We start from the raw sequence: 144,179 nt of genomic DNA, 5'->3' as shown, positions 1-144,179 counted from the left end.
TTCACAATTGTAGGCATTATCTACAGGTGAGCTTTACAGTTGTAGGCATTATCTACAGATGAGCTTTACAGTTGTAGGCATTATCTACAGGTGAGGTATACAGTTGTAGGCATTATCTACAGATGAGCTTCACAGTTGTAGGCATTATCTACAGGTGAGCTTCACAGTTGTAGGCATTATCTACAGGTGAGCTTTACAGTTGTAGGCATTATCTACAGGTGAGCTTTACAGTTATAGGCATTATCTACAGGTGAGCTTTACAGTTGTAGGCATTATCTTCTAGTGAGGTTTACAGTTGTAGGCATTATCTACAGATGAGCTTCACAGTTGTAGGCATTATCTACAGGTGAGCTTTACAGTTGTAGGCATTATCTACAGATGAGCTTCACAGTTGTAGGCATTATCTACAGATGAGCTTCACAGTTGTAGGCATTATCTACTGATGAGCTTCACAGTTGTAGGCATTATCTACAGGTGAGCTTCACAGTTGTAGGCATTATCTACAGGTGAGCTTTACAGTTGTAGGCATTATCTACAGATGAGCTTCACAGTTGTAGGCATCATCTACAGATGAGCTTCACAGTTGTAGGCATTATCTACAGGTGAGCTTTACAGTTGTAGGCATTATCTACAGCTGAGGTTTACAGTTGTAGGCATTATCTACAGATGAGATTTGCAGTTGTAGGCATTATCTACAAGTGAGGTTTACAGTTGTAGGCATTATCTACAGGTGAGCTTTACAGTTGTAGGCATTATCTACAGGTGAGGTTTACAGTTGTAGGCATTATCTACAGATGAGATTTACAGTTGTAGGTATTATCTACAGGTGAGCTTTACAGTTGTAGGCATTATCTACAGATGAGCTTCACAGTTGTAGGCATTATCTACAGGTGAGCTTTACAGTTGTAGGCATTATCTACAGGTGAGCTTTACAGTTGTAGGCATTATCTACTGATGAGCTTTACAGTTGTAGGCATTATCTACAGGTGAGCTTTACAGTTGTAGGCATTATCTACAAGTGAGCTTTACAGTTGTAGGCATTATCTACAAGTGAGGTTTACAGTTGTAGGCATTATCTACAGGTTAGCTTTACAGTTGTAGGCATTATCTACAGGTGAGCTTCACAATTGTAGGCATTATCTACAGGTGAGCTTTACAGTTGTAGGCATTATCTACAGATGAACTTCACAGTTTTAGGCATTATCTACAGATGAGCTTTACAGTTGTAGGCATTAGCTACAGGTGAGCTTTACAGTTGTAGGCATTATCTACTGATGAGCTTTACAGTTGTAGGCATTATCTACAGGTGAGCTTTACAGTTGTAGGCATTATCTACAGGTTAGCTTTACAGTTGTAGGCATTATCTACAGGTGAGCTTCACAGTTGTAGGCATTATCTACAGATGATCTTCACAGTTGTAGGCATTATCTACAGGTGAGCTTCACAGTTTTAGGCATTATCTACAGATGTCTGAGATGAGCTTTACAGTTGAAGGCATTATCTACAGGTGAGGTTTACAGTTGTAGGCATTATCTACAGATTAGCTTTACAGTTGTAGGCATTATCTACAGATGAGCTTTACAGTTGTAGGCATTATCTACAGATGAGGTTTACAGTTGTAGGCATTATCTACAGATTAGCTTTACAGTTGTAGGCATTATCTACAAGTGAGGTTTACAGTTGTAGGCATTATCTACAGGTGAGTTTCACAGTTGTAGGCATTATCTACAAGTGAGGTTTACAGTTGTAGGCATTTTCTACAGATGAGCTTTACAGTTGTAGGGATAATCTACAAGTGAGGTTTACAGTTGTAGGCATTATCTACAGGTGAGCTTCACAGTTGTAGGCATTATCTACAGATGAGCTTCACAGTTGTTGACATTATCTAAAGATTAGCTTCATAGTTGTAGGCATTATCTACAGATGAGCTTCACAGTTGTAGGCATTATCTACAGATGAGCTTCACAGTTGTAGGCATTATCTACAGTTGAGGTTTACAGTTGTTGGCATTATCTACAGATGAGCTTCACAGTTGTAGGCATTATCTACAGGTGAGCTTTACAGTTGTAGGCATTATCTACAGATGAGCTTCACAGTTGTAGGCATTATCTACAGATGAGCTTCACAGTTGTAGGCATTATCTACAGATGAGCTTCACAGTTGTAGGCATTATCTACAGTTGAGGTTTACAGTTGTAGGCATTATCTACAGATGAGCTTCACAGTTGTAGGCATTATTTACAGATGAGCTTCACAGTTGTAGGCATTATCTACAGATGAGCGTCACAGTTGTAGGCATTATCTACAGATGAGCTTTACAGTTGTAGGCATTATCTACAGGTGAGGTTTGCAGTTGTAGGCATTATCTACAGATGAGCTTTACAGTTGTAGGCATTATCTACAGGTGAATTTTACAGTTGTAGGCATTATTTACAGATGAGCTTCACAGTTGTAGGCATTATCTACAGATGAGCTTTACAAATTTAGGCATTATCTACAGGTGAGGTTCACAGTTGTAGGCATTATCTACAGGTGAGCTTCACAGTTGTAGGCATTATCTACAAGTGAGGTTTACAGTTATAGGCTTTATCTACAGATGAGCTTTACAGTTGTAGGCATTATCTACAGGTGAGCTTCACAGTTGTAGGCATTATCTACAGATGAGCTTCACAGTTGTAGGCATTATCTACAGATGAGCTTCACAGTTGTAGGCATTATCTAAAGATGAGCTTCACAGTTGTAGGCATTATCTACAGATGAGCTTTACAGTTGTAGGCATTATCGACAGGTGAGGTTTACAGTTGTAGGCCTTATCTACAGATGACCTTCACAGTTGTAGGCATTATCTACAGGTGAGCTTTACAGTTGTAGGCATTATCTACAGGTGAGCTTTACAGTTGTAGGCATTATCTACAGATGAGCTTTACAGTTGTAGGCATTATCTACAGGTGAGCTTTACAGTTGTAGGCATTATCTACAGGTTAGCTTTACAGTTGTAGGCATTATCTACAGGTGAGCTTCACAGTTGTAGGCATTGTCTACAGATGATCTTCACAGTTGTAGGCATTATCTACAGGTGAGCTTCACAGTTTTAGGCATTATCTACAGATGTCTGAGATGAGCTTTACAGTTGAAGGCATTATCTACAGGTGAGGTTTACAGTTGTAGGCATTATCTACAGATTAGCTTTACAGTTGTAGGCATTATCTACAGATGACCTTTACAGTTGTAGGCATTATCTACAGATGAGGTTTACAGTTGTAGGCATTATCTACAGATTAGCTTTACAGTTGTAGGCATTATCTACAAGTGAGGTTTACAGTTGTAGGCATTATCTACAGGTGAGTTTCACAGTTGTAGGCATTATCTACAAGTGAGGTTTACAGTTGTAGGCATTTTCTACAGATGAGCTTTACAGTTGTAGGGATTATCTACAAGTGAGGTTTACAGTTGTAGGCATTATCTACAGGTGAGCTTCACAGTTGTAGGCATTATCTACAGATGAGCTTCACAGTTGTTGACATTATCTACAGATTAGCGTCATAGTTGTAGGCATTATCTACAGATGAGCTTCACAGTTGTAGGCATTATCTACAGATGAGCTTCACAGTTGTAGGCATTATCTACAGTTGAGGTTTACAGTTGTTGGCATTATCTACAGATGAGCTTCACAGTTGTAGGCATTATCTACAGGTGAGCTTTACAGTTGTAGGCATTATCTACAGATGAGCTTCACAGTTGTAGGCATTATCTACAGATGAGCTTCACAGTTGTAGGCATTATCTACAGATGAGCTTCACAGTTGTAGGCATTATCTACAGTTGAGGTTTACAGTTGTAGGCATTATCTACAGATGAGCTTCACAGTTGTAGGCATTATTTACAGATGAGCTTCACAGTTGTAGGCATTATCTACAGATGAGCGTCACAGTTGTAGGCATTATCTACAGATGAGCTTTACAGTTGTAGGCATTATCTACAGGTGAGGTTTGCAGTTGTAGGCATTATCTACAGATGAGCTTTACAGTTGTAGGCATTATCTACAGGTGAATTTTACAGTTGTAGGCATTATTTACAGATGAGCTTCACAGTTGTAGGCATTATCTACAGATGAGCTTTACAAATTTAGGCATTATCTACAGGTGAGGTTCACAGTTGTAGGCATTATCTACAGGTGAGCTTCACAGTTGTAGGCATTATCTACAAGTGAGGTTTACAGTTATAGGCATTATCTACAGATGAGCTTTAAAGTTGTAGGCATTATCTTCAGGTGAGCTTCACAGTTGTAGGCATTATCTACAAGTGATGTTTACAGTTGTAGGCATTATCTACAGATGAGCGTCACAGTTGTAGGCATTATCTACAGGTGAGCTTCACAGTTGTAGGCATTCTCTACAGATGATCTTCACAGTTGTAGGCATTATCTACAGGTGAGCTTCACAGTTTTAGGCATTATCTACAGATGAGCTTTACAGTTGTAGGCATTATCTACAGGTGAGGTTTACAGTTGTAGGCATTATCTACAGATTAGCTTTACAGTTGTAGGCATTATCTACAGATGAGCTTTACAGTTGTAGGCATTATCTATAGGTGAAGTTTACAGTTGTAGGCATTATCTACAGATGAGCTTCACAGTTGTAGGCATTATCTTCAGATGAGGTTTACAGTTGTAGGCATTATCTACAGATTAGGTTTACAGTTGTAGGCATTATCTACAGATGAGCTATACAGTTGTAGGCATTATCTACAGATGAGCTTTACAGTTGTAGGCATTATCTACAGGTGAGGTTTACAGTTGTAGGCATTATCTACAGATGAGCTATACAGTTGTAGGCATTATCTACAGATGAGGTTTACAGTTGTAGGCATTATCTACAGGTGAGGTTTACAGTTGTAGGCATTATCTACAGATGAGCTTCACAGTTTAGGCATTATCTACAGGTGAGGTTTACAGTTGTAGGCATTATCTACAGATTAGCTTTACATTTGTAGGCATTATCTACAGGTGAGCTTTACAGTTGTAGGCATTATCTACAAGTGAGGTTCACAGTTGTAGGCATTATCTACAGGTTAGGTTTACAGTTGTAGGCATTATCTACAGATGAGGTATACAGTTGTAGGCATTATCTACAGATGAGCTTCACAGTTGTAGGCATTATCTACAGGTGAGCTTTACAGTTGTAGGCATTATCTACAAATGAGCTTTACAGTTGTAGGCATTATCTACAAGTGAGGTTTACAGTTGTAGGCATTATCTACAAGTGAGGTTTACAGTTGTAGGCATTATCTACAGGTTAGCTTTACAGTTGTAGGCATTATCTACAGGTGAGCTTCACAGTTGTAGGCATTATCTACAGATGATCTTCACAGTTGTAGGCATTATCTACAGGTGAGCTTCACAGTTTTAGGCATTATCTACAGATGAGTTTTACAGTTGTAGGCATTATCTACAGGTGAGGTTTACAGTTGTAGGCATTATCTACAGATTAGCTTTACAGTTGTAGGCATTATCTACAGATGAGCTTTACAGTTGTAGGCATTATCTACAGATAAGCTTCACAGTTGTAGGCATTATCTACAGATGAGCTTCACAGTTGTATGCATTATCTACAGATGAGGTTTACAGTTGTAGGCATTATCTACAGATTAGCTTTACAGTTGTAGGCATTATCTACAAGTGAGGTTTACAGTTGTAGGCATTATCTACAGGTGAGTTTCACAGTTGTATGCATTATCTACAAGTGACGTTTACAGTTGTAGGCATTATCTACAGATGAGCTTTACAGTTGTAGGGATTATCTACAAGTGAGGTTTACAGTTGTAGGCATTATCTACAGGTGAGCTTCACAGTTGTAGGCATTATCTACAGATGAGCTTCACAGTTGTTGGCATTATCTACAGATGAGCTTCACAGTTGTAGGCATTATCTACAGATGAGCTTCACAGTTGTAGGCATTATCTACAGATGAGCGTCACAGTTGTAGGCATTATCTACAGATGAGCGTCACAGTTGTAGGCATTATCTACAGGTGAGGTTTGCAGTTGTAGGCATTATCTACAGATGAGCTTTACAGTTGTAGGCATTATCTACAGGTGAAGTTTACAGTTGTAGGCATTATCTACAGATGAGTTTCACAGTTGTAGGCATTATCTACAGATGAGCTTTACAAATTTAGGCATTATCTACAGGTGAGGTTCACAGTTGTAGGCATTATCTACAAGTGAGGTTCACAGTTGTAGGCATTATCTACAGGTTAGGTTTACAGTTGTAGGCATTATCTACAGATGAGGTATACAGTTGTAGGCATTATCTACAGATGAGCTTCACAGTTGTAGGCATTATCTACAGGTGAGCTTTACAGTTGTAGGCATTATCTACAAATGAGCTTTACAGTTGTAGGCATTATCTACAAGTGAGGTTTACAGTTGTAGGCATTATCTACAAGTGAGGTTTACAGTTGTAGGCATTATCTACAGGTTAGCTTCACAGTTGTAGGCATTATCTACAGGTGAGCTTCACAGTTGTAGGCATTATCTACAGATGATCTTCACAGTTGTAGGCATTATCTACAGGTGAGCTTCACAGTTTTAGGCATTATCTACAGATGAGCTTTACAGTTGTAGGCATTATCTACAGGTGAGGTTTACAGTTGTAGGCATTATCTACAGATTAGCTTTACAGTTGTAGGCATTATCTACAGATGAGCTTTACAGTTGTAGGCATTATCTACAGATAAGCTTCACAGTTGTAGGCATTATCTACAGATGAGCTTCACAGTTGTATGCATTATCTACAGATGAGGTTTACAGTTGTAGGCATTATCTACAGATTAGCTTTACAGTTGTAGGCATTATCTACAAGTGAGGTTTACAGTTGTAGGCATTATCTACAGGTGAGTTTCACAGTTGTAGGGATTATCTACAAGTGAGGTTTACAGTTGTAGGCATTATCTACAGGTGAGCTTCACAGTTGTAGGCATTATCTACAGATGAGCTTCACAGTTGTTGGCATTATCTACAGATGAGCTTCACAGTTGTAGGCATTATCTACAGATGAGCTTCACAGTTGTAGGCATTATCTACAGATGAGCTTCACAGTTGTAGGCATTATCTACAGTTGAGGTTTACAGTTGTTGGCATTATCTACAGATGAGCTTCACAGTTGTAGGCATTATCTACAGGTGAGCTTTACAGTTGTAGGCATTATCTACAGATGAGCTTCACAGTTGTAGGCATTATCTACAGATGAGCTTCACAGTTGTAGGCATTATCTACAGATGAGCTTCACAGTTGTAGGCATTATCTACAGATGAGGTTTACAGTTGTAGGCATTATCTACAAGTGAGGTTTACAGTTGTAGGCATTATCTACAGGTGAGTTTCACAGTTGTATGCATTATCTACAAGTGACGTTTACAGTTGTAGGCATTATCTACAGATGAGCTTTACAGTTGTAGGGATTATCTACAAGTGAGGTTTACAGTTGTAGGCATTATCTACAGGTGAGCTTCACAGTTGTAGGCATTATCTACAGATGAGCTTCACAGTTGTTGGCATTATCTACAGATGAGCTTCACAGTTGTAGGCATTATCTACAGATGAGCTTCACAGTTGTAGGCATTATCTACAGATGAGCTTCACAGTTGTAGGCATTATCTACAGTTGAGGTTTACAGTTGTTGGCATTATCTACAGATGAGCTTCACAGTTGTAGGCATTATCTACAGATGAGCTTCACAGTTGTAGGCATTATCTACAGATGAGCTTCACAGTTGTAGGCATTATCTAAAGATGAGCTTCACAGTTGTAGGCATTATCTACAGATGAGCTTTACAGTTGTAGGCATTATCGACAGGTGAGGTTTACAGTTGTAGGCATTATCTACAGATGAGCTTCACAGTTGTAGGCATTATCTACAGGTGAGCTTTACAGTTGTAGGCATTATCTACAGGTGAGCTTTACAGTTGTAGGCATTATCTACAGATGAGCTTTACAGTTGTAGGCATTATCTACAGGTGAGCTTTACAGTTGTAGGCATTATCTACAAGTGAGGTTTACAGTTGTATTCATTATCTACAAGTGAGGTTTACAGTTGTAGGCATTATCTACAGATGAGCTTCACAGTTGTAGGCATTATCTACAGGTGAGCTTCACAGTTGTAGGCATTCTCTACAGATGATCTTCACATTTGTAGGCATTATCTACAGGTGAGCTTCACAGTTTTAGGCATTATCTACAGATGAGCTTTACAGTTGTAGGCATTATCTACAGATTAGCTTTACAGTTGTAGGCATTATCTACAGGTGAGCTTTACAGTTGTAGGCATTATCTACAGGTGAGCTTCACAGTTGTAGGCATTATCTACAGATGATCTTCACAGTTGTAGGCATTATCTACAGGTGAGTTTCACAGTTGTATGCATTATCTACAAGTGAGGTTTACAGTTGTAGGCATTATCTACAGGTGAGCTTCACAGTTGTAGGCATTATCTACAGTTTAGGTTTACAGTTGTAGGCATTATCTACAGATGAGCTTCACAGTTGTAGGCATTATCTACAGATGAGCTTCACAGTTGTAGGCATTATCTACAGATGAGCGTCACAGTTGTACGCATTATCTACAGATGAGCGTCACAGTTGTAGGCATTATCTACAGATGAGCGTCACAGTTGTAGGCATTATCTACAGGTGAGGTTTGCAGTTGTAGGCATTATCTACAGATGAGCTTTACAGTTGTAGGCATTATCTACAGGTGAAGTTTACAGTTGTAGGCATTATCTACAGATGAGTTTCACAGTTGTAGGCATTATCTACAGATGAGCTTTACAAATTTAGGCATTATCTACAGGTGAGGTTCACAGTTGTAGGCATTATCTACAAGTGAGGTTCACAGTTGTAGGCATTATCTACAGGTTAGGTTTACAGTTGTAGGCATTATCTACAGATGAGGTATACAGTTGTAGGCATTATCTACAGATGAGCTTTACAGTTGTAGGCATTATCTACAGGTGAAGTTTACAGTTGTAGGCATTATCTACAGGTGAAGTTTACAGTTGTAGGCATTATCTACAGATGAGCTTCACAGTTGTAGGCATTATCTACAGATGAGCTTTACAAATTTAGGCATTATCTACAGGTGAGGTACTCAGTTCTAAGCATTATCTACAGGTGAGGTTCACAGTTGTAGGCATTATCTACAGGTTAGGTTTACAGTTGTAGGCATTATCTACAGATGAGCTTTAAAGTTGTAGGCATTATCTACAGATGAGCTTCACAGTTGTAGGCATTATCTACAGGTGAGCTTTACAGTTGTAGGCATTATCTACAAATGAGCTTTACAGTTGTAGGCATTATCTACAAGTGAGGTTTACAGTTGTAGGCATTATCTACAAGTGAGGTTTACAGTTGTAGGCATTATCTTCAGGTTAGCTTTACAGTTGTAGGCATTATCTACAGGTGAGCTTCACAGTTGTAGGCATTATCTACAGATGATCTTCACAGTTGTAGGCATTATCTACAGGTGAGCTTCACAGTTTTAGGCATTATCTACAGATGAGCTTTACAGTTGTAGGCATTATCTACAGGTGAGGTTTACAGTTGTAGGCATTATCTACAGATTAGCTTTACAGTTGTAGGCATTATCTACAGATGAGCTTTACAGTTGTAGGCATTATCTACAGATAAGCTTCACAGTTGTAGGCATTATCTACAGATGAGCTTCACAGTTGTAGGCATAATCTACAGATGAGGTTTACAGTTGTAGGCATTATCTACAGATTAGCTTTACAGTTGTAGGCATTATCTACAAGTGAGGTTTACAGTTGTAGGCATTATCTACAGGTGAGTTTTAAAGTTGTATGCATTATCTACAAGTGACGTTTACAGTTGTAGGCATTATCTACAGATGAGCTTTACAGTTGTAGGGATTATCTACAAGTGAGGTTTACAGTTGTAGGCATTATCTACAGGTGAGCTTCACAGTTGTAGGCATTATCTACAGATGAGCTTCACAGTTGTTGGCATTATCTACAGATGAGCTTCACAGTTGTAGGCATTATCTACAGATGAGCTTCACAGTTGTAGGCATTATCTACAGGTGAGCTTTACAGTTGTAGGCATTATCTACAGGTGAGCTTCACAGTTGTAGGCATTTATCTACAGATGAGCTTCACAGTTGTAGGCATTATCTACAGATGAGCTTCACAGTTGTAGGCATTATCTACAGTTGAGGTTTACAGTTGTTGGCATTATCTACAAATGAGCTTCACAGTTGTAGGCATTATCTACAGGTGAGCTTTACAGTTGTAGGCATTATCTACAGATGAGCTTCACAGTTGTAGGCATTATCTACAGATGAGCTTCACAGTTGTAGGCATTATCTACAGATGAGCTTCACAGTTGTAGGCATTATCTACAGATGAGCTTTACAGTTGTAGGCATTATCTACAGGTGAGGTTTACAGTTGTAGGCATTATCTACAGATGACCTTCACAGTTGTAGGCATTATCTACAGGTGAGCTTTACAGTTGTAGGCATTATCTACAGGTGAGCTTTACAGTTGTAGGCATTATCTACAAGTGAGGTTTACAGTTGTATTCATTATCTACAAGTGAGGTTTACAGTTGTAGGCATTATCTACAGGTTAGCTTTACAGTTGTAGGCATTATCTACAGGTGAGCTGCACAGTTGTAGGCATTCTCTGCAGATGATCTTCACAGTTGTAGGCATTATCTACAGGTGAGCTTCACAGTTTTAGGCATTATCTACAGATGAGCTTTACAGTTGTAGGCATTATCTACAGGTGAGGTTTACAGTTGTAGGCATTATCTACAGATTAGCTTTACAGTTGTAGGCATTATCTACAGATGAGCTTTACAGTTGTAGGCATTATCTATAGGTGAAGTTTACAGTTGTAGGCATTATCTACAGATGAGCTTCACAGTTGTAGGCATTATCTACAGATGAGGTTTACAGTTGTAGGCATTATCTACAGATTATGTTTACAGTTGTAGGCATTATCTACAGATGAGCTATACAGTTGTAGGCATTATCTACAGATGAGCTTTAAAGTTGTAGGCATTATCTACAGGTGAGGTTTACAGTTGTAGGCATTATCTACAGATGAGCTATACAGTTGTAGGCATTATCTACAGATGAGGTTTACAGTTGTAGGCATTATCTACAGGTGAGGTTTACAGTTGTAGGCATTATCTACAGATGAGCTTCACAGTTTAGGCATTATCTACAGGTGAGGTTTACAGTTGTAGGCATTATCTACAGATTAGCTTTACAGTTGTAGGCATTATCTACAGGTGAGCTTTACAGTTGTAGGCATTATCTACAGATGAGCTTCACAGTTGTAGGCATTCTCTACAGATGAGCTTTACAGTTGTAGGCATTATCTACAGATTAGCTTTACAGTTGTAGGCATTATCTACAGGTGAGCTTTACAGTTGTAGGCATTATCTACAGGTGAGCTTCACAGTTGTAGGCATTATCTACAGATGATCTTCACAGTTGTAGGCATTATCTACAGGTGAGCTTCACAGTTTTAGGCATTATCTACAGATGAGCTTTACAGTTGTAGGCATTATCTACAGGTGAGGTTTACAGTTGTAGGCATTATCTACAGATGAGCTTTACAGTTGTAGGCATTATCTACAGATGAGCTTTACAGTTGTAGGCATTATCTACAGGTGAAGTTTACAGTTGTAGGCATTATCTACAGATGAGCTTCACAGTTGTAGGCATTATCTACAGATGAGGTTTACAGTTGTAGGCATTATCTACAGATTAGCTTTACAGTTGTAGGCATTATCTACAAGTGAGGTTTACAGTTGTAGGCATTATCTACAGGTGAGTTTCACAGTTGTATGCATTGTCTACAAGTGAGGTTTACAGTTGTAGGCATTATCTACAGATGAACTTTACAGTTGTAGGGATTATCTACAAGTGAGGTTTACAGTTGTAGGCATTATCTACAGGTGAGCTTCACAGTTGTAGGCATTATCTACAGATGAGCTTCACAGTTGTTGGCATTATCTACAGATGAGCTTCACAGTTGTAGGCATTATCTACAGATGAGCTTCACAGTTGTAGGCATTATCTACAGATGAGCTTCACAGTTGTAGGCATTATTTACAGATGAGCTTTACAAATTAAGGCATTATCTACAGGTGAGGTACTCAGTTGTAGACATTATCTACAGGTGAGGTTCACAGTTGTAGGCATTATCTACAGGTTAGGTTTACAGTTGTAGGCATTATCTACAGATGATCTATACAGTTGTAGGCATTATCTACAGGTGAGGTTTACAGTTGTAGGCATTATCTACAGATGAGCTTCACAGTTGTAGGCATTATCTACAGATGAGCTTTACAAATTTAGGCATTATCTACAGGTGAGGTACTCAGTTCTAAGCATTATCTACAGGTGAGGTTCACAGTTGTAGGCATTATCTACAGGTTAGGTTTACAGTTGTAGGCATTATCTACAGATGAGCTTTAAAGTTGTAGGCATTATCTACAGATGAGCTTCACAGTTGTAGGCATTATCTACAGGTGAGCTTTACAGTTGTAGGCATTATCTACAAATGAGCTTTACAGTTGTAGGCATTATCTACAAGTGAGGTTTACAGTTGTAGGCATTATCTACAAGTGAGGTTTACAGTTGTAGGCATTATCTTCAGGTTAGCTTTACAGTTGTAGGCATTATCTACAGGTGAGCTTCACAGTTGTAGGCATTATCTACAGATGATCTTCACAGTTGTAGGCATTATCTACAGGTGAGCTTCACAGTTTTAGGCATTATCTACAGATGAGCTTTACAGTTGTAGGCATTATCTACAGGTGAGGTTTACAGTTGTAGGCATTATCTACAGATTAGCTTTACAGTTGTAGGCATTATCTACAGATGAGCTTTACAGTTGTAGGCATTATCTACAGATAAGCTTCACAGTTGTAGGCATTATCTACAGATGAGCTTCACAGTTGTAGGCATAATCTACAGATGAGGTTTACAGTTGTAGGCATTATCTACAGATTAGCTTTACAGTTGTAGGCATTATCTACAAGTGAGGTTTACAGTTGTAGGCATTATCTACAGGTGAGTTTTAAAGTTGTATGCATTATCTACAAGTGACGTTTACAGTTGTAGGCATTATCTACAGATGAGCTTTACAGTTGTAGGGATTATCTACAAGTGAGGTTTACAGTTGTAGGCATTATCTACAGGTGAGCTTCACAGTTGTAGGCATTATCTACAGATGAGCTTCACAGTTGTTGGCATTATCTACAGATGAGCTTCACAGTTGTAGGCATTATCTACAGATGAGCTTCACAGTTGTAGGCATTATCTACAGGTGAGCTTTACAGTTGTAGGCATTATCTACAGGTGAGCTTCACAGTTGTAGGCATTTATCTACAGATGAGCTTCACAGTTGTAGGCATTATCTACAGATGAGCTTCACAGTTGTAGGCATTATCTACAGTTGAGGTTTACAGTTGTTGGCATTATCTACAAATGAGCTTCACAGTTGTAGGCATTATCTACAGGTGAGCTTTACAGTTGTAGGCATTATCTACAGATGAGCTTCACAGTTGTAGGCATTATCTACAGATGAGCTTCACAGTTGTAGGCATTATCTACAGATGAGCTTCACAGTTGTAGGCATTATCTACAGATGAGCTTTACAGTTGTAGGCATTATCTACAGGTGAGGTTTACAGTTGTAGGCATTATCTACAGATGACCTTCACAGTTGTAGGCATTATCTACAGGTGAGCTTTACAGTTGTAGGCATTATCTACAGGTGAGCTTTACAGTTGTAGGCATTATCTACAAGTGAGGTTTACAGTTGTATTCATTATCTACAAGTGAGGTTTACAGTTGTAGGCATTATCTACAGGTTAGCTTTACAGTTGTAGGCATTATCTACAGGTGAGCTTCACAGTTGTAGGCATTCTCTGCAGATGATCTTCACAGTTGTAGGCATTATCTACAGGTGAGCTTCACAGTTTTAGGCATTATCTACAGATGAGCTTTACAGTTGTAGGCATTATCTACAGGTGAGGTTTACAGTTGTAGGCATTATCTACAGATTAGCTTTACAGTTGTAGGCATTATCTACAGATGAGCTTTACAGTTGTAGGCATTATCTATAGGTGAAGTTTACAGTTGTAGGCATTATCTACAGATGAGCTTCACAGTTGTAGGCATTATCTACAGATGAGGTTTACAGTTGTAGGCATTATCTACAGATTATGTTTACAGTTGTAGGCATTATCTACAGATGAGCTATACAGTTGTAGGCATTATCTACAGATGAGCTTTAAAGTTGTAGGCATTATCTACAGGTGAGGTTTACAGTTGTAGGCATTATCTACAGATGAGCTATACAGTTGTAGGCATTATCTACAGATGAGGTTTACAGTTGTAGGCATTATCTACAGGTGAGGTTTACAGTTGTAGGCATTATCTACAGATGAGCTTCACAGTTTAGGCATTATCTACAGGTGAGGTTTACAGTTGTAGGCATTATCTACAGATTAGCTTTACAGTTGTAGGCATTATCTACAGGTGAGCTTTACAGTTGTAGGCATTATCTACAGATGAGCTTCACAGTTGTAGGCATTCTCTACAGATGAGCTTTACAGTTGTAGGCATTATCTACAGATTAGCTTTACAGTTGTAGGCATTATCTACAGGTGAGCTTTACAGTTGTAGGCATTATCTACAGGTGAGCTTCACAGTTGTAGGCATTATCTACAGATGATCTTCACAGTTGTAGGCATTATCTACAGGTGAGTTTCACAGTTTTAGGCATTATCTACAGATGAGCTTTACAGTTGTAGGCATTATCTACAGGTGAGGTTTACAGTTGTAGGCATTATCTACAGATGAGCTTTACAGTTGTAGGCATTATCTACAGATGAGCTTTACAGTTGTAGGCATTATCTACAGGTGAAGTTTACAGTTGTAGGCATTATCTACAGATGAGCTTCACAGTTGTAGGCATTATCTACAGATGAGGTTTACAGTTGTAGGCATTATCTACAGATTAGCTTTACAGTTGTAGGCATTATCTACAAGTGAGGTTTACAGTTGTAGGCATTATCTACAGGTGAGTTTCACAGTTGTATGCATTGTCTACAAGTGAGGTTTACAGTTGTAGGCATTATCTACAGATGAACTTTACAGTTGTAGGGATTATCTACAAGTGAGGTTTACAGTTGTAGGCATTATCTACAGGTGAGCTTCACAGTTGTAGGCATTATCTACAGATGAGCTTCACAGTTGTTGGCATTATCTACAGATGAGCTTCACAGTTGTAGGCATTATCTACAGATGAGCTTCACAGTTGTAGGCATTATCTACAGATGAGCTTCACAGTTGTAGGCATTATCTACAGATGAGCTTTACAAATTAAGGCATTATCTACAGGTGAGGTACTCAGTTGTAGACATTATCTACAGGTGAGGTTCACAGTTGTAGGCATTATCTACAGGTTAGGTTTACAGTTGTAGGCATTATCTACAGATGATCTATACAGTTGTAGGCATTATCTACAGGTGAGGTTTACAGTTGTAGGCATTATCTACAGATTAGCTTTACAGTTGTAGGCATTATCTACAGATGAGCTTTACAGTTGTACGCATTATCTACAGGTGAGGTTTACAGTTGTAGGCATTATCTACAGATGAGCTTCACAGTTTAGGCATTATCTACAGGTGAGGTTTACAGTTGTAGGCATTATCTACAGATTAGCTTTACAGTTGTAGGCATTATCTACAGATGAGCTTTACAGTTGTACGCATTATCTACAGGTGAGATTTACAGTTGTAGGCATTATCTACAGGTGAGCTTCACAGTTGTAGGCATTATCTACAGGTGAGCTTTACAGTTGTAGGCATTATCTACAGATAAGCTTTACAGTTGTAGGCATTATCTACAGGTGAGCTTCACAGTTGTAGGCATTATCTACAGGTGAGTTTTCACAGTTGTAGGCATTATCTACAGGTGAGCTTTACAGATGTAGGCATTATCTACTGGTGAGCTTTGCAGCTGTAGGCATTATCTACAAGTGAGGTTTACAGTTGTAGGCATTATCTACAGGTGAGCTTCACAGTTGTAGGCATTATCTACAAGTGAGGTTTACAGTTATAGGCATTATCTACAGATGAGCTTAACAGTTGTAGGCATTATCTACAAGTGAGGTTTACAGTTGTAGGCATTATCTACAGGTGAGCTTCACAGTTGTAGGCATTATCTACAGATGAGCTTCACAGTTGTAGGCATTATCTACAGGTGAGCTTTACAGTTGTAGGCATTATCTACAGGTGAGCTTCACAGTTGTAGGCATTTATCTACAGATGAGCTTCACAGTTGTAGGCATTATCTACAGATGAGCTTCACAGTTGTAGGCATTATCTACAGTTGAGGTTTACAGTTGTTGGCATTATCTACAAATGAGCTTCACAGTTGTAGGCATTATCTACAGGTGAGCTTTACAGTTGTAGGCATTATCTACAGATGAGCTTCACAGTTGTAGGCATTATCTACAGATGAGCTTCACAGTTGTAGGCATTATCTACAGATGAGCTTCACAGTTGTAGGCATTATTTACAGATGAGCTTTACAGTTGTAGGCATTATCTACAGGTGAGGTTTACAGTTGTAGGCATTATCTACAGATGACCTTCACAGTTGTAGGCATTATCTACAGGTGAGCTTTACAGTTGTAGGCATTATCTACAGGTGAGCTTTACAGTTGTAGGCATTATCTACAAGTGAGGTTTACAGTTGTATTCATTATCTACAAGTGAGGTTTACAGTTGTAGGCATTATCTACAGGTTAGCTTTACAGTTGTAGGCATTATCTACAGGTGAGCTTCACAGTTGTAGGCATTCTCTGCAGATGATCTTCACAGTTGTAGGCATTATCTACAGGTGAGCTTCACAGTTTTAGGCATTATCTACAGATGAGCTTTACAGTTGTAGGCATTATCTACAGGTGAGGTTTACAGTTGTAGGCATTATCTACAGATTAGCTTTACAGTTGTAGGCATTATCTACAGATGAGCTTTACAGTTGTAGGCATTATCTATAGGTGAAGTTTACAGTTGTAGGCATTATCTACAGATGAGCTTCACAGTTGTAGGCATTATCTACAGATGAGGTTTACAGTTGTAGGCATTATCTACAGATTATGTTTACAGTTGTAGGCATTATCTACAGATGAGCTATACAGTTGTAGGCATTATCTACAGATGAGCTTTAAAGTTGTAGGCATTATCTACAGGTGAGGTTTACAGTTGTAGGCATTATCTACAGATGAGCTATACAGTTGTAGGCATTATCTACAGATGAGGTTTACAGTTGTAGGCATTATCTACAGGTGAGGTTTACAGTTGTAGGCATTATCTACAGATGAGCTTCACAGTTTAGGCATTATCTACAGGTGAGGTTTACAGTTGTAGGCATTATCTACAGATTAGCTTTACAGTTGTAGGCATTATCTACAGGTGAGCTTTACAGTTGTAGGCATTATCTACAGATGAGCTTCACAGTTGTAGGCATTCTCTACAGATGAGCTTTACAGTTGTAGGCATTATCTACAGATTAGCTTTACAGTTGTAGGCATTATCTACAGGTGAGCTTTACAGTTGTAGGCATTATCTACAGGTGAGCTTCACAGTTGTAGGCATTATCTACAGATGATCTTCACAGTTGTAGGCATTATCTACAGGTGAGCTTCACAGTTTTAGGCATTATCTACAGATGAGCTTTACAGTTGTAGGCATTATCTACAGGTGAGGTTTACAGTTGTAGGCATTATCTACAGATGAGCTTTACAGTTGTAGGCATTATCTACAGATGAGCTTTACAGTTGTAGGCATTATCTACAGGTGAAGTTTACAGTTGTAGGCATTATCTACAGATGAGCTTCACAGTTGTAGGCATTATCTACAGATGAGGTTTACAGTTGTAGGCATTATCTACAGATTAGCTTTACAGTTGTAGGCATTATCTACAAGTGAGGTTTACAGTTGTAGGCATTATCTACAGGTGAGCTTCACAGTTGTAGGCATTATCTACAGATGAGCTTCACAGTTGTTGGCATTATCTACAGATGAGCTTCACACTTGTAGGCATTATCTACAGATGAGCTTCACAGTTGTAGGCATTATCTACAGATGAGCTTCACAGTTGTAGGCATTATCTACAGTTGAGGTTTACAGTTGTTGGCATTATCTACAGATGAGCTTCACAGTTGTAGGCATTATCTACAGGTGAGCTTTACAGTTGTAGGCATTATCTACAGATGAGCTTCTCAGTTGTAGGCATTATCTACAGATGAGCTTCACAGTTGTAGGCATTATCTACAGATGAGCTTTACAGTTGTAGGCATTATCTACAGGTGAAGTTTACAGTTGTAGGCATTATCTACAGATGAGCTTCACAGTTGTAGGCATTATCTACAGATGAGCTTTACAAATTTAGGCATTATCTACAGGTGAGGTACTCAGTTGTAGGCATTATCTACAGGTGAGGTTCACAGTTGTAGGCATTATCTACAGGTTAGGTTTACAGTTGTAGGCATTATCTACAGATGAGCTATACAGTTGTAGGCATTATCTACAGATGAGCTTTACAGTTGTAGGCATTATCTACAGATGAGCTTCACAGTTGTAGGCATTATCTACAGGTGAGCTTTACAGTTGTAGGCATTATCTACAAATGAGCTTCACAGTTTTAGGCATTATCTACAGATGAGGTTTACAGTTGTAGGCATTATCTACAGGTGAGGTTTACAGTTGTAGGCATTATCTACAGATGAGCTTCACAGTTTAGGCATTATCTACAGGTGAGGTTTACAGTTGTAGGCATTATCTACAGATTAGCTTTACAGTTGTAGGCATTATCTACAGATGAGCTTTACAGTTGTACGCATTATCTACAGGTGAGATTTACAGTTGTAGGCATTATCTACAGGTGAGCTTCACAGTTGTAGGCATTATCTACAGGTGAGCTTTACAGTTGTAGGCATTATCTACAGATGAGCTTTACAGTTGTAGGCATTATCTACAGGTGAGCTTCACAGTTGTAGGCATTATCTACAGGTGAGTTTTCACAGTTGTAGGCATTATCTACAGGTGAGCTTTACAGATGTAGGCATTATCTACAGGTGAGCTTTGCAGCTGTAGGCATTATCTACAAGTGAGGTTTACAGTTGTAGGCATTATCTACAGGTGAGCTTCACAGTTGTAGGCATTATCTACAAGTGAGGTTTACAGTTATAGGCATTATCTACAGATGAGCTTTACAGTTGTAGGCATTATCTACAAGTGAGGTTTACAGTTGTAGGCATTATCTACAGGTGAGCTTCACAGTTGTAGGCATTATCTACAGATGAGCTTCACAGTTGTAGGCATTATCTACAGATGAGCTTCACAGTTGTAGGCATTATCTACAGTTGAGGTTTACAGTTGTTGGCATTATCTACAAATGAGCTTCACAGTTGTAGGCATTATCTACAGGTGAGCTTTACAGTTGTAGGCATTATCTACAGGTGAGGTTCACAGTGGTAGGCATTATCTACAGGTTAGGTTTACAGTTGTAGGCATTATCTACAGATGAGCTATACAGTTGTAGGCATTATCTACAGATGAGCTTTACAGTTGTAGGCATTATCTACAGGTGAAGTTTACAGTTGTAGGCATTATCTACAGATGAGCTTCACAGTTGTAGGCATTATCTACAGATGAGCTTTACAAATTTAGGCATTATCTACAGGTGAGGTACTCAGTTGTAGGCATTATCTACAGGTGAGGTTCACAGTTGTAGGCATTATCTACAGGTTAGGTTTACAGTTGTAGGCATTATCTACAGATGAGCTATACAGTTGTAGGCATTATCTACAGATGAGCTTTACAGTTGTAGGCATTATCTACAGATGAGCTTCACAGTTGTAGGCATTATCTACAGGTGAGCTTTACAGTTGTAGGCATTATCTACAAATGAGCTTCACAGTTTTAGGCATTATCTACAGATGAGGTTTACAGTTGTAGGCATTATCTACAGGTGAGGTTTACAGTTGTAGACATTATCTACAGATGAGCTTCACAGTTTAGGCATTATCTACAGGTGAGGTTTACAGTTGTAGGCATTATCTACAGATTAGCTTTACAGTTGTAGGCATTATCTACAGATGAGCTTTACAGTTGTACGCATTATCTACAGGTGAGATTTACAGTTGTAGGCATTATCTACAGGTGAGCTTCACAGTTGTAGGCATTATCTACAGGTGAGCTTTACAGTTGTAGGCATTATCTACAGATGAGGTTTACAGTTGTAGGCATTATCTACAGGTGAGCTTCACAGTTGTAGGCATTATCTACAGGTGAGTTTTCATAGTTGTAGGCATTATCTACAGGTGAGCTTTACATATGTAGGCATTATCTACAGGTGAGCTTTGCAGCTGTAGGCATTATCTACAAGTGAGGTTTACAGTTGTAGGCATTATCTACAGGTGAGCTTCACAGTTGTAGGCATTATCTACAAGTGAGGTTTACAGTTATAGGCATTATCTACAGATGAGCTTTACAGTTGTAGGCATTATCTACAAGTGAGGTTTACAGTTGTAGGCATTATCTACAGGTGAGCTTCACAGTTGTAGGCATTATCTACAAGTGAGGTTTACAGTTATAGGCATTATCTACAGATGAGCTTTACAGTTGTAGGCATTATCTACAAGTGAGGTTTACAGTTGTAGGCATTATCTACAGGTGAGCTTCACAGTTGTAGGCATTATCTACAGGTGAGGTTCACAGTTGTAGGCATTATCTACAGGTGAAGTTTACAGTTGTAGGCATTATCTACAGATGAGCTTCACAGTTGTAGGCATTATCTACAGATGAGCTTTACAAATTTAGGCATTATCTACAGGTGAGGTACTCAGTTGTAGGCATTATCTACAGGTGAGGTTCACAGTTGTAGGCATTATCTACAGGTTAGGTTTACAGTTGTAGGCATTATCTACAGATGAGCTATACAGTTGTAGGCATTATCTACAGATGAGCTTTACAGTTGTAGGCATTATCTACAGATGAGCTTCACAGTTGTAGGCATTATCTACAGGTGAGCTTTACAGTTGTAGGCATTATCTACAAATGAGCTTCACAGTTTTAGGCATTATCTACAGATGAGGTTTACAGTTGTAGGCATTATCTACAGGTGAGGTTTACAGTTGTAGACATTATCTACAGATGAGCTTCACAGTTTAGGCATTATCTACAGGTGAGGTTTACAGTTGTAGGCATTATCTACAGATTAGCTTTACAGTTGTAGGCATTATCTACAGATGAGCTTTACAGTTGTACGCATTATCTACAGGTGAGATTTACAGTTGTAGGCATTATCTACAGGTGAGCTTCACAGTTGTAGGCATTATCTACAGGTGAGCTTTACAGTTGTAGGCATTATCTACAGATGAGGTTTACAGTTGTAGGCATTATCTACAAGTGAGCTTCACAGTTGTAGGCATTATCTACAGGTGAGTTTTCATAGTTGTAGGCATTATCTACAGGTGAGCTTTACAGATGTAGGCATTATCTACAGGTGAGCTTTGCAGCTGTAGGCATTATCTACAAGTGAGGTTTACAGTTGTAGGCATTATCTACAGGTGAGCTTCACAGTTGTAGGCATTATCTACAAGTGAGGTTTACAGTTATAGGCATTATCTACAGATGAGCTTTACAGTTGTAGGCATTATCTACAAGTGAGGTTTACAGTTGTAGGCATTATCTACAGGTGAGCTTCACAGTTGTAGGCATTATCTACAAGTGAGGTTTACAGTTATAGGCATTATCTACAGATGAGCTTTACAGTTGTAGGCATTATCTACAAGTGAGGTTTACAGTTGTAGGCATTATCTACAGGTGAGCTTCACAGTTGTAGGCATTATCTACAGATGAGCTTCACAGTTGTTGGCATTATCTACAGATGAGCTTCACAGTTGTAGGCATTATCTACAGATGAGCTTCACAGTTGTAGGCATTATCTACAGATGAGCTTCACAGTTGTAGGCATTATCTACAGTTGAGGTTTACAGTTGTAGGCATTATCTACAGGTGAGGTTCACAGTTGTAGGCATTATCTACAGGTTAGGTTTACAGTTGTAGGCATTATCTACAGATGAGCTATACAGTTGTAGGCATTATCTACAGATGAGCTTTACAGTTGTAGGCATTATCTACAGATGAGCTTCACAGTTGTAGGCATTATCTACAGGTGAGCTTTACAGTTGTAGGCATTATCTACAAATGAGCTTCACAGTTTTAGGCATTATCTACAGATGAGGTTTACAGTTGTAGGCATTATCTACAGGTGAGGTTTACAGTTGTAGACATTATCTACAGATGAGCTTCACAGTTTAGGCATTATCTACAGGTGAGGTTTACAGTTGTAGGCATTATCTACAGATTAGCTTTACAGTTGTAGGCATTATCTACAGATGAGCTTTACAGTTGTACGCATTATCTACAGGTGAGATTTACAGTTGTAGGCATTATCTACAGGTGAGCTTCACAGTTGTAGGCATTATCTACAGGTGAGCTTTACAGTTGTAGGCATTATCTACAGATGAGGTTTACAGTTGTAGGCATTATCTACAGGTGAGCTTCACAGTTGTAGGCATTATCTACAGGTGAGTTTTCATAGTTGTAGGCATTATCTACAGGTGAGCTTTACAGATGTAGGCATTATCTACAGGTGAGCTTTGCAGCTGTAGGCATTATCTACAAGTGAGGTTTACAGTTGTAGGCATTATCTACAGGTGAGCTTCACAGTTGTAGGCATTATCTACAAGTGAGGTTTACAGTTATAGGCATTATCTACAGATGAGCTTTACAGTTGTAGGCATTATCTACAAGTGAGGTTTACAGTTGTAGGCATTATCTACAGGTGAGCTTCACAGTTGTAGGCATTATCTACAAGTGAGGTTTACAGTTATAGGCATTATCTACAGATGAGCTTTACAGTTGTAGGCATTATCTACAAGTGAGGTTTACAGTTGTAGGCATTATCTACAGGTGAGCTTCACAGTTGTAGGCATTATCTACAGGTGAGGTTCACAGTTGTAGGCATTATCTACAGGTGAAGTTTACAGTTGTAGGCATTATCTACAGATGAGCTTCACAGTTGTAGGCATTATCTACAGATGAGCTTTACAAATTTAGGCATTATCTACAGGTGAGGTACTCAGTTGTAGGCATTATCTACAGGTGAGGTTCACAGTTGTAGGCATTATCTACAGGTTAGGTTTACAGTTGTAGGCATTATCTACAGATGAGCTATACAGTTGTAGGCATTATCTACAGATGAGCTTTACAGTTGTAGGCATTATCTACAGATGAGCTTCACAGTTGTAGGCATTATCTACAGGTGAGCTTTACAGTTGTAGGCATTATCTACAAATGAGCTTCACAGTTTTAGGCATTATCTACAGATGAGGTTTACAGTTGTAGGCATTATCTACAGGTGAGGTTTACAGTTGTAGACATTATCTACAGATGAGCTTCACAGTTTAGGCATTATCTACAGGTGAGGTTTACAGTTGTAGGCATTATCTACAGATTAGCTTTACAGTTGTAGGCATTATCTACAGATGAGCTTTACAGTTGTACGCATTATCTACAGGTGAGATTTACAGTTGTAGGCATTATCTACAGGTGAGCTTCACAGTTGTAGGCATTATCTACAGGTGAGCTTTACAGTTGTAGGCATTATCTACAGATGAGGTTTACAGTTGTAGGCATTATCTACAGGTGAGCTTCACAGTTGTAGGCATTATCTACAGGTGAGTTTTCATAGTTGTAGGCATTATCTACAGGTGAGCTTTACAGATGTAGGCATTATCTACAGGTGAGCTTTGCAGCTGTAGGCATTATCTACAAGTGAGGTTTACAGTTGTAGGCATTATCTACAGGTGAGCTTCACAGTTGTAGGCATTATCTACAAGTGAGGTTTACAGTTATAGGCATTATCTACAGATGAGCTTTACAGTTGTAGGCATTATCTACAAGTGAGGTTTACAGTTGTAGGCATTATCTACAGGTGAGCTTCACAGTTGTAGGCATTATCTACAGGTGAGCTTCACAGTTGTAGGCATTATCTACAAGTGAGGTTTACAGTTATAGGCATTATCTACAGATGAGCTTTACAGTTGTAGGCATTATCTACAAGTGAGGTTTACAGTTGTAGGCATTATCTACAGGTGAGCTTCACAGTTGTAGGCATTATCTACAGGTGAGGTTCACAGTTGTAGGCATTATCTACAGGTGAAGTTTACAGTTGTAGGCATTATCTACAGATGAGCTTCACAGTTGTAGGCATTATCTACAGATGAGCTTTACAAATTTAGGCATTATCTACAGGTGAGGTACTCAGTTGTAGGCATTATCTACAGGTGAGGTTCACAGTTGTAGGCATTATCTACAGGTTAGGTTTACAGTTGTAGGCATTATCTACAGATGAGCTATACAGTTGTAGGCATTATCTACAGATGAGCTTTACAGTTGTAGGCATTATCTACAGATGAGCTTTACAGTTGTAGGCATTATCTACAAGTGAGGTTTACAGTTGTAGGCATTATCTACAGGTGAGCTTCACAGTTGTAGGCATTATCTACAGATGAGCTTCACAGTTGTTGGCATTATCTACAGATGAGCTTCACAGTTGTAGGCATTATCTACAGATGAGCTTCACAGTTGTAGGCATTATCTACAGATGAGCTTCACAGTTGTAGGCATTATCTACAGTTGAGGTTTACAGTTGTTGGCATTATCTACAAATGAGCTTCACAGTTGTAGGCATTATCTACAGGTGAGCTTTACAGTTGTAGGCATTATCTACAGATGAGCTTCACAGTTGTAGGCATTATCTACAGATGAGCTTCACAGTTGTAGGCATTATCTACAGTTGAGGTTTACAGTTGTTGGCATTATCTACAAATGAGCTTCACAGTTGTAGGCATTATCTACAGGTGAGCTTTACAGTTGTAGGCATTATCTACAGGTGAGGTTCACAGTGGTAGGCATTATCTACAGAATAGGTTTACAGTTGTAGGCATTATCTACAGATGAGCTATACAGTTGTAGGCATTATCTACAGATGAGCTTTACAGTTGTAGGCATTATCTACAGGTGAAGTTTACAGTTGTAGGCATTATCCACAGATGAGCTTCACAGTTGTAGGCATTATCTACAGATGAGCTTTACAAATTTAGGCATTATCTACAGGTGAGGTACTCAGTTGTAGGCATTATCTACAGGTGAGGTTCACAGTTGTAGGCATTATCTACAGGTTAGGTTTACAGTTGTAGGCATTATCTACAGATGAGCTATACAGTTGTAGGCATTATCTACAGATGAGCTTTACAGTTGTAGGCATTATCTACAGATGAGCTTCACAGTTGTAGGCATTATCTACAGGTGAGCTTTACAGTTGTAGGCATTATCTACAAATGAGCTTCACAGTTTTAGGCATTATCTACAGATGAGGTTTACAGTTGTAGGCATTATCTACAGGTGAGGTTTACAGTTGTAGGCATTATCTACAGATGAGCTTCACAGTTTAGGCATTATCTACAGGTGAGGTTTACAGTTGTAGGCATTATCTACAGATTAGCTTTACAGTTGTAGGCATTATCTACAGATGAGCTTTACAGTTGTACGCATTATCTACAGGTGAGATTTACAGTTGTAGGCATTATCTACAGGTGAGCTTCACAGTTGTAGGCATTATCTACAGGTGAGCTTTACAGTTGTAGGCATTATCTACAGATGAGCTTTACAGTTGTAGGCATTATCTACAGGTGAGCTTCACAGTTGTAGGCATTATCTACAGGTGAGTTTTCACAGTTGTAGGCATTATTTACAGGTGAGCTTTACAGATGTAGGCATTATCTACAGGTGAGCTTTGCAGCTGTAGGCATTATCTACAAGTGAGGTTTACAGTTGTAGGCATTATCTACAGGTGAGCTTCACAGTTGTAGGCATTATCTACAAGTGAGGTTTACAGTTATAGGCATTATCTACAGATGAGCTTTACAGTTGTAGGCATTATCTACAAGTGAGGTTTACAGTTGTAGGCATTATCTACAGGTGAGCTTCACAGTTGTAGGCATTATCTACAGATGAGCTTCACAGTTGTTGGCATTATCTACAGATGAGCTTCACAGTTGTAGGCATTATCTACAGATGAGCTTCACAGTTGTAGGCATTATCTACAGATGAGCTTCACAGTTGTAGGCATTATCTACAGTTGAGGTTTACAGTTGTTGGCATTATCTACAAATGAGCTTCACAGTTGTAGGCATTATCTACAGGTGAGCTTTACAGTTGTAGGCATTATCTACAGGTGAGGTTCACAGTGGTAGGCATTATCTACAGGTTAGGTTTACAGTTGTAGGCATTATCTACAGATGAGCTTTACAGTTGTAGGCATTATCTACAGGTGAGCTTCACAGTTGTAGGCATTATCTACAGGTGAGTTTTCACAGTTGTAGGCATTATCTACAGGTGAGCTTTACAGTTGTAGGCATTATCTACAAATGAGCTTCACAGTTTTAGGCATTATCTACAGATGAGGTTTACAGTTGTAGGCATTATCTACAGGTGAGGTTTACAGTTGTAGGCATTATCTACAGATGAGCTTCACAGTTTAGGCATTATCTACAGGTGAGGTTTACAGTTGTAGGCATTATCTACAGATTAGCTTTACAGTTGTAGGCATTATCTACAGATGAGCTTTACAGTTGTACGCATTATCTACAGGTGAGATTTACAGTTGTAGGCATTATCTACAGGTGAGCTTCACAGTTGTAGGCATTATCTACAAGTGAGGTTTACAGTTATAGGCATTATCTACAGATGAGCTTTACAGTTGTAGGCATTATCTACAAGTGAGGTTTACAGTTGTAGGCATTATCTACAGGTGAGCTTCACAGTTGTAGGCATTATCTACAAGTGAGGTTTACAGTTATAGGCATTATCTACAGATGAGCTTTACAGTTGTAGGCATTATCTACAAGTGAGGTTTACAGTTGTAGGCATTATCTACAGGTGAGCTTCACAGTTGTAGGCATTATCTACAGGTGAGCTTTACAGATGTAGGCATTATCTACAGGTGAGCTTCACAGTTGTAGGCATTATCTACAGGTGAGTTTTCACAGTTGTAGGCATTATCTACAGATGAGCTTTACAGTTGTAGGCATTATCTACAAGTGAGGTTTACAGTTGTAGGCATTATCTACAGGTGAGCTTCACAGTTGTAGGCATTATCTACAAGTGAGGTTTACAGTTATAGGCATTATCTACAGATGAGCTTTACAGTTGTAGGCATTATCTACAAGTGAGGTTTACAGTTGTAGGCATTATCTACAGGTGAGCTTCACAGTTGTAGGCATTATCTACAGATGAGCTTCACAGTTGTTGGCATTATCTAGAGATGAGCTTCACAGTTGTAGGCATTATCTACAGATGAGCTTCACAGTTGTAGGCATTATCTACAGATGAGCTTCACAGTTGTAGGCATTATCTACAGTTGAGGTTTACAGTTGTTGGCATTATCTACAAATGAGCTTCACAGTTGTAGGCATTATCTACAGGTGAGCTTTACAGTTGTAGGCATTATCTACAGGTGAGGTTCACAGTGGTAGGCATTATCTACAGGTTAGGTTTACAGTTGTAGGCATTATCTACAGATGAGCTATACAGTTGTAGGCATCATTATCTACAGATGAGCTTTACAGTTGTAGGCATTATCTACAGGTGAAGTTTACAGTTGTAGGCATTATCTACAGATGAGCTTCACAGTTGTAGGCATTATCTACAGATGAGCTTTACAAATTTAGGCATTATCTACAGGTGAGGTACTCAGTTGTAGGCATTATCTACAGGTGAGGTTCACAGTTGTAGGCATTATCTACAGGTTAGGTTTACAGTTGTAGGCATTATCTACAGATGAGCTATACAGTTGTAGGCATTATCTACAGATGAGCTTTACAGTTGTAGGCATTATCTACAGATGAGCTTCACAGTTGTAGGCATTATCTACAGGTGAGCTTTACAGTTGTAGGCATTATCTACAAGTGAGGTTTACAGTTATAGGCATTATCTACAGATGAGCTTTACAGTTGTAGGCATTATCTACAAGTGAGGTTTACAGTTGTAGGCATTATCTACAGGTGAGCTTCACAGTTGTAGGCATTATCTACAGATGAGCTTCACAGTTGTTGGCATTATCTAGAGATGAGCTTCACAGTTGTAGGCATTATCTACAGATGAGCTTCACAGTTGTAGGCATTATCTACAGATGAGCTTCACAGTTGTAGGCATTATCTACAGTTGAGGTTTACAGTTGTTGGCATTATCTACAAATGAGCTTCACAGTTGTAGGCATTATCTACAGGTGAGCTTTACAGTTGTAGGCATTATCTACAGGTGAGGTTCACAGTGGTAGGCATTATCTACAGGTTAGGTTTACAGTTGTAGGCATTATCTACAGATGAGCTATACAGTTGTAGGCATCATTATCTACAGATGAGCTTTACAGTTGTAGGCATTATCTACAGGTGAAGTTTACAGTTGTAGGCATTATCTACAGATGAGCTTCACAGTTGTAGGCATTATCTACAGATGAGCTTTACAAATTTAGGCATTATCTACAGGTGAGGTACTCAGTTGTAGGCATTATCTACAGGTGAGGTTCACAGTTGTAGGCATTATCTACAGGTTAGGTTTACAGTTGTAGGCATTATCTACAGATGAGCTATACAGTTGTAGGCATCATTATCTACAGATGAGCTTTACAGTTGTAGGCATTATCTACAGGTGAAGTTTACAGTTGTAGGCATTATCTACAGATGAGCTTCACAGTTGTAGGCATTATCTACAGATGAGCTTTACAAATTTAGGCATTATCTACAGGTGAGGTACTCAGTTGTAGGCATTATCTACAGGTGAGGTTCACAGTTGTAGGCATTATCTACAGGTTAGGTTTACAGTTGTAGGCATTATCTACAGATGAGCTATACAGTTGTAGGCATTATCTACAGATGAGCTTTACAGTTGTAGGCATTATCTACAGATGAGCTTCACAGTTGTAGGCATTATCTACAGGTGAGCTTTACAGTTGTAGGCATTATCTACAAGTGAGGTTTACAGTTATAGGCATTATCTACAGATGAGCTTTACAGTTGTAGGCATTATCTACAAGTGAGGTTTACAGTTGTAGGCATTATCTACAGGTGAGCTTCACAGTTGTAGGCATTATCTACAGATGAGCTTCACAGTTGTTGGCATTATCTAGAGATGAGCTTCACAGTTGTAGGCATTATCTACAGATGAGCTTCACAGTTGTAGGCATTATCTACAGATGAGCTTCACAGTTGTAGGCATTATCTACAGTTGAGGTTTACAGTTGTTGGCATTATCTACAAATGAGCTTCACAGTTGTAGGCATTATCTACAGGTGAGCTTTACAGTTGTAGGCATTATCTACAGGTGAGGTTCACAGTGGTAGGCATTATCTACAGGTTAGGTTTACAGTTGTAGGCATTATCTACAGATGAGCTATACAGTTGTAGGCATCATTATCTACAGATGAGCTTTACAGTTGTAGGCATTATCTACAGGTGAAGTTTACAGTTGTAGGCATTATCTACAGATGAGCTTCACAGTTGTAGGCATTATCTACAGATGAGCTTTACAAATTTAGGCATTATCTACAGGTGAGGTACTCAGTTGTAGGCATTATCTACAGGTGAGGTTCACAGTTGTAGGCATTATCTACAGGTTAGGTTTACAGTTGTAGGCATTATCTACAGATGAGCTATACAGTTGTAGGCATTATCTACAGATGAGCTTTACAGTTGTAGGCATTATCTACAGATGAGCTTCACAGTTGTAGGCATTATCTACAGTTGAGCTTTACAGTTGTAGGCATTATCTACAAATGAGCTTCACAGTTTTAGGCATTATCTACAGATGAGGTTTACAGTTGTAGGCATTATCTACAGGTGAGGTTTACAGTTGTAGGCATTATCTACAGATGAGCTTCACAGTTTAGGCATTATCTACAGGTGAGGTTTACAGTTGTAGGCATTATCTACAGATTAGCTTTACAGTTGTAGGCATTATCTACAGATGAGCTTTACAGTTTTACGCATTATCTACAGGTGAGATTTACAGTTGTAGGCATTATCTACAGGTGAGCTTCACAGTTGTAGGCATTATCTACAGGTGAGCTTTACAGTTGTAGGCATTATCTACAGATGAGCTTTACAGTTGTAGGCATTATCTTCAGGTGAGCTTCACAGTTGTAGGCATTATCTACAGGTGAGTTTTCACAGTTGTAGGCATTATCTACAGGTGAGCTTTACAGATGTAGGCATTATCTACAGGTGAGCTTTGTAGCTGTAGGCATTATCTACAAGTGAGGTTTACAGTTGTAGGCATTATCTACAGGTGAGCTTTGTAGCTGTAGGCATTATCTACAAGTGAGGTTTACAGTTGTAGGCATTATCTACAGGTGAGCTTCACAGTTGTAGGCATTATCTACAGATGAGCTTCACAGTTGTTGACATTATCTACAGATTAGCTTCATAGTTGTAGGCATTATCTACAGATGAGCTTCACAGTTGTAGGCATTATCTACAGATGAGCTTCACAGTTGTAGGCATTATCTACAGTTGAGGTTTACAGTTGTTGGCATTATCTACAGATGAGCTTCACAGTTGTAGGCATTATCTACAGGTGAGCTTTACAGTTGTAGGCATTATCTACAGATGAGCTTCACAGTTGTAGGCATTATCTACAGATGAGCTTCACAGTTGTAGGCATTATCTACAGATGAGCTTCACAGTTGTAGGCATTATCTACAGTTGAGGTTTACAGTTGTAGGCATTATCTACAGATGAGCTTCACAGTTGTAGGCATTATTTACAGATGAGCTTTACAGTTGTAGGCATTATCTTCAGATGAGCTTTACAGTTGTAGGCATTATCTACAGATGAGCTTCACAGTTGTCGGCATTATCTACAGATGAGCTTTACAGTTGTAGGCATTAGCTACAGGTGAGCTTCACAGTTGTAGGCATTATCTACAGATGAGCTTCACAGTTGTAGGCACTATCTACAGGTTAGCTTTACAGTTGTAGGCATTATCTACAGATGAGATTTACAGTTGTAGGCATTATCTACAGATGAGCTTTACAGTTGTAGGTATTATCTACAGGTGAGCTTCACAGTTGTAGGCATTATCTACAGGTGAGCTTTACAGTTGTAGGCATTATCTACAGATGAGATTTACAGTTGTAGGCATTATCTATAGGTGAGCTTTACAGTTGTAGGCATTATCTTCAGATGAGCTTCACAGTTGTAGGCATTATCTACAGGTGAGCTTCACAATTGTAGGCATTATCTACAGGTGAGCTTTACAGTTGTAGGCATTATCTACAGATGAACTTCACAGTTTTAGGCATTATCTACAGATGAGCTTTACAGTTGTAGGCATTAGCTACAGGTGAGCTTCACAGTTGTAGGCATTATCTACAGATGAGCAACACAGTTGTAGGCACTATCTACAGGTTAGCTTTACAGTTGTAGGCATTATCTACAGATTAGCTTTAAAGTTGTAGGCATTATCTACAGATGAGCTTCACAGTTGTAGGCATTATCTACAGATGAGCTTTACAGTTGTAGGCATTATCTACAGGTGAGGTTTACAGTTGTAGGCATTATCTACAGGTGAGGTTGACAGTTGTTGGCATTATCTACAGGTGAGCTTTACAGTTGTAGGCATTATCTACAGATGAGATTTACAGTTGAAGGCATTATCTACAGGTGAGCTTTACAGTTGTAGGCATTATCTTCAGATGAGCTTCACAGTTGTAGGCATTATCTACAGGTGAGCTTCACAATTGTAGGCATTATCTACAGGTGAGCTTTACAGTTGTAGGCATTATCTACAGATGAGCTTTACAGTTGTAGGCATTATCTACAGGTGAGGTATACAGTTGTAGGCATTATCTACAGATGAGCTTCACAGTTGTAGGCATTATCTACAGGTGAGCTTCACATTTGTAGGCATTATCTACAGGTGAGCTTTACAGTTGTAGGCATTATCTACAGGTGAGCTTTACAGTTATAGGCATTATCTACAGGTGAGCTTTACAGTTGTAGGCATTATCTTCTAGTGAGGTTTACAGTTGTAGGCATTATCTACAGATGAGCTTCACAGTTGTAGGCATTATCTACAGGTGAGCTTTACAGTTGTAGGCATTATCTACAGATGAGCTTCACAGTTGTAGGCATTATCTACAGATGAGCTTCACAGTTGTAGGCATTATCTACTGATGAGCTTCACAGTTGTAGGCATTATCTACAGGTGAGCTTCACAGTTGTAGGCATTATCTACAGGTGAGCTTTACAGTTGTAGGCATTATCTACAGATGAGCTTCACAGTTGTAGGCATCATCTACAGATGAGCTTCACAGTTGTAGGCATTATCTACAGGTGAGCTTTACAGTTGTAGGCATTATCTACAGCTGAGGTTTACAGTTGTAGGCATTATCTACAGATGAGATTTGCAGTTGTAGGCATTATCTACAAGTGAGGTTTACAGTTGTAGGCATTATCTACAGGTGAGCTTTACAGTTGTAGGCATTATCTACAGGTGAGGTTTACAGTTGTAGGCATTATCTACAGATGAGATTTACAGTTGTAGGTATTATCTACAGGTGAGCTTTACAGTTGTAGGCATTATCTACAGATGAGCTTCACAGTTGTAGGCATTATCTACAGGTGAGCTTTACAGTTGTAGGCATTATCTACAGGTGAGCTTTACAGTTGTAGGCATTATCTACTGATGAGCTTTACAGTTGTAGGCATTATCTACAGGTGAGCTTTACAGTTGTAGGCATTATCTACAAGTGAGCTTTACAGTTGTAGGCATTATCTACAAGTGAGGTTTACAGTTGTAGGCATTATCTACAGGTTAGCTTTACAGTTGTAGGCATTATCTACAGGTGAGCTTCACAATTGTAGGCATTATCTACAGGTGAGCTTTACAGTTGTAGGCATTATCTACAGATGAACTTCACAGTTTTAGGCATTATCTACAGATGAGCTTTACAGTTGTAGGCATTAGCTACAGGTGAGCTTTACAGTTGTAGGCATTATCTACTGATGAGCTTTACAGTTGTAGGCATTATCTACAGGTGAGCTTTACAGTTGTAGGCATTATCTACAGGTTAGCTTTACAGTTGTAGGCATTATCTACAGGTGAGCTTCACAGTTGTAGGCATTATCTACAGATGATCTTCACAGTTGTAGGCATTATCTACAGGTGAGCTTCACAGTTTTAGGCATTATCTACAGATGTCTGAGATGAGCTTTACAGTTGAAGGCATTATCTACAGGTGAGGTTTACAGTTGTAGGCATTATCTACAGATTAGCTTTACAGTTGTAGGCATTATCTACAGATGAGCTTTACAGTTGTAGGCATTATCTACAGATGAGGTTTACAGTTGTAGGCATTATCTACAGATTAGCTTTACAGTTGTAGGCATTATCTACAAGTGAGGTTTACAGTTGTAGGCATTATCTACAGGTGAGTTTCACAGTTGTAGGCATTATCTACAAGTGAGGTTTACAGTTGTAGGCATTTTCTACAGATGAGCTTTACAGTTGTAGGGATAATCTACAAGTGAGGTTTACAGTTGTAGGCATTATCTACAGGTGAGCTTCACAGTTGTAGGCATTATCTACAGATGAGCTTCACAGTTGTTGACATTATCTAAAGATTAGCTTCATAGTTGTAGGCATTATCTACAGATGAGCTTCACAGTTGTAGGCATTATCTACAGATGAGCTTCACAGTTGTAGGCATTATCTACAGTTGAGGTTTACAGTTGTTGGCATTATCTACAGATGAGCTTCACAGTTGTAGGCATTATCTACAGGTGAGCTTTACAGTTGTAGGCATTATCTACAGATGAGCTTCACAGTTGTAGGCATTATCTACAGATGAGCTTCACAGTTGTAGGCATTATCTACAGATGAGCTTCACAGTTGTAGGCATTATCTACAGTTGAGGTTTACAGTTGTAGGCATTATCTACAGATGAGCTTCACAGTTGTAGGCATTATTTACAGATGAGCTTCACAGTTGTAGGCATTATCTACAGATGAGCGTCACAGTTGTAGGCATTATCTACAGATGAGCTTTACAGTTGTAGGCATTATCTACAGGTGAGGTTTGCAGTTGTAGGCATTATCTACAGATGAGCTTTACAGTTGTAGGCATTATCTACAGGTGAATTTTACAGTTGTAGGCATTATTTACAGATGAGCTTCACAGTTGTAGGCATTATCTACAGATGAGCTTTACAAATTTAGGCATTATCTACAGGTGAGGTTCACAGTTGTAGGCATTATCTACAGGTGAGCTTCACAGTTGTAGGCATTATCTACAAGTGAGGTTTACAGTTATAGGCTTTATCTACAGATGAGCTTTACAGTTGTAGGCATTATCTACAGGTGAGCTTCACAGTTGTAGGCATTATCTACAGATGAGCTTCACAGTTGTAGGCATTATCTACAGATGAGCTTCACAGTTGTAGGCATTATCTAAAGATGAGCTTCACAGTTGTAGGCATTATCTACAGATGAGCTTTACAGTTGTAGGCATTATCGACAGGTGAGGTTTACAGTTGTAGGCCTTATCTACAGATGACCTTCACAGTTGTAGGCATTATCTACAGGTGAGCTTTACAGTTGTAGGCATTATCTACAGGTGAGCTTTACAGTTGTAGGCATTATCTACAGATGAGCTTTACAGTTGTAGGCATTATCTACAGGTGAGCTTTACAGTTGTAGGCATTATCTACAGGTTAGCTTTACAGTTGTAGGCATTATCTACAGGTGAGCTTCACAGTTGTAGGCATTGTCTACAGATGATCTTCACAGTTGTAGGCATTATCTACAGGTGAGCTTCACAGTTTTAGGCATTATCTACAGATGTCTGAGATGAGCTTTACAGTTGAAGGCATTATCTACAGGTGAGGTTTACAGTTGTAGGCATTATCTACAGATTAGCTTTACAGTTGTAGGCATTATCTACAGATGACCTTTACAGTTGTAGGCATTATCTACAGATGAGGTTTACAGTTGTAGGCATTATCTACAGATTAGCTTTACAGTTGTAGGCATTATCTACAAGTGAGGTTTACAGTTGTAGGCATTATCTACAGGTGAGTTTCACAGTTGTAGGCATTATCTACAAGTGAGGTTTACAGTTGTAGGCATTTTCTACAGATGAGCTTTACAGTTGTAGGGATTATCTACAAGTGAGGTTTACAGTTGTAGGCATTATCTACAGGTGAGCTTCACAGTTGTAGGCATTATCTACAGATGAGCTTCACAGTTGTTGACATTATCTACAGATTAGCGTCATAGTTGTAGGCATTATCTACAGATGAGCTTCACAGTTGTAGGCATTATCTACAGATGAGCTTCACAGTTGTAGGCATTATCTACAGTTGAGGTTTACAGTTGTTGGCATTATCTACAGATGAGCTTCACAGTTGTAGGCATTATCTACAGGTGAGCTTTACAGTTGTAGGCATTATCTACAGATGAGCTTCACAGTTGTAGGCATTATCTACAGATGAGCTTCACAGTTGTAGGCATTATCTACAGATGAGCTTCACAGTTGTAGGCATTATCTACAGTTGAGGTTTACAGTTGTAGGCATTATCTACAGATGAGCTTCACAGTTGTAGGCATTATTTACAGATGAGCTTCACAGTTGTAGGCATTATCTACAGATGAGCGTCACAGTTGTAGGCATTATCTACAGATGAGCTTTACAGTTGTAGGCATTATCTACAGGTGAGGTTTGCAGTTGTAGGCATTATCTACAGATGAGCTTTACAGTTGTAGGCATTATCTACAGGTGAATTTTACAGTTGTAGGCATTATTTACAGATGAGCTTCACAGTTGTAGGCATTATCTACAGATGAGCTTTACAAATTTAGGCATTATCTACAGGTGAGGTTCACAGTTGTAGGCATTATCTACAGGTGAGCTTCACAGTTGTAGGCATTATCTACAAGTGAGGTTTACAGTTATAGGCATTATCTACAGATGAGCTTTAAAGTTGTAGGCATTATCTTCAGGTGAGCTTCACAGTTGTAGGCATTATCTACAAGTGATGTTTACAGTTGTAGGCATTATCTACAGATGAGCTTCACAGTTGTAGGCATTATCTACAGGTGAGCTTCACAGTTGTAGGCATTCTCTACAGATGATCTTCACAGTTGTAGGCATTATCTACAGGTGAGCTTCACAGTTTTAGGCATTATCTACAGATGAGCTTTACAGTTGTAGGCATTATCTACAGGTGAGGTTTACAGTTGTAGGCATTATCTACAGATTAGCTTTACAGTTGTAGGCATTATCTACAGATGAGCTTTACAGTTGTAGGCATTATCTATAGGTGAAGTTTACAGTTGTAGGCATTATCTACAGATGAGCTTCACAGTTGTAGGCATTATCTTCAGATGAGGTTTACAGTTGTAGGCATTATCTACAGATTAGGTTTACAGTTGTAGGCATTATCTACAGATGAGCTATACAGTTGTAGGCATTATCTACAGATGAGCTTTACAGTTGTAGGCATTATCTACAGGTGAGGTTTACAGTTGTAGGCATTATCTACAGATGAGCTATACAGTTGTAGGCATTATCTACAGATGAGGTTTACAGTTGTAGGCATTATCTACAGGTGAGGTTTACAGTTGTAGGCATTATCTACAGATGAGCTTCACAGTTTAGGCATTATCTACAGGTGAGGTTTACAGTTGTAGGCATTATCTACAGATTAGCTTTACATTTGTAGGCATTATCTACAGGTGAGCTTTACAGTTGTAGGCATTATCTACAGGTGAGCTTCACAGTTGTAGGCATTATCTACAACTGAGGTTTACAGTTATAGGCATTATCTACAGATGAGCTTTACAGTTGTAGGCATTATCTACAGGTGAACTTCACAGTTGTAGGCATTATCTACAGATGAGCTTCACAGTTGTTGGCATTATCTACAGATGAGCTTCACAGTTGTAGGCATTATCTACAGATGAGCTTCACAGTTGTATGCATTATCTACAGATGAGCTTCACAGTTGTAGGCATTATCTACAGATGAGCTTTACAGTTGTTGGCATTATCTACAAATGAGCTTCACAGTTGTAGGCATTATCTACAGGTGAGCTTTACAGTTGTAGGCATTATCTACAGATGAGCTTCACAGTTGTAGGCATTATCTACAGATGAGCTTCACAGTTGTAGGCATTATCTACAGATGAGCTTCACAGTTGTAGGCATTATCTAAAGATGAGCTTCACAGTTGTAGGCATTATCTACAGATGAGCTTTACAGTTGTAGGCATTATCGACAGGTGAGGTTTACAGTTGTAGGCATTATCTACAGATGACCTTCACAGTTGTAGGCATTATCTACAGGTGAGCTTTACAGTTGTAGGCATTATCTACAGGTGAGCTTTACAGTTGTAGGCATTATCTACAGATGAGCTTTACAGTTGTAGGCATTATCTACAGGTGAGCTTTACAGTTGTAGGCATTATCTACAAGTGAGGTTTACAGTTGTATTCATTATCTACAAGTGAGGTTTACAGTTGTAGGCATTATCTACAGATGAGCTTCACAGTTGTAGGCATTATCTACAGGTGAGCTTCACAGTTGTAGGCATTCTCTACAGATGATCTTCACAGTTGTAGGCATTATCTACAGGTGAGCTTCACAGTTTTAGGCATTATCTACAGATGAGCTTTACAGTTGTAGGCATTATCTACAGATTAGCTTTACAGTTGTAGGCATTATCTACAGGTGAGCTTTACAGTTGTAGGCATTATCTACAGGTGAGCTTCACAGTTGTAGGCATTATCTACAGATGATCTTCACAGTTGTAGGCATTATCTACAGGTGAGTTTCACAGTTGTATGCATTATCTACAAGTGAGGTTTACAGTTGTAGGCATTATCTACAGGTGAGCTTCACAGTTGTAGGCATTATCTACAGTTTAGGTTTACAGTTGTAGGCATTATCTACAGATGAGCTTCACAGTTGTAGGCATTATCTACAGATGAGCTTCACAGTTGTAGGCATTATCTACAGATGAGCGTCACAGTTGTAGGCATTATCTACAGATGAGCGTCACAGTTGTAGGCATTATCTACAGGTGAGGTTTGCAGTTGTAGGCATTATCTACAGATGAGCTTTACAGTTGTAGGCATTATCTACAGGTGAAGTTTACAGTTGTAGGCATTATCTACAGATGAGTTTCACAGTTGTAGGCATTATCTACAGATGAGCTTTACAAATTTAGGCATTATCTACAGGTGAGGTTCACAGTTGTAGGCATTATCTACAAGTGAGGTTCACAGTTGTAGGCATTATCTACAGGTTAGGTTTACAGTTGTAGGCATTATCTACAGATGAGGTATACAGTTGTAGGCATTATCTACAGATGAGCTTCACAGTTGTAGGCATTATCTACAGGTGAGACTTACAGTTGTAGGCATTATCTACAAATGAACTTTACAGTTGTAGGCATTATCTACAAGTGAGGTTTACAGTTGTAGGCATTATCTACAAGTGAGGTTTACAGTTGTAGGCATTATCTACAGGTTAGCTTTACAGTTGTAGGCATTATCTACAGGTGAGCTTCACAGTTGTAGGCATTATCTACAGATGATCTTCACAGTTGTAGGCATTATCTACAGGTGAGCTTCACAGTTTTAGGCATTATCTACAGATGAGCTTTACAGTTGTAGGCATTATCTACAGGTGAGGTTTACAGTTGTAGGCATTATCTACAGATTAGCTTTACAGTTGTAGGCATTATCTACAGATGAGCTTTACAGTTGTAGGCATTATCTACATAAGCTTCACAGTTGTAGGCATTATCTACAGATGAGCTTCACAGTTGTATGCATTATCTACAGATGAGGTTTACAGTTGTAGGCATTATCTACAAGTGAGGTTTACAGTTGTAGGCATTATCTACAGGTGAGTTTCACAGTTGTATGCATTATCTACAAGAGACGTTTACAGTTGTAGGCATTATCTACAGATGAGCTTTACAGTTGTAGGGATTATCTACAAGTGAGGTTTACAGTTGTAGGCATTATCTACAGGTGAGCTTCACAGTTGTAGGCATTATCTACAGATGAGCTTCACAGTTGTTGGCATTATCTACAGATGAGCTTCACAGTTGTAGGCATTATCTACAGATGAGCTTCACAGTTGTAGGCATTATCTACAGATGAGCTTCACAGTTGTAGGCATTATCTACAGTTGAGGTTTACAGTTGTTGGCATTATCTACAGATGAGCTTCACAGTTGTAGGCATTATCTACAGGTGAGCTTTACAGTTGTAGGCATTATCTACAGATGAGCTTCACAGTTGTAGGCATTATCTACAGATGAGCTTCACAGTTGTAGGCATTATCTACAGATGAGCTTCACAGTTGTAGGCATTATCTACAGATGAGGTTTACAGTTGTAGGCATTATCTACAAGTGAGGTTTACAGTTGTAGGCATTATCTACAGGTGAGTTTCACAGTTGTATGCATTATCTACAAGTGACGTTTACAGTTGTAGGCATTATATACAGATGAGCTTTACAGTTGTAGGGATTATCTACAAGTGAGGTTTACAGTTGTAGGCATTATCTACAGGTGAGCTTCACAGTTGTAGGCATTATCTACAGATGAGCTTCACAATTGTTGGCATTATCTACAGATGAGCTTCACAGTTGTAGGCATTATCTACAGATGAGCTTCACAGTTGTAGGCATTATCTACAGATGAGCTTCACAGTTGTAGGCATTATCTACAGTTGAGGTTTACAGTTGTTGGCATTATCTACAGATGAGCTTCACAGTTGTAGGCATTATCTACAGATGAGCTTCACAGTTGTAGGCATTATCTACAGATGAGCTTCACAGTTGTAGGCATTATCTAAAGATGAGCTTCACAGTTGTAGGCATTATCTACAGATGAGCTTTACAGTTGTAGGCATTATCGACAGATGAGGTTTACAGTTGTAGGCATTATCTACAGATGAGCGTCACAGTTGTAGGCATTATCTACAGGTGAGCTTTACAGTTGTAGGCATTATCTACAGGTGAGCTTTACAGTTGTAGGCATTATCTACAGATGAGCTTTACAGTTGTAGGCATTATCTACAGGTGAGCTTTACAGTTGTAGGCATTATCTACAAGTGAGGTTTACAGTTGTATTCATTATCTACAAGTGAGGTTTACAGTTGTAGGCATTATCTACAGATGAGCTTCACAGTTGTAGGCATTATCTACAGGTGAGCTTCACAGTTGTAGGCATTCTCTACAGATGATCTTCACATTTGTAGGCATTATCTACAGGTGAGCTTCACAGTTTTAGGCATTATCTACAGATGAGCTTTACAGTTGTAGGCATTATCTACAGATTAGCTTTACAGTTGTAGGCATTATCTACAGGTGAGCTTTACAGTTGTAGGCATTATCTACAGGTGAGCTTCACAGTTGTAGGCATTATCTACAGATGATCTTCACAGTTGTAGGCATTATCTACAGGTGAGTTTCACAGTTGTATGCATTATCTACAAGTGAGGTTTACAGTTGTAGGCATTATCTACAGGTGAGCTTCACAGTTGTAGGCATTATCTACAGTTTAGGTTTACAGTTGTAGGCATTATCTACAGATGAGCTTCACAGTTGTAGGCATTATCTACAGATGAGCTTCACAGTTGTAGGCATTATCTACAGATGAGCGTCACAGTTGTAGGCATTATCTACAGATGAGCGTCACAGTTGTAGGCATTATCTACAGATGAGCGTCACAGTTGTAGGCATTATCTACAGGTGAGGTTTGCAGTTGTAGGCATTATCTACAGATGAGCTTTACAGTTGTAGGCATTATCTACAGGTGAAGTTTACAGTTGTAGGCATTATCTACAGATGAGTTTCACAGTTGTAGGCATTATCTACAGATGAGCTTTACAAATTTAGGCATTATCTACAGGTGAGGTTCACAGTTGTAGGCATTATCTACAAGTGAGGTTCACAGTTGTAGGCATTATCTACAGGTTAGGTTTACAGTTGTAGGCATTATCTACAGATGAGGTATACAGTTGTAGGCATTATCTACAGATGAGCTTTACAGTTGTAGGCATTATCTACAGGTGAAGTTTACAGTTGTAGGCATTATCTACAGGTGAAGTTTACAGTTGTAGGCATTATCTACAGATGAGCTTCACAGTTGTAGGCATTATCTACAGATGAGCTTTACAAATTTAGGCATTATCTACAGGTGAGGTACTCAGTTCTAAGCATTATCTACAGGTGAGGTTCACAGTTGTAGGCATTATCTACAGGTTAGGTTTACAGTTGTAGGCATTATCTACAGATGAGCTTTAAAGTTGTAGGCATTATCTACAGATGAGCTTCACAGTTGTAGGCATTATCTACAGGTGAGCTTTACAGTTGTAGGCATTATCTACAAATGAGCTTTACAGTTGTAGGCATTATCTACAAGTGAGGTTTACAGTTGTAGGCATTATCTACAAGTGAGGTTTACAGTTGTAGGCATTATCTACAGGTTAGCTTTACAGTTGTAGGCATTATCTACAGGTGAGCTTCACAGTTGTAGGCATTATCTACAGATGATCTTCACAGTTGTAGGCATTATCTACAGGTGAGCTTCACAGTTTTAGGCATTATCTACAGATGAGCTTTACAGTTGTAGGCATTATCTACAGGTGAGGTTTACAGTTGTAGGCATTATCTACAGATTAGCTTTACAGTTGTAGGCATTATCTACAGATGAGCTTTACAGTTGTAGGCATTATCTACAGATAAGCTTCACAGTTGTAGGCATTATCTACAGATGAGCTTCACAGTTGTAGGCATAATCTACAGATGAGGTTTACAGTTGTAGGCATTATCTACAGATTAGCTTTACAGTTGTAGGCATTATCTACAAGTGAGGTTTAGAGTTGTAGGCATTATCTACAGGTGAGTTTTAAAGTTGTATGCATTATCTACAAGTGACGTTTACAGTTGTAGGCATTATCTACAGATGAGCTTTACAGTTGTAGGGATTATCTATAAGTGAGGTTTACAGTTGTAGGCATTATCTACAGGTGAGCTTCACAGTTGTAGGCATTATCTACAGATGAGCTTCACAGTTGTTGGCATTATCTACAGATGAGCTTCACAGTTGTAGGCATTATCTACAGATGAGCGTCACAGTTGTAGGCATTATCTACAGGTGAGGTTTGCAGTTGTAGGCATTATCTACAGATGAGCTTTACAGTTGTAGGCATTATCTACAGGTGAAGTTTACAGTTGTAGGCATTATCTACAGATGAGTTTCACAGTTGTAGGCATTATCTACAGATGAGCTTTACAAATTTAGGCATTATCTACAGGTGAGGTTCACAGTTGTAGGCATTATCTACAAGTGAGGTTCACAGTTGTAGGCATTATCTACAGGTTAGGTTTACAGTTGTAGGCATTATCTACAGATGAGGTATACAGTTGTAGGCATTATCTACAGATGAGCTTCACAGTTGTAGGCATTATCTACAGGTGAGACTTACAGTTGTAGGCATTATCTACAAATGAACTTTACAGTTGTAGGCATTATCTACAAGTGAGGTTTACAGTTGTAGGCATTATCTACAAGTGAGGTTTACAGTTGTAGGCATTATCTACAGGTTAGCTTTACAGTTGTAGGCATTATCTACAGGTGAGCTTCACAGTTGTAGGCATTATCTACAGATGATCTTCACAGTTGTAGGCATTATCTACAGGTGAGCTTCACAGTTTTAGGCATTATCTACAGATGAGCTTTACAGTTGTAGGCATTATCTACAGGTGAGGTTTACAGTTGTAGGCATTATCTACAGATTAGCTTTACAGTTGTAGGCATTATCTACAGATGAGCTTTACAGTTGTAGGCATTATCTACATAAGCTTCACAGTTGTAGGCATTATCTACAGATGAGCTTCACAGTTGTATGCATTATCTACAGATGAGGTTTACAGTTGTAGGCATTATCTACAAGTGAGGTTTACAGTTGTAGGCATTATCTACAGGTGAGTTTCACAGTTGTATGCATTATCTACAAGAGACGTTTACAGTTGTAGGCATTATCTACAGATGAGCTTTACAGTTGTAGGGATTATCTACAAGTGAGGTTTACAGTTGTAGGCATTATCTACAGGTGAGCTTCACAGTTGTAGGCATTATCTACAGTTTAGGTTTACAGTTGTAGGCATTATCTACAGATGAGCTTCACAGTTGTAGGCATTATCTACAGATGAGCTTCACAGTTGTAGGCATTATCTACAGATGAGCGTCACAGTTGTAGGCATTATCTACAGATGAGCGTCACAGTTGTAGGCATTATCTACAGGTGAGGTTTGCAGTTGTAGGCATTATCTACAGATGAGCTTTACAGTTGTAGGCATTATCTACAGGTGAAGTTTACAGTTGTAGGCATTATCTATAGATGAGTTTCACAGTTGTAGGCATTATCTACAGATGAGCTTTACAAATTTAGGCATTATCTACAGGTGAGGTTCACAGTTGTAGGCATTATCTACAAGTGAGGTTCACAGTTGTAGGCATTATCTACAGGTTAGGTTTACAGTTGTAGGCATTATCTACAGATGAGGTATACAGTTGTAGTCATTATCTACAGATGAGCTTCACAGTTGTAGGCATTATCTACAGGTGAGACTTACAGTTGTAGGCATTATCTACAAATGAACTTTACAGTTGTAGGCATTATCTACAAGTGAGGTTTACAGTTGTAGGCATTATCTACAAGTGAGGTTTACAGTTGTAGGCATTATCTACAGGTTAGCTTTACAGTTGTAGGCATTATCTACAGGTGAGCTTCACAGTTGTAGGCATTATCTACAGATGATCTTCACAGTTGTAGGCATTATCTACAGATGAGCTTCACAGTTGTATGCATTATCTACAGATGAGGTTTACAGTTGTAGGCATTATCTACAAGTGAGGTTTACAGTTGTAGGCATTATCTACAGGTGAGTTTCACAGTTGTATGCATTATCTACAAGTGACGTTTACAGTTGTAGGCATTATATACAGATGAGCTTTACAGTTGTAGGGATTATCTACAAGTGAGGTTTACAGTTGTAGGCATTATCTACAGGTGAGCTTCACAGTTGTAGGCATTATCTACAGATGAGCTTCACAATTGTTGGCATTATCTACAGATGAGCTTCACAGTTGTAGGCATTATCTACAGATGAGCTTCACAGTTGTAGGCATTATCTACAGATGAGCTTCACAGTTGTAGGCATTATCTACAGTTGAGGTTTACAGTTGTTGGCATTATCTACAGATGAGCTTCACAGTTGTAGGCATTATCTACAGATGAGCTTCACAGTTGTAGGCATTATCTACAGATGAGCTTCACAGTTGTAGGCATTATCTAAAGATGAGCTTCACAGTTGTAGGCATTATCTACAGATGAGCTTTACAGTTGTAGGCATTATCGACAGATGAGGTTTACAGTTGTAGGCATTATCTACAGATGAGCGTCACAGTTGTAGGCATTATCTACAGGTGAGCTTTACAGTTGTAGGCATTATCTACAGGTGAGCTTTACAGTTGTAGGCATTATCTACAGATGAGCTTTACAGTTGTAGGCATTATCTACAGGTGAGCTTTACAGTTGTAGGCATTATCTACAAGTGAGGTTTACAGTTGTATTCATTATCTACAAGTGAGGTTTACAGTTGTAGGCATTATCTACAGATGAGCTTCACAGTTGTAGGCATTATCTACAGGTGAGCTTCACAGTTGTAGGCATTCTCTACAGATGATCTTCACATTTGTAGGCATTATCTACAGGTGAGCTTCACAGTTTTAGGCATTATCTACAGATGAGCTTTACAGTTGTAGGCATTATCTACAGATTAGCTTTACAGTTGTAGGCATTATCTACAGGTGAGCTTTACAGTTGTAGGCATTATCTACAGGTGAGCTTCACAGTTGTAGGCATTATCTACAGATGATCTTCACAGTTGTAGGCATTATCTACAGGTGAGTTTCACAGTTGTATGCATTATCTACAAGTGAGGTTTACAGTTGTAGGCATTATCTACAGGTGAGCTTCACAGTTGTAGGCATTATCTACAGTTTAGGTTTACAGTTGTAGGCATTATCTACAGATGAGCTTCACAGTTGTAGGCATTATCTACAGATGAGCTTCACAGTTGTAGGCATTATCTACAGATGAGCGTCACAGTTGTAGGCATTATCTACAGATGAGCGTCACAGTTGTAGGCATTATCTACAGATGAGCGTCACAGTTGTAGGCATTATCTACAGGTGAGGTTTGCAGTTGTAGGCATTATCTACAGATGAGCTTTACAGTTGTAGGCATTATCTACAGGTGAAGTTTACAGTTGTAGGCATTATCTACAGATGAGTTTCACAGTTGTAGGCATTATCTACAGATGAGCTTTACAAATTTAGGCATTATCTACAGGTGAGGTTCACAGTTGTAGGCATTATCTACAAGTGAGGTTCACAGTTGTAGGCATTATCTACAGGTTAGGTTTACAGTTGTAGGCATTATCTACAGATGAGGTATACAGTTGTAGGCATTATCTACAGATGAGCTTTACAGTTGTAGGCATTATCTACAGGTGAAGTTTACAGTTGTAGGCATTATCTACAGGTGAAGTTTACAGTTGTAGGCATTATCTACAGATGAGCTTCACAGTTGTAGGCATTATCTACAGATGAGCTTTACAAATTTAGGCATTATCTACAGGTGAGGTACTCAGTTCTAAGCATTATCTACAGGTGAGGTTCACAGTTGTAGGCATTATCTACAGGTTAGGTTTACAGTTGTAGGCATTATCTACAGATGAGCTTTAAAGTTGTAGGCATTATCTACAGATGAGCTTCACAGTTGTAGGCATTATCTACAGGTGAGCTTTACAGTTGTAGGCATTATCTACAAATGAGCTTTACAGTTGTAGGCATTATCTACAAGTGAGGTTTACAGTTGTAGGCATTATCTACAAGTGAGGTTTACAGTTGTAGGCATTATCTACAGGTTAGCTTTACAGTTGTAGGCATTATCTACAGGTGAGCTTCACAGTTGTAGGCATTATCTACAGATGATCTTCACAGTTGTAGGCATTATCTACAGGTGAGCTTCACAGTTTTAGGCATTATCTACAGATGAGCTTTACAGTTGTAGGCATTATCTACAGGTGAGGTTTACAGTTGTAGGCATTATCTACAGATTAGCTTTACAGTTGTAGGCATTATCTACAGATGAGCTTTACAGTTGTAGGCATTATCTACAGATAAGCTTCACAGTTGTAGGCATTATCTACAGATGAGCTTCACAGTTGTAGGCATAATCTACAGATGAGGTTTACAGTTGTAGGCATTATCTACAGATTAGCTTTACAGTTGTAGGCATTATCTACAAGTGAGGTTTAGAGTTGTAGGCATTATCTACAGGTGAGTTTTAAAGTTGTATGCATTATCTACAAGTGACGTTTACAGTTGTAGGCATTATCTACAGATGAGCTTTACAGTTGTAGGGATTATCTATAAGTGAGGTTTACAGTTGTAGGCATTATCTACAGGTGAGCTTCACAGTTGTAGGCATTATCTACAGATGAGCTTCACAGTTGTTGGCATTATCTACAGATGAGCTTCACAGTTGTAGGCATTATCTACAGATGAGCGTCACAGTTGTAGGCATTATCTACAGGTGAGGTTTGCAGTTGTAGGCATTATCTACAGATGAGCTTTACAGTTGTAGGCATTATCTACAGGTGAAGTTTACAGTTGTAGGCATTATCTACAGATGAGTTTCACAGTTGTAGGCATTATCTACAGATGAGCTTTACAAATTTAGGCATTATCTACAGGTGAGGTTCACAGTTGTAGGCATTATCTACAAGTGAGGTTCACAGTTGTAGGCATTATCTACAGGTTAGGTTTACAGTTGTAGGCATTATCTACAGATGAGGTATACAGTTGTAGGCATTATCTACAGATGAGCTTCACAGTTGTAGGCATTATCTACAGGTGAGACTTACAGTTGTAGGCATTATCTACAAATGAACTTTACAGTTGTAGGCATTATCTACAAGTGAGGTTTACAGTTGTAGGCATTATCTACAAGTGAGGTTTACAGTTGTAGGCATTATCTACAGGTTAGCTTTACAGTTGTAGGCATTATCTACAGGTGAGCTTCACAGTTGTAGGCATTATCTACAGATGATCTTCACAGTTGTAGGCATTATCTACAGGTGAGCTTCACAGTTTTAGGCATTATCTACAGATGAGCTTTACAGTTGTAGGCATTATCTACAGGTGAGGTTTACAGTTGTAGGCATTATCTACAGATTAGCTTTACAGTTGTAGGCATTATCTACAGATGAGCTTTACAGTTGTAGGCATTATCTACATAAGCTTCACAGTTGTAGGCATTATCTACAGATGAGCTTCACAGTTGTATGCATTATCTACAGATGAGGTTTACAGTTGTAGGCATTATCTACAAGTGAGGTTTACAGTTGTAGGCATTATCTACAGGTGAGTTTCACAGTTGTATGCATTATCTACAAGAGACGTTTACAGTTGTAGGCATTATCTACAGATGAGCTTTACAGTTGTAGGGATTATCTACAAGTGAGGTTTACAGTTGTAGGCATTATCTACAGGTGAGCTTCACAGTTGTAGGCATTATCTACAGATGAGCTTCACAGTTGTTGGCATTATCTACAGATGAGCTTCACAGTTGTAGGCATTATCTACAGATGAGCTTCACAGTTGTAGGCATTATCTACAGATGAGCTTCACAGTTGTAGGCATTATCTACAGTTGAGGTTTACAGTTGTTGGCATTATCTACAGATGAGCTTCACAGTTGTAGGCATTATCTACAGGTGAGCTTTACAGTTGTAGGCATTATCTACAGATGAGCTTCACAGTTGTAGGCATTATCTACAGATGAGCTTCACAGTTGTAGGCATTATCTACAGATGAGCTTCACAGTTGTAGGCATTATCTACAGATGAGGTTTACAGTTGTAGGCATTATCTACAAGTGAGGTTTACAGTTGTAGGCATTATCTACAGATGAGCTTCACAGTTGTTGGCATTATCTACAGATGAGCTTCACAGTTGTAGGCATTATCTACAGATGAGCTTCACAGTTGTAGGCATTATCTACAGATGAGCTTCACAGTTGTAGGCATTATCTACAGTTGAGGTTTACAGTTGTTGGCATTATCTACAGATGAGCTTCACAGTTGTAGGCATTATCTACAGGTGAGCTTTACAGTTGTAGGCATTATCTACAGATGAGCTTCACAGTTGTAGGCATTATCTACAGATGAGCTTCACAGTTGTAGGCATTATCTACAGATGAGCTTCACAGTTGTAGGCATTATCTACAGATGAGGTTTACAGTTGTAGGCATTATCTACAAGTGAGGTTTACAGTTGTAGGCATTATCTACAGGTGAGTTTCACAGTTGTATGCATTATCTACAAGTGACGTTTACAGTTGTAGGCATTATATACAGATGAGCTTTACAGTTGTAGGGATTATCTACAAGTGAGGTTTACAGTTGTAGGCATTATCTACAGGTGAGCTTCACAGTTGTAGGCATTATCTACAGATGAGCTTCACAATTGTTGGCATTATCTACAGATGAGCTTCACAGTTGTAGGCATTATCTACAGATGAGCTTCACAGTTGTAGGCATTATCTACAGATGAGCTTCACAGTTGTAGGCATTATCTACAGTTGAGGTTTACAGTTGTTGGCATTATCTACAGATGAGCTTCACAGTTGTAGGCATTATCTACAGATGAGCTTCACAGTTGTAGGCATTATCTACAGATGAGCTTCACAGTTGTAGGCATTATCTAAAGATGAGCTTCACAGTTGTAGGCATTATCTACAGATGAGCTTTACAGTTGTAGGCATTATCGACAGGTGAGGTTTACAGTTGTAGGCATTATCTACAGATGAGCGTCACAGTTGTAGGCATTATCTACAGGTGAGCTTTACAGTTGTAGGCATTATCTACAGGTGAGCTTTACAGTTGTAGGCATTATCTACAGATGAGCTTTACAGTTGTAGGCATTATCTACAGGTGAGCTTTACAGTTGTAGGCATTATCTACAAGTGAGGTTTACAGTTGTATTCATTATCTACAAGTGAGGTTTACAGTTGTAGGCATTATCTACAGATGAGCTTCACAGTTGTAGGCATTATCTACAGGTGAGCTTCACAGTTGTAGGCATTCTTTACAGATGATCTTCACATTTGTAGGCATTATCTACAGGTGAGCTTCACAGTTTTAGGCATTATCTACAGATGAGCTTTACAGTTGTAGGCATTATCTACAGATTAGCTTTTCAGTTGTAGGCATTATCTACAGGTGAGCTTTACAGTTGTAGGCATTATCTACAGGTGAGCTTCACAGTTGTAGGCATTATCTACAGATGATCTTCACAGTTGTAGGCATTATCTACAGGTGAGTTTCACAGTTGTATGCATTATCTACAAGTGAGGTTTACAGTTGTAGGCATTATCTACAGGTGAGCTTCACAGTTGTAGGCATTATCTACAGTTTAGGTTTACAGTTGTAGGCATTATCTACAGATGAGCTTCACAGTTGTAGGCATTATCTACAGATGAGCTTCACAGTTGTAGGCATTATCTACAGATGAGCGTCACAGTTGTAGGCATTATCTACAGATGAGCGTCACAGTTGTAGGCATTATCTACAGATGAGCGTCACAGTTGTAGGCATTATCTACAGGTGAGGTTTGCAGTTGTAGGCATTATCTACAGATGAGCTTTACAGTTGTAGGCATTATCTACAGGTGAAGTTTACAGTTGTAGGCATTATCTACAGATGAGTTTCACAGTTGTAGGCATTATCTACAGATGAGCTTTACAAATTTAGGCATTATCTACAGGTGAGGTTCACAGTTGTAGGCATTATCTACAAGTGAGGTTCACAGTTGTAGGCATTATCTACAGGTTAGGTTTACAGTTGTAGGCATTATCTACAGATGAGGTATACAGTTGTAGGCATTATCTACAGATGAGCTTTACAGTTGTAGGCATTATCTACAGGTGAAGTTTACAGTTGTAGGCATTATCTACAGGTGAAGTTTACAGTTGTAGGCATTATCTACAGATGAGCTTCACAGTTGTAGGCATTATCTACAGATGAGCTTTACAAATTTAGGCATTATCTACAGGTGAGGTACTCAGTTCTAAGCATTATCTACAGGTGAGGTTCACAGTTGTAGGCATTATCTACAGGTTAGGTTTACAGTTGTAGGCATTATCTACAGATGAGCTTTAAAGTTGTAGGCATTATCTACAGATGAGCTTCACAGTTGTAGGCATTATCTACAGGTGAGCTTTACAGTTGTAGGCATTATCTACAAATGAGCTTTACAGTTGTAGGCATTATCTACAAGTGAGGTTTACAGTTGTAGGCATTATCTACAAGTGAGGTTTACAGTTGTAGGCATTATCTACAGGTTAGCTTTACAGTTGTAGGCATTATCTACAGGTGAGCTTCACAGTTGTAGGCATTATCTACAGATGATCTTCACAGTTGTAGGCATTATCTACAGGTGAGCTTCACAGTTTTAGGCATTATCTACAGATGAGCTTTACAGTTGTAGGCATTATCTACAGGTGAGGTTTACAGTTGTAGGCATTATCTACAGATTAGCTTTACAGTTGTAGGCATTATCTACAGATGAGCTTTACAGTTGTAGGCATTATCTACAGATAAGCTTCACAGTTGTAGGCATTATCTACAGATGAGCTTCACAGTTGTAGGCATAATCTACAGATGAGGTTTACAGTTGTAGGCATTATCTACAGATTAGCTTTACAGTTGTAGGCATTATCTACAAGTGAGGTTTAGAGTTGTAGGCATTATCTACAGGTGAGTTTTAAAGTTGTATGCATTATCTACAAGTGACGTTTACAGTTGTAGGCATTATCTACAGATGAGCTTTACAGTTGTAGGGATTATCTATAAGTGAGGTTTACAGTTGTAGGCATTATCTACAGGTGAGCTTCACAGTTGTAGGCATTATCTACAGATGAGCTTCACAGTTGTTGGCATTATCTACAGATGAGCTTCACAGTTGTAGGCATTATCTACAGATGAGCTTCACAGTTGTAGGCATTATCTACAGATGAGCTTCACAGTTGTAGGCATTATCTACAGATGAGCTTCACAGTTGTAGGCATTATCTACAGGTGAGCTTTACAGTTGTAGGCATTATCTACAGGTGAGCTTCACAGTTGTAGGCATTTATCTACAGATGAGCTTCACAGTTGTAGGCATTATCTACAGATGAGCTTCACAGTTGTAGGCATTATCTACAGTTGAGGTTTACAGTTGTTGGCATTATCTACAAATGAGCTTCACAGTTGTAGGCATTATCTACAGGTGAGCTTTACAGTTGTAGGCATTATCTACAGATGAGCTTCACAGTTGTAGGCATTATCTACAGATGAGCTTCACAGTTGTAGGCATTATCTACAGATGAGCTTCACAGTTGTAGGCATTATCTACAGATGAGCTTTACAGTTGTAGGCATTATCTACAGGTGAGGTTTACAGTTGTAGGCATTATCTACAGATGACCTTCACAGTTGTAGGCATTATCTACAGGTGAGCTTTACAGTTGTAGGCATTATCTACAGGTGAGCTTTACAGTTGTAGGCATTATCTACAAGTGAGGTTTACAGTTGTATTCATTATCTACAAGTGAGGCTTACAGTTGTAGGCATTATCTACAGGTTAGCTTTACAGTTGTAGGCATTATCTACAGGTGAGCTTCACAGTTGTAGGCATTCTCTGCAGATGATCTTTACAGTTGTAGGCATTATCTACAGGTGAGCTTCACAGTTTTAGGCATTATCTACAGATGAGCTTTACAGTTGTAGGCATTATCTACAGGTGAGGTTTACAGTTGTAGGCATTATCTACAGATTAGCTTTACAGTTGTAGGCATTATCTACAGATGAGCTTTACAGTTGTAGGCATTATCTATAGGTGAAGTTTACAGTTGTAGGCATTATCTACAGATGAGCTTCACAGTTGTAGGCATTATCTACAGATGAGGTTTACAGTTGTAGGCATTATCTACAGATTATGTTTACAGTTGTAGGCATTATCTACAGATGAGCTATACAGTTGTAGGCATTATCTACAGATGAGCTTTAAAGTTGTAGGCATTATCTACAGGTGAGGTTTACAGTTGTAGGCATTATCTACAGATGAGCTATACAGTTGTAGGCATTATCTACAGATGAGGTTTACAGTTGTAGGCATTATCTACAGGTGAGGTTTACAGTTGTAGGCATTATCTACAGGTGAGCTTTACAGTTGTAGGCATTATCTACAGATGAGCTTCACAGTTGTAGGCATTATCTACAGATGAGCTTTACAGTTGTACGCATTATCTACAGGTGAGATTTACAGTTGTAGGCATTATCTACAGGTGAGCTTCACAGTTGTAGGCATTATCTACAGGTGAGCTTTACAGTTGTAGGCATTATCTACAGGTGAGCTTCACAGTTGTAGGCATTATCTACAGATGAGCTTTACAGTTGTACGCATTATCTACAGGTGAGATTTACAGTTGTAGGCATTATCTACAGATGAGCTTTACAGTTGTAGGCATTATCTACAGGTGAGCTTCACAGTTGTAGGCATTATCTACAGGTGAGTTTTCACAGTTGTAGGCATTATCTACAGGTGAGCTTTACAGATGTAGGCATTATCTACAGGTGAGCTTTGCAGCTGTAGGCATTATCTACAAGTGAGGTTTACAGTTGTAGGCATTATCTACAGGTGAGCTTCACAGTTGTAGGCATTATCTACAAGTGAGGTTTACAGTTATAGGCATTATCTACAGATGAGCTTTACAGTTGTAGGCATTATCTACAAGTGAGGTTTACAGTTGTAGGCATTATCTACAGGTGAGCTTCACAGTTGTAGGCATTATCTACAGATGAGCTTCACAGTTGTAGGCATTATCTACAGATGAGCTTCACAGTTGTAGGCATTATCTACAGTTGAGGTTTACAGTTGTTGGCATTATCTACAAATGAGCTTCACAGTTGTAGGCATTATCTACAGGTGAGCTTTACAGTTGTAGGCATTATCTACAGGTGAGGTTCACAGTGGTAGGCATTATCTACAGGTTAGGTTTACAGTTGTAGGCATTATCTACAGATGAGCTATACAGTTGTAGGCATTATCTACAGATGAGGTTTACAGTTGTAGGCATTATCTACAGGTGAGGTTTACAGTTGTAGGCATTATCTACAGATGAGCTTCACAGTTTAGGCATTATCTACAGGTGAGGTTTACAGTTGTAGGCATTATCTACAGATTAGCTTTACAGTTGTAGGCATTATCTACAGGTGAGCTTTACAGTTGTAGGCATTATCTACAGATGAGCTTCACAGTTGTAGGCATTCTCTACAGATGAGCTTTACAGTTGTAGGCATTATCTACAGATTAGCTTTACAGTTGTAGGCATTATCTACAGGTGAGCTTTACAGTTGTAGGCATTATCTACAGGTGAGCTTCACAGTTGTAGGCATTATCTACAGATGATCTTCACAGTTGTAGGCATTATCTACAGGTGAGCTTCACAGTTTTAGGCATTATCTACAGATGAGCTTTACAGTTGTAGGCATTATCTACAGGTGAGGTTTACAGTTGTAGGCATTATCTACAGATGAGCTTTTCAGTTGTAGGCATTATCTACAGATGAGCTTTACAGTTGTAGGCATTATCTACAGGTGAAGTTTACAGTTGTAGGCATTATCTACAGATGAGCTTCACAGTTGTAGGCATTATCTACAGATGAGGTTTACAGTTGTAGGCATTATCTACAGATTAGCTTTACAGTTGTAGGCATTATCTACAAGTGAGGTTTACAGTTGTAGGCATTATCTACAGGTGAGTTTCACAGTTGTATGCATTGTCTACAAGTGAGGTTTACAGTTGTAGGCATTATCTACAGATGAACTTTACAGTTGTAGGGATTATCTACAAGTGAGGTTTACAGTTGTAGGCATTATCTACAGGTGAGCTTCACAGTTGTAGGCATTATCTACAGATGAGCTTCACAGTTGTTGGCATTATCTACAGATGAGCTTCACAGTTGTAGGCATTATCTACAGATGAGCTTCACAGTTGTAGGCATTATCTACAGATGAGCTTCACAGTTGTAGGCATTATCTACAGATGAGCTTTACAAATTAAGGCATTATCTACAGGTGAGGTACTCAGTTGTAGACATTATCTACAGGTGAGGTTCACAGTTGTAGGCATTATCTACAGGTTAGGTTTACAGTTGTAGGCATTATCTACAGATGATCTATACAGTTGTAGGCATTATCTACAGATGAGCTTTACAGTTGTAGGCATTATCTACAGATGAGCTTCACAGTTGTAGGCATTATCTACAGGTGAGCTTTACAGTTGTAGGCATTATCTACAAATGAGCTTCACAGTTTTAGGCATTATCTACAGATGAGGTTTACAGTTGTAGGCATTATCTACAGGTGAGGTTTACAGTTGTAGGCATTATCTACAGATGAGCTTCACAGTTTAGGCATTATCTACAGGTGAGGTTTACAGTTGTAGGCATTATCTACAGATTAGCTTTACAGTTGTAGGCATTATCTACAGATGAGCTTTACAGTTGTACGCATTATCTACAGGTGAGATTTACAGTTGTAGGCATTATCTACAGGTGAGCTTCACAGTTGTAGGCATTATCTACAGGTGAGCTTTACAGTTGTAGGCATTATCTACAGATGAGCTTTACAGTTGTAGGCATTATCTACAGGTGAGCTTCACAGTTGTAGGCATTATCTACAGGTGAGTTTTCACAGTTGTAGGCATTATCTACAGGTGAGCTTTACAGATGTAGGCATTATCTACAGGTGAGCTTTGCAGCTGTAGGCATTATCTACAAGTGAGGTTTACAGTTGTAGGCATTATCTACAGGTGAGCTTCACAGTTGTAGGCATTATCTACAAGTGAGGTTTACAGTTATAGGCATTATCTACAGATGAGCTTTACAGTTGTAGGCATTATCTACAAGTGAGGTTTACAGTTGTAGGCATTATCTACAGGTGAGCTTCACAGTTGTAGGCATTATCTACAGATGAGCTTCACAGTTGTAGGCATTATCTACAGATGAGCTTCACAGTTGTAGGCATTATCTACAGTTGAGGTTTACAGTTGTTGGCATTATCTACAAATGAGCTTCACAGTTGTAGGCATTATCTACAGGTGAGCTTTACAGTTGTAGGCATTATCTACAGATGAGGTTCACAGTGGTAGGCATTATCTACAGGTTAGGTTTACAGTTGTAGGCATTATCTACAGATGAGCTATACAGTTGTAGGCATTATCTACAGATGAGCTTTACAGTTGTAGGCATTATCTACAGGTGAAGTTTACAGTTGTAGGCATTATCTACAGATGAGCTTCACAGTTGTAGGCATTATCTACAGATGAGCTTTACAAATTTAGGCATTATCTACAGGTGAGGTACTCAGTTGTAGGCATTATCTACAGGTGAGGTTCACAGTTGTAGGCATTATCTACAGGTTAGGTTTACAGTTGTAGGCATTATCTACAGATGAGCTATACAGTTGTAGGCATTATCTACAGATGAGCTTTACAGTTGTAGGCATTATCTACAGGTGAGCTTTACAGTTGTAGGCATTATCTACAAATGAGCTTCACAGTTTTAGGCATTATCTACAGATGAGGTTTACAGTTGTAGGCATTATCTACAGGTGAGGTTTACAGTTGTAGACATTATCTACAGATGAGCTTCACAGTTTAGGCATTATCTACAGGTGAGGTTTACAGTTGTAGGCATTATCTACAGATTAGCTTTACAGTTGTAGGCATTATCTACAGATGAGCTTTACAGTTGTACGCATTATCTACAGGTGAGATTTACAGTTGTAGGCATTATCTACAGGTGAACTTCACAGTTGTAGGCATTATCTACAGGTGAGCTTTACAGTTGTAGGCATTATCTACAGATGAGCTTTACAGTTGTAGGCATTATCTACAGGTGAGCTTCACAGTTGTAGGCATTATCTACAGGTGAGTTTTCATAGTTGTAGGCATTATCTACAGGTGAGCTTTACAGATGTAGGCATTATCTACAGGTGAGCTTTGCAGCTGTAGGCATTATCTACAAGTGAGGTTTACAGTTGTAGGCATTATCTACAGGTGAGCTTCACAGTTGTAGGCATTATCTACAAGTGAGGTTTACAGTTATAGGCATTATCTACAGATGAGCTTTACAGTTGTAGGCATTATCTACAAGTGAGGTTTACAGTTGTAGGCATTATCTACAGGTGAGCTTCACAGTTGTAGGCATTATCTACAGGTTAGGTTTACAGTTGTAGGCATTATCTACAGATGAGCTATACAGTTGTAGGCATTATCTACAGATGAGCTTTACAGTTGTAGGCATTATCTACAGATGAGCTTCACAGTTGTAGGCATTATCTACAGGTGAGCTTTACAGTTGTAGGCATTATCTACAAATGAGCTTCACAGTTTTAGGCATTATCTACAGATGAGGTTTACAGTTGTAGGCATTATCTACAGGTGAGGTTTACAGTTGTAGACATTATCTACAGATGAGCTTCACAGTTTAGGCATTATCTACAGGTGAGGTTTACAGTTGTAGGCATTATCTACAGATTAGCTTTACAGTTGTAGGCATTATCTACAGATGAGCTTTACAGTTGTACGCATTATCTACAGGTGAGATTTACAGTTGTAGGCATTATCTACAGGTGAACTTCACAGTTGTAGGCATTATCTACAGGTGAGCTTTACAGTTGTAGGCATTATCTACAGATGAGCTTTACAGTTGTAGGCATTATCTACAGGTGAGCTTCACAGTTGTAGGCATTATCTACAGGTGAGTTTTCATAGTTGTAGGCATTATCTACAGGTGAGCTTTACAGATGTAGGCATTATCTACAGGTGAGCTTTGCAGCTGTAGGCATTATCTACAAGTGAGGTTTACAGTTGTAGGCATTATCTACAGGTGAGCTTCACAGTTGTAGGCATTATCTACAGGTTAGGTTTACAGTTGTAGGCATTATCTACAGATGATCTATACAGTTGTAGGCATTATCTACAGATGAGCTTTACAGTTGTAGGCATTATCTACAGATGAGCTTCACAGTTGTAGGCATTATCTACAGGTGAGCTTTACAGTTGTAGGCATTATCTACAAATGAGCTTCACAGTTTTAGGCATTATCTACAGATGAGGTTTACAGTTGTAGGCATTATCTACAGGTGAGGTTTACAGTTGTAGGCATTATCTACAGATGAGCTTCACAGTTTAGGCATTATCTACAGGTGAGGTTTACAGTTGTAGGCATTATCTACAGATTAGCTTTACAGTTGTAGGCATTATCTACAGATGAGCTTTACAGTTGTACGCATTATCTACAGGTGAGATTTACAGTTGTAGGCATTATCTACAGGTGAGCTTCACAGTTGTAGGCATTATCTACAGGTGAGCTTTACAGTTGTAGGCATTATCTACAGATGAGCTTTACAGTTGTAGGCATTATCTACAGGTGAGCTTCACAGTTGTAGGCATTATCTACAGGTGAGTTTTCACAGTTGTAGGCATTATCTACAGGTGAGCTTTACAGATGTAGGCATTATCTACAGGTGAGCTTTGCAGCTGTAGGCATTATCTACAAGTGAGGTTTACAGTTGTAGGCATTATCTACAGGTGAGCTTCACAGTTGTAGGCATTATCTACAAGTGAGGTTTACAGTTATAGGCATTATCTACAGATGAGCTTTACAGTTGTAGGCATTATCTACAAGTGAGGTTTACAGTTGTAGGCATTATCTACAGGTGAGCTTCACAGTTGTAGGCATTATCTACAGATGAGCTTCACAGTTGTAGGCATTATCTACAGATGAGCTTCACAGTTGTAGGCATTATCTACAGTTGAGGTTTACAGTTGTTGGCATTATCTACAAATGAGCTTCACAGTTGTAGGCATTATCTACAGGTGAGCTTTACAGTTGTAGGCATTATCTACAGGTGAGGTTCACAGTGGTAGGCATTATCTACAGGTTAGGTTTACAGTTGTAGGCATTATCTACAGATGAGCTATACAGTTGTAGGCATTATCTACAGATGAGGTTTACAGTTGTAGGCATTATCTACAGGTGAGGTTTACAGTTGTAGGCATTATCTACAGATGAGCTTCACAGTTTAGGCATTATCTACAGGTGAGGTTTACAGTTGTAGGCATTATCTACAGATTAGCTTTACAGTTGTAGGCATTATCTACAGGTGAGCTTTACAGTTGTAGGCATTATCTACAGATGAGCTTCACAGTTGTAGGCATTCTCTACAGATGAGCTTTACAGTTGTAGGCATTATCTACAGATTAGCTTTACAGTTGTAGGCATTATCTACAGGTGAGCTTTACAGTTGTAGGCATTATCTACAGGTGAGCTTCACAGTTGTAGGCATTATCTACAGATGATCTTCACAGTTGTAGGCATTATCTACAGGTGAGCTTCACAGTTTTAGGCATTATCTACAGATGAGCTTTACAGTTGTAGGCATTATCTACAGGTGAGGTTTACAGTTGTAGGCATTATCTACAGATGAGCTTTACAGTTGTAGGCATTATCTACAGATGAGCTTTACAGTTGTAGGCATTATCTACAGGTGAAGTTTACAGTTGTAGGCATTATCTACAGATGAGCTTCACAGTTGTAGGCATTATCTACAGATGAGGTTTACAGTTGTAGGCATTATCTACAGATTAGCTTTACAGTTGTAGGCATTATCTACAAGTGAGGTTTACAGTTGTAGGCATTATCTACAGGTGAGTTTCACAGTTGTATGCATTGTCTACAAGTGAGGTTTACAGTTGTAGGCATTATCTACAGATGAACTTTACAGTTGTAGGGATTATCTACAAGTGAGGTTTACAGTTGTAGGCATTATCTACAGGTGAGCTTCACAGTTGTAGGCATTATCTACAGATGAGCTTCACAGTTGTTGGCATTATCTACAGATGAGCTTCACAGTTGTAGGCATTATCTACAGATGAGCTTCACAGTTGTAGGCATTATCTACAGATGAGCTTCACAGTTGTAGGCATTATCTACAGATGAGCTTTACAAATTAAGGCATTATCTACAGGTGAGGTACTCAGTTGTAGACATTATCTACAGGTGAGGTTCACAGTTGTAGGCATTATCTACAGGTTAGGTTTACAGTTGTAGGCATTATCTACAGATGATCTATACAGTTGTAGGCATTATCTACAGATGAGCTTTACAGTTGTAGGCATTATCTACAGATGAGCTTCACAGTTGTAGGCATTATCTACAGGTGAGCTTTACAGTTGTAGGCATTATCTACAAATGAGCTTCACAGTTTTAGGCATTATCTACAGATGAGGTTTACAGTTGTAGGCATTATCTACAGGTGAGGTTTACAGTTGTAGGCATTATCTACAGATGAGCTTCACAGTTTAGGCATTATCTACAGGTGAGGTTTACAGTTGTAGGCATTATCTACAGATGAGCTTTACAGTTGTACGCATTATCTACAGGTGAGATTTACAGTTGTAGGCATTATCTACAGGTGAGCTTCACAGTTGTAGGCATTATCTACAGGTGAGCTTTACAGTTGTAGGCATTATCTACAGATGAGCTTCACAGTTGTAGGCATTATCTACAGATGAGCTTTACAGTTGTACGCATTATCTACAGGTGAGATTTACAGTTGTAGGCATTATCTACAGGTGAGCTTCACAGTTGTAGGCATTATCTACAGGTGAGCTTTACAGTTGTAGGCATTATCTACAGGTGAGCTTCACAGTTGTAGGCATTATCTACAGATGAGCTTTACAGTTGTACGCATTATCTACAGGTGAGATTTACAGTTGTAGGCATTATCTACAGATGAGCTTTACAGTTGTAGGCATTATCTACAGGTGAGCTTCACAGTTGTAGGCATTATCTACAGGTGAGTTTTCACAGTTGTAGGCATTATCTACAGGTGAGCTTTACAGATGTAGGCATTATCTACAGGTGAGCTTTGCAGCTGTAGGCATTATCTACAAGTGAGGTTTACAGTTGTAGGCATTATCTACAGGTGAGCTTCACAGTTGTAGGCATTATCTACAAGTGAGGTTTACAGTTATAGGCATTATCTACAGATGAGCTTTACAGTTGTAGGCATTATCTACAAGTGAGGTTTACAGTTGTAGGCATTATCTACAGGTGAGCTTCACAGTTGTAGGCATTATCTACAGATGAGCTTCACAGTTGTAGGCATTATCTACAGATGAGCTTCACAGTTGTAGGCATTATCTACAGTTGAGGTTTACAGTTGTTGGCATTATCTACAAATGAGCTTCACAGTTGTAGGCATTATCTACAGGTGAGCTTTACAGTTGTAGGCATTATCTACAGGTGAGGTTCACAGTGGTAGGCATTATCTACAGGTTAGGTTTACAGTTGTAGGCATTATCTACAGATGAGCTATACAGTTGTAGGCATTATCTACAGATGAGGTTTACAGTTGTAGGCATTATCTACAGGTGAGGTTTACAGTTGTAGGCATTATCTACAGATGAGCTTCACAGTTTAGGCATTATCTACAGGTGAGGTTTACAGTTGTAGGCATTATCTACAGATTAGCTTTACAGTTGTAGGCATTATCTACAGGTGAGCTTTACAGTTGTAGGCATTATCTACAGATGAGCTTCACAGTTGTAGGCATTCTCTACAGATGAGCTTTACAGTTGTAGGCATTATCTACAGATTAGCTTTACAGTTGTAGGCATTATCTACAGGTGAGCTTTACAGTTGTAGGCATTATCTACAGGTGAGCTTCACAGTTGTAGGCATTATCTACAGATGATCTTCACAGTTGTAGGCATTATCTACAGGTGAGCTTCACAGTTTTAGGCATTATCTACAGATGAGCTTTACAGTTGTAGGCATTATCTACAGGTGAGGTTTACAGTTGTAGGCATTATCTACAGATGAGCTTTTCAGTTGTAGGCATTATCTACAGATGAGCTTTACAGTTGTAGGCATTATCTACAGGTGAAGTTTACAGTTGTAGGCATTATCTACAGATGAGCTTCACAGTTGTAGGCATTATCTACAGATGAGGTTTACAGTTGTAGGCATTATCTACAGATTAGCTTTACAGTTGTAGGCATTATCTACAAGTGAGGTTTACAGTTGTAGGCATTATCTACAGGTGAGTTTCACAGTTGTATGCATTGTCTACAAGTGAGGTTTACAGTTGTAGGCATTATCTACAGATGAACTTTACAGTTGTAGGGATTATCTACAAGTGAGGTTTACAGTTGTAGGCATTATCTACAGGTGAGCTTCACAGTTGTAGGCATTATCTACAGATGAGCTTCACAGTTGTTGGCATTATCTACAGATGAGCTTCACAGTTGTAGGCATTATCTACAGATGAGCTTCACAGTTGTAGGCATTATCTACAGATGATCTTCACAGTTGTAGGCATTATCTACAGATGAGCTTTACAAATTAAGGCATTATCTACAGGTGAGGTACTCAGTTGTAGACATTATCTACAGGTGAGGTTCACAGTTGTAGGCATTATCTACAGGTTAGGTTTACAGTTGTAGGCATTATCTACAGATGATCTATACAGTTGTAGGCATTATCTACAGATGAGCTTTACAGTTGTAGGCATTATCTACAGATGAGCTTCACAGTTGTAGGCATTATCTACAGGTGAGCTTTACAGTTGTAGGCATTATCTACAAATGAGCTTCACAGTTTTAGGCATTATCTACAGATGAGGTTTACAGTTGTAGGCATTATCTACAGGTGAGGTTTACAGTTGTAGGCATTATCTACAGATGAGCTTCACAGTTTAGGCATTATCTACAGGTGAGGTTTACAGTTGTAGGCATTATCTACAGATTAGCTTTACAGTTGTAGGCATTATCTACAGATGAGCTTTACAGTTGTACGCATTATCTACAGGTGAGATTTACAGTTGTAGGCATTATCTACAGGTGAGCTTCACAGTTGTAGGCATTATCTACAGGTGAGCTTTACAGTTGTAGGCATTATCTACAGATGAGCTTTACAGTTGTAGGCATTATCTACAGGTGAGCTTCACAGTTGTAGGCATTATCTACAGGTGAGTTTTCACAGTTGTAGGCATTATCTACAGGTGAGCTTTACAGATGTAGGCATTATCTACAGGTGAGCTTTGCAGCTGTAGGCATTATCTACAAGTGAGGTTTACAGTTGTAGGCATTATCTACAGGTGAGCTTCACAGTTGTAGGCATTATCTACAAGTGAGGTTTACAGTTATAGGCATTATCTACAGATGAGCTTTACAGTTGTAGGCATTATCTACAAGTGAGGTTTACAGTTGTAGGCATTATCTACAGGTGAGCTTCACAGTTGTAGGCATTATCTACAGATGAGCTTCACAGTTGTAGGCATTATCTACAGATGAGCTTCACAGTTGTAGGCATTATCTACAGTTGAGGTTTACAGTTGTTGGCATTATCTACAAATGAGCTTCACAGTTGTAGGCATTATCTACAGGTGAGCTTTACAGTTGTAGGCATTATCTACAGATGAGGTTCACAGTGGTAGGCATTATCTACAGGTTAGGTTTACAGTTGTAGGCATTATCTACAGATGAGCTATACAGTTGTAGGCATTATCTACAGATGAGCTTTACAGTTGTAGGCATTATCTACAGGTGAAGTTTACAGTTGTAGGCATTATCTACAGATGAGCTTCACAGTTGTAGGCATTATCTACAGATGAGCTTTACAAATTTAGGCATTATCTACAGGTGAGGTACTCAGTTGTAGGCATTATCTACAGGTGAGGTTCACAGTTGTAGGCATTATCTACAGGTTAGGTTTACAGTTGTAGGCATTATCTACAGATGAGCTATACAGTTGTAGGCATTATCTACAGATGAGCTTTACAGTTGTAGGCATTATCTACAGGTGAGCTTTACAGTTGTAGGCATTATCTACAAATGAGCTTCACAGTTTTAGGCATTATCTACAGATGAGGTTTACAGTTGTAGGCATTATCTACAGGTGAGGTTTACAGTTGTAGACATTATCTACAGATGAGCTTCACAGTTTAGGCATTATCTACAGGTGAGGTTTACAGTTGTAGGCATTATCTACAGATTAGCTTTACAGTTGTAGGCATTATCTACAGATGAGCTTTACAGTTGTACGCATTATCTACAGGTGAGATTTACAGTTGTAGGCATTATCTACAGGTGAACTTCACAGTTGTAGGCATTATCTACAGGTGAGCTTTACAGTTGTAGGCATTATCTACAGATGAGCTTTACAGTTGTAGGCATTATCTACAGGTGAGCTTCACAGTTGTAGGCATTATCTACAGGTGAGTTTTCATAGTTGTAGGCATTATCTACAGGTGAGCTTTACAGATGTAGGCATTATCTACAGGTGAGCTTTGCAGCTGTAGGCATTATCTACAAGTGAGGTTTACAGTTGTAGGCATTATCTACAGGTGAGCTTCACAGTTGTAGGCATTATCTACAAGTGAGGTTTACAGTTATAGGCATTATCTACAGATGAGCTTTACAGTTGTAGGCATTATCTACAAGTGAGGTTTACAGTTGTAGGCATTATCTACAGGTGAGCTTCACAGTTGTAGGCATTATCTACAGGTTAGGTTTACAGTTGTAGGCATTATCTACAGATGAGCTATACAGTTGTAGGCATTATCTACAGATGAGCTTTACAGTTGTAGGCATTATCTACAGATGAGCTTCACAGTTGTAGGCATTATCTACAGGTGAGCTTTACAGTTGTAGGCATTATCTACAAATGAGCTTCACAGTTTTAGGCATTATCTACAGATGAGGTTTACAGTTGTAGGCATTATCTACAGGTGAGGTTTACAGTTGTAGACATTATCTACAGATGAGCTTCACAGTTTAGGCATTATCTACAGGTGAGGTTTACAGTTGTAGGCATTATCTACAGATTAGCTTTACAGTTGTAGGCATTATCTACAGATGAGCTTTACAGTTGTACGCATTATCTACAGGTGAGATTTACAGTTGTAGGCATTATCTACAGGTGAACTTCACAGTTGTAGGCATTATCTACAGGTGAGCTTTACAGTTGTAGGCATTATCTACAGATGAGCTTTACAGTTGTAGGCATTATCTACAGGTGAGCTTCACAGTTGTAGGCATTATCTACAGGTGAGTTTTCATAGTTGTAGGCATTATCTACAGGTGAGCTTTACAGATGTAGGCATTATCTACAGGTGAGCTTTGCAGCTGTAGGCATTATCTACAAGTGAGGTTTACAGTTGTAGGCATTATCTACAGGTGAGCTTCACAGTTGTAGGCATTATCTACAAGTGAGGTTTACAGTTATAGGCATTATCTACAGATGAGCTTTACAGTTGTAGGCATTATCTACAAGTGAGGTTTACAGTTGTAGGCATTATCTACAGGTGAGCTTCACAGTTGTAGGCATTATCTACAAGTGAGGTTTACAGTTATAGGCATTATCTACAGATGAGCTTTACAGTTGTAGGCATTATCTACAAGTGAGGTTTACAGTTGTAGGCATTATCTACAGGTGAGCTTCACAGTTGTAGGCATTATCTACAGATGAGCTTCACAGTTGTTGGCATTATCTACAGATGAGCTTCACAGTTGTAGGCATTATCTACAGATGAGCTTCACAGTTGTAGGCATTATCTACAGATGAGCTTCACAGTTGTAGGCATTATCTACAGTTGAGGTTTACAGTTGTTGGCATTATCTACAAATGAGCTTCACAGTTGTAGGCATTATCTACAGGTGAGCTTTACAGTTGTAGGCATTATCTACAGATGAGCTTCACAGTTGTAGGCATTATCTACAGATGAGCTTCACAGTTGTAGGCATTATCTACAGTTGAGGTTTACAGTTGTTGGCATTATCTACAAATGAGCTTCACAGTTGTAGGCATTATCTACAGGTGAGCTTTACAGTTGTAGGCATTATCTACAGGTGAGGTTCACAGTGGTAGGCATTATCTACAGAATAGGTTTACAGTTGTAGGCATTATCTACAGATGAGCTATACAGTTGTAGGCATTATCTACAGATGAGCTTTACAGTTGTAGGCATTATCTACAGGTGAAGTTTACAGTTGTAGGCATTATCTACAGATGAGCTTCACAGTTGTAGGCATTATCTACAGATGAGCTTTACAAATTTAGGCATTATCTACAGGTGAGGTACTCAGTTGTAGGCATTATCTACAGGTGAGGTTCACAGTTGTAGGCATTATCTACAGGTTAGGTTTACAGTTGTAGGCATTATCTACAGATGAGCTATACAGTTGTAGGCATTATCTACAGATGAGCTTTACAGTTGTAGGCATTATCTACAGATGAGCTTCACAGTTGTAGGCATTATCTACAGGTGAGCTTTACAGTTGTAGGCATTATCTACAAATGAGCTTCACAGTTTTAGGCATTATCTACAGATGAGGTTTACAGTTGTAGGCATTATCTACAGGTGAGGTTTACAGTTGTAGGCATTATCTACAGATGAGCTTCACAGTTTAGGCATTATCTACAGGTGAGGTTTACAGTTGTAGGCATTATCTACAGATTAGCTTTACAGTTGTAGGCATTATCTACAGATGAGCTTTACAGTTGTACGCATTATCTACAGGTGAGATTTACAGTTGTAGGCATTATCTACAGGTGAGCTTCACAGTTGTAGGCATTATCTACAGGTGAGCTTTACAGTTGTAGGCATTATCTACAGATGAGCTTTACAGTTGTAGGCATTATCTACAGGTGAGCTTCACAGTTGTAGGCATTATCTACAGGTGAGTTTTCACAGTTGTAGGCATTATTTACAGGTGAGCTTTACAGATGTAGGCATTATCTACAGGTGAGCTTTGCAGCTGTAGGCATTATCTACAAGTGAGGTTTACAGTTGTAGGCATTATCTACAGGTGAGCTTCACAGTTGTAGGCATTATCTACAAGTGAGGTTTACAGTTATAGGCATTATCTACAGATGAGCTTTACAGTTGTAGGCATTATCTACAAGTGAGGTTTACAGTTGTAGGCATTATCTACAGGTGAGCTTCACAGTTGTAGGCATTATCTACAGATGAGCTTCACAGTTGTTGGCATTATCTACAGATGAGCTTCACAGTTGTAGGCATTATCTACAGATGAGCTTCACAGTTGTAGGCATTATCTACAGATGAGCTTCACAGTTGTAGGCATTATCTACAGTTGAGGTTTACAGTTGTTGGCATTATCTACAAATGAGCTTCACAGTTGTAGGCATTATCTACAGGTGAGCTTTACAGTTGTAGGCATTATCTACAGGTGAGGTTCACAGTGGTAGGCATTATCTACAGGTTAGGTTTACAGTTGTAGGCATTATCTACAGATGAGCTTTACAGTTGTAGGCATTATCTACAGGTGAGCTTCACAGTTGTAGGCATTATCTACAGGTGAGTTTTCACAGTTGTAGGCATTATCTACAGGTGAGCTTTACAGTTGTAGGCATTATCTACAAATGAGCTTCACAGTTTTAGGCATTATCTACAGATGAGGTTTACAGTTGTAGGCATTATCTACAGGTGAGGTTTACAGTTGTAGGCATTATCTACAGATGAGCTTCACAGTTTAGGCATTATCTACAGGTGAGGTTTACAGTTGTAGGCATTATCTACAGATTAGCTTTACAGTTGTAGGCATTATCTACAGATGAGCTTTACAGTTGTACGCATTATCTACAGGTGAGATTTACAGTTGTAGGCATTATCTACAGGTGAGCTTCACAGTTGTAGGCATTATTTACAAGTGAGGTTTACAGTTATAGGCATTATCTACAGATGAGCTTTACAGTTGTAGGCATTATCTACAAGTGAGGTTTACAGTTGTAGGCATTATCTACAGGTGAGCTTCACAGTTGTAGGCATTATCTACAAGTGAGGTTTACAGTTATAGGCATTATCTACAGATGAGCTTTACAGTTGTAGGCATTATCTACAAGTGAGGTTTACAGTTGTAGGCATTATCTACAGGTGAGCTTCACAGTTGTAGGCATTATCTACAGATGAGCTTCACAGTTGTTGGCATTATCTACAGGTGAGGTTTACAGTTGTAGGCATTATCTACAGATGAGCTTCACAGTTTAGGCATTATCTACAGGTGAGGTTTACAGTTGTAGGCATTATCTACAGATTAGCTTTACAGTTGTAGGCATTATCTACAGATGAGCTTTACAGTTGTACGCATTATCTACAGGTGAGATTTACAGTTGTAGGCATTATCTACAGGTGAGCTTCACAGTTGTAGGCATTATCTACAGGTGAGCTTTACAGTTGTAGGCATTATCTACAGATGAGCTTTACAGTTGTAGGCATTATCTACAGGTGAGCTTCACAGTTGTAGGCATTATCTACAGGTGAGTTTTCACAGTTGTAGGCATTATCTACAGGTGAGCTTTACAGATGTAGGCATTATCTACAGGTGAGCTTTGCAGCTGTAGGCATTATCTACAAGTGAGGTTTACAGTTGTAGGCATTATCTACAGGTGAGCTTCACAGTTGTAGGCATTATCTACAAGTGAGGTTTACAGTTATAGGCATTATCTACAGATGAGCTTTACAGTTGTAGGCATTATCTACAAGTGAGGTTTACAGTTGTAGGCATTATCTACAGGTGAGCTTCACAGTTGTAGGCATTATCTACAGATGAGCTTCACAGTTGTAGGCATTATCTACAGATGAGCTTCACAGTTGTAGGCATTATCTACAGTTGAGGTTTACAGTTGTTGGCATTATCTACAAATGAGCTTCACAGTTGTAGGCATTATCTACAGGTGAGCTTTACAGTTGTAGGCATTATCTACAGATGAGGTTCACAGTGGTAGGCATTATCTACAGGTTAGGTTTACAGTTGTAGGCATTATCTACAGATGAGCTATACAGTTGTAGGCATTATCTACAGATGAGCTTTACAGTTGTAGGCATTATCTACAGGTGAAGTTTACAGTTGTAGGCATTATCTACAGATGAGCTTCACAGTTGTAGGCATTATCTACAGATGAGCTTTACAAATTTAGGCATTATCTACAGGTGAGATACTCAGTTGTAGGCATTATCTACAGGTGAGGTTCACAGTTGTAGGCATTATCTACAGGTTAGGTTTACAGTTGTAGGCATTATCTACAGATGAGCTATACAGTTGTAGGCATTATCTACAGATGAGCTTTACAGTTGTAGGCATTATCTACAGGTGAGCTTTACAGTTGTAGGCATTATCTACAAATGAGCTTCACAGTTTTAGGCATTATCTACAGATGAGGTTTACAGTTGTAGGCATTATCTACAGGTGAGGTTTACAGTTGTAGACATTATCTACAGATGAGCTTCACAGTTTAGGCATTATCTACAGGTGAGGTTTACAGTTGTAGGCATTATCTACAGATTAGCTTTACAGTTGTAGGCATTATCTACAGATGAGATTTACAGTTGTAGGCATTATCTACAGGTGAACTTCACAGTTGTAGGCATTATCTACAGGTGAGCTTTACAGTTGTAGGCATTATCTACAGATGAGCTTTACAGTTGTAGGCATTATCTACAGGTGAGCTTCACAGTTGTAGGCATTATCTACAGGTGAGTTTTCATAGTTGTAGGCATTATCTACAGGTGAGCTTTACAGATGTAGGCATTATCTACAGGTGAGCTTTGCAGCTGTAGGCATTATCTACAAGTGAGGTTTACAGTTGTAGGCATTATCTACAGGTGAGCTTCACAGTTGTAGGCATTATCTACAAGTGAGGTTTACAGTTATAGGCATTATCTACAGATGAGCTTTACAGTTGTAGGCATTATCTACAAGTGAGGTTTACAGTTGTAGGCATTATCTACAGGTGAGCTTCACAGTTGTAGGCATTATCTACAAGTGAGGTTTACAGTTATAGGCATTATCTACAGATGAGCTTTACAGTTGTAGGCATTATCTACAAGTGAGGTTTACAGTTGTAGGCATTATCTACAGGTGAGCTTCACAGTTGTAGGCATTATCTACAGATGAGCTTCACAGTTGTTGGCATTATCTACAGATGAGCTTCACAGTTGTAGGCATTATCTACAGATGAGCTTCACAGTTGTAGGCATTATCTACAGATGAGCTTCACAGTTGTAGGCATTATCTACAGTTGAGGTTTACAGTTGTTGGCATTATCTACAAATGAGCTTCACAGTTGTAGGCATTATCTACAGGTGAGCTTTACAGTTGTAGGCATTATCTACAGATGAGCTTCACAGTTGTAGGCATTATCTACAGATGAGCTTCACAGTTGTAGGCATTATCTACAGTTGAGGTTTACAGTTGTTGGCATTATCTACAAATGAGCTTCACAGTTGTAGGCATTATCTACAGGTGAGCTTTACAGTTGTAGGCATTATCTACAGGTGAGGTTCACAGTGGTAGGCATTATCTACAGAATAGGTTTACAGTTGTAGGCATTATCTACAGATGAGCTATACAGTTGTAGGCATTATCTACAGATGAGCTTTACAGTTGTAGGCATTATCTACAGGTGAAGTTTACAGTTGTAGGCATTATCTACAGATGAGCTTCACAGTTGTAGGCATTATCTACAGATGAGCTTTACAAATTTAGGCATTATCTACAGGTGAGGTACTCAGTTGTAGGCATTATCTACAGGTGAGGTTCACAGTTGTAGGCATTATCTACAGGTTAGGTTTACAGTTGTAGGCATTATCTACAGATGAGCTATACAGTTGTAGGCATTATCTACAGATGAGCTTTACAGTTGTAGGCATTATCTACAGATGAGCTTCACAGTTGTAGGCATTATCTACAGGTGAGCTTTACAGTTGTAGGCATTATCTACAAATGAGCTTCACAGTTTTAGGCATTATCTACAGATGAGGTTTACAGTTGTAGGCATTATCTACAGGTGAGGTTTACAGTTGTAGGCATTATCTACAGATGAGCTTCACAGTTTAGGCATTATCTACAGGTGAGGTTTACAGTTGTAGGCATTATCTACAGATTAGCTTTACAGTTGTAGGCATTATCTACAGATGAGCTTTACAGTTGTACGCATTATCTACAGGTGAGATTTACAGTTGTAGGCATTATCTACAGGTGAGCTTCACAGTTGTAGGCATTATCTACAGGTGAGCTTTACAGTTGTAGGCATTATCTACAGATGAGCTTTACAGTTGTAGGCATTATCTACAGGTGAGCTTCACAGTTGTAGGCATTATCTACAGGTGAGTTTTCACAGTTGTAGGCATTATTTACAGGTGAGCTTTACAGATGTAGGCATTATCTACAGGTGAGCTTTGCAGCTGTAGGCATTATCTACAAGTGAGGTTTACAGTTGTAGGCATTATCTACAGGTGAGCTTCACAGTTGTAGGCATTATCTACAAGTGAGGTTTACAGTTATAGGCATTATCTACAGATGAGCTTTACAGTTGTAGGCATTATCTACAAGTGAGGTTTACAGTTGTAGGCATTATCTACAGGTGAGCTTCACAGTTGTAGGCATTATCTACAGATGAGCTTCACAGTTGTTGGCATTATCTACAGATGAGCTTCACAGTTGTAGGCATTATCTACAGATGAGCTTCACAGTTGTAGGCATTATCTACAGATGAGCTTCACAGTTGTAGGCATTATCTACAGTTGAGGTTTACAGTTGTTGGCATTATCTACAAATGAGCTTCACAGTTGTAGGCATTATCTACAGGTGAGCTTTACAGTTGTAGGCATTATCTACAGGTGAGGTTCACAGTGGTAGGCATTATCTACAGGTTAGGTTTACAGTTGTAGGCATTATCTACAGATGAGCTTTACAGTTGTAGGCATTATCTACAGGTGAGCTTCACAGTTGTAGGCATTATCTACAGGTGAGTTTTCACAGTTGTAGGCATTATCTACAGGTGAGCTTTACAGTTGTAGGCATTATCTACAAATGAGCTTCACAGTTTTAGGCATTATCTACAGATGAGGTTTACAGTTGTAGGCATTATCTACAGGTGAGGTTTACAGTTGTAGGCATTATCTACAGATGAGCTTCACAGTTTAGGCATTATCTACAGGTGAGGTTTACAGTTGTAGGCATTATCTACAGATTAGCTTTACAGTTGTAGGCATTATCTACAGATGAGCTTTACAGTTGTACGCATTATCTACAGGTGAGATTTACAGTTGTAGGCATTATCTACAGGTGAGCTTCACAGTTGTAGGCATTATCTACAAGTGAGGTTTACAGTTATAGGCATTATCTACAGATGAGCTTTACAGTTGTAGGCATTATCTACAAGTGAGGTTTACAGTTGTAGGCATTATCTACAGGTGAGCTTCACAGTTGTAGGCATTATCTACAAGTGAGGTTTACAGTTATAGGCATTATCTACAGATGAGCTTTACAGTTGTAGGCATTATCTACAAGTGAGGTTTACAGTTGTAGGCATTATCTACAGGTGAGCTTCACAGTTGTAGGCATTATCTACAAGTGAGGTTTACAGTTATAGGCATTATCTACAGATGAGCTTTACAGTTGTAGGCATTATCTACAAGTGAGGTTCACAGTGGTAGGCATTATCTACAGAATAGGTTTACAGTTGTAGGCATTATCTACAGATGAGCTATACAGTTGTAGGCATTATCTACAGATGAGCTTTACAGTTGTAGGCATTATCTACAGGTGAAGTTTACAGTTGTAGGCATTATCTACAGATGAGCTTCACAGTTGTAGGCATTATTTACAGATGAGCTTTACAAATTTAGGCATTATCTACAGGTGAGGTACTCAGTTGTAGGCATTATCTACAGGTGAGGTTCACAGTTGTAGGCATTATCTACAGGTTAGGTTTACAGTTGTAGGCATTATCTACAGATGAGCTATACAGGTGTAGGCATTATCTACAGATGAGCTTTACAGTTGTAGGCATTATCTACAGATGAGCTTCACAGTTGTAGGCATTATCTACAGGTGAGCTTTACAGTTGTAGGCATTATCTACAAATGAGCTTCACAGTTTTAGGCATTATCTACAGATGAGCTTTACAGTTGTAGGCATTATCTACAGGTGAAGTTTACAGTTGTAGGCATTATCTACAGATGAGCTTCACAGTTGTAGGCATTATCTACAGATGAGGTTTACAGTTGTAGGCATTATCTACAGGTGAGCTTCACAGTTGTAGGCATTATCTACAGATGAGCTTCACAGTTGTTGGCATTATCTACAGATGAGCTTCACAGTTGTAGGCATTATCTACAGATGAGCTTCACAGTTGTAGGCATTATCTACAGATGAGCTTCACAGTTGTAGGCATTATCTACAGTTGAGGTTTACAGTTGTTGGCATTATCTACAAATGAGCTTCACAGTTGTAGGCATTATCTACAGGTGAGGTTCACAGTGGTAGGCATTATCTACAGGTTAGGTTTACAGTTGTAGGCATTATCTACAGATGAGCTTTACAGTTGTAGGCATTATCTACAGGTGAGCTTCACAGTTGTAGGCATTATCTACAGGTGAGTTTTCACAGTTGTAGGCATTATCTACAGGTGAGCTTTACAGTTGTAGGCATTATCTACAAATGAGCTTCACAGTTTTAGGCATTATCTACAGATGAGGTTTACAGTTGTAGGCATTATCTACAGGTGAGGTTTACAGTTGTAGGCATTATCTACAGATGAGCTTCACAGTTTAGGCATTATCTACAGGTGAGGTTTACAGTTGTAGGCATTATCTACAGATTAGCTTTACAGTTGTAGGCATTATCTACAGATGAGCTTTACAGTTGTACGCATTATCTACAGGTGAGATTTACAGTTGTAGGCATTATCTACAGGTGAGCTTCACAGTTGTAGGCATTATCTACAAGTGAGGTTTACAGTTATAGGCATTATCTACAGATGAGCTTTACAGTTGTAGGCATTATCTACAAGTGAGGTTTACAGTTGTAGGCATTATCTACAGGTGAGCTTCACAGTTGTAGGCATTATCTACAAGTGAGGTTTACAGTTATAGGCATTATCTACAGATGAGCTTTACAGTTGTAGGCATTATCTACAAGTGAGGTTTACAGTTGTAGGCATTATCTACAGGTGAGCTTCACAGTTGTAGGCATTATCTACAGATGAGCTTCACAGTTGTTGGCATTATCTACAGATGAGCTTCACAGTTGTAGGCATTATCTACAGATGAGCTTCACAGTTGTAGGCATTATCTACAGATGAGCTTCACAGTTGTAGGCATTATCTACAGTTGAGGTTTACAGTTGTTGGCATTATCTACAAATGAGCTTCACAGTTGTAGGCATTATCTACAGGTGAGCTTTACAGTTGTAGGCATTATCTACAGATGAGCTTCACAGTTGTAGGCATTATCTACAGATGAGCTTCACAGTTGTAGGCATTATCTACAGTTGAGGTTTACAGTTGTTGGCATTATCTACAAATGAGCTTCACAGTTGTAGGCATTATCTACAGGTGAGCTTTACAGTTGTAGGCATTATCTACAGGTGAGGTTCACAGTGGTAGGCATTATCTACAGAATAGGTTTACAGTTGTAGGCATTATCTACAGATGAGCTATACAGTTGTAGGCATTATCTACAGATGAGCTTTACAGTTGTAGGCATTATCTACAGGTGAAGTTTACAGTTGTAGGCATTATCTACAGATGAGCTTCACAGTTGTAGGCATTATTTACAGATGAGCTTTACAAATTTAGGCATTATCTACAGGTGAGGTACTCAGTTGTAGGCATTATCTACAGGTGAGGTTCACAGTTGTAGGCATTATCTACAGGTTAGGTTTACAGTTGTAGGCATTATCTACAGATGAGCTATACAGGTGTAGGCATTATCTACAGATGAGCTTTACAGTTGTAGGCATTATCTACAGATGAGCTTCACAGTTGTAGGCATTATCTACAGGTGAGCTTTACAGTTGTAGGCATTATCTACAAATGAGCTTCACAGTTTTAGGCATTATCTACAGATGAGGTTTACAGTTGTAGGCATTATCTACAGGTGAGGTTTACAGTTGTAGGCATTATCTACAGATGAGCTTCACAGTTTAGGCATTATCTACAGGTGAGGTTTACAGTTGTAGGCATTATCTACAGATTAGCTTTACAGTTGTAGGCATTATCTACAGATGAGCTTTACAGTTGTAGGCATTATCTACAGGTGAGCTTCACAGTTGTAGGCATTATCTACAGGTGAGTTTTCACAGTTGTAGGCATTATCTACAGGTGAGCTTTACAGATGTAGGCATTATCTACAGGTGAGCTTTGCAGCTGTAGGCATTATCTACAAGTGAGGTTTACAGTTGTAGGCATTATCTACAGGTGAGCTTCACAGTTGTAGGCATTATCTACAAGTGAGGTTTACAGTTATAGGCATTATCTACAGATGAGCTTTACAGTTGTAGGCATTATCTACAAGTGAGGTTTACAGTTGTAGGCATTATCTACAGGTGAGCTTCACAGTTGTAGGCATTATCTACAGATGAGCTTCACAGTTGTTGGCATTATCTACAGATGAGCTTCACAGTTGTAGGCATTATCTACAGATGAGCTTCACAGTTGTAGGCATTATCTACAGATGAGCTTCACAGTTGTAGGCATTATCTACAGTTGAGGTTTACAGTTGTTGGCATTATCTACAAATGAGCTTCACAGTTGTAGGCATTATCTACAGGTGAGCTTTACAGTTGTAGGCATTATCTACAGGTGAGGTTCACAGTGGTAGGCATTATCTACAGGTTAGGTTTACAGTTGTAGGCATTATCTACAGATGAGCTATACAGTTGTAGGCATCATTATCTACAGATGAGCTTTACAGTTGTAGGCATTATCTACAGGTGAAGTTTACAGTTGTAGGCATTATCTACAGATGAGCTTCACAGTTGTAGGCATTATCTACAGATGAGCTTTACAAATTTAGGCATTATCTACAGGTGAGGTACTCAGTTGTAGGCATTATCTACAGGTGAGGTTCACAGTTGTAGGCATTATCTACAGGTTAGGTTTACAGTTGTAGGCATTATCTACAGATGAGCTATACAGTTGTAGGCATTATCTACAGATGAGCTTTACAGTTGTAGGCATTATCTACAGATGAGCTTCACAGTTGTAGGCATTATCTACAGGTGAGCTTTACAGTTGTAGGCATTATCTACAAGTGAGGTTTACAGTTATAGGCATTATCTACAGATGAGCTTTACAGTTGTAGGCATTATCTACAAGTGAGGTTTACAGTTGTAGGCATTATCTACAGGTGAGCTTCACAGTTGTAGGCATTATCTACAGATGAGCTTCACAGTTGTTGGCATTATCTAGAGATGAGCTTCACAGTTGTAGGCATTATCTACAGATGAGCTTCACAGTTGTAGGCATTATCTACAGATGAGCTTCACAGTTGTAGGCATTATCTACAGTTGAGGTTTACAGTTGTTGGCATTATCTACAAATGAGCTTCACAGTTGTAGGCATTATCTACAGGTGAGCTTTACAGTTGTAGGCATTATCTACAGGTGAGGTTCACAGTGGTAGGCATTATCTACAGGTTAGGTTTACAGTTGTAGGCATTATCTACAGATGAGCTATACAGTTGTAGGCATCATTATCTACAGATGAGCTTTACAGTTGTAGGCATTATCTACAGGTGAAGTTTACAGTTGTAGGCATTATCTACAGATGAGCTTCACAGTTGTAGGCATTATCTACAGATGAGCTTTACAAATTTAGGCATTATCTACAGGTGAGGTACTCAGTTGTAGGCATTATCTACAGGTGAGGTTCACAGTTGTAGGCATTATCTACAGGTTAGGTTTACAGTTGTAGGCATTATCTACAGATGAGCTATACAGTTGTAGGCATCATTATCTACAGATGAGCTTTACAGTTGTAGGCATTATCTACAGGTGAAGTTTACAGTTGTAGGCATTATCTACAGATGAGCTTCACAGTTGTAGGCATTATCTACAGATGAGCTTTACAAATTTAGGCATTATCTACAGGTGAGGTACTCAGTTGTAGGCATTATCTACAGGTGAGGTTCACAGTTGTAGGCATTATCTACAGGTTAGGTTTACAGTTGTAGGCATTATCTACAGATGAGCTATACAGTTGTAGGCATTATCTACAGATGAGCTTTACAGTTGTAGGCATTATCTACAGATGAGCTTCACAGTTGTAGGCATTATCTACAGGTGAGCTTTACAGTTGTAGGCATTATCTACAAGTGAGGTTTACAGTTATAGGCATTATCTACAGATGAGCTTTACAGTTGTAGGCATTATCTACAAGTGAGGTTTACAGTTGTAGGCATTATCTACAGGTGAGCTTCACAGTTGTAGGCATTATCTACAGATGAGCTTCACAGTTGTTGGCATTATCTAGAGATGAGCTTCACAGTTGTAGGCATTATCTACAGATGAGCTTCACAGTTGTAGGCATTATCTACAGATGAGCTTCACAGTTGTAGGCATTATCTACAGTTGAGGTTTACAGTTGTTGGCATTATCTACAAATGAGCTTCACAGTTGTAGGCATTATCTACAGGTGAGCTTTACAGTTGTAGGCATTATCTACAGGTGAGGTTCACAGTGGTAGGCATTATCTACAGGTTAGGTTTACAGTTGTAGGCATTATCTACAGATGAGCTATACAGTTGTAGGCATCATTATCTACAGATGAGCTTTACAGTTGTAGGCATTATCTACAGGTGAAGTTTACAGTTGTAGGCATTATCTACAGATGAGCTTCACAGTTGTAGGCATTATCTACAGATGAGCTTTACAAATTTAGGCATTATCTACAGGTGAGGTACTCAGTTGTAGGCATTATCTACAGGTGAGGTTCACAGTTGTAGGCATTATCTACAGGTTAGGTTTACAGTTGTAGGCATTATCTACAGATGAGCTATACAGTTGTAGGCATTATCTACAGATGAGCTTTACAGTTGTAGGCATTATCTACAGATGAGCTTCACAGTTGTAGGCATTATCTACAGGTGAGCTTTACAGTTGTAGGCATTATCTACAAATGAGCTTCACAGTTTTAGGCATTATCTACAGATGAGGTTTACAGTTGTAGGCATTATCTACAGGTGAGGTTTACAGTTGTAGGCATTATCTACAGATGAGCTTCACAGTTTAGGCATTATCTACAGGTGAGGTTTACAGTTGTAGGCATTATCTACAGATTAGCTTTACAGTTGTAGGCATTATCTACAGATGAGCTTTACAGTTTTACGCATTATCTACAGGTGAGATTTACAGTTGTAGGCATTATCTACAGGTGAGCTTCACAGTTGTAGGCATTATCTACAGGTGAGCTTTACAGTTGTAGGCATTATCTACAGATGAGCTTTACAGTTGTAGGCATTATCTACAGGTGAGCTTCACAGTTGTAGGCATTATCTACAGGTGAGTTTTCACAGTTGTAGGCATTATCTACAGGTGAGCTTTACAGATGTAGGCATTATCTACAGGTGAGCTTTGTAGCTGTAGGCATTATCTACAAGTGAGGTTTACAGTTGTAGGCATTATCTACAGGTGAGCTTTGTAGCTGTAGGCATTATCTACAAGTGAGGTTTACAGTTGTAGGCATTATCTACAGGTGAGCTTCACAGTTGTAGGCATTATCTACAGATGAGCTTCACAGTTGTTGACATTATCTACAGATTAGCTTCATAGTTGTAGGCATTATCTACAGATGAGCTTCACAGTTGTAGGCATTATCTACAGATGAGCTTCACAGTTGTAGGCATTATCTACAGTTGAGGTTTATAGTTGTTGGCATTATCTACAGATGAGCTTCACAGTTGTAGGCATTATCTACAGGTGAGCTTTACAGTTGTAGGCATTATCTACAGATGAGCTTCACAGTTGTAGGCATTATCTACAGATGAGCTTCACAGTTGTAGGCATTATCTACAGATGAGCTTCACAGTTGTAGGCATTATCTACAGTTGAGGTTTACAGTTGTAGGCATTATCTACAGATGAGCTTCACAGTTGTAGGCATTATTTACAGATGAGCTTTACAGTTGTAGGCATTATCTTCAGATGAGCTTTACAGTTGTAGGCATTATCTACAGATGAGCTTCACAGTTGTCGGCATTATCTACAGATGAGCTTTACAGTTGTAGGCATTAGCTACAGGTGAGCTTCACAGTTGTAGGCATTATCTACAGATGAGCTTCACAGTTGTAGGCACTATCTACAGGTTAGCTTTACAGTTGTAGGCATTATCTACAGATGAGATTTACAGTTGTAGGCATTATCTACAGATGAGCTTTACAGTTGTAGGTATTATCTACAGGTGAGCTTCACAGTTGTAGGCATTATCTACAGGTGAGCTTTACAGTTGTAGGCATTATCTACAGATGAGATTTACAGTTGTAGGCATTATCTATAGGTGAGCTTTACAGTTGTAGGCATTATCTTCAGATGAGCTTCACAGTTGTAGGCATTATCTACAGGTGAGCTTCACAATTGTAGGCATTATCTACAGGTGAGCTTTACAGTTGTAGGCATTATCTACAGATGAACTTCACAGTTTTAGGCATTATCTACAGATGAGCTTTACAGTTGTAGGCATTAGCTACAGGTGAGCTTCACAGTTGTAGGCATTATCTACAGATGAGCAACACAGTTGTAGGCACTATCTACAGGTTAGCTTTACAGTTGTAGGCATTATCTACAGATTAGCTTTAAAGTTGTAGGCATTATCTACAGATGAGCTTCACAGTTGTAGGCATTATCTACAGATGAGCTTTACAGTTGTAGGCATTATCTACAGGTGAGGTTTACAGTTGTAGGCATTATCTACAGGTGAGGTTGACAGTTGTTGGCATTATCTACAGGTGAGCTTTACAGTTGTAGGCATTATCTACAGATGAGATTTACAGTTGAAGGCATTATCTACAGGTGAGCTTTACAGTTGTAGGCATTATCTTCAGATGAGCTTCACAGTTGTAGGCATTATCTACAGATGAGCTTCACAGTTGTAGGCATTATCTACAAATGAGCTTCACAGTTGTAGGCATTATCTACAGGTGAGCTTTACAGTTGTAGGCATTATCTACAGGTGAGGTTCACAGTGGTAGGCATTATCTACAGGTTAGGTTTACAGTTGTAGGCATTATCTACAGATGAGCTATACAGTTGTAGGCATTATCTACAGTTGAGGTTTATAGTTGTTGGCATTATCTACAGATGAGCTTCACAGTTGTAGGCATTATCTACAGGTGAGCTTTACAGTTGTAGGCATTATCTACAGATGAGCTTCACAGTTGTAGGCATTATCTACAGATGAGCTTCACAGTTGTAGGCATTATCTACAGATGAGCTTCACAGTTGTAGGCATTATCTACAGTTGAGGTTTACAGTTGTAGGCATTATCTACAGATGAGCTTCACAGTTGTAGGCATTATTTACAGATGAGCTTTACAGTTGTAGGCATTATCTTCAGATGAGCTTAACAGTTGTAGGCATTATCTACAGATGAGCTTCACAGTTGTCGGCATTATCTACAGATGAGCTTTACAGTTGTAGGCATTAGCTACAGGTGAGCTTCACAGTTGTAGGCATTATCTACAGATGAGCTTCACAGTTGTAGGCATTATCTACAGGTTAGCTTTACAGTTGTAGGCATTATCTACAGATGAGATTTACAGTTGTAGGCATTATCTACAGATGAGCTTTACAGTTGTAGGTATTATCTACAGGTGAGCTTCACAGTTGTAGGCATTATCTACAGGTGAGCTTTACAGTTGTAGGCATTATCTACAGATGAGATTTACAGTTGTAGGCATTATCTATAGGTGAGCTTTACAGTTGTAGGCATTATCTTCAGATGAGCTTCACAGTTGTAGGCATTATCTACAGGTGAGCTTCACAATTGTAGGCATTATCTACAGGTGAGCTTTACAGTTGTAGGCATTATCTACAGATGAACTTCACAGTTTTAGGCATTATCTACAGATGAGCTTTACAGTTGTAGGCATTAGCTACAGGTGAGCTTCACAGTTGTAGGCATTATCTACAGATGAGCAACACAGTTGTAGGCACTATCTACAGGTTAGCTTTACAGTTGTAGGCATTATCTACAGATTAGCTTTAAAGTTGTAGGCATTATCTACAGATGAGCTTCACAGTTGTAGGCATTATCTACAGATGAGCTTTACAGTTGTAGGCATTATCTACAGGTGAGGTTTACAGTTGTAGGCATTATCTACAGGTGAGGTTGACAGTTGTTGGCATTATCTACAGGTGAGCTTTACAGTTGTAGGCATTATCTACAGATGAGATTTACAGTTGAAGGCATTATCTACAGGTGAGCTTTACAGTTGTAGGCATTATCTTCAGATGAGCTTCACAGTTGTAGGCATTATCTACAGATGAGCTTCACAGTTGTAGGCATTATCTACAAATGAGCTTCACAGTTGTAGGCATTATCTACAGGTGAGCTTTACAGTTGTAGGCATTATCTACAGGTGAGGTTCACAGTGGTAGGCATTATCTACAGGTTAGGTTTACAGTTGTAGGCATTATCTACAGATGAGCTATACAGTTGTAGGCATCATTATCTACAGATGAGCTTTACAGTTGTAGGCATTATCTACAGGTGAAGTTTACAGTTGTAGGCATTATCTACAGATGAGCTTCACAGTTGTAGGCATTATCTACAGATGAGCTTTACAAATTTAGGCATTATCTACAGGTGAGGTACTCAGTTGTAGGCATTATCTACAGGTGAGGTTCACAGTTGTAGGCATTATCTACAGGTTAGGTTTACAGTTGTAGGCATTATCTACAGATGAGCTATACAGTTGTAGGCATCATTATCTACAGATGAGCTTTACAGTTGTAGGCATTATCTACAGGTGAAGTTTACAGTTGTAGGCATTATCTACAGATGAGCTTCACAGTTGTAGGCATTATCTACAGATGAGCTTTACAAATTTAGGCATTATCTACAGGTGAGGTACTCAGTTGTAGGCATTATCTACAGGTGAGGTTCACAGTTGTAGGCATTATCTACAGGTTAGGTTTACAGTTGTAGGCATTATCTACAGATGAGCTATACAGTTGTAGGCATTATCTACAGATGAGCTTTACAGTTGTAGGCATTATCTACAGATGAGCTTCACAGTTGTAGGCATTATCTACAGGTGAGCTTTACAGTTGTAGGCATTATCTACAAGTGAGGTTTACAGTTATAGGCATTATCTACAGATGAGCTTTACAGTTGTAGGCATTATCTACAAGTGAGGTTTACAGTTGTAGGCATTATCTACAGGTGAGCTTCACAGTTGTAGGCATTATCTACAGATGAGCTTCACAGTTGTTGGCATTATCTAGAGATGAGCTTCACAGTTGTAGGCATTATCTACAGATGAGCTTCACAGTTGTAGGCATTATCTACAGATGAGCTTCACAGTTGTAGGCATTATCTACAGTTGAGGTTTACAGTTGTTGGCATTATCTACAAATGAGCTTCACAGTTGTAGGCATTATCTACAGGTGAGCTTTACAGTTGTAGGCATTATCTACAGGTGAGGTTCACAGTGGTAGGCATTATCTACAGGTTAGGTTTACAGTTGTAGGCATTATCTACAGATGAGCTATACAGTTGTAGGCATCATTATCTACAGATGAGCTTTACAGTTGTAGGCATTATCTACAGGTGAAGTTTACAGTTGTAGGCATTATCTACAGATGAGCTTCACAGTTGTAGGCATTATCTACAGATGAGCTTTACAAATTTAGGCATTATCTACAGGTGAGGTACTCAGTTGTAGGCATTATCTACAGAGGAGGTTCACAGTTGTAGGCATTATCTACAGGTTAGGTTTACAGTTGTAGGCATTATCTACAGATGAGCTATACAGTTGTAGGCATTATCTACAGATGAGCTTTACAGTTGTAGGCATTATCTACAGATGAGCTTCACAGTTGTAGGCATTATCTACAGGTGAGCTTTACAGTTGTAGGCATTATCTACAAATGAGCTTCACAGTTTTAGGCATTATCTACAGATGAGGTTTACAGTTGTAGGCATTATCTACAGGTGAGGTTTACAGTTGTAGGCATTATCTACAGATGAGCTTCACAGTTTAGGCATTATCTACAGGTGAGGTTTACAGTTGTAGGCATTATCTACAGATTAGCTTTACAGTTGTAGGCATTATCTACAGATGAGCTTTACAGTTTTACGCATTATCTACAGGTGAGATTTACAGTTGTAGGCATTATCTACAGGTGAGCTTCACAGTTGTAGGCATTATCTACAGGTGAGCTTTACAGTTGTAGGCATTATCTACAGATGAGCTTTACAGTTGTAGGCATTATCTACAGGTGAGCTTCACAGTTGTAGGCATTATCTACAGGTGAGTTTTCACAGTTGTAGGCATTATCTACAGGTGAGCTTTACAGATGTAGGCATTATCTACAGGTGAGCTTTGTAGCTGTAGGCATTATCTACAAGTGAGGTTTACAGTTGTAGGCATTATCTACAGGTGAGCTTTGTAGCTGTAGGCATTATCTACAAGTGAGGTTTACAGTTGTAGGCATTATCTACAGGTGAGCTTCACAGTTGTAGGCATTATCTACAGATGAGCTTCACAGTTGTTGACATTATCTACAGATTAGCTTCATAGTTGTAGGCATTATCTACAGATGAGCTTCACAGTTGTAGGCATTATCTACAGATGAGCTTCACAGTTGTAGGCATTATCTACAGTTGAGGTTTACAGTTGTTGGCATTATCTACAGATGAGCTTCACAGTTGTAGGCATTATCTACAGGTGAGCTTTACAGTTGTAGGCATTATCTACAGATGAGCTTCACAGTTGTAGGCATTATCTACAGATGAGCTTCACAGTTGTAGGCATTATCTACAGATGAGCTTCACAGTTGTAGGCATTATCTACAGTTGAGGTTTACAGTTGTAGGCATTATCTACAGATGAGCTTCACAGTTGTAGGCATTATTTACAGATGAGCTTTACAGTTGTAGGCATTATCTTCAGATGAGCTTTACAGTTGTAGGCATTATCTACAGATGAGCTTCACAGTTGTCGGCATTATCTACAGATGAGCTTTACAGTTGTAGGCATTAGCTACAGGTGAGCTTCACAGTTGTAGGCATTATCTACAGATGAGCTTCACAGTTGTAGGCACTATCTACAGGTTAGCTTTACAGTTGTAGGCATTATCTACAGATGAGATTTACAGTTGTAGGCATTATCTACAGATGAGCTTTACAGTTGTAGGTATTATCTACAGGTGAGCTTCACAGTTGTAGGCATTATCTACAGGTGAGCTTTACAGTTGTAGGCATTATCTACAGATGAGATTTACAGTTGTAGGCATTATCTATAGGTGAGCTTTACAGTTGTAGGCATTATCTTCAGATGAGCTTCACAGTTGTAGGCATTATCTACAGGTGAGCTTCACAATTGTAGGCATTATCTACAGGTGAGCTTTACAGTTGTAGGCATTATCTACAGATGAGCTTTACAGTTGTAGGCATTATCTACAGGTGAGGTATACAGTTGTAGGCATTATCTACAGATGAGCTTCACAGTTGTAGGCATTATCTACAGGTGAGCTTCACAGTTGTAGGCATTATCTACAGGTGAGCTTTACAGTTGTAGGCATTATCTACAGGTGAGCTTTACAGTTATAGGCATTATCTACAGGTGAGCTTTACAGTTGTAGGCATTATCTTCTAGTGAGGTTTACAGTTGTAGGCATTATCTACAGATGAGCTTCACAGTTGTAGGCATTATCTACAGGTGAGCTTTACAGTTGTAGGCATTATCTACAGATGAGCTTCACAGTTGTAGGCATTATCTACAGATGAGCTTCACAGTTGTAGGCATTATCTACTGATGAGCTTCACAGTTGTAGGCATTATCTACAGGTGAGCTTCACAGTTGTAGGCATTATCTACAGGTGAGCTTTACAGTTGTAGGCATTATCTACAGATGAGCTTCACAGTTGTAGGCATCATCTACAGATGAGCTTCACAGTTGTAGGCATTATCTACAGGTGAGCTTTACAGTTGTAGGCATTATCTACAGCTGAGGTTTACAGTTGTAGGCATTATCTACAGATGAGATTTGCAGTTGTAGGCATTATCTACAAGTGAGGTTTACAGTTGTAGGCATTATCTACAGGTGAGCTTTACAGTTGTAGGCATTATCTACAGGTGAGGTTTACAGTTGTAGGCATTATCTACAGATGAGATTTACAGTTGTAGGCATTATCTACAGGTGAGCTTTACAGTTGTAGGCATTATCTACAGATGAGCTTCACAGTTGTAGGCATTATCTACAGGTGAGCTTTACAGTTGTAGGCATTATCTACAGGTGAGCTTTACAGTTGTAGGCATTATCTACTGATGAGCTTTACAGTTGTAGGCATTATCTACAGGTGAGCTTTACAGTTGTAGGCATTATCTACAAGTGAGCTTTACAGTTGTAGGCATTATCTACAAGTGAGGTTTACAGTTGTAGGCATTATCTACAGGTTAGCTTTACAGTTGTAGGCATTATCTACAGGTGAGCTTCACAATTGTAGGCATTATCTACAGGTGAGCTTTACAGTTGTAGGCATTATCTACAGATGAACTTCACAGTTTTAGGCATTATCTACAGATGAGCTTTACAGTTGTAGGCATTAGCTACAGGTGAGCTTTACAGTTGTAGGCATTATCTACTGATGAGCTTTACAGTTGTAGGCATTATCTACAGGTGAGCTTTACAGTTGTAGGCATTATCTACAAGTGAGCTTTACAGTTGTAGGCATTATCTACAAGTGAGGTTTACAGTTGTAGGCATTATCTACAGGTTAGCTTTACAGTTGTAGGCATTATCTACAGGTGAGCTTCACAGTTGTAGGCATTATCTACAGATGATCTTCACAGTTGTAGGCATTATCTACAGGTGAGCTTCACAGTTTTAGGCATTATCTACAGATGTCTGAGATGAGCTTTACAGTTGAAGGCATTATCTACAGGTGAGGTTTACAGTTGTAGGCATTATCTACAGATTAGCTTTACAGTTGTAGGCATTATCTACAGATGAGCTTTACAGTTGTAGGCATTATCTACAGATGAGGTTTACAGTTGTAGGCATTATCTACAGATTAGCTTTACAGTTGTAGGCATTATCTACAGATGAGCTTTACAGTTGTAGGCATTATCTACAAGTGAGGTTTACAGTTGTAGGCATTATCTACAGGTGAGTTTCACAGTTGTAGGCATTATCTACAAGTGAGGTTTACAGTTGTAGGCATTTTCTACAGATGAGCTTTACAGTTGTAGGGATTATCTACAAGTGAGGTTTACAGTTGTAGGCATTATCTACAGGTGAGCTTCACAGTTGTAGGCATTATCTACAGATGAGTTTCACAGTTGTTGACATTATCTACAGATTAGCTTCATAGTTGTAGGCATTATCTACAGATGAGCTTCACAGTTGTAGGCATTATCTACAGATGAGCTTCACAGTTGTAGGCATTATCTACAGTTGAGGTTTACAGTTGTTGGCATTATCTACAGATGAGCTTCACAGTTGTAGGCATTATCTACAGGTGAGCTTTACAGTTGTAGGCATTATCTACAGATGAGCTTCACAGTTGTAGGCATTATCTACAGATGAGCTTCACAGTTGTAGGCATTATCTACAGATGAGCTTCACAGTTGTAGGCATTATCTACAGTTGAGGTTTACAGTTGTAGGCATTATCTACAGATGAGCTTCACAGTTGTAGGCATTATTTACAGATGAGCTTCACAGTTGTAGGCATTATCTACAGATGAGCGTCACAGTTGTAGGCATTATCTACAGATGAGCTTTACAGTTGTAGGCATTATCTACAGGTGAGGTTTGCAGTTGTAGGCATTATCTACAGATGAGCTTTACAGTTGTAGGCATTATCTACAGGTGAATTTTACAGTTGTAGGCATTATTTACAGATGAGCTTCACAGTTGTAGGCATTATCTACAGATGAGCTTTACAAATTTAGGCATTATCTACAGGTGAGGTTCACAGTTGTAGGCATTATCTACAGGTGAGCTTCACAGTTGTAGGCATTATCTACAAGTGAGGTTTACAGTTATAGGCATTATCTACAGATGAGCTTTACAGTTGTAGGCATTATCTACAGGTGAGCTTCACAGTTGTAGGCATTATCTACAGATGAGCTTCACAGTTGTAGGCATTATCTACAGATGAGCTTCACAGTTGTAGGCATTATCTAAAGATGAGCTTCACAGTTGTAGGCATTATCTACAGATGAGCTTTACAGTTGTAGGCATTATCGACAGGTGAGGTTTACAGTTGTAGGCCTTATCTACAGATGACCTTCACAGTTGTAGGCATTATCTACAGGTGAGCTTTACAGTTGTAGGCATTATCTACAGGTGAGCTTTACAGTTGTAGGCATTATCTACAGATGAGCTTTACAGTTGTAGGCATTATCTACAGGTGAGCTTTACAGTTGTAGGCATTATCTACAGGTTAGCTTTACAGTTGTAGGCATTATCTACAGGTGAGCTTCACAGTTGTAGGCATTGTCTACAGATGATCTTCACAGTTGTAGGCATTATCTACAGGTGAGCTTCACAGTTTTAGGCATTATCTACAGATGTCTGAGATGAGCTTTACAGTTGAAGGCATTATCTACAGGTGAGGTTTACAGTTGTAGGCATTATCTACAGATTAGCTTTACAGTTGTAGGCATTATCTACAGATGAGCTTTACAGTTGTAGGCATTATCTACAGATGAGGTTTACAGTTGTAGGCATTATCTACAGATTAGCTTTACAGTTGTAGGCATTATCTACAAGTGAGGTTTACAGTTGTAGGCATTATCTACAGGTGAGTTTCACAGTTGTAGGCATTATCTACAAGTGAGATTTACAGTTGTAGGCATTTTCTACAGATGAGCTTTACAGTTGTAGGGATTATCTACAAGTGAGGTTTACAGTTGTAGGCATTATCTACAGGTGAGCTTCACAGTTGTAGGCATTATCTACAGATGAGCTTCACAGTTGTTGACATTATCTACAGATTAGCTTCATAGTTGTAGGCATTATCTACAGATGAGCTTCACAGTTGTAGGCATTATCTACAGATGAGCTTCACAGTTGTAGGCATTATCTACAGTTGAGGTTTACAGTTGTTGGCATTATCTACAGATGAGCTTCACAGTTGTAGGCATTATCTACAGGTGAGATTTACAGTTGTAGGCATTATCTACAGATGAGCTTCACAGTTGTAGGCATTATCTACAGATGAGCTTCACAGTTGTAGGCATTATCTACAGATGAGCTTCACAGCTGTAGGCATTATCTACAGTTGAGGTTTACAGTTGTAGGCATTATCTACAGATGAGCTTCACAGTTGTAGGCATTATTTACAGATGAGCTTCACAGTTGTAGGCATTATCTACAGATGAGCGTCACAGTTGTAGGCATTATCTACAGATGAGCTTTACAGTTGTAGGCATTATCTACAGGTGAGGTTTGCAGTTGTAGGCATTATCTACAGATGAGCTTTACAGTTGTAGGCATTATCTACAGGTGAATTTTACAGTTGTAGGCATTATTTACAGGTGAGGTTTGCAGTTGTAGGCATTATCTACAGGTGAGGTTCACAGTTGTAGGCATTATCTACAGGTGAGCTTCACAGTTGTAGGCATTATCTACAAGTGAGGTTTACAGTTATAGGCATTATCTACAGATGAGCTTTAAAGTTGTAGGCATTATCTTCAGGTGAGCTTCACAGTTGTAGGCATTATCTACAAGTGATGTTTACAGTTGTAGGCATTATCTACAGATGAGCTTCACAGTTGTAGGCATTATCTACAGGTGAGCTTCACAGTTGTAGGCATTCTCTACAGATGATCTTCACAGTTGTAGGCATTATCTACAGGTGAGCTTCACAGTTTTAGGCATTATCTACAGATGAGCTTTACAGTTGTAGGCATTATCTACAGGTGAGGTTTACAGTTGTAGGCATTATCTACAGATTAGCTTTACAGTTGTAGGCATTATCTACAGATGAGCTTTACAGTTGTAGGCATTATCTATAGGTGAAGTTTACAGTTGTAGGCATTATCTACAGATGAGCTTCACAGTTGTAGGCATTATCTTCAGATGAGGTTTACAGTTGTAGGCATTATCTACAGATTAGGTTTACAGTTGTAGGCATTATCTACAGATGAGCTATACAGTTGTAGGCATTATCTACAGATGAGCTTTACAGTTGTAGGCATTATCTACAGGTGAGGTTTACAGTTGTAGGCATTATCTACAGATGAGCTATACAGTTGTAGGCATTATCTACAGATGAGGTTTACAGTTGTAGGCATTATCTACAGGTGAGGTTTACAGTTGTAGGCATTATCTACAGATGAGCTTCACAGTTTAGGCATTATCTACAGGTGAGGTTTACAGTTGTAGGCATTATCTACAGATTAGCTTTACATTTGTAGGCATTATCTACAGGTGAGCTTTACAGTTGTAGGCATTATCTACAGGTGAGCTTCACAGTTGTAGGCATTATCTACAACTGAGGTTTACAGTTATAGGCATTATCTACAGATGAGCTTTACAGTTGTAGGCATTATCTACAGGTGAACTTCACAGTTGTAGGCATTATCTACAGATGAGCTTCACAGTTGTTGGCATTATCTACAGATGAGCTTCACAGTTGTAGGCATTATCTACAGATGAGCTTCACAGTTGTAGGCATTATCTACAGATGAGCTTCACAGTTGTAGGCATTATCTACAGATGAGCTTTACAGTTGTTGGCATTATCTACAAATGAGCTTCACAGTTGTAGGCATTATCTACAGGTGAGCTTTACAGTTGTAGGCATTATCTACAGATGAGCTTCACAGTTGTAGGCATTATCTACAGATGAGCTTCACAGTTGTAGGCATTATCTACAGATGAGCTTCACAGTTGTAGGCATTATCTAAAGATGAGCTTCACAGTTGTAGGCATTATCTACAGATGAGCTTTACAGTTGTAGGCATTATCGACAGGTGAGGTTTACAGTTGTAGGCATTATCTACAGATGACCTTCACAGTTGTAGGCATTATCTACAGGTGAGCTTTACAGTTGTAGGCATTATCTACAGGTGAGCTTTACAGTTGTAGGCATTATCTACAGATGAGCTTTACAGTTGTAGGCATTATCTACAGGTGAGCTTTACAGTTGTAGGCATTATCTACAAGTGAGGTTTACAGTTGTATTCATTATCTACAAGTGAGGTTTACAGTTGTAGGCATTATCTACAGATGAGCTTCACAGTTGTAGGCATTATCTACAGGTGAGCTTCACAGTTGTAGGCATTCTCTACAGATGATCTTCACAGTTGTAGGCATTATCTACAGGTGAGCTTCACAGTTTTAGGCATTATCTACAGATGAGCTTTACAGTTGTAGGCATTATCTACAGATTAGCTTTACAGTTGTAGGCATTATCTACAGGTGAGCTTTACAGTTGTAGGCATTATCTACAGGTGAGCTTCACAGTTGTAGGCATTATCTACAGATGATCTTCACAGTTGTAGGCATTATCTACAGGTGAGTTTCACAGTTGTATGCATTATCTACAAGTGAGGTTTACAGTTGTAGGCATTATCTACAGGTGAGCTTCACAGTTGTAGGCATTATCTACAGTTTAGGTTTACAGTTGTAGGCATTATCTACAGATGAGCTTCACAGTTGTAGGCATTATCTACAGATGAGCTTCACAGTTGTAGGCATTATCTACAGATGAGCGTCACAGTTGTAGGCATTATCTACAGATGAGCGTCACAGTTGTAGGCATTATCTACAGGTGAGGTTTGCAGTTGTAGGCATTATCTACAGATGAGCTTTACAGTTGTAGGCATTATCTACAGGTGAAGTTTACAGTTGTAGGCATTATCTACAGATGAGTTTCACAGTTGTAGGCATTATCTACAGATGAGCTTTACAAATTTAGGCATTATCTACAGGTGAGGTTCACAGTTGTAGGCATTATCTACAAGTGAGGTTCACAGTTGTAGGCATTATCTACAGGTTAGGTTTACAGTTGTAGGCATTATCTACAGATGAGGTATACAGTTGTAGGCATTATCTACAGATGAGCTTCACAGTTGTAGGCATTATCTACAGGTGAGCTTTACAGTTGTAGGCATTATCTACAAATGAGCTTTACAGTTGTAGGCATTATCTACAAGTGAGGTTTACAGTTGTAGGCATTATCTACAAGTGAGGTTTACAGTTGTAGGCATTATCTACAGGTTAGCTTTACAGTTGTAGGCATTATCTACAGGTGAGCTTCACAGTTGTAGGCATTATCTACAGATGATCTTCACAGTTGTACAGATGAGCTTTACAGTTGTAGGCATTATCTACAGGTGAGGTTTACAGTTGTAGGCATTATCTACAGATTAGCTTTACAGTTGTAGGCATTATCTACAGATGAGCTTTACAGTTGTAGGCATTATCTACAGATAAGCTTCACAGTTGTAGGCATTATCTACAGATGAGCTTCACAGTTGTATGCATTATCTACAGATGAGGTTTACAGTTGTAGGCATTATCTACAAGTGAGGTTTACAGTTGTAGGCATTATCTACAGGTGAGTTTCACAGTTGTATGCATTATCTACAAGAGACGTTTACAGTTGTAGGCATTATCTACAGATGAGCTTTACAGTTGTAGGGATTATCTACAAGTGAGGTTTACAGTTGTAGGCATTATCTACAGTTGAGGTTTACAGTTGTTGGCATTATCTACAGATGAGCTTCACAGTTGTAGGCATTATCTACAGGTGAGCTTTACAGTTGTAGGCATTATCTACAGATGAGCTTCACAGTTGTAGGCATTATCTACAGATGAGCTTCACAGTTGTAGGCATTATCTACAGATGAGCTTCACAGTTGTAGGCATTATCTACAGATGAGGTTTACAGTTGTAGGCATTATCTACAAGTGAGGTTTACAGTTGTAGGCATTATCTACAGGTGAGTTTCACAGTTGTATGCATTATCTACAAGTGACGTTTACAGTTGTAGGCATTATCTACAGATGAGCTTTACAGTTGTAGGGATTATCTACAAGTGAGGTTTACAGTTGTAGGCATTATCTACAGGTGAGCTTCACAGTTGTAGGCATTATCTACAGATGAGCTTCACAGTTGTTGGCATTATCTACAGATGAGCTTCACAGTTGTAGGCATTATCTACAGATGAGCTTCACAGTTGTAGGCATTATCTACAGATGAGCTTCACAGTTGTAGGCATTATCTACAGTTGAGGTTTACAGTTGTTGGCATTATCTACAGATGAGCTTCACAGTTGTAGGCATTATCTACAGATGAGCTTCACAGTTGTAGGCATTATCTACAGATGAGCTTCACAGTTGTAGGCATTATCTAAAGATGAGCTTCACAGTTGTAGGCATTATCTACAGATGAGCTTTACAGTTGTAGGCATTATCGACAGGTGAGGTTTACAGTTGTAGGCATTATCTACAGATGAGCTTCACAGTTGTAGGCATTATCTACAGGTGAGCTTTACAGTTGTAGGCATTATCTACAGGTGAGCTTTACAGTTGTAGGCATTATCTACAGATGAGCTTTACAGTTGTAGGCATTATCTACAGGTGAGCTTTACAGTTGTAGGCATTATCTACAAGTGAGGTTTACAGTTGTATTCATTATCTACAAGTGAGGTTTACAGTTGTAGGCATTATCTACAGATGAGCTTCACAGTTGTAGGCATTATCTACAGGTGAGCTTCACAGTTGTAGGCATTCTCTACAGATGATCTTCACATTTGTAGGCATTATCTACAGGTGAGCTTCACAGTTTTAGGCATTATCTACAGATGAGCTTTACAGTTGTAGGCATTATCTACAGATTAGCTTTACAGTTTTAGGCATTATCTACAGGTGAGCTTTACAGTTGTAGGCATTATCTACAGGTGAGCTTCACAGTTGTAGGCATTATCTACAGATGATCTTCACAGTTGTAGGCATTATCTACAGGTGAGTTTCACAGTTGTATGCATTATCTACAAGTGAGGTTTACAGTTGTAGGCATTATCTACAGGTGAGCTTCACAGTTGTAGGCATTATCTACAGTTTAGGTTTACAGTTGTAGGCATTATCTACAGATGAGCTTCACAGTTGTAGGCATTATCTACAGATGAGCTTCACAGTTGTAGGCATTATCTACAGATGAGCGTCACAGTTGTAGGCATTATCTACAGATGAGCGTCACAGTTGTAGGCATTATCTACAGATGAGCGTCACAGTTGTAGGCATTATCTACAGGTGAGGTTTGCAGTTGTAGGCATTATCTACAGATGAGCTTTACAGTTGTAGGCATTATCTACAGGTGAAGTTTACAGTTGTAGGCATTATCTACAGATGAGTTTCACAGTTGTAGGCATTATCTACAGATGAGCTTTACAAATTTAGGCATTATCTACAGGTGAGGTTCACAGTTGTAGGCATTATCTACAAGTGAGGTTCACAGTTGTAGGCATTATCTACAGGTTAGGTTTACAGTTGTAGGCATTATCTACAGATGAGGTATACAGTTGTAGGCATTATCTACAGATGAGCTTTACAGTTGTAGGCATTATCTACAGGTGAAGTTTACAGTTGTAGGCATTATCTACAGGTGAAGTTTACAGTTGTAGGCATTATCTACAGATGAGCTTCACAGTTGTAGGCATTATCTACAGATGAGCTTTACAAATTTAGGCATTATCTACAGGTGAGGTACTCAGTTCTAAGCATTATCTACAGGTGAGGTTCACAGTTGTAGGCATTATCTACAGGTTAGGTTTACAGTTGTAGGCATTATCTACAGATGAGCTTTAAAGTTGTAGGCATTATCTACAGATGAGCTTCACAGTTGTAGGCATTATCTACAGGTGAGCTTTACAGTTGTAGGCATTATCTACAAATGAGCTTTACAGTTGTAGGCATTATCTACAAGTGAGGTTTACAGTTGTAGGCATTATCTACAAGTGAGGTTTACAGTTGTAGGCATTATCTACAGGTTAGCTTTACAGTTGTAGGCATTATCTACAGGTGAGCTTCACAGTTGTAGGCATTATCTACAGATGATCTTCACAGTTGTAGGAATTATCTACAGGTGAGCTTCACAGTTTTAGGCATTATCTACAGATGAGCTTTACAATTGTAGGCATTATCTACAGGTGAGGTTTACAGTTGTAGGCATTATCTACAGATTAGCTTTACAGTTGTAGGCATTATCTACAGATGAGCTTTACAGTTGTAGGCATTATCTACAGATAAGCTTCACAGTTGTAGGCATTATCTACAGATGAGCTTCACAGTTGTAGGCATAATCTACAGATGAGGTTTACAGTTGTAGGCATTATCTACAGATTAGCTTTACAGTTGTAGGCATTATCTACAAGTGAGGTTTACAGTTGTAGGCATTATCTACAGGTGAGTTTTAAAGTTGTATGCATTATCTACAAGTGACGTTTACAGTTGTAGGCATTATCTACAGATGAGCTTTACAGTTGTAGGGATTATCTACAAGTGAGGTTTACAGTTGTAGGCATTATCTACAGGTGAGCTTCACAGTTGTAGGCATTATCTACAGATGAGCTTCACAGTTGTTGGCATTATCTACAGATGAGCTTCACAGTTGTAGGCATTATCTACAGATGAGCTTCACAGTTGTAGGCATTATCTACAGATGAGCTTCACAGTTGTAGGCATTATCTACAGATGAGCTTCACAGTTGTAGGCATTATCTACAGGTGAGCTTTACAGTTGTAGGCATTATCTACAGGTGAGCTTCACAGTTGTAGGCATTTATCTACAGATGAGCTTCACAGTTGTAGGCATTATCTACAGATGAGCTTCACAGTTGTAGGCATTATCTACAGTTGAGGTTTACAGTTGATGGCATTATCTACAAATGAGCTTCACAGTTGTAGGCATTATCTACAGGTGAGCTTTACAGTTGTAGGCATTATCTACAGATGAGCTTCACAGTTGTAGGCATTATCTACAGATGAGCTTCACAGTTGTAGGCATTATCTACAGATGAGCTTCACAGTTGTAGGCATTATCTACAGATGAGCTTTACAGTTGTAGGCATTATCTACAGGTGAGGTTTACAGTTGTAGGCATTATCTACAGATGACCTTCACAGTTGTAGGCATTATCTACAGGTGAGCTTTACAGTTGTAGGCATTATCTACAGGTGAGGTTTACAGTTGTATTCATTATCTACAAGTGAGGTTTACAGTTGTATTCATTATCTACAAGTGAGGTTTACAGTTGTAGGCATTATCTACAGGTTAGCTTTACAGTTGTAGGCATTATCTACAGGTGAGCTTCACAGTTGTAGGCATTCTCTGCAGATGATCTTCACAGTTGTAGGCATTATCTACAGGTGAGCTTCACAGTTTTAGGCATTATCTACAGATGAGCTTTACAGTTGTAGGCATTATCTACAGGTGAGGTTTACAGTTGTAGGCATTATCTACAGATTAGCTTTACAGTTGTAGGCATTATCTACAGATGAGCTTTACAGTTGTAGGCATTATCTATAGGTGAAGTTTACAGTTGTAGGCATTATCTACAGATGAGCTTCACAGTTGTAGGCATTATCTACAGATGAGGTTTACAGTTGTAGGCATTATCTACAGATTATGTTTACAGTTGTAGGCATTATCTACAGATGAGCTATACAGTTGTAGGCATTATCTACAGATGAGCTTTAAAGTTGTAGGCATTATCTACAGGTGAGGTTTACAGTTGTAGGCATTATCTACAGATGAGCTTCACAGTTTAGGCATTATCTACAGGTGAGGTTTACAGTTGTAGGCATTATCTACAGATTAGCTTTACAGTTGTAGGCATTATCTACAGGTGAGCTTTACAGTTGTAGGCATTATCTACAGATGAGCTTCACAGTTGTAGGCATTCTCTACAGATGAGCTTTACAGTTGTAGGCATTATCTACAGATTAGCTTTACAGTTGTAGGCATTATCTACAGGTGAGCTTTACAGTTGTAGGCATTATCTACAGGTGAGCTTCACAGTTGTAGGCATTATCTACAGATGATCTTCACAGTTGTAGGCATTATCTACAGGTGAGCTTCACAGTTTTAGGCATTATCTACAGATGAGCTTTACAGTTGTAGGCATTATCTACAGGTGAGGTTTACAGTTGTAGGCATTATCTACAGATGAGCTTTACAGTTGTAGGCATTATCTACAGATGAGCTTTACAGTTGTAGGCATTATCTACAGGTGAAGTTTACAGTTGTAGGCATTATCTACAGATGAGCTTCACAGTTGTAGGCATTATCTACAGATGAGGTTTACAGTTGTAGGCATTATCTACAGATTAGCTTTACAGTTGTAGGCATTATCTACAAGTGAGGTTTACAGTTGTAGGCATTATCTACAGGTGAGTTTCACAGTTGTATGCATTGTCTACAAGTGAGGTTTACAGTTGTAGGCATTATCTACAGATGAACTTTACAGTTTTAGGGATTATCTACAAGTGAGGTTTACAGTTGTAGGCATTATCTACAGGTGAGCTTCACAGTTGTAGGCATTATCTACAGATGAGCTTCACAGTTGTTGGCATTATCTACAGATGAGCTTCACAGTTGTAGGCATTATCTACAGATGAGCTTCACAGTTGTAGGCATTATCTACAGATGAGCTTCACAGTTGTAGGCATTATCTACAGATGAGCTTTACAAATTAAGGCATTATCTACAGGTGAGGTACTCAGTTGTAGACATTATCTACAGGTGAGGTTCACAGTTGTAGGCATTATCTACAGGTTAGGTTTACAGTTGTAGGCATTATCTACAGATGATCTATACAGTTGTAGGCATTATCTACAGATGAGCTTTACAGTTGTAGGCATTATCTACAGATGAGCTTCACAGTTGTAGGCATTATCTACAGGTGAGCTTTACAGTTGTAGGCATTATCTACAAATGAGCTTCACAGTTTTAGGCATTATCTACAGATGAGGTTTACAGTTGTAGGCATTATCTACAGGTGAGGTTTACAGTTGTAGGCATTATCTACAGATGAGCTTCACAGTTTAGGCATTATCTACAGGTGAGGTTTACAGTTGTAGGCATTATCTACAGATTAGCTTTACAGTTGTAGGCATTATCTACAGGTGAGCTTCACAGTTGTAGGCATTATCTACAGGTGAGCTTTACAGTTGTAGGCATTATCTACAGATGAGCTTTACAGTTGTAGGCATTATCTACAGGTGAGCTTTACAGTTGTAGGCATTATCTACAGATGAGCTTTACAGTTGTAGGCATTATCTACAGGTGAGCTTCACAGTTGTAGGCATTATCTACAGGTGAGTTTTCACAGTTGTAGGCATTATCTACAGGTGAGCTTTACAGTTGTAGGCATTTATCTACAGATGAGCTTCACAGTTGTAGGCATTATCTACAGATGAGCTTCACAGTTGTAGGCATTATCTACAGTTGAGGTTTACAGTTGTTGGCATTATCTACAAATGAGCTTCACAGTTGTAGGCATTATCTACAGGTGAGCTTTACAGTTGTAGGCATTATCTACAGATGAGCTTCACAGTTGTAGGCATTATCTACAGATGAGCTTCACAGTTGTAGGCATTATCTACAGATGAGCTTCACAGTTGTAGGCATTATTTACAGATGAGCTTTACAGTTGTAGGCATTATCTACAGGTGAGGTTTACAGTTGTAGGCATTATCTACAGATGACCTTCACAGTTGTAGGCATTATCTACAGGTGAGCTTTACACTTGTAGGCATTATCTACAGGTGAGCTTTACAGTTGTAGGCATTATCTACAAGTGAGGTTTAAAGTTGTATTCATTATCTACAAGTGAGGTTTACAGTTGTAGGCATTATCTACAGGTTAGCTTTACAGTTGTAGGCATTATCTACAGGTGAGCTTCACAGTTGTAGGCATTCTCTGCAGATGATCTTCACAGTTGTAGGCATTATCTACAGGTGAGCTTCACAGTTTTAGGCATTATCTACAGATGAGCTTTACAGTTGTAGGCATTATCTACAGGTGAGGTTTACAGTTGTAGGCATTATCTACAGATTAGCTTTACAGTTGTAGGCATTATCTACAGATGAGCTTTACAGTTGTAGGCATTATCTATAGGTGAAGTTTACAGTTGTAGGCATTATCTACAGATGAGCTTCACAGTTGTAGGCATTATCTACAGATGAGGTTTACAGTTGTAGGCATTATCTACAGATTATGTTTACAGTTGTAGGCATTATCTACAGATGAGCTATACAGTTGTAGGCATTATCTACAGATGAGCTTTAAAGTTGTAGGCATTATCTACAGGTGAGGTTTACAGTTGTAGGCATTATCTACAGATGAGCTATACAGTTGTAGGCATTATCTACAGATTAGCTTTACAGTTGTAGGCATTATCTACAGGTGAGCTTTACAGTTGTAGGCATTATCTACAGATGAGCTTCACAGTTGTAGGCATTCTCTACAGATGAGCTTTACAGTTGTAGGCATTATCTACAGATTAGCTTTACAGTTGTAGGCATTATCTACAGATGATCTTCACAGTTGTAGGCATTATCTACAGGTGAGCTTCACAGTTTTAGGCATTATCTACAGATGAGCTTTACAGTTGTAGACATTATCTACAGGTGAGGTTTACAGTTGTAGGCATTATCTACAGATGAGCTTTACAGTTGTAGGCATTATCTACAGATGAGTTTTACAGTTGTAGGCATTATCTACAGGTGAAGTTTACAGTTGTAGGCATTATCTACAGATGAGCTTCACAGTTGTAGGCATTATCTACAGATGAGGTTTACAGTTGTAGGCATTATCTACAGATTAGCTTTGCAGTTGTAGGCATTATCTACAAGTGAGGTTTACAGTTGTAGGCATTATCTACAGGTGAGTTTCACAGTTGTATGCATTGTCTACAAGTTAGGTTTACAGTTGTAGGCATTATCTACAGATGAACTTTACAGTTGTAGGGATTATCTACAAGTGAGGTTTACAGTTGTAGGCATTATCTACAGGTGAGCTTCACAGTTGTAGGCATTATCTACAGATGAGCTTCACAGTTGTTGGCATTATCTACAGATGAGCTTCACAGTTGTAGGCATTATCTACAGATGAGCTTCACAGTTGTAGGCATTATCTACAGATGAGCTTCACAGTTGTAGGCATTATCTACAGTTGAGGTTTACAGTTGTTGGCATTATCTACAGATGAGCTTCACAGTTGTAGGCATTATCTACAGGTGAGCTTTACAGTTGTAGGCATTATCTACAGATGAGCTTCTCAGTTGTAGGCATTATCTACAGATGAGCTTCACAGTTGTAGGCATTATCTACAGATGAGCTTCACAGTTGTAGGCATTATCTACAGATGAGCTTTACAGTTGTAGGCATTATCTACAGGTGAAGTTTACAGTTGTAGGCATTATCTACAGATGAGCTTCACAGTTGTAGGCATTATCTACAGATGAGCTTTACAAATTTAGGCATTATCTACAGGTGAGGTACTCAGTTGTAGGCATTATCTACAGGTGAGGTTCACAGTTGTAGGCATTATCTACAGGTTAGGTTTACAGTTGTAGGAATTATCTACAGATGAGCTATACAGTTGTAGGCATTATCTACAGATGAGCTTTACAGTTGTAGGCATTATCTACAGATGAGCTTCACAGTTGTAGGCATTATCTACAGGTGAGCTTTACAGTTGTAGGCATTATCTACAAATGAGCTTCACAGTTTTAGGCATTATCTACAGATGAGGTTTACAGTTGTAGGCATTATCTACAGGTGAGGTTTACAGTTGTAGGCATTATCTACAGATGAGCTTCACAGTTTAGGCATTATCTACAGGTGAGGTTTACAGTTGTAGGCATTATCTACAGATTAGCTTTACAGTTGTAGGCATTATCTACAGATGAGCTTTACAGTTGTACGCATTATCTACAGGTGAGATTTACAGTTGTAGGCATTATCTACAGGTGAGCTTCACAGTTGTAGGCATTATCTACAGGTGAGCTTTACAGTTGTAGGCATTATCTACAGATGAGCTTTACAGTTGTAGGCATTATCTACAGGTGAGCTTCACAGTTGTAGGCATTATCTACAGGTGAGTTTTCACAGTTGTAGGCATTATCTACAGGTGAGCTTTACAGATGTAGGCATTATCTACAGGTGAGCTTTGCAGCTGTAGGCATTATCTACAAGTGAGGTTTACAGTTGTAGGCATTATCTACAGGTGAGCTTCACAGTTGTAGGCATTATCTACAAGTGAGGTTTACAGTTATAGGCATTATCTACAGATGAGCTTTACAGTTGTAGGCATTATCTACAAGTGAGGTTTACAGTTGTAGGCATTATCTACAGGTGAGCTTCACAGTTGTAGGCATTATCTACAGATGAGCTTCACAGTTGTAGGCATTATCTACAGATGAGCTTCACAGTTGTAGGCATTATCTACAGATGAGCTTCACAGTTGTAGGCATTATCTACAGTTGAGGTTTACAGTTGTTGGCATTATCTACAGATAAGCTTCACAGTTGTAGGCATTATCTACAGGTGAGCTTTACAGTTGTAGGCATTATCTACAGATGAGCTTCACAGTTGTAGGCATTATCTACAGATGAGCCTCACAGTTGTAGGCATTATCTACAGATTAGGTTTACAATTGTAGGCATTATCTACAGATGAGCTTCACAGTTGTAGGCATGATCTACAGATGAGCTTCACAGTTGTAGATATTATCTACAGATAAGGTTCACAGTTGTAGGCATTATCTACTGGTGAGGTTCACAGTTGTAGGCATTATCTACAGGTTAGGTTTACAGTTGTAGGCATTATCTACAGGTTAGGTTTACAGTTGTAGGCATTATCTACAGATGAGCTATACAGTTGTAGGCATTATCTACAGATGAGCTTTACAGTTGTAGGCATTATCTACAGATGAGCTTCACAGTTGTAGGCATTATCTACATGTGAGCTTTACAGTTGTAGGCATTATCTACAGATGAGGTTCACAGTTGTAGGCATTATCTACAGGTGAGGTTCACAGTGGTAGGCATTATCTACAGGTTAGGTTTACAGTTGTAGGCATTATCTACAGATGAGCTATACAGGTGTAGGCATTATCTACAAATGAGCTTTACAGTTGTAGGCATTATCTACAGGTGAAGTTTACAGTTGTAGGCATTATCTACAGATGAGCTTCACAGTTGTAGGCATTATCTACAGATGAGCTTTACAAATTTAGGCATTATCTACAGGTGAGGTACTCAGTTGTAGGCATTATCTACAGGTGAGGTTCACAGTTGTAGGCAATATCTACAGGTTAGGTTTACAGTTGTAGGCATTATCTACAGATGAGCTATACAGTTGTAGGCATTATCTACAGATGAGCTTTACAGTTGTAGGCATTATCTACAGATGAGCTTCACAGTTGTAGGCATTATCTACAGGTGAGCTTTACAGTTGTAGGCATTATCTACAAATGAGCTTCACAGTTTTAGGCATTATCTACAGATGAGGTTTACAGTTGTAGGCATTATCTACAGGTGAGGTTTACAGTTGTAGGCATTATCTACAGATGAGCTTCACAGTTTAGGCATTATCTACAGGTGAGGTTTACAGTTGTAGGCATTATCTACAGATTAGCTTTACAGTTGTAGGCATTATCTACAGATGAGCTTTACAGTTGTACGCATTATCTACAGGTGAGATTTACAGTTGTAGGCATTATCTACAGGTGAGCTTCACAGTTGTAGGCATTATCTACAGGTGAGCTTTACAGTTGTAGGCATTATCTACAGATGAGCTTTACAGTTGTAGGCATTATCTACAGGTGAGCTTCACAGTTGTAGGCATTATCTACAGGTGAGTTTTCACAGTTGTAGGCATTATCTACAGGTGAGCTTTACAGATGTAGGCATTATCTACAGGTGAGCTTTGCAGCTGTAGGCATTATCTACAAGTGAGGTTTACAGTTGTAGGCATTATCTACAGGTGAGCTTCACAGTTGTAGGCATTATCTACAAGTGAGGTTTACAGTTATAGGCATTATCTACAGATGAGCTTTACAGTTGTAGGCATTATCTACAAGTGAGGTTTACAGTTGTAGGCAATATCTACAGGTGAGCTTCACAGTTGTAGGCATTATCTACAGATGAGCTTTACAGTTGTAGGCATTATCTATAGGTGAAGTTTACAGTTGTAGGCATTATCTACAGATGAGCTTCACAGTTGTAGGCATTATCTACAGATGAGGTTTACAGTTGTAGGCATTATCTACAGATTATGTTTACAGTTGTAGGCATTATCTACAGATGAGCTATACAGTTGTAGGCATTATCTACAGATGAGCTATACAGTTGTAGGCATTATCTACAGATGAGGTTTACAGTTGTAGGCATTATCTACAGGTGAGGTTTACAGTTGTAGGCATTATCTACAGATGAGCTTCACAGTTTAGGCATTATCTACAGGTGAGGTTTACAGTTGTAGGCATTATCTACAGATTAGCTTTACAGTTGTAGGCATTATCTACAGGTGAGCTTTACAGTTGTAGGCATTATCTACAGATGAGCTTCACAGTTATAGGCATTCTCTACAGATGAGCTTTACAGTTGTAGGCATTATCTACAGATTAGCTTTACAGTTGTAGGCATTATCTACAGGTGAGCTTTACAGTTAGAGGCATTATCTACAGGTGAGCTTCACAGTTGTAGGCATTATCTACAGATGATCTTCACAGTTGTAGGCATTATCTACAGGTGAGCTTCACAGTTTTAGGCATTATCTACAGATGAGCTTTACAGTTGTAGGCATTATCTACAGGTGAGGTTTACAGTTGTAGGCATTATCTACAGATGAGCTTTACAGTTGTAGGCATTATCTACAGATGAGCTTTACAGTTGTAGGCATTATCTACAGGTGAAGTTTACAGTTGTAGGCATTATCTACAGATGAGCTTCACAGTTGTAGGCATTATCTACAGATGAGGTTTACAGTTGTAGGCATTATCTACAGATTAGCTTTACAGTTGTAGGCATTATCTACAAGTGAGGTTTACAGTTGTAGGCATTATCTACAGGTGAGTTTCACAGTTGTATGCATTATCTACAAGTGAGGTTTACAGTTGTAGGCATTATCTACAGATGAGCTTTACAGTTGTAGGCATTATCTACAGATGAGCTTCACAGTTGTAGGCATTATCTACAGATGAGCTTCACAGTTGTAGGCATTATCTACAGATGAGCGTCACAGTTGTAGGCATTATCTACAGATGAGCTTTACAGTTGTAGGCATTATCTACAGATGAGCTTCACAGTTGTAGGCATTATCTACAGATGAGCTTCACAGTTGTAGGCATTATCTACAGTTGAGGTTTACAGTTGTTGGCATTATCTACAAATGAGCTTCACAGTTGTAGGCATTATCTACAGGTGAGCTTTACAGTTGTAGGCATTATCTACAGATGAGGTTCGCAGTTGTAGGCATTATCTACAGGTGAGGTTCACAGTTGTAGGCATTATCTACAGGTAAGGTTTACAGTTGTAGGCATTATCTACAGATGAGCTATACAGTTGTAGGCATTATCTACAGATGAGCTTTACAGTTGTAGGCATTATCTACAGGTGAAGTTTACAGTTGTAGGCATTATCTACAGATGAGCTTCACAGTTGTAGGCATTATCTACAGATGAGCTTTACAAATTTAGGCATTATCTACAGGTGAGGTACTCAGTTGTAGGCATTATCTACAGGTGAGGTTCACAGTTGTAGGCATTATTTACAGGTTAGGTTTACAGTTGTAGGCATTATCTACAGATGAGCTATACAGTTGTAGGCATTATCTACAGATGAGCTTTACAGTTGTAGGCATTATCTACAGATGAGCTTCACAGTTGTAGGCATTATCTACAGGTGAGCTTTACAGTTGTAGGCATTATCTACAAATGAGCTTCACAGTTTTAGGCATTATCTACAGATGAGGTTTACAGTTGTAGGCATTATCTACAGGTGAGGTTTACAGTTGTAGGCATTATCTACAGATGAGCTTCACAGTTTAGGCATTATCTACAGGTGAGGTTTACAGTTGTAGGCATTATCTACAGATTAGCTTTACAGTTGTAGGCATTATCTACAGATGAGCTTTATAGTTGTACGCATTATCTACAGGTGAGATTTACAGTTGTAGGCATTATCTACAGGTGAGCTTCACAGTTGTAGGCATTATCTACAGGTGAGCTTTACAGTTGTAGGCATTATCTACAGATGAGCTTTACAGTTGTAGGCATTATCTACAGGTGAGCTTCAAAGTTGTAGGCATTATCTACAGGTGAGTTTTCACAGTTGTAGGCATTATCTACAGGTGAGCTTTACAGATGTAGCCATTATCTACAGGTGAGCTTTGCAGCTGTAGGCATTATCTACAAGTGAGGTTTACAGTTGTAGGCATTATCTACAGGTGAGCTTCACAGTTATAGGCATTATCTACAAGTGAGGTTTACAGTTATAGGCATTATCTACAGATGAGCTTTACAGTTGTAGGCATTATCTACAAGTGAGGTTTACAGTTGTAGGCATTATCTACAGGTGAGCTTCACAGTTGTAGGCATTATCTACAGATGAGGTTTACAGTTGTAGGCATTATCTACAGGTGAGGTTTACAGTTGTAGGCATTATCTACAGATTAGCTTTACAGTTGTAGGCATTATCTACAGGTGAGCTTTACAGTTGTAGGCATTATCTACAGATGAGCTTCACAGTTGTAGGCATTCTCTACAGATGAGCTTTACAGTTGTAGGCATTATCTACAGATTAGCTTTACAGTTGTAGGCATTATCTACAGATGAGCTTTACAGTTGTAGGCATTATCTACAGGTGAGCTTCACAGTTGTAGGCATTATCTACAGATGATCTTCACAGTTGTAGGCATTATCTACAGGTGAGCTTCACAGTTTTAGGCATTATCTACAGATGAGCTTTACAGTTGTAGGCATTATCTACAGGTGAGGTTTACAGTTGTAGGCATTATCTACAGATGAGCTTTACAGTTGTAGGCATTATCTACAGATGAGCTTTACAGTTGTAGGCATTATCTACAGGTGAAGTTTACAGTTGTAGGCATTATCTACAGATGAGCTTCACAGTTGTAGGCATTATCTACAGATGAGGTTTACAGTTGTAGGCATTATCTACAGATTAGCTTTACAGTTGTAGGCATTATCTACAAGTGAGGTTTACAGTTGTAGGCATTATCTACAGGTGAGTTTCACAGTTGTATGCATTATCTACAAGTGAGGTTTACAGTTGTAGGCATTATCTACAGATGAACTTTACAGTTGTAGGGATTATCTACAGATGAGCTTCACAGTTGTAGGCATTATCTACAGATGAGCTTCACAGTTGTAGGCATTATCTACAGATGAGCGTCACAGTTGTAGGCATTATCTACAGATGAGCTTTACAGTTGTAGGCATTATCTACAGATGAGCTTCACAGTTGTAGGCATTATCTACAGATGAGCTTCACAGTTGTAGGCATTATCTACAGTTGAGGTTTACAGTTGTTGGCATTATCTACAAATGAGCTTCACAGTTGTAGGCATTATCTACAGGTGAGCTTTACAGTTGTAGGCATTATCTACAGATGAGGTTCGCAGTTGTAGGCATTATCTACAGGTGAGGTTCACAGTTGTAGGCATTATCTACAGGTAAGGTTTACAGTTGTAGGCATTATCTACAGATGAGCTATACAGTTGTAGGCATTATCTACAGATGAGCTTTACAGTTGTAGGCATTATCTACAGGTGAAGTTTACAGTTGTAGGCATTATCTACAGATGAGCTTCACAGTTGTAGGCATTATCTACAGATGAGCTTTACAAATTTAGGCATTATCTACAGGTGAGGTACTCAGTTGTAGGCATTATCTACAGGTGAGGTTCACAGTTGTAGGCATTATTTACAGGTTAGGTTTACAGTTGTAGGCATTATCTACAGATGAGCTATACAGTTGTAGGCATTATCTACAGATGAGCTTTACAGTTGTAGGCATTATCTACAGATGAGCTTCACAGTTGTAGGCATTATCTACAGGTAAGCTTTACAGTTGTAGGCATTATCTACAAATGAGCTTCACAGTTTTAGGCATTATCTACAGATGAGGTTTACAGTTGTAGGCATTATCTACAGGTGAGGTTTACAGTTGTAGGCATTATCTACAGATGAGCTTCACAGTTTAGGCATTATCTACAGGTGAGGTTTACAGTTGTAGGCATTATCTACAGATTAGCTTTACAGTTGTAGGCATTATCTACAGATGAGCTTTATAGTTGTACGCATTATCTACAGGTGAGATTTACAGTTGTAGGCATTATCTACAGGTGAGCTTCACAGTTGTAGGCATTATCTACAGGTGAGCTTTACAGTTGTAGGCATTATCTACAGATGAGCTTTACAGTTGTAGGCATTATCTACAGGTGAGCTTCAAAGTTGTAGGCATTATCTACAGGTGAGTTTTCACAGTTGTAGGCATTATCTACAGGTGAGCTTTACAGATGTAGCCATTATCTACAGGTGAGCTTTGCAGCTGTAGGCATTATCTACAAGTGAGGTTTACAGTTGTAGGCATTATCTACAGGTGAGCTTCACAGTTATAGGCATTATCTACAAGTGAGGTTTACAGTTATAGGCATTATCTACAGATGAGCTTTACAGTTGTAGGCATTATCTACAAGTGAGGTTTACAGTTGTAGGCATTATCTACAGGTGAGCTTCACAGTTGTAGGCATTATCTACAGATGAGGTTTACAGTTGTAGGCATTATCTACAGGTGAGGTTTACAGTTGTAGGCATTATCTACAGATGAGCTTCACAGTTTAGGCATTATCTACAGGTGAGGTTTACAGTTGTAGGCATTATCTACAGATTAGCTTTACAGTTGTAGGCATTATCTACAGGTGAGCTTTACAGTTGTAGGCATTATCTACAGATGAGCTTCACAGTTGTAGGCATTCTCTACAGATGAGCTTTACAGTTGTAGGCATTATCTACAGATTAGCTTTACAGTTGTAGGCATTATCTACAGATGAGCTTTACAGTTGTAGGCATTATCTACAGGTGAGCTTCACAGTTGTAGGCATTATCTACAGATGATCTTCACAGTTGTAGGCATTATCTACAGGTGAGCTTCACAGTTTTAGGCATTATCTACAGATGAGCTTTACAGTTGTAGGCATTATCTACAGGTGAGGTTTACAGTTGTAGGCATTATCTACAGATGAGCTTTACAGTTGTAGGCATTATCTACAGATGAGCTTTACAGTTGTAGGCATTATCTACAGGTGAAGTTTACAGTTGTAGGCATTATCTACAGATGAGCTTCACAGTTGTAGGCATTATCTACAGATGAGGTTTACAGTTGTAGGCATTATCTACAGATTAGCTTTACAGTTGTAGGCATTATCTACAAGTGAGGTTTACAGTTGTAGGCATTATCTACAGGTGAGTTTCACAGTTGTATGCATTATCTACAAGTGAGGTTTACAGTTGTAGGCATTATCTACAGATGAACTTTACAGTTGTAGGGATTATCTACAAGTGAGGTTTACAGTTGTAGGCATTATCTACAGGTGAGCTTCACAGTTGTAGGCATTATCTACAGATGAGCTTCACAGTTGTTGGCATTATCTACAGATGAGCTTCACAGTTGTAGGCATTATCTACAGATGAGCTTCACAGTTGTAGGCATTATCTACAGAAGAGCTTCACAGTTGTAGGCATTATCTACAGTTGAGGTTTACAGTTGTTGGCATTATCTACAGATGAGCTTCACAGTTGTAGGCATTATCTACAGGTGAGCTTTACAGTTGTAGGCATTATCTACAGATGAGCTTCACAGTTGCAGGCATTATCTACAGATGAGCTTCACAGTTGTAGGCATTATCTACAGATGAGCTTCACAGTTGTAGGCATTATCTACAGATTAGGTTTACAATTGTAGGCATTATCTACAGATGAGCTTCACAGTTGTAGGCATTATCTACAGATGAGCTTCACAGTTGTAGGCATTATCTACAGATGAGCGTCACAGTTGTAGGCATTATCTACAGATGAGCTTTACAGTTGTAGGCATTATCTACAGATGAGCTTCACAGTTGTAGGCATTATCTTCAGATGAGCTTCACAGTTTTTAGGCATTATCTACAGTTGAGGTTTACAGTTGTTGGCATTATCTACAAATGAGCTTCACAGTTGTAGGCATTATCTACAGGTGAGCTTTACAGTTGTAGGCATTATCTACAGATGAGGTTCACAGTTGTAGGCATTATCTACAGGTGAGGTTCACAGTTGTAGGCATTATCTACAGGTTAGGTTTACAGTTGTAGGCATTATCTACAGATGAGCTATACAGTTGTAGGCATTATCTACAGATGAGCTTTACAGTTGTAGGCATTATCTACAGGTGAATTTTACAGTTGTAGGCATTATCTACAGATGAGCTTCACAGTTGTAGGCATTATCTACAGATGAGCTTTACAAATTTAGGCATTATCTACAGGTGAGGTACTCAGTTGTAGGCATTATCTACAGGTGAGGTTCACAGTTGTAGGCATTATCTACAGGTTAGGTTTACAGTTGTAGGCATTATCTACAGATGAGCTATACAGTTGTAGGCATTATCTACAGATGAGCTTTACAGTTGTAGGCATTATCTACAGATGAGCTTCACAGTTGTAGGCATTATCTACAGGTGAGCTTTACAGTTGTAGGCATTATCTACAAATGAGCTTCACAGTTTTAGGCATTATCTACAGATGAGGTTTACAGTTGTAGGCATTATCTACAGGTGAGGTTTACAGTTGTAGGCATTATCTACAGATGAGCTTCACAGTGTAGGCATTATCTACAGGTGAGGTTTACAGTTGTAGGCATTATCTACAGATTAGCTTTACAGTTGTAGGCATTATCTACAGATGAGCTTTACAGTTGTACGCATTATCTACAGGTGAGATTTACAGTTGTAGGCATTATCTACAGGTGAGCTTCACAGTTGTAGGCATTATCTATAGATGAGCTTAATAGTTGTAGGCATTATCTACAGATGAGCTTTACAGTTGTAGGCATTATCTACAGATTAGGTTTACAGTTGTAGGCATTATCTATAGGTGAAGTTTACAGTTGTAGGCATTATCTACAGATGAGCTTCACAGTTGTAGGCATTATCTTCAGATGAGGTTTACAGTTGTAGGCATTATCTACAGATTAGGTTTACAGTTGTAGGCATTATCTACAGATGAGCTATACAGTTGTAGGCATTATCTACAGATGAGCTTTACAGTTGTAGGCATTATCTACAGGTGAGGTACTCAGTTGTAGGCATTATCTACAGGTGAGGTTCACAGTTGTAGGCATTATCTACAGGTTAGGTTTACAGTTGTAGGCATTATCTACAGATAAAAGGGGAAAATGATGAGATTTTAACGGATCAAAGTGATATATTATGTAATATTAAAGAGTTCTATAAAAAGCTATACTCGACGCACAGCCCTGATAAAACATCAAGTGATAATTATATATTTGAGACAAAACTAGAGAAAGAAATGGATGAAAATGATAAATCACTATGCGATGGTGATGTTACAATAGAAGAATGCTCAGAAGCTATTTTTAAAATGAAACTTAATAAATCTCCTGGATTAGACGGTTTAACAGTTGAATTTTATAGAAAATTTTGGGATAAATTAAAGTTCATAGTAGTAAATATTCTAAATAGTGGATATAAAGATCAAACACTTACATACTCACAGCGTACAAGTGTATTAACGCTATTATTTAAAAAAGGTGATCCATTGTCACTAAATAATTATCGTCCTATTTCTCTTTTAAATATAGACATGAAACTTCTTTCATATGCTCTAGCACAACGATTGAAAAAAATCTTACCAAAACTGATTAAAGAAGATCAGACTGGATATGTTAAAAATAGATTTATTGGTTTTAATCTTAGACAGATACAAGATATCATTGATTTCACTGATTTATACAAAATTGAGGGGGCTATAGTCTTTGTTGATTTTTCTAAAGCGTTTGACTCTCTAGAATGGAATTTTATGTTTTCAGTTTTAAAACATTTTGGATTTAATGATTCTTTTATAAGATGGGTTAAGACTTTATATAGTGATATTCAAACATGTGTTATGAATAATGGTTGGATATCTGATGTCTTTAAAAACACGAGGGGTATTCGCCAAGGATGTCCTTTATCTGCTTTATTATTTGTTTTATCTGTGGAAATTATGGCTTCAAGATTAAGAAGCAATACTAATTTTAAAGGTATAAAAATCAAATTAGATTGCAAAAGTCATAGTATAAAAATTTCGCAACTAGCAGATGATACTACTTTATTTTGTTGTTCTAAATATGACGTTCAAATAGCTATGAACGAAATTGAAATATTTGGTTCTTATTCAGGATTGAAATTAAATAGAAATAAAACAGAGGGGTTATGGGTAGGAAAGCTTAAATCATGTAAAGACAAAATTTAGGGAATCAACTGGAGTAATGGACCAGTTAAAACTCTTGGCATATACTTTGGGCATTGTAGGGAGGAATGTGAAAAATTAAATTGGGAAAATAAAATAGAAAAGATGAATAAATTATTTTGTTCTTGGCAAAAAAGAAATCTTACTATTTTGGGAAAAATTTTGATAATCAAAACACTAATTGTACCCATTTTTACTTTTGTGGGATCTGCCTGCATAGTTCCAGAGAAATATTTAAAAGAAATAGAAAAAAGTTGTTTTAAATTTGTTTGGGATAATAAACCAGATAAAGTAAAAAGAAATTCAATTATTGGTCCATATGAAAAGGGGGGATTAAATATGATAGATATAAGGAGTTATTTCACTGCTTTAAAAGCTAGTTGGGTAAAAAGATTAGTAAATGATTGTGAAGGAGGTTGGAAAATTATACCTCAGCACTATTTTTATAATTTTGGGTCAAATTGGTTAGTGTTTCAGACAAACAGTGGGGATAAGCCAGACGAAAGCATTGAACACATCCCAGATTTTTATAAAGATATCATAAAATGTTGGAAATTAACTGGTGGAGGTCTAACAAAAAAGCCAGATACATTTACAGATATAAGAAAACAAATATTATGGAACAATAAATTTATTAAATTTGAAAATAAAGCTCTATTTTTCAAAAACTGGATTAAAAGCGATCTTATTTATGTAAATGATATCATAGATGAAAAACGCTGTATTTCTCAAGACATCATTTTAAATAAACTAAAAAATAAATCAAACTGGATAGCTGAAATTAATTTAGTAAAGAGATCAATACCAAAAGATTGGGCAGTAATTTTAAAATCGAAAAACTCTATAAAAAGTATTGTTAATATAAAAAGAAACCAATTTATATTGGAAGGTTTACCTATAAAATTAGAATCACTATCGAATAAACTTTTATACAAGTCTCTTATAAATAAAAAATTTGAACCAGCTATTGGACCAAAAAAATGGATACGTATATTTAATATAGATGATGTGTTATATCAAAACAATTTAAACAATTTTTTATTCAGATATTTAAAAGAAAATAAACTTAAAATTTTCAGATGGAAATTACTACAATATATTCTACCTACAAAGAAACTTTTATGCAGGTGGAAAATTGTAACCAATAGCTCTTGTAATTTTTGTACACAGGAAGAGGATTATGATCACTTCTTGATACTGTGTCCGTATTTAAAACTTTTTTGGAATAAAATAGATCAAGTTTTAAAGAACAGTAAAATAATGTTTAAGATAAAACTAAGACACTTGGTATTTGGATATAAAACTTCTGACGAAGAATATTTTGACTTTAACTATTTTTTAACAATTGTTGGTTTTTCAATTTACAAAGCCTATTACATATCTGATCAAAAGACGGTTAGGTTTACAGTTGTAGGCATTATCTACAGATGAGCTTTACAGTTGTAGGCATTATCTACAGATGAGCTTCACAGTTGTAGGCATTATCTACAGGTGAGCTTCACAGTTGTAGGCATTATCTACAGATGATCTTCACAGTTGTAGGCATTATCTACAGGTGAGCTTCACAGTTTTAGGCATTATCTACAGATGAGCTTTACAGTTGTAGGCATTATCTACAGGTGAGGTTTACAGTTGTAGGCATTATCTACAGATGAGCTTTACAGTTGTAGGCATTATCTACAGGAGAAGTTTACCGTTGTAGGCATTATCTACAGATGAGCTTCACAGTTGTAGGCATTATCTACATATGAGCTTTACAAATTTAGGCATTATCTACAGGTGAGGTTCACAGTTGTAGGCATTATCTACAGATGAGCTTCACAGTTGTAGGCATTATCTACAGATGAGCTTCACAGTTGTAGGCATTATCTACAGATGAGCTTCACAGTTGTAGGCATTATCTACAGATGAGCTTCACAGTTGTAGGCATTATCTAAAGATGAGCTTCACAGTTGTAGGCATTATCTACAGATGAGCTTTACAGTTGTAGGCATTATCGACAGGTGAGGTTTACAGTTGTAGGCATTATCTACAGATGACCTTCACAGTTGTAGGCATTATCTACAGGTGAGCTTTACAGTTGTAGGCATTATCTACAGGTGAGCTTTACAGTTGTAGGCATTATCTACAGATGAGCTTTACAGTTGTAGGCATTATCTACAGGTGAGCTTTACAGTTGTAGGCATTATCTACAAGTGAGGTTTACAGTTGTATTCATTATCTACAAGTGAGGTTTACAGTTGTAGGCATTATCTACAGATGAGCTTCACAGTTGTAGGCATTATCTACAGGTGAGCTTCACAGTTGTAGGCATTCTCTACAGGTGAAGTTTACAGTTGTAGGCATTATCTACAGATGAGTTTCACAGTTGTAGGCATTATCTACAGATGAGCTTTACAAATTTAGGCATTATCTACAGGTGAGGTTCACAGTTGTAGGCATTATCTACAAGTGAGGTTTACAGTTGTAGGCATTATCTACAGGTTAGCTTTACAGTTGTAGGCATTATCTACAGGTGAGCTTCACAGTTGTAGGCATTATCTACAGATGATCTTCACAGTTGTACAGATGAGCTTTACAGTTGTAGGCATTATCTACAGGTGAGGTTTACAGTTGTAGGCATTATCTACAGATTAGCTTTACAGTTGTAGGCATTATCTACAGATGAGCTTTACAGTTGTAGGCATTATCTACAGATAAGCTTCACAGTTGTAGGCATTATCTACAGATGAGCTTCACAGTTGTATGCATTATCTACAGATGAGGTTTACAGTTGTAGGCATTATCTACAAGTGAGGTTTACAGTTGTAGGCATTATCTACAGGTGAGTTTCACAGTTGTATGCATTATCTACAAGAGACGTTTACAGTTGTAGGCATTATCTACAGATGAGCTTTACAGTTGTAGGGATTATCTACAAGTGAGGTTTACAGTTGTAGGCATTATCTACAGGTGAGCTTCACAGTTGTAGGCATTATCTACAGATGAGCTTCACAGTTGTTGGCATTATCTACAGATGAGCTTCACAGTTGTAGGCATTATCTACAGATGAGCTTCACAGTTGTAGGCATTATCTACAGATGAGCTTCACAGTTGTAGGCATTATCTACAGTTGAGGTTTACAGTTGTTGGCATTATCTACAGATGAGCTTCACAGTTGTAGGCATTATCTACAGGTGAGCTTTACAGTTGTAGGCATTATCTACAGATGAGCTTCACAGTTGTAGGCATTATCTACAGATGAGCTTCACAGTTGTAGGCATTATCTACAGATGAGCTTCACAGTTGTAGGCATTATCTACAGATGAGGTTTACAGTTGTAGGCATTATCTACAAGTGAGGTTTACAGTTGTAGGCATTATCTACAGGTGAGTTTCACAGTTGTATGCATTATCTACAAGTGACGTTTACAGTTGTAGGCATTATCTACAGATGAGCTTTACAGTTGTAGGGATTATCTACAAGTGAGGTTTAGAGTTGTAGGCATTATCTACAGGTGAGCTTCACAGTTGTAGGCATTATCTACAGATGAGCTTCACAGTTGTTGGCATTATCTACAGATGAGCTTCACAGTTGTAGGCATTATCTACAGATGAGCTTCACAGTTGTAGGCATTATCTACAGATGAGCTTCACAGTTGTAGGCATTATCTACAGTTGAGGTTTACAGTTGTTGGCATTATCTACAGATGAGCTTCACAGTTGTAGGCATTATCTACAGATGAGCTTCACAGTTGTAGGCATTATCTACAGATGAGCTTCACAGTTGTAGGCATTATCTAAAGATGAGCTTCACAGTTGTAGGCATTATCTACAGATGAGCTTTACAGTTGTAGGCATTATCGACAGGTGAGGTTTACAGTTGTAGGCATTATCTACAGATGAGCTTCACAGTTGTAGGCATTATCTACAGGTGAGCTTTACAGTTGTAGGCATTATCTACAGGTGAGCTTTACAGTTGTAGGCATTATCTACAGATGAGCTTTACAGTTGTAGGCATTATCTACAGGTGAGCTTTACAGTTGTAGGCATTATCTACAAGTGAGGTTTACAGTTGTATTCATTATCTACAAGTGAGGTTTACAGTTGTAGGCATTATCTACAGATGAGCTTCACAGTTGTAGGCATTATCTACAGGTGAGCTTCACAGTTGTAGGCATTCTCTACAGATGATCTTCACATTTGTAGGCATTATCTACAGGTGAGCTTCACAGTTTTAGGCATTATCTACAGATGAGCTTTACAGTTGTAGGCATTATCTACAGATTAGCTTTACAGTTTTAGGCATTATCTACAGGTGAGCTTTACAGTTGTAGGCATTATCTACAGGTGAGCTTCACAGTTGTAGGCATTATCTACAGATGATCTTCACAGTTGTAGGCATTATCTACAGGTGAGTTTCACAGTTGTATGCATTATCTACAAGTGAGGTTTACAGTTGTAGGCATTATCTACAGGTGAGCTTCACAGTTGTAGGCATTATCTACAGTTTAGGTTTACAGTTGTAGGCATTATCTACAGATGAGCTTCACAGTTGTAGGCATTATCTACAGATGAGCTTCACAGTTGTAGGCATTATCTACAGATGAGCGTCACAGTTGTAGGCATTATCTACAGATGAGCGTCACAGTTGTAGGCATTATCTACAGATGAGCGTCACAGTTGTAGGCATTATCTACAGGTGAGGTTTGCAGTTGTAGGCATTATCTACAGATGAGCTTTACAGTTGTAGGCATTATCTACAGGTGAAGTTTACAGTTGTAGGCATTATCTACAGATGAGTTTCACAGTTGTAGGCATTATCTACAGATGAGCTTTACAAATTTAGGCATTATCTACAGGTGAGGTTCACAGTTGTAGGCATTATCTACAAGTGAGGTTCACAGTTGTAGGCATTATCTACAGGTTAGGTTTACAGTTGTAGGCATTATCTACAGATGAGGTATACAGTTGTAGGCATTATCTACAGATGAGCTTTACAGTTGTAGGCATTATCTACAGGTGAAGTTTACAGTTGTAGGCATTATCTACAGGTGAAGTTTACAGTTGTAGGCATTATCTACAGATGAGCTTCACAGTTGTAGGCATTATCTACAGATGAGCTTTACAAATTTAGGCATTATCTACAGGTGAGGTACTCAGTTCTAAGCATTATCTACAGGTGAGGTTCACAGTTGTAGGCATTATCTACAGGTTAGGTTTACAGTTGTAGGCATTATCTACAGATGAGCTTTAAAGTTGTAGGCATTATCTACAGATGAGCTTCACAGTTGTAGGCATTATCTACAGGTGAGCTTTACAGTTGTAGGCATTATCTACAAATGAGCTTTACAGTTGTAGGCATTATCTACAAGTGAGGTTTACAGTTGTAGGCATTATCTACAAGTGAGGTTTACAGTTGTAGGCATTATCTACAGGTTAGCTTTACAGTTGTAGGCATTATCTACAGGTGAGCTTCACAGTTGTAGGCATTATCTACAGATGATCTTCACAGTTGTAGGCATTATCTACAGGTGAGCTTCACAGTTTTAGGCATTATCTACAGATGAGCTTTACAATTGTAGGCATTATCTACAGGTGAGGTTTACAGTTGTAGGCATTATCTACAGATTAGCTTTACAGTTGTAGGCATTATCTACAGATGAGCTTTACAGTTGTAGGCATTATCTACAGATAAGCTTCACAGTTGTAGGCATTATCTACAGATGAGCTTCACAGTTGTAGGCATAATCTACAGATGAGGTTTACAGTTGTAGGCATTATCTACAGATTAGCTTTACAGTTGTAGGCATTATCTACAAGTGAGGTTTACAGTTGTAGGCATTATCTACAGGTGAGTTTTAAAGTTGTATGCATTATCTACAAGTGACGTTTACAGTTGTAGGCATTATCTACAGATGAGCTTTACAGTTGTAGGGATTATCTACAAGTGAGGTTTACAGTTGTAGGCATTATCTACAGGTGAGCTTCACAGTTGTAGGCATTATCTACAGATGAGCTTCACAGTTGTTGGCATTATCTACAGATGAGCTTCACAGTTGTAGGCATTATCTACAGATGAGCTTCACAGTTGTAGGCATTATCTACAGATGAGCTTCACAGTTGTAGGCATTATCTACAGATGAGCTTCACAGTTGTAGGCATTATCTACAGGTGAGCTTTACAGTTGTAGGCATTATCTACAGGTGAGCTTCACAGTTGTAGGCATTTATCTACAGATGAGCTTCACAGTTGTAGGCATTATCTACAGATGAGCTTCACAGTTGTAGGCATTATCTACAGTTGAGGTTTACAGTTGTTGGCATTATCTACAAATGAGCTTCACAGTTGTAGGCATTATCTACAGGTGAGCTTTACAGTTGTAGGCATTATCTACAGATGAGCTTCACAGTTGTAGGCATTATCTACAGATGAGCTTCACAGTTGTAGGCATTATCTACAGATGAGCTTCACAGTTGTAGGCATTATCTACAGATGAGCTTTACAGTTGTAGGCATTATCTACAGGTGAGGTTTACAGTTGTAGGCATTATCTACAGATGACCTTCACAGTTGTAGGCATTATCTACAGGTGAGCTTTACAGTTGTAGGCATTATCTACAGGTGAGGTTTACAGTTGTATTCATTATCTACAAGTGAGGTTTACAGTGGTATTCATTATCTACAAGTGAGGTTTACAGTTGTAGGCATTATCTACAGGTTAGCTTTACAGTTGTAGGCATTATCTACAGGTGAGCTTCACAGTTGTAGGCATTCTCTGCAGATGATCTTCACAGTTGTAGGCATTATCTACAGGTGAGCTTCACAGTTTTAGGCATTATCTACAGATGAGCTTTACAGTTGTAGGCATTATCTACAGGTGAGGTTTACAGTTGTAGGCATTATCTACAGATTAGCTTTACAGTTGTAGGCATTATCTACAGATGAGCTTTACAGTTGTAGGCATTATCTATAGGTGAAGTTTACAGTTGTAGGCATTATCTACAGATGAGCTTCACAGTTGTAGGCATTATCTACAGATGAGGTTTACAGTTGTAGGCATTATCTACAGATTATGTTTACAGTTGTAGGCATTATCTACAGATGAGCTATACAGTTGTAGGCATTATCTACAGATGAGCTTTAAAGTTGTAGGCATTATCTACAGGTGAGGTTTACAGTTGTAGGCATTATCTACAGATGAGCTATACCGTTGTAGGCATTATCTACAGATGAGGTTTACAGTTGTAGGCATTATCTACAGGTGAGGTTTACAGTTGTAGGCATTATCTACAGATGAGCTTCACAGTTTAGGCATTATCTACAGGTGAGGTTTACAGTTGTAGGCATTATCTACAGATTAGCTTTACAGTTGTAGGCATTATCTACAGGTGAGCTTTACAGTTGTAGGCATTATCTACAGATGAGCTTCACAGTTGTAGGCATTCTCTACAGATGAGCTTTACAGTTGTAGGCATTATCTACAGATTAGCTTTACAGTTGTAGGCATTATCTACAGGTGAGCTTTACAGTTGTAGGCATTATCTACAGGTGAGCTTCACAGTTGTAGGCATTATCTACAGATGATCTTCACAGTTGTAGGCATTATCTACAGGTGAGCTTCACAGTTTTAGGCATTATCTACAGATGAGCTTTACAGTTGTAGGCATTATCTACAGGTGAGGTTTACAGTTGTAGGCATTATCTACAGATGAGCTTTACAGTTGTAGGCATTATCTACAGATGAGCTTTACAGTTGTAGGCATTATCTACAGGTGAAGTTTACAGTTGTAGGCATTATCTACAGATTAGCTTCACAGTTGTAGGCATTATCTACAGATGAGGTTTACAGTTGTAGGCATTATCTACAGATTAGCTTTACAGTTGTAGGCATTATCTACAAGTGAGGTTTACAGTTGTAGGCATTATCTACAGGTGAGTTTCACAGTTGTATGCATTGTCTACAAGTGAGGTTTACAGTTGTAGGCATTATCTACAGATGAACTTTACAGTTGTAGGGATTATCTACAAGTGAGGTTTACAGTTGTAGGCATTATCTACAGGTGAGCTTCACAGTTGTAGGCATTATCTACAGATGAGCTTCACAGTTGTTGGCATTATCTACAGATGAGCTTCACAGTTGTAGGCATTATCTACAGATGAGCTTCACAGTTGTAGGCATTATCTACAGATGAGCTTCACAGTTGTAGGCATTATCTACAGATGAGCTTTACAAATTAAGGCATTATCTACAGGTGAGGTACTCAGTTGTAGACATTATCTACAGGTGAGGTTCACAGTTGTAGGCATTATCTACAGGTTAGGTTTACAGTTGTAGGCATTATCTACAGATGATCTATACAGTTGTAGGCATTATCTACAGATGAGCTTTACAGTTGTAGGCATTATCTACAGATGAGCTTCACAGTTGTAGGCATTATCTACAGGTGAGCTTTACAGTTGTAGGCATTATCTACAAATGAGCTTCACAGTTTTAGGCATTATCTACAGATGAGGTTTACAGTTGTAGGCATTATCTACAGGTGAGGTTTACAGTTGTAGGCATTATCTACAGATGAGCTTCACAGTTTAGGCATTATCTACAGGTGAGGTTTACAGTTGTAGGCATTATCTACAGATTAGCTTTACAGTTGTAGGCATTATCTACAGATGAGCTTTACAGTTGTACGCATTATCTACAGGTGAGATTTACAGTTGTAGGCATTATCTACAGGTGAGCTTCACAGTTGTAGGCATTATCTACAGGTGAGCTTTACAGTTGTAGGCATTATCTACAGATGAGCTTTACAGTTGTAGGCATTATCTACAGGTGAGCTTCACAGTTGTAGGCATTATCTACAGGTGAGTTTTCACAGTTGTAGGCATTATCTACAGGTGAGCTTTACAGATGTAGGCATTATCTACTGGTGAGCTTTGCAGCTGTAGGCATTATCTACAAGTGAGGTTTACAGTTGTAGGCATTATCTACAGGTGAGCTTCACAGTTGTAGGCATTATCTACAAGTGAGGTTTACAGTTATAGGCATTATCTACAGATGAGCTTTACAGTTGTAGGCATTATCTACAAGTGAGGTTTACAGTTGTAGGCATTATCTACAGGTGAGCTTCACAGTTGTAGGCATTATCTACAGATGAGCTTCACAGTTGTAGGCATTATCTTCAGGTGAGCTTTACAGTTGTAGGCATTATCTACAGGTGAGCTTCACAGTTGTAGGCATTTATCTACAGATGAGCTTCACAGTTGTAGGCATTATCTACAGATGAGCTTCACAGTTGTAGGCATTATCTACAGTTGAGGTTTACAGTTGTTGGCATTATCTACAAATGAGCTTCACAGTTGTAGGCATTATCTACAGGTGAGCTTTACAGTTGTAGGCATTATCTACAGATGAGCTTCACAGTTGTAGGCATTATCTACAGATGAGCTTCACAGTTGTAGGCATTATCTACAGATGAGCTTCACAGTTGTAGGCATTATTTACAGATGAGCTTTACAGTTGTAGGCATTATCTACAGGTGAGGTTTACAGTTGTAGGCATTATCTACAGATGACCTTCACAGTTGTAGGCATTATCTACAGGTGAGCTTTACAGTTGTAGGCATTATCTACAGGTGAGCTTTACAGTTGTAGGCATTATCTACAAGTGAGGTTTAAAGTTGTATTCATTATCTACAAGTGAGGTTTACAGTTGTAGGCATTATCTACAGGTTAGCTTTACAGTTGTAGGCATTATCTACAGGTGAGCTTCACAGTTGTAGGCATTCTCTGCAGATGATCTTCACAGTTGTAGGCATTATCTACAGGTGAGCTTCACAGTTTTAGGCATTATCTACAGATGAGCTTTACAGTTGTAGGCATTATCTACAGGTGAGGTTTACAGTTGTAGGCATTATCTACAGATTAGCTTTACAGTTGTAGGCATTATCTACAGATGAGCTTTACAGTTGTAGGCATTATCTATAGGTGAAGTTTACAGTTGTAGGCATTATCTACAGATGAGCTTCACAGTTGTAGGCATTATCTACAGATGAGGTTTACAGTTGTAGGCATTATCTACAGATTATGTTTACAGTTGTAGGCATTATCTACAGATGAGCTATACAGTTGTAGGCATTATCTACAGATGAGCTTTAAAGTTGTAGGCATTATCTACAGGTGAGGTTTACAGTTGTAGGCATTATCTACAGATGAGCTATACAGTTGTAGGCATTATCTACAGATTAGCTTTACAGTTGTAGGCATTATCTACAGGTGAGCTTTACAGTTGTAGGCATTATCTACAGATGAGCTTCACAGTTGTAGGCATTCTCTACAGATGAGCTTTACAGTTGTAGGCATTATCTACAGATTAGCTTTACAGTTGTAGGCATTATCTACAGGTGAGCTTTACAGTTGTAGGCATTATCTACAGGTGAGCTTCACAGTTGTAGGCATTATCTACAGATGATCTTCACAGTTGTAGGCATTATCTACAGGTGAGCTTCACAGTTTTAGGCATTATCTACAGATGAGCTTTACAGTTGTAGACATTATCTACAGGTGAGGTTTACAGTTGTAGGCATTATCTACAGATGAGCTTTACAGTTGTAGGCATTATCTACAGATGAGCTTTACAGTTGTAGGCATTATCTACAGGTGAAGTTTACAGTTGTAGGCATTATCTACAGATGAGCTTTACAGTTGTAGGCATTATCTACAGATGAGCTTTACAGTTGTAGGCATTATCTACAGGTGAAGTTTACAGTTGTAGGCATTATCTACAGATGAGCTTCACAGTTGTAGGCATTATCTACAGATGAGGTTTACAGTTGTAGGCATTATCTACAGATTAGCTTTGCAGTTGTAGGCATTATCTACAAGTGAGGTTTACAGTTGTAGGCATTATCTACAGGTGAGTTTCACAGTTGTATGCATTGTCTACAAGTTAGGTTTACAGTTGTAGGCATTATCTACAGATGAACTTTACAGTTGTAGGGATTATCTACAAGTGAGGTTTACAGTTGTAGGCATTATCTACAGGTGAGCTTCACAGTTGTAGGCATTATCTACAGATGAGCTTCACAGTTGTTGGCATTATCTACAGATGAGCTTCACAGTTGTAGGCATTATCTACAGATGAGCTTCACAGTTGTAGGCATTATCTACAGATGAGCTTCACAGTTGTAGGCATTATCTACAGTTGAGGTTTACAGTTGTTGGCATTATCTACAGATGAGCTTCACAGTTGTAGGCATTATCTACAGGTGAGCTTTACAGTTGTAGGCATTATCTACAGATGAGCTTCTCAGTTGTAGGCATTATCTACAGATGAGCTTCACAGTTGTAGGCATTATCTACAGATGAGCTTCACAGTTGTAGGCATTATCTACAGATGAGCTTTACAGTTGTAGGCATTATCTACAGGTGAAGTTTACAGTTGTAGGCATTATCTACAGATGAGCTTCACAGTTGTAGGCATTATCTACAGATGAGCTTTACAAATTTAGGCATTATCTACAGGTGAGGTACTCAGTTGTAGGCATTATCTACAGGTGAGGTTCACAGTTGTAGGCATTATCTACAGGTTAGGTTTACAGTTGTAGGAATTATCTACAGATGAGCTATACAGTTGTAGGCATTATCTACAGATGAGCTTTACAGTTGTAGGCATTATCTACAGATGAGCTTCACAGTTGTAGGCATTATCTACAGGTGAGCTTTACAGTTGTAGGCATTATCTACAAATGAGCTTCACAGTTTTAGGCATTATCTACAGATGAGGTTTACAGTTGTAGGCATTATCTACAGGTGAGGTTTACAGTTGTAGGCATTATCTACAGATGAGCTTCACAGTTTAGGCATTATCTACAGGTGAGGTTTACAGTTGTAGGCATTATCTACAGATTAGCTTTACAGTTGTAGGCATTATCTACAGATGAGCTTTACAGTTGTACGCATTATCTACAGGTGAGATTTACAGTTGTAGGCATTATCTACAGGTGAGCTTCACAGTTGTAGGCATTATCTACAGGTGAGCTTTACAGTTGTAGGCATTATCTACAGATGAGCTTTACAGTTGTAGGCATTATCTACAGGTGAGCTTCACAGTTGTAGGCATTATCTACAGGTGAGTTTTCACAGTTGTAGGCATTATCTACAGGTGAGCTTTACAGATGTAGGCATTATCTACAGGTGAGCTTTGCAGCTGTAGGCATTATCTACAAGTGAGGTTTACAGTTGTAGGCATTATCTACAGGTGAGCTTCACAGTTGTAGGCATTATCTACAAGTGAGGTTTACAGTTATAGGCATTATCTACAGATGAGCTTTACAGTTGTAGGCATTATCTACAAGTGAGGTTTACAGTTGTAGGCATTATCTACAGGTGAGCTTCACAGTTGTAGGCATTATCTACAGATGAGCTTCACAGTTGTAGGCATTATCTACAGATGAGCTTCACAGTTGTAGGCATTATCTACAGGTGAGCTTTACAGTTGTAGGCATTATCTACAGATGAGCTTCTCAGTTGTAGGCATTATCTACAGATGAGCTTCACAGTTGTAGGCATTATCTACAGATGAGCTTCACAGTTGTAGGCATTATCTACAGATGAGCTTTACAGTTGTAGGCATTATCTACAAGTGAGGTTTACAGTTGTAGGCATTATCTACAGGTGAGTTTCACAGTTGTATGCATTGTCTACAAGTTAGGTTTACAGTTGTAGGCATTATCTACAGATGAACTTTACAGTTGTAGGGATTATCTACAAGTGAGGTTTACAGTTGTAGGCATTATCTACAGGTGAGCTTCACAGTTGTAGGCATTATCTACAGATGAGCTTCACAGTTGTTGGCATTATCTACAGATGAGCTTCACAGTTGTAGGCATTATCTACAGATGAGCTTCACAGTTGTAGGCATTATCTACAGATGAGCTTCACAGTTGTAGGCATTATCTACAGTTGAGGTTTACAGTTGTTGGCATTATCTACAGATGAGCTTCACAGTTGTAGGCATTATCTACAGGTGAGCTTTACAGTTGTAGGCATTATCTACAGATGAGCTTCTCAGTTGTAGGCATTATCTACAGATGAGCTTCACAGTTGTAGGCATTATCTACAGATGAGCTTCACAGTTGTAGGCATTATCTACAGATGAGCTTTACAGTTGTAGGCATTATCTACAGGTGAAGTTTACAGTTGTAGGCATTATCTACAGATGAGCTTCACAGTTGTAGGCATTATCTACAGATGAGCTTTACAAATTTAGGCATTATCTACAGGTGAGGTACTCAGTTGTAGGCATTATCTACAGGTGAGGTTCACAGTTGTAGGCATTATCTACAGGTTAGGTTTACAGTTGTAGGAATTATCTACAGATGAGCTATACAGTTGTAGGCATTATCTACAGATGAGCTTTACAGTTGTAGGCATTATCTACAGATGAGCTTCACAGTTGTAGGCATTATCTACAGGTGAGCTTTACAGTTGTAGGCATTATCTACAAATGAGCTTCACAGTTTTAGGCATTATCTACAGATGAGGTTTACAGTTGTAGGCATTATCTACAGGTGAGGTTTACAGTTGTAGGCATTATCTACAGATGAGCTTCACAGTTTAGGCATTATCTACAGGTGAGGTTTACAGTTGTAGGCATTATCTACAGATTAGCTTTACAGTTGTAGGCATTATCTACAGATGAGCTTTACAGTTGTACGCATTATCTACAGGTGAGATTTACAGTTGTAGGCATTATCTACAGGTGAGCTTCACAGTTGTAGGCATTATCTACAGGTGAGCTTTACAGTTGTAGGCATTATCTACAGATGAGCTTTACAGTTGTAGGCATTATCTACAGGTGAGCTTCACAGTTGTAGGCATTATCTACAGGTGAGTTTTCACAGTTGTAGGCATTATCTACAGGTGAGCTTTACAGATGTAGGCATTATCTACAGGTGAGCTTTGCAGCTGTAGGCATTATCTACAAGTGAGGTTTACAGTTGTAGGCATTATCTACAGGTGAGCTTCACAGTTGTAGGCATTATCTACAAGTGAGGTTTACAGTTATAGGCATTATCTACAGATGAGCTTTACAGTTGTAGGCATTATCTACAAGTGAGGTTTACAGTTGTAGGCATTATCTACAGGTGAGCTTCACAGTTGTAGGCATTATCTACAGATGAGCTTCACAGTTGTAGGCATTATCTACAGATGAGCTTCACAGTTGTAGGCATTATCTACAGATGAGCTTCACAGTTGTAGGCATTATCTACAGTTGAGGTTTACAGTTGTTGGCATTATCTACAGATAAGCTTCACAGTTGTAGGCATTATCTACAGGTGAGCTTTACAGTTGTAGGCATTATCTACAGATGAGCTTCACAGTTGTAGGCATTATCTACAGATGAGCCTCACAGTTGTAGGCATTATCTACAGATTAGGTTTACAATTGTAGGCATTATCTACAGATGAGCTTCACAGTTGTAGGCATGATCTACAGATGAGCTTCACAGTTGTAGATATTATCTACAGATAAGGTTCACAGTTGTAGGCATTATCTACTGGTGAGGTTCACAGTTGTAGGCATTATCTACAGGTTAGGTTTACAGTTGTAGGCATTATCTACAGGTTAGGTTTACAGTTGTAGGCATTATCTACAGATGAGCTATACAGTTGTAGGCATTATCTACAGATGAGCTTTACAGTTGTAGGCATTATCTACAGATGAGCTTCACAGTTGTAGGCATTATCTACATGTGAGCTTTACAGTTGTAGGCATTATCTACAGATGAGGTTCACAGTTGTAGGCATTATCTACAGGTGAGGTTCACAGTGGTAGGCATTATCTACAGGTTAGGTTTACAGTTGTAGGCATTATCTACAGATGAGCTATACAGGTGTAGGCATTATCTACAAATGAGCTTTACAGTTGTAGGCATTATCTACAGGTGAAGTTTACAGTTGTAGGCATTATCTACAGATGAGCTTCACAGTTGTAGGCATTATCTACAGATGAGCTTTACAAATTTAGGCATTATCTACAGGTGAGGTACTCAGTTGTAGGCATTATCTACAGGTGAGGTTCACAGTTGTAGGCAATATCTACAGGTTAGGTTTACAGTTGTAGGCATTATCTACAGATGAGCTATACAGTTGTAGGCATTATCTACAGATGAGCTTTACAGTTGTAGGCATTATCTACAGATGAGCTTCACAGTTGTAGGCATTATCTACAGGTGAGCTTTACAGTTGTAGGCATTATCTACAAGTGAGGTTTAAAGTTGTATTCATTATCTACAAGTGAGGTTTACAGTTGTAGGCATTATCTACAGGTTAGCTTTACAGTTGTAGGCATTATCTACAGGTGAGCTTCACAGTTGTAGGCATTCTCTGCAGATGATCTTCACAGTTGTAGGCATTATCTACAGGTGAGCTTCACAGTTTTAGGCATTATCTACAGATGAGCTTTACAGTTGTAGGCATTATCTACAGGTGAGGTTTACAGTTGTAGGCATTATCTACAGATTAGCTTTACAGTTGTAGGCATTATCTACAGATGAGCTTTACAGTTGTAGGCATTATCTATAGGTGAAGTTTACAGTTGTAGGCATTATCTACAGATGAGCTTCACAGTTGTAGGCATTATCTACAGATGAGGTTTACAGTTGTAGGCATTATCTACAGATTATGTTTACAGTTGTAGGCATTATCTACAGATGAGCTATACAGTTGTAGGCATTATCTACAGATGAGCTTTAAAGTTGTAGGCATTATCTACAGGTGAGGTTTACAGTTGTAGGCATTATCTACAGATGAGCTATACAGTTGTAGGCATTATCTACAGATTAGCTTTACAGTTGTAGGCATTATCTACAGGTGAGCTTTACAGTTGTAGGCATTATCTACAGATGAGCTTCACAGTTGTAGGCATTCTCTACAGATGAGCTTTACAGTTGTAGGCATTATCTACAGATTAGCTTTACAGTTGTAGGCATTATCTACAGGTGAGCTTTACAGTTGTAGGCATTATCTACAGGTGAGCTTCACAGTTGTAGGCATTATCTACAGATGATCTTCACAGTTGTAGGCATTATCTACAGGTGAGCTTCACAGTTTTAGGCATTATCTACAGATGAGCTTTACAGTTGTAGACATTATCTACAGGTGAGGTTTACAGTTGTAGGCATTATCTACAGATGAGCTTTACAGTTGTAGGCATTATCTACAGATGAGCTTTACAGTTGTAGGCATTATCTACAGGTGAAGTTTACAGTTGTAGGCATTATCTACAGATGAGCTTCACAGTTGTAGGCATTATCTACAGATGAGGTTTACAGTTGTAGGCATTATCTACAGATTAGCTTTGCAGTTGTAGGCATTATCTACAAGTGAGGTTTACAGTTGTAGGCATTATCTACAGGTGAGTTTCACAGTTGTATGCATTGTCTACAAGTTAGGTTTACAGTTGTAGGCATTATCTACAGATGAACTTTACAGTTGTAGGGATTATCTACAAGTGAGGTTTACAGTTGTAGGCATTATCTACAGGTGAGCTTCACAGTTGTAGGCATTATCTACAGATGAGCTTCACAGTTGTTGGCATTATCTACAGATGAGCTTCACAGTTGTAGGCATTATCTACAGATGAGCTTCACAGTTGTAGGCATTATCTACAGATGAGCTTCACAGTTGTAGGCATTATCTACAGTTGAGGTTTACAGTTGTTGGCATTATCTACAGATGAGCTTCACAGTTGTAGGCATTATCTACAGGTGAGCTTTACAGTTGTAGGCATTATCTACAGATGAGCTTCTCAGTTGTAGGCATTATCTACAGATGAGCTTCACAGTTGTAGGCATTATCTACAGATGAGCTTCACAGTTGTAGGCATTATCTACAGATGAGCTTTACAGTTGTAGGCATTATCTACAGGTGAAGTTTACAGTTGTAGGCATTATCTACAGATGAGCTTCACAGTTGTAGGCATTATCTACAGATGAGCTTTACAAATTTAGGCATTATCTACAGGTGAGGTACTCAGTTGTAGGCATTATCTACAGGTGAGGTTCACAGTTGTAGGCATTATCTACAGGTTAGGTTTACAGTTGTAGGAATTATCTACAGATGAGCTATACAGTTGTAGGCATTATCTACAGATGAGCTTTACAGTTGTAGGCATTATCTACAGATGAGCTTCACAGTTGTAGGCATTATCTACAGGTGAGCTTTACAGTTGTAGGCATTATCTACAAATGAGCTTCACAGTTTTAGGCATTATCTACAGATGAGGTTTACAGTTGTAGGCATTATCTACAGGTGAGGTTTACAGTTGTAGGCATTATCTACAGATGAGCTTCACAGTTTAGGCATTATCTACAGGTGAGGTTTACAGTTGTAGGCATTATCTACAGATTAGCTTTACAGTTGTAGGCATTATCTACAGATGAGCTTTACAGTTGTACGCATTATCTACAGGTGAGATTTACAGTTGTAGGCATTATCTACAGGTGAGCTTCACAGTTGTAGGCATTATCTACAGGTGAGCTTTACAGTTGTAGGCATTATCTACAGATGAGCTTTACAGTTGTAGGCATTATCTACAGGTGAGCTTCACAGTTGTAGGCATTATCTACAGGTGAGTTTTCACAGTTGGAGGCATTATCTACAGGTGAGCTTTACAGATGTAGGCATTATCTACAGGTGAGCTTTGCAGCTGTAGGCATTATCTACAAGTGAGGTTTACAGTTGTAGGCATTATCTACAGGTGAGCTTCACAGTTGTAGGCATTATCTACAAGTGAGGTTTACAGTTATAGGCATTATCTACAGATGAGCTTTACAGTTGTAGGCATTATCTACAAGTGAGGTTTACAGTTGTAGGCATTATCTACAGGTGAGCTTCACAGTTGTAGGCATTATCTACAGATGAGCTTCACAGTTGTAGGCATTATCTACAGATGAGCTTCACAGTTGTAGGCATTATCTACAGGTGAGCTTTACAGTTGTAGGCATTATCTACAGATGAGCTTCTCAGTTGTAGGCATTATCTACAGATGAGCTTCACAGTTGTAGGCATTATCTACAGATGAGCTTCACAGTTGTAGGCATTATCTACAGATGAGCTTTACAGTTGTAGGCATTATCTACAAGTGAGGTTTACAGTTGTAGGCATTATCTACAGGTGAGTTTCACAGTTGTATGCATTGTCTACAAGTTAGGTTTACAGTTGTAGGCATTATCTACAGATGAACTTTACAGTTGTAGGGATTATCTACAAGTGAGGTTTACAGTTGTAGGCATTATCTACAGGTGAGCTTCACAGTTGTAGGCATTATCTACAGATGAGCTTCACAGTTGTTGGCATTATCTACAGATGAGCTTCACAGTTGTAGGCATTATCTACAGATGAGCTTCACAGTTGTAGGCATTATCTACAGATGAGCTTCACAGTTGTAGGCATTATCTACAGTTGAGGTTTACAGTTGTTGGCATTATCTACAGATGAGCTTCACAGTTGTAGGCATTATCTACAGGTGAGCTTTACAGTTGTAGGCATTATCTACAGATGAGCTTCTCAGTTGTAGGCATTATCTACAGATGAGCTTCACAGTTGTAGGCATTATCTACAGATGAGCTTCACAGTTGTAGGCATTATCTACAGATGAGCTTTACAGTTGTAGGCATTATCTACAGGTGAAGTTTACAGTTGTAGGCATTATCTACAGATGAGCTTCACAGTTGTAGGCATTATCTACAGATGAGCTTTACAAATTTAGGCATTATCTACAGGTGAGGTACTCAGTTGTAGGCATTATCTACAGGTGAGGTTCACAGTTGTAGGCATTATCTACAGGTTAGGTTTACAGTTGTAGGAATTATCTACAGATGAGCTATACAGTTGTAGGCATTATCTACAGATGAGCTTTACAGTTGTAGGCATTATCTACAGATGAGCTTCACAGTTGTAGGCATTATCTACAGGTGAGCTTTACAGTTGTAGGCATTATCTACAAATGAGCTTCACAGTTTTAGGCATTATCTACAGATGAGGTTTACAGTTGTAGGCATTATCTACAGGTGAGGTTTACAGTTGTAGGCATTATCTACAGATGAGCTTCACAGTTTAGGCATTATCTACAGGTGAGGTTTACAGTTGTAGGCATTATCTACAGATTAGCTTTACAGTTGTAGGCATTATCTACAGATGAGCTTTACAGTTGTACGCATTATCTACAGGTGAGATTTACAGTTGTAGGCATTATCTACAGGTGAGCTTCACAGTTGTAGGCATTATCTACAGGTGAGCTTTACAGTTGTAGGCATTATCTACAGATGAGCTTTACAGTTGTAGGCATTATCTACAGGTGAGCTTCACAGTTGTAGGCATTATCTACAGGTGAGTTTTCACAGTTGTAGGCATTATCTACAGGTGAGCTTTACAGATGTAGGCATTATCTACAGGTGAGCTTTGCAGCTGTAGGCATTATCTACAAGTGAGGTTTACAGTTGTAGGCATTATCTACAGGTGAGCTTCACAGTTGTAGGCATTATCTACAAGTGAGGTTTACAGTTATAGGCATTATCTACAGATGAGCTTTACAGTTGTAGGCATTATCTACAAGTGAGGTTTACAGTTGTAGGCATTATCTACAGGTGAGCTTCACAGTTGTAGGCATTATCTACAGATGAGCTTCACAGTTGTAGGCATTATCTACAGATGAGCTTCACAGTTGTAGGCATTATCTACAGATGAGCTTCACAGTTGTAGGCATTATCTACAGTTGAGGTTTACAGTTGTTGGCATTATCTACAGATAAGCTTCACAGTTGTAGGCATTATCTACAGGTGAGCTTTACAGTTGTAGGCATTATCTACAGATGAGCTTCACAGTTGTAGGCATTATCTACAGATGAGCCTCACAGTTGTAGGCATTATCTACAGATTAGGTTTACAATTGTAGGCATTATCTACAGATGAGCTTCACAGTTGTAGGCATGATCTACAGATGAGCTTCACAGTTGTAGATATTATCTACAGATAAGGTTCACAGTTGTAGGCATTATCTACTGGTGAGGTTCACAGTTGTAGGCATTATCTACAGGTTAGGTTTACAGTTGTAGGCATTATCTACAGGTTAGGTTTACAGTTGTAGGCATTATCTACAGATGAGCTATACAGTTGTAGGCATTATCTACAGATGAGCTTTACAGTTGTAGGCATTATCTACAGATGAGCTTCACAGTTGTAGGCATTATCTACATGTGAGCTTTACAGTTGTAGGCATTATCTACAGATGAGGTTCACAGTTGTAGGCATTATCTACAGGTGAGGTTCACAGTGGTAGGCATTATCTACAGGTTAGGTTTACAGTTGTAGGCATTATCTACAGATGAGCTATACAGGTGTAGGCATTATCTACAAATGAGCTTTACAGTTGTAGGCATTATCTACAGGTGAAGTTTACAGTTGTAGGCATTATCTACAGATGAGCTTCACAGTTGTAGGCATTATCTACAGATGAGCTTTACAAATTTAGGCATTATCTACAGGTGAGGTACTCAGTTGTAGGCATTATCTACAGGTGAGGTTCACAGTTGTAGGCAATATCTACAGGTTAGGTTTACAGTTGTAGGCATTATCTACAGATGAGCTATACAGTTGTAGGCATTATCTACAGATGAGCTTTACAGTTGTAGGCATTATCTACAGATGAGCTTCACAGTTGTAGGCATTATCTACAGGTGAGCTTTACAGTTGTAGGCATTATCTACAAATGAGCTTCACAGTTTTAGGCATTATCTACAGATGAGGTTTACAGTTGTAGGCATTATCTACAGGTGAGGTTTACAGTTGTAGGCATTATCTACAGATGAGCTTCACAGTTTAGGCATTATCTACAGGTGAGGTTTACAGTTGTAGGCATTATCTACAGATTAGCTTTACAGTTGTAGGCATTATCTACAGATGAGCTTTACAGTTGTACGCATTATCTACAGGTGAGATTTACAGTTGTAGGCATTATCTACAGGTGAGCTTCACAGTTGTAGGCATTATCTACAGGTGAGCTTTACAGTTGTAGGCATTATCTACAGATGAGCTTTACAGTTGTAGGCATTATCTACAGGTGAGCTTCACAGTTGTAGGCATTATCTACAGGTGAGTTTTCACAGTTGTAGGCATTATCTACAGGTGAGCTTTACAGATGTAGGCATTATCTACAGGTGAGCTTTGCAGCTGTAGGCATTATCTACAAGTGAGGTTTACAGTTGTAGGCATTATCTACAGGTGAGCTTCACAGTTGTAGGCATTATCTACAAGTGAGGTTTACAGTTATAGGCATTATCTACAGATGAGCTTTACAGTTGTAGGCATTATCTACAAGTGAGGTTTACAGTTGTAGGCAATATCTACAGGTGAGCTTCACAGTTGTAGGCATTATCTACAGATGAGCTTTACAGTTGTAGGCATTATCTATAGGTGAAGTTTACAGTTGTAGGCATTATCTACAGATGAGCTTCACAGTTGTAGGCATTATCTACAGATGAGGTTTACAGTTGTAGGCATTATCTACAGATTATGTTTACAGTTGTAGGCATTATCTACAGATGAGCTATACAGTTGTAGGCATTATCTACAGATGAGCTATACAGTTGTAGGCATTATCTACAGATGAGGTTTACAGTTGTAGGCATTATCTACAGGTGAGGTTTACAGTTGTAGGCATTATCTACAGATGAGCTTCACAGTTTAGGCATTATCTACAGGTGAGGTTTACAGTTGTAGGCATTATCTACAGATTAGCTTTACAGTTGTAGGTATTATCTACAGGTGAGCTTTACAGTTGTAGGCATTATCTACAGATGAGCTTCACAGTTATAGGCATTCTCTACAGATGAGCTTTACAGTTGTAGGCATTATCTACAGATTAGCTTTACAGTTGTAGGCATTATCTACAGGTGAGCTTTACAGTTGTAGGCATTATCTACAGGTGAGCTTCACAGTTGTAGGCATTATCTACAGATGATCTTCACAGTTGTAGGCATTATCTACAGGTGAGCTTCACAGTTTTAGGCATTATCTACAGATGAGCTTTACAGTTGTAGGCATTATCTACAGGTGAGGTTTACAGTTGTAGGCATTATCTACAGATGAGCTTTACAGTTGTAGGCATTATCTACAGATGAGCTTTACAGTTGTAGGCATTATCTACAGGTGAAGTTTACAGTTGTAGGCATTATCTACAGATGAGCTTCACAGTTGTAGGCATTATCTACAGATGAGGTTTACAGTTGTAGGCATTATCTACAGATTAGCTTTACAGTTGTAGGCATTATCTACAAGTGAGGTTTACAGTTGTAGGCATTATCTACAGGTGAGTTTCACAGTTGTATGCATTATCTACAAGTGAGGTTTACAGTTGTAGGCATTATCTACAGATGAGCTTTACAGTTGTAGGCATTATCTACAGATGAGCTTCACAGTTGTAGGCATTATCTACAGATGAGCTTCACAGTTGTAGGCATTATCTACAGATGAGCGTCACAGTTGTAGGCATTATCTACAGATGAGCTTTACAGTTGTAGGCATTATCTACAGATGAGCTTCACAGTTGTAGGCATTATCTACAGATGAGCTTCACAGTTGTAGGCATTATCTACAGTTGAGGTTTACAGTTGTTGGCATTATCTACAAATGAGCTTCACAGTTGTAGGCATTATCTACAGGTGAGCTTTACAGTTGTAGGCATTATCTACAGATGAGGTTCGCAGTTGTAGGCATTATCTACAGGTGAGGTTCACAGTTGTAGGCATTATCTACAGGTAAGGTTTACAGTTGTAGGCATTATCTACAGATGAGCTATACAGTTGTAGGCATTATCTACAGATGAGCTTTACAGTTGTAGGCATTATCTACAGGTGAAGTTTACAGTTGTAGGCATTATCTACAGATGAGCTTCACAGTTGTAGGCATTATCTACAGATGAGCTTTACAAATTGAGGCATTATCTACAGGTGAGGTACTCAGTTGTAGGCATTATCTACAGGTGAGGTTCACAGTTGTAGGCATTATTTACAGGTTAGGTTTACAGTTGTAGGCATTATCTACAGATGAGCTATACAGTTGTAGGCATTATCTACAGATGAGCTTTACAGTTGTAGGCATTATCTACAGATGAGCTTCACAGTTGTAGGCATTATCTACAGGTGAGCTTTACAGTTGTAGGCATTATCTACAAATGAGCTTCACAGTTTTAGGCATTATCTACAGATGAGGTTTACAGTTGTAGGCATTATCTACAGGTGAGGTTTACAGTTGTAGGCATTATCTACAGATGAGCTTCACAGTTTAGGCATTATCTACAGGTGAGGTTTACAGTTGTAGGCATTATCTACAGATTAGCTTTACAGTTGTAGGCATTATCTACAGATGAGCTTTATAGTTGTACGCATTATCTACAGGTGAGATTTACAGTTGTAGGCATTATCTACAGGTGAGCTTCACAGTTGTAGGCATTATCTACAGGTGAGCTTTACAGTTGTAGGCATTATCTACAGATGAGCTTTACAGTTGTAGGCATTATCTACAGGTGAGCTTCAAAGTTGTAGGCATTATCTACAGGTGAGTTTTCACAGTTGTAGGCATTATCTACAGGTGAGCTTTACAGATGTAGCCATTATCTACAGGTGAGCTTTGCAGCTGTAGGCATTATCTACAAGTGAGGTTTACAGTTGTAGGCATTATCTACAGGTGAGCTTCACAGTTATAGGCATTATCTACAAGTGAGGTTTACAGTTATAGGCATTATCTACAGATGAGCTTTACAGTTGTAGGCATTATCTACAAGTGAGGTTTACAGTTGTAGGCATTATCTACAGGTGAGCTTCACAGTTGTAGGCATTATCTACAGATGAGGTTTACAGTTGTAGGCATTATCTACAGGTGAGGTTTACAGTTGTAGGCATTATCTACAGATTAGCTTTACAGTTGTAGGCATTATCTACAGGTGAGCTTTACAGTTGTAGGCATTATCTACAGATGAGCTTCACAGTTGTAGGCATTCTCTACAGATGAGCTTTACAGTTGTAGGCATTATCTACAGATTAGCTTTACAGTTGTAGGCATTATCTACAGATGAGCTTTACAGTTGTAGGCATTATCTACAGGTGAGCTTCACAGTTGTAGGCATTATCTACAGATGATCTTCACAGTTGTAGGCATTATCTACAGGTGAGCTTCACAGTTTTAGGCATTATCTACAGATGAGCTTTACAGTTGTAGGCATTATCTACAGGTGAGGTTTACAGTTGTAGGCATTATCTACAGATGAGCTTTACAGTTGTAGGCATTATCTACAGATGAGCTTTACAGTTGTAGGCATTATCTACAGGTGAAGTTTACAGTTGTAGGCATTATCTACAGATGAGCTTCACAGTTGTAGGCATTATCTACAGATGAGGTTTACAGTTGTAGGCATTATCTACAGATTAGCTTTACAGTTGTAGGCATTATCTACAAGTGAGGTTTACAGTTGTAGGCATTATCTACAGGTGAGTTTCACAGTTGTATGCATTATCTACAAGTGAGGTTTACAGTTGTAGGCATTATCTACAGATGAACTTTACAGTTGTAGGGATTATCTACAGATGAGCTTCACAGTTGTAGGCATTATCTACAGATGAGCTTCACAGTTGTAGGCATTATCTACAGATGAGCGTCACAGTTGTAGGCATTATCTACAGATGAGCTTTACAGTTGTAGGCATTATCTACAGATGAGCTTCACAGTTGTAGGCATTATCTACAGATGAGCTTCACAGTTGTAGGCATTATCTACAGTTGAGGTTTACAGTTGTTGGCATTATCTACAAATGAGCTTCACAGTTGTAGGCATTATCTACAGGTGAGCTTTACAGTTGTAGGCATTATCTACAGATGAGGTTCGCAGTTGTAGGCATTATCTACAGGTGAGGTTCACAGTTGTAGGCATTATCTACAGGTAAGGTTTACAGTTGTAGGCATTATCTACAGATGAGCTATACAGTTGTAGGCATTATCTACAGATGAGCTTTACAGTTGTAGGCATTATCTACAGGTGAAGTTTACAGTTGTAGGCATTATCTACAGATGAGCTTCACAGTTGTAGGCATTATCTACAGATGAGCTTTACAAATTTAGGCATTATCTACAGGTGAGGTACTCAGTTGTAGGCATTATCTACAGGTGAGGTTCACAGTTGTAGGCATTATTTACAGGTTAGGTTTACAGTTGTAGGCATTATCTACAGATGAGCTATACAGTTGTAGGCATTATCTACAGATGAGCTTTACAGTTGTAGGCATTATCTACAGATGAGCTTCACAGTTGTAGGCATTATCTACAGGTAAGCTTTACAGTTGTAGGCATTATCTACAAATGAGCTTCATAGTTTTAGGCATTATCTACAGATGAGGTTTACAGTTGTAGGCATTATCTACAGGTGAGGTTTACAGTTGTAGGCATTATCTACAGATGAGCTTCACAGTTTAGGCATTATCTACAGGTGAGGTTTACAGTTGTAGGCATTATCTACAGATTAGCTTTACAGTTGTAGGCATTATCTACAGATGAGCTTTATAGTTGTACGCATTATCTACAGGTGAGATTTACAGTTGTAGGCATTATCTACAGGTGAGCTTCACAGTTGTAGGCATTATCTACAGGTGAGCTTTACAGTTGTAGGCATTATCTACAGATGAGCTTTACAGTTGTAGGCATTATCTACAGGTGAGCTTCAAAGTTGTAGGCATTATCTACAGGTGAGTTTTCACAGTTGTAGGCATTATCTACAGGTGAGCTTTACAGATGTAGCCATTATCTACAGGTGAGCTTTGCAGCTGTAGGCATTATCTACAAGTGAGGTTTACAGTTGTAGGCATTATCTACAGGTGAGCTTCACAGTTATAGGCATTATCTACAAGTGAGGTTTACAGTTATAGGCATTATCTACAGATGAGCTTTACAGTTGTAGGCATTATCTACAAGTGAGGTTTACAGTTGTAGGCATTATCTACAGGTGAGCTTCACAGTTGTAGGCATTATCTACAGATGAGGTTTACAGTTGTAGGCATTATCTACAGGTGAGGTTTACAGTTGTAGGCATTATCTACAGATGAGCTTCACAGTTTAGGCATTATCTACAGGTGAGGTTTACAGTTGTAGGCATTATCTACAGATTAGCTTTACAGTTGTAGGCATTATCTACAGGTGAGCTTTACAGTTGTAGGCATTATCTACAGATGAGCTTCACAGTTGTAGGCATTCTCTACAGATGAGCTTTACAGTTGTAGGCATTATCTACAGATTAGCTTTACAGTTGTAGGCATTATCTACAGATGAGCTTTACAGTTGTAGGCATTATCTACAGGTGAGCTTCACAGTTGTAGGCATTATCTACAGATGAGCTTCACAGTTGTTGGCATTATCTACAGATGAGCTTCACAGTTGTAGGCATTATCTACAGATGAGCTTCACAGTTGTAGGCATTATCTACAGAAGAGCTTCACAGTTGTAGGCATTATCTACAGTTGAGGTTTACAGTTGTTGGCATTATCTACAGATGAGCTTCACAGTTGTAGGCATTATCTACAGGTGAGCTTTACAGTTGTAGGCATTATCTACAGATGAGCTTCACAGTTGCAGGCATTATCTACAGATGAGCTTCACAGTTGTAGGCATTATCTACAGATGAGCTTCACAGTTGTAGGCATTATCTACAGATTAGGTTTACAATTGTAGGCATTATCTACAGATGAGCTTCACAGTTGTAGGCATTATCTACAGATGAGCTTCACAGTTGTAGGCATTATCTACAGATGAGCGTCACAGTTGTAGGCATTATCTACAGATGAGCTTTACAGTTGTAGGCATTATCTACAGATGAGCTTCACAGTTGTAGGCATTATCTTCAGATGAGCTTCACAGTTTTTAGGCATTATCTACAGTTGAGGTTTACAGTTGTTGGCATTATCTACAAATGAGCTTCACAGTTGTAGGCATTATCTACAGGTGAGCTTTACAGTTGTAGGCATTATCTACAGATGAGGTTCACAGTTGTAGGCATTATCTACAGGTGAGGTTCACAGTTGTAGGCATTATCTACAGGTTAGGTTTACAGTTGTAGGCATTATCTACAGATGAGCTATACAGTTGTAGGCATTATCTACAGATGAGCTTTACAGTTGTAGGCATTATCTACAGGTGAATTTTACAGTTGTAGGCATTATCTACAGATGAGCTTCACAGTTGTAGGCATTATCTACAGATGAGCTTTACAAATTTAGGCATTATCTACAGGTGAGGTACTCAGTTGTAGGCATTATCTACAGGTGAGGTTCACAGTTGTAGGCATTATCTACAGGTTAGGTTTACAGTTGTAGGCATTATCTACAGATGAGCTATACAGTTGTAGGCATTATCTACAGATGAGCTTTACAGTTGTAGGCATTATCTACAGATGAGCTTCACAGTTGTAGGCATTATCTACAGGTGAGCTTTACAGTTGTAGGCATTATCTACAAATGAGCTTCACAGTTTTAGGCATTATCTACAGATGAGGTTTACAGTTGTAGGCATTATCTACAGGTGAGGTTTACAGTTGTAGGCATTATCTACAGATGAGCTTCACAGTGTAGGCATTATCTACAGGTGAGGTTTACAGTTGTAGGCATTATCTACAGATTAGCTTTACAGTTGTAGGCATTATCTACAGATGAGCTTTACAGTTGTACGCATTATCTACAGGTGAGATTTACAGTTGTAGGCATTATCTACAGGTGAGCTTCACAGTTGTAGGCATTATCTACAGATGAGCTTAATAGTTGTAGGCATTATCTACAGATGAGCTTTACAGTTGTAGGCATTATCTACAGATTAGGTTTACAGTTGTAGGCATTATCTATAGGTGAAGTTTACAGTTGTAGGCATTATCTACAGATGAGCTTCACAGTTGTAGGCATTATCTTCAGATGAGGTTTACAGTTGTAGGCATTATCTACAGATTAGGTTTACAGTTGTAGGCATTATCTACAGATGAGCTATACAGTTGTAGGCATTATCTACAGATGAGCTTTACAGTTGTAGGCATTATCTACAGGTGAGGTACTCAGTTGTAGGCATTATCTACAGGTGAGGTTCACAGTTGTAGGCATTATCTACAGGTTAGGTTTACAGTTGTAGGCATTATCTACAGATAAAAGGGGAAAATGATGAGATTTTAACGGATCAAAGTGATATATTATGTAATATTAAAGAGTTCTATAAAAAGCTATACTCGACGCACAGCCCTGATAAAACATCAAGTGATAATTATATATTTGAGACAAAACTAGAGAAAGAAATGGATGAAAATGATAAATCACTATGCGATGGTGATGTTACAATAGAAGAATGCTCAGAAGCTATTTTTAAAATGAAACTTAATAAATCTCCTGGATTAGACGGTTTAACAGTTGAATTTTATAGAAAATTTTGGGATAAATTAAAGTTCATAGTAGTAAATATTCTAAATAGTGGATATAAAGATCAAACACTTACATACTCACAGCGTACAAGTGTATTAACGCTATTATTTAAAAAAGGTGATCCATTGTCACTAAATAATTATCGTCCTATTTCTCTTTTAAATATAGACATGAAACTTCTTTCATATGCTCTAGCACAACGATTGAAAAAAATCTTACCAAAACTGATTAAAGAAGATCAGACTGGATATGTTAAAAATAGATTTATTGGTTTTAATCTTAGACAGATACAAGATATCATTGATTTCACTGATTTATACAAAATTGAGGGGGCTATAGTCTTTGTTGATTTTTCTAAAGCGTTTGACTCTCTAGAATGGAATTTTATGTTTTCAGTTTTAAAACATTTTGGATTTAATGATTCTTTTATAAGATGGGTTAAGACTTTATATAGTGATATTCAAACATGTGTTATGAATAATGGTTGGATATCTGATGTCTTTAAAAACACGAGGGGTATTCGCCAAGGATGTCCTTTATCTGCTTTATTATTTGTTTTATCTGTGGAAATTATGGCTTCAAGATTAAGAAGCAATACTAATTTTAAAGGTATAAAAATCAAATTAGATTGCAAAAGTCATAGTATAAAAATTTCGCAACTAGCAGATGATACTACTTTATTTTGTTGTTCTAAATATGACGTTCAAATAGCTATGAACGAAATTGAAATATTTGGTTCTTATTCAGGATTGAAATTAAATAGAAATAAAACAGAGGGGTTATGGGTAGGAAAGCTTAAATCATGTAAAGACAAAATTTAGGGAATCAACTGGAGTAATGGACCAGTTAAAACTCTTGGCATATACTTTGGGCATTGTAGGGAGGAATGTGAAAAATTAAATTGGGAAAATAAAATAGAAAAGATGAATAAATTATTTTGTTCTTGGCAAAAAAGAAATCTTACTATTTTGGGAAAAATTTTGATAATCAAAACACTAATTGTACCCATTTTTACTTTTGTGGGATCTGCCTGCATAGTTCCAGAGAAATATTTAAAAGAAATAGAAAAAAGTTGTTTTAAATTTGTTTGGGATAATAAACCAGATAAAGTAAAAAGAAATTCAATTATTGGTCCATATGAAAAGGGGGGATTAAATATGATAGATATAAGGAGTTATTTCACTGCTTTAAAAGCTAGTTGGGTAAAAAGATTAGTAAATGATTGTGAAGGAGGTTGGAAAATTATACCTCAGCACTATTTTTATAATTTTGGGTCAAATTGGTTAGTGTTTCAGACAAACAGTGGGGATAAGCCAGACGAAAGCATTGAACACATCCCAGATTTTTATAAAGATATCATAAAATGTTGGAAATTAACTGGTGGAGGTCTAACAAAAAAGCCAGATACATTTACAGATATAAGAAAACAAATATTATGGAACAATAAATTTATTAAATTTGAAAATAAAGCTCTATTTTTCAAAAACTGGATTAAAAGCGATCTTATTTATGTAAATGATATCATAGATGAAAAACGCTGTATTTCTCAAGACATCATTTTAAATAAACTAAAAAATAAATCAAACTGGATAGCTGAAATTAATTTAGTAAAGAGATCAATACCAAAAGATTGGGCAGTAATTTTAAAATCGAAAAACTCTATAAAAAGTATTGTTAATATAAAAAGAAACCAATTTATATTGGAAGGTTTACCTATAAAATTAGAATCACTATCGAATAAACTTTTATACAAGTCTCTTATAAATAAAAAATTTGAACCAGCTATTGGACCAAAAAAATGGATACGTATATTTAATATAGATGATGTGTTATATCAAAACAATTTAAACAATTTTTTATTCAGATATTTAAAAGAAAATAAACTTAAAATTTTCAGATGGAAATTACTACAATATATTCTACCTACAAAGAAACTTTTATGCAGGTGGAAAATTGTAACCAATAGCTCTTGTAATTTTTGTACACAGGAAGAGGATTATGATCACTTCTTGATACTGTGTCCGTATTTAAAACTTTTTTGGAATAAAATAGATCAAGTTTTAAAGAACAGTAAAATAATGTTTAAGATAAAACTAAGACACTTGGTATTTGGATATAAAACTTCTGACGAAGAATATTTTGACTTTAACTATTTTTTAACAATTGTTGGTTTTTCAATTTACAAAGCCTATTACATATCTGATCAAAAGACGGTTAGGTTTACAGTTGTAGGCATTATCTACAGATGAGCTTTACAGTTGTAGGCATTATCTACAGATGAGCTTCACAGTTGTAGGCATTATCTACAGGTGAGCTTCACAGTTGTAGGCATTATCTACAGATGATCTTCACAGTTGTAGGCATTATCTACAGGTGAGCTTCACAGTTTTAGGCATTATCTACAGATGAGCTTTACAGTTGTAGGCATTATCTACAGGTGAGGTTTACAGTTGTAGGCATTATCTACAGATGAGCTTTACAGTTGTAGGCATTATCTACAGGAGAAGTTTACCGTTGTAGGCATTATCTACAGATGAGCTTCACAGTTGTAGGCATTATCTACATATGAGCTTTACAAATTTAGGCATTATCTACAGGTGAGGTTCACAGTTGTAGGCATTATCTATAGGTGAGGTTCACAGTTGTAGGCATTATCTACAGGTTAGGTTTACAGTTGTAGGCATTATCTACAGATAAGCTATACAGTTGTAGGCATTATCTAAAGATGAGCTTTACTGTTGTAGACATTATCTACAGGTGAAGTTTACAGTTGTAGGCATTATCTACAGATGAGCTTCACAGTTGTAGTCATTATCTACAGATGAGCTTTACAGTTGTAGGCATTATCTACAGATGAGGTTTACAGTTGTAGGCATTATCTACAGATTAGCTTTACAGTTGTAGGCATTATCTACAGATGAGCTTCACAGTTGTAGTCATTATCTACAGATGAGCTTTAGAGTTGTAGGCATTATCTACAGATTAGCTTTACAGTTGTAGGCATTATCTACAGATGAGCTTTACAGTTGTACGCATTATCTACAGGTGAGATTTACAGTTGTAGGCATTATCTACAGGTGAGCTTCACAGTTGTAGGCATTATCTACAGGTGAGCTTTACAGTTGTAGGCATTATCTACAGATGAGCTTTACAGTTGTAGGCATTATCTACAGGTGAGCTTTACAGTTGTAGGCATTATCTACAGATGAGCTTCACAGTTGTAGGCATTATCTACAGGTGAGCTTCACAGTTGTAGGCATTATCTACAGTTTAGGTTTACAGTTGTAGGCATTATCTACAGATAAGCTTCACAGTTGTACGCATTATCTACAGATGAGCTTCACAGTTGTAGGCATTATCTACAGATGAGCGTCACAGTTGTAGGCATTATCTACAGATGAGCGTCACAGTTGTAGGCATTATCTACAGATGAGCTATACAGTTGTAGGCATTATCTACAGATGAGCTTTACAGTTGTAGGCATTATCTACAGGTGAAGTTTACAGTTGTAGGCATTATCTACAGATGAGCTTCACAGTTGTAGGCATTATCTACAGATGAGCTTTACAAATTTAGGCATTATCTACAGGTGAGGTACTCAGTTCTAAGCATTATCTACAGGTGAGGTTCACAGTTGTAGGCATTATCTACAGGTTAGGTTTACAGTTGTAGGCATTATCTACAGATGAGCTTTACAGTTGTAGGCATTATCTACAGATGAGCTTCACAGTTGTAGGCATTATCTACAGGTGAGCTTTACAGTTGTAGGCATTATCTACAGATGAGCTTTACAGTTGTAGGCATTATCTACAGGTGAGCTTTACAGTTGTAGGCATTATCTACAGATTAGCTTTACAGTTGTAGGCATTATCTACAGGTGAGCTTTACAGTTGTAGGCATTATCTACAAATGAGCTTTACAGTTGTAGGCATTATCTACAAATGAGCTTTACAGTTGTAGGCATTATCTACAAGTGAGGTTTACAGTTGTAGGCATTATCTACAAGTGAGGTTTACAGTTGTAGGCATTATCTACAGGTTAGCTTTACAGTTGTAGGCATTATCTACAGATTAGCTTTACAGTTGTAGGCATTATCTACAGATGAGCTTTACAGTTGTAGGCATTATCTACAGATGAGCTTCACAGTTGTAGGCATTATCTACAGGTGAACTTTACAGTTGTAGGCATTATCTACAGATGAGCTTTACAGTTGTAGGCATTATCTACAGGTGAGGTTTACAGTTGTAGGCATTATCTACAGATGAGCTTTGCAGCTGTAGGCATTATCTACAAGTGAGGTTTACAGTTGTAGGCATTATCTACAGGTGAGCTTCACAGTTGTAGGCATTATCTACAAGTGAGGTTTACAGTTATAGGCATTATCTACAGATGAGCTTTACAGTTGTAGGCATTATCTACAGATGAGCTTCACAGTTTTTAGGCATTATCTACAGTTGAGGTTTACAGTTGTTGGCATTATCTACAAATGAGCTTCACAGTTTTAGGCATTATCTACAGATGAGGTTTACAGTTGTAGGCATTATCTACAGGTGAGGTTTACAGTTGTAGGCATTATCTACAGATGAGCTTCACAGTGTAGGCATTATCTACAGGTGAGGTTTCACAGTTGTAGGCATTATCTACAGGTGAGCTTTACAGATGTAGGCATTATCTACAGGTGAGCTTTGCAGCTGTAGGCATTATCTACAAGTGAGGTTTACAGTTGTAGGCATTATCTACAGGTGAGCTTTACAGTTGTAGGCATTATCTACAAGTGAGGTTTACAGTTATAGGCATTATCTACAGATGAGCTTTACAGTTGTAGGCATTATCTACAAGTGAGGTTTACAGTTGTAGGCATTATCTACAGGTGAGCTTCACAGTTGTAGGCATTATCTACAGATGAGCTTCACAGTTGTTGGCATTATCTACAGATGAGCTTCACAGTTGTAGGCATTATCTACAGATGAGCTTCACAGTTGTAGGCATTATCTACAGATGAGCTTCACAGTTGTAGGCATTATCTACAGTTGAGGTTTACAGTTGTTGGCATTATCTACAAATGAGCTTCACAGTTGTAGGCATTATCTACAGGTGAGCTTTACAGTTGTAGGCACTATCTACAGATGAGCTTCACAGTTGTAGGCATTATCTACAGATGAGCTTCACAGTTGTAGGCATTATCTACAGATGAGCTTCACAGTTGTAGGCATTATCTCAAGATGAACTTCACAGTTGTAGGCATTATCTACAGATGAGCTTTACAGTTGTAGGCATTATCTACAGGTGAGGTTTACAGTTGTAGGCATTATCTACAGATGACCTTCACAGTTGTATGCATTATCTACAGGTGAGCTTTACAGTTTTAGGCATTATCTACAGGTGAGCTTTACAGTTGTAGGCATTATCTACAGATGAGCTTTACAGTTGTAGGCATTATCTACAGGTGAGCTTTACAGTTGTAGGCATTATCTACAAGTGAGGTTTACAGTTGTATTCATTATCTACAAGTGAGGTTTACAGTTGTAGGCATTATCTACAGGTTAGCTTTACAGTTGTAGGCATTATCTACAGGTGAGCTTCACAGTTGTAGGCATTCTCTACAGATGATCTTCACAGTTGTAGGCATTATCTACAGGTGAGCTTCACAGTTTTATGCATTATCTACAGATGAGCTTTACAGTTGTAGGCATTAT

Source organism: Mytilus trossulus, chromosome 14 (assembly GCF_036588685.1).
Source record: "Mytilus trossulus isolate FHL-02 chromosome 14, PNRI_Mtr1.1.1.hap1, whole genome shotgun sequence".
In the NCBI taxonomy this organism is placed as follows: domain Eukaryota; kingdom Metazoa; phylum Mollusca; class Bivalvia; order Mytilida; family Mytilidae; genus Mytilus; species Mytilus trossulus.
This window is presented reverse-complemented; position numbering follows the sequence as displayed.